The 114692-nt window shown below is 42.5% G+C and overlaps 4 protein-coding genes and 20 non-coding genes across 24 annotated transcripts; 6 read left to right on the forward strand and 18 right to left on the reverse strand.

Moving 5' to 3' along the window:
- The first annotated feature begins 20334 nt into the window (after positions 1–20334).
- Trnaq-uug lies at positions 20335–20406 on the forward strand. Its single transcript has one exon. It is a non-coding gene; the product is annotated as a tRNA-Gln (tRNA).
- Positions 20407–30182: 9776 nt separating this feature from the next.
- Trnay-gua lies at positions 30183–30275 on the forward strand. Its single transcript has 2 exons — positions 30183–30219; positions 30240–30275. It is a non-coding gene; the product is annotated as a tRNA-Tyr (tRNA).
- Positions 30276–30808: 533 nt separating this feature from the next.
- On the reverse strand, positions 30809–30880 carry Trnaq-cug. The gene has a single exon. It is a non-coding gene; the product is annotated as a tRNA-Gln (tRNA).
- Positions 30881–30962: 82 nt separating this feature from the next.
- On the reverse strand, positions 30963–31034 carry Trnaq-uug. The gene has a single exon. It is a non-coding gene; the product is annotated as a tRNA-Gln (tRNA).
- Positions 31035–31123: 89 nt separating this feature from the next.
- Trnaq-uug lies at positions 31124–31195 on the reverse strand. The gene has a single exon. It is a non-coding gene; the product is annotated as a tRNA-Gln (tRNA).
- A 988-nt stretch (positions 31196–32183) lies between these two features.
- Trnaq-cug lies at positions 32184–32255 on the reverse strand. Its single transcript has one exon. It is a non-coding gene; the product is annotated as a tRNA-Gln (tRNA).
- A 93-nt stretch (positions 32256–32348) lies between these two features.
- Positions 32349–32420, reverse strand: Trnaq-cug. Its single transcript has one exon. It is a non-coding gene; the product is annotated as a tRNA-Gln (tRNA).
- Positions 32421–32512: 92 nt separating this feature from the next.
- On the reverse strand, positions 32513–32584 carry Trnaq-uug. Its single transcript has one exon. It is a non-coding gene; the product is annotated as a tRNA-Gln (tRNA).
- A 93-nt stretch (positions 32585–32677) lies between these two features.
- On the reverse strand, positions 32678–32749 carry Trnaq-cug. The gene has a single exon. It is a non-coding gene; the product is annotated as a tRNA-Gln (tRNA).
- Positions 32750–32841: 92 nt separating this feature from the next.
- Trnaq-cug lies at positions 32842–32913 on the reverse strand. Its single transcript has one exon. It is a non-coding gene; the product is annotated as a tRNA-Gln (tRNA).
- Positions 32914–33006: 93 nt separating this feature from the next.
- Trnaq-cug lies at positions 33007–33078 on the reverse strand. The gene has a single exon. It is a non-coding gene; the product is annotated as a tRNA-Gln (tRNA).
- Positions 33079–33170: 92 nt separating this feature from the next.
- Positions 33171–33242, reverse strand: Trnaq-uug. Its single transcript has one exon. It is a non-coding gene; the product is annotated as a tRNA-Gln (tRNA).
- A 92-nt stretch (positions 33243–33334) lies between these two features.
- On the reverse strand, positions 33335–33406 carry Trnaq-cug. The gene has a single exon. It is a non-coding gene; the product is annotated as a tRNA-Gln (tRNA).
- Positions 33407–33498: 92 nt separating this feature from the next.
- Positions 33499–33570, reverse strand: Trnaq-uug. Its single transcript has one exon. It is a non-coding gene; the product is annotated as a tRNA-Gln (tRNA).
- Positions 33571–33662: 92 nt separating this feature from the next.
- On the reverse strand, positions 33663–33734 carry Trnaq-cug. Its single transcript has one exon. It is a non-coding gene; the product is annotated as a tRNA-Gln (tRNA).
- A 92-nt stretch (positions 33735–33826) lies between these two features.
- On the reverse strand, positions 33827–33898 carry Trnaq-uug. The gene has a single exon. It is a non-coding gene; the product is annotated as a tRNA-Gln (tRNA).
- Positions 33899–33990: 92 nt separating this feature from the next.
- Trnaq-cug lies at positions 33991–34062 on the reverse strand. The gene has a single exon. It is a non-coding gene; the product is annotated as a tRNA-Gln (tRNA).
- A 92-nt stretch (positions 34063–34154) lies between these two features.
- Trnaq-uug lies at positions 34155–34226 on the reverse strand. The gene has a single exon. It is a non-coding gene; the product is annotated as a tRNA-Gln (tRNA).
- A 92-nt stretch (positions 34227–34318) lies between these two features.
- Positions 34319–34390, reverse strand: Trnaq-cug. Its single transcript has one exon. It is a non-coding gene; the product is annotated as a tRNA-Gln (tRNA).
- A 92-nt stretch (positions 34391–34482) lies between these two features.
- On the reverse strand, positions 34483–34554 carry Trnaq-uug. The gene has a single exon. It is a non-coding gene; the product is annotated as a tRNA-Gln (tRNA).
- A 10657-nt stretch (positions 34555–45211) lies between these two features.
- On the forward strand, positions 45212–48195 carry LOC122397905. The gene is made up of 7 exons (XM_043397400.1): positions 45212–45262; positions 45324–45389; positions 45501–45542; positions 45618–45689; positions 45753–45868; positions 46635–46819; positions 48026–48195. The coding sequence occupies exons 1-7, from the start codon at positions 45212–45214 to the stop codon at positions 48193–48195; spliced, it is 702 nt and encodes a 233-aa protein (XP_043253335.1).
- A 2753-nt stretch (positions 48196–50948) lies between these two features.
- On the forward strand, positions 50949–68414 carry LOC122397659. The gene is made up of 4 exons (XM_043396956.1): positions 50949–51083; positions 53316–53681; positions 56672–56804; positions 66475–68414. The coding sequence occupies exons 2-4, from the start codon at positions 53468–53470 to the stop codon at positions 66644–66646; spliced, it is 519 nt and encodes a 172-aa protein (XP_043252891.1). The 5' UTR covers positions 50949–51083; positions 53316–53467; the 3' UTR covers positions 66647–68414.
- Positions 68415–71541: 3127 nt separating this feature from the next.
- Positions 71542–77385, forward strand: LOC122397856. The gene is made up of 3 exons (XM_043397306.1): positions 71542–71728; positions 73342–73543; positions 77244–77385. Exons 1-3 carry the CDS (start codon positions 71542–71544, stop codon positions 77383–77385), a joined length of 531 nt encoding a protein of 176 aa, XP_043253241.1.
- A 1041-nt stretch (positions 77386–78426) lies between these two features.
- On the forward strand, positions 78427–85401 carry LOC122397906. Its single transcript, XM_043397401.1, has 7 exons — positions 78427–78430; positions 78776–78944; positions 79024–79165; positions 79562–79827; positions 79899–80122; positions 81391–81536; positions 85333–85401. Exons 1-7 carry the CDS (start codon positions 78427–78429, stop codon positions 85399–85401), a joined length of 1020 nt encoding a protein of 339 aa, XP_043253336.1.
- The last annotated feature ends 29291 nt before the right edge of the window (positions 85402–114692 follow it).

Consider the following 114692-nt stretch of genomic DNA (forward strand, 5'->3'; position numbering starts at 1 on the left):
ACATTTCGAAGACTGGGCTTCGAAATAAAAATTTATTTATCGTTTATGTCAGGTGTATCGAGCTGAGAATAAATTCATTTCTGGAAGACTGAACCTTCTTGATGAAAAGCGATTTCTTTTTTATTCGATACGAGTGATGGAGATATAAATTAAAGACAAAAATATTAATTTGAATCAAATTTTGTATCTCATGGGTTAGGCATTTTGTATTTATCTGTTTCCCTTCGAAAAGAATGAGATTTAAATTAAGGACTAAAATATTGATTTGATAAAATTGGGTATCTCGCGTTCTAGGAGGAGCACGTGGCTTTTTCTCGGCAATATTTACGCCCAATGGCTGTAGCCGTTAAACAAGTTGGATTGTAAAACCGAGATAGGGTACTGCGGTCGAAACTCCGGTCGGTTCTTTCGACTCTCGCGTCGCGGGGATTGCATGCAGGCTGGCGCAAAAACTGGGGGGATCTCCTGCTCGCGATTAACCTATTAACCCGGTGCACGTTCTTACGCAATTCTTCGAACTTCGCTAGCTCGACGCTCCGGGGCGTAATAACGTCGTTTCCGGAGCGCCTTAATGGCGGGGCGTTAAAACAGGATGCGCCAAAGGTTCGCCAAAGAACTCCAATTCGACGCGCGACTACTGCACCGCGGACCACCTAAAAACAACGAACAAACTCGCGGATTTCTTTCGACCCAGTTCAATCCCGGGCTCGTCAACAACCGGGCCGCTTCCTGTTCTGGTCAACCACCCCATGTGTACACTCTCAGACCTAGGCAAAATTCGCTTAGAGAACGAATTTTTAAGAGGTTCAAACTACAGACTCATCTATTTTATAAATTATTTGTGTGGCCATAGTCCCCAAGTTATTTCATATTTCATAGAGCATCATTTCTCAATCTATACAAAATTGTAGAGAAGGGGTTTAATTTTTATTAACGAAAATTGTGAAATTCATTCTATAACAAATGGTAGTATTTTGTATATGTAGTGCAAATAATCTCTTCTAAGTAATCTGGTTTAGTGTCACTGTTCTGATTAATTCATTAAAGATAGAATACTATAAAATTTTCACAGAGAAATTGTTTCTGAAGCACAAATGATCCATCGTCGAGAGTAGCACAGTCGTTCGAGAGTTAATAAATCATGGACTCCTAGTGGCATAGATCGTCAAGTGTCTATTCACAGTACCTGGTGTTTGGTGAACTCAGAACGTTGGTGATCGGGGATTCGTGGCACACCGAGTGTGTGGAGGCAGCTTAGCCGGAGAACTCTACAGCTGGCCTGCCTCCGCGGAGTTTCGCGAAACTTTTTGCGTCGATCCCTCGTCTTTAAAGGTAGGACGTTGCCCCGGGTACGCGTCAAGGGGTTTGGTACCACTGGCATAGATGCACAAACGCGAGCCGCGCACGCATTCGTGCAACACACGCACACAGCGACGGGGATATGTGCGTGGCGTGCGCGAGTGCGTGCCGAGGAACGAGACGAGCATACTACATTACATGCAAATAAATATGCCATGGCGAGGGGACACGGGGTGGTACCCGAGATCCGACAGGGTGCAACAATAGGCCCTCACCAGTTGCCATGGTAACACCATCAATCCCTTAGCAACAGCTTGAGATCTTAAAGCGGAGGATCCGCTGCGACTCGCCGCGGATCATTTAATGACGACGACGCTCAACGAGGTCGACCGAGGTCACGAGGGCCACCGAACGTTTCGGGTTCCTTTCGACCCTGCGACCTCCAGAGACCATGATGAGGGCGGCTTTCGTGGCGTTTGGGGCTCGCTACGGGGGAGGGATAATTCCAACCAAAGAATAAAGTGAATTCTCATCGTTGGATCGACGGGGATAAAATTCGTAATTATTGGTAGAGAAAATATAAAGTTAAATAGTGAATAGTAGGAACCCTCGACTTTGTGACAAATGGAAAAGATAATATTAGGTAATTTTTACTTTTTAACTATACCTATTGAGTAAATAGAGAAGTTCAGCAACAAGTGGAACAATTGTTCTACCAAAAGGGTAGCAAATGCGAACTAACAAATGGGAAACAGAAATGTAAAATATAAAATGGCACTTCCTAGATGACCCAACGCTGTTATTAATCACGATGACGAAACTCTGTGCAACGTCCCCTTTTCACCAATTCCAAACGCCGCGGCGTATCAGACGTTAATTCTTCGCCCCGTCGAATCTGGGCGAGTTCTGGCCTCCCCCGTAAACCGAGGGGGCAGACTTTAATCACACCCCCGGCCGCGTTATCAAATTTCCATACTTCCTCCGGGCGGCGATTCGACCGTTTATTCTTTTTCCTCGTGTTATCGCGTCGAGACGTGACGAAATACATTTCCCGCTGCTTTCCAGCGCGGTCGGTACGTGACGGAGATAACGGTCCCGAAAAAAAAAGGAAGGAAAAACCGACCGGACCCGGGCCGATTAATCGCGATGCAATTACCGTCCGACGAGCTTATGGGGATCCCGCGATGCGAGAAAACCTCGCTCGAAGGCGATTTTAAAGACCTCCCGCGGGCCAACTTCGACCGCGTCCTTTCGCTCGTTTCCGCTCGCTTTATTTTCCTCGTTTCCCAGCGGCCTACGAAACAATAAAACCAAGTCGCTGTGCACAGAAACGAAAACGAACGGGACGCCGAGCGTGACGGCCATTCACCCTTTTTAATCATCCACTCCACGAATTCCCAAATATTACCAATCTGTTCTTGGTCGAACTAAATTATTTTATACAGGTTCACTTATCAAATGACTTTTATACGTTTGGTGGAACTGTGTTTCTTATGCAAACTGCACAATATTTGGAGAGTAAAAATAAAATAATTCCCTTTGTTATAGAATAATTTTTAAAACATCTTCTTGTACAATACACTTTAGTAATTTCTTGGTCGACCTAAATTATTTTATACAGGTTCACTTATCAAATGACTTTTATACGTTTGGTGGAACAGTGTTTCTTATGCAAACTGCAAAATATTTGCAGAGTAAAAATAAAATAATTCACACTTTCTTATACAACACATACTTTAGTAATTTATTTATTGATCACAATTATCACGAGTTTGTAATAAATGTTTTCCAAATTGAGTCACCAGAGCCTAACATAGCAATCAACGTATGTAAATTACCACTCGTTTCGAACGCAGAAATTTTATTTTTCCGTTTTATGACGAGTCCTCGAAAAAACTCGAAAGTCACAACAATGGCGGGTCGTTCCTCGGTTCCTTTTCCTTCCTGTCGGCGTTCCTCCGAGGCGTGTACACGCATCCTCCAGACGTTGATTCACTCGTCGGCGTAATTACGCGTTTATCGCGCGAAATTTCAGACAGCTTCCGTCCCGCGGATTCCGCGCGCGGAAGGTGCCCGTCGCCGACAGTCGACCGCCGGATGCGCTTCTTTATCAGATCCGTAGCTCTCCTTTTCGGAGCGAGCGCCACGGAACTCTTGGTTAATTAACCGTAGACGCGAAAGGAAGACCGGAACAGGGTTCGCGAACCTGTCCGTCAAAGTATGAGCCTTTTTCCTGTTTCCTTTCCCCTTTTCCGCGTTGATTGATACAAATTTTTCGTGCGAAATAAAAATTGCACACGCGTCGGGCAGTGTAATTAACTTCGAATCAAAAGACGTTTCTAGTCCGTGCAATTAAAAACTGCAGCGATGCATCCACAAAATTATTTAAAAATTTGAATTGCCAAAGTGTATGTTCCGAAAGGTGTTCCGTAATTTTGACAAAGTGTCTTGCGAATGGAATCTAGACTTTCTCCAATAAATAATTCAACGTCCACGCTCGAGGATCGGGACTCCTGGCCAGCGTTCCGTTTCATTGTGTACTTTGTAAATCGCCCAGACTATTCAAGTCGGGAACCGATCTGTAACTAAACGCCGCCTCTAGAATAGCTCAATTTACCATTCGCTTATTGGGGCATCTCCGTGTCAGGGCTCAGTGTTCGATCGCCGTGACGCACAGATAGCGACCTGTAACCAGAAACCTGTAGCCTCTTAGTCAATGGGTCGATACTCCGAATGCACCCGCGCGACGCCGATAGTCCCGAATTCAATTCGGCTAATACCGTCTTACGGGTCGCGCGATGCCGTCTACGAGTCGATCGACTCAGAAATTTCACTCAGAAATGGCTTCAAACTCATCCGTAAACTATCGTATACATCAATTCTTAAAAAGTTAATTTATGAATTCACAGTTACTCCCACTCGTATTCGTACACTGTAATATGGCGATTCGCTGTAAATTGAAAAAAGCTTGTTGTTGAAATTGGTATGAGTGCATTGTTTCATACATTGAGATATTTAAGCGTTTAAATTAAAAAGAAAATTTGTCCTCGTGAAATATTGGTCCTCGTCTGATCACCGAAGTGCAGCTGCATTATTGGGCGCAGTCAAGTCCCAGTATTTTGGGATGGGTGACCGCTTGGGAGGAAAAAACATATTATTAGGTATTATTTGTATACTGTTTATTATATCATTTATACCTCTCTATGGGGTTCCTAATTTGGTATTACTTGCTCCATTAATATTAAAAATAAAGCTACTTCGTACATAGAAGTAACAATGAAGTGCAATTTAACAGCATCTGGTAAAAATAAATAAAAATTCGTAAGAAACACTCAAGCTCTCACCAATAGAGTTTTCCCCAAACTCTGGGTCCCAGGTACCAACATATCGATAACCAAACAGTAACTCAAGTTGCTTTTTACATCGTCGCTGTGATCGGGACCACCGGAAAGGGATTTGCAGGTGCATTGTCTCGATGCATAGCTGCATTCGCTTATCGCGACCGATACACGCTCTCTACGGGGTCGAAATCGCGAGCACGCGCGAGTATCGTAAGCCGTCATCCACCCGGAGAGGAGAGTCCCTCCCATAGAAACTTTTGTGACGGCGACGCCGGTTCCGTCACTTTGTTAACCAGACGCGTCCCGTATCCGCGGCGATTTCCATACCGATCCCAGGTCATTGTCTCCCAGCGCCCGGCGTGTCGGCGTTTCGCGAACGTGGAAATTGGCAGAACGGTTCCGCGGCCCCGTTCGTATCGGGCATTGATTAATGGCGCGCCTGTTGCAGCCCCGGTTACAATGCAATTTGCTTTGCGCCGGGACGCGGCCGGTTATCCCGCGCGATCCTGCAACTGTGTGTTTGCATTTTAGGGAGAGAAGGATCCCTGGATCGCGGCTGGGAGGAACACAACCGAGGAGACGAGAGTGCCCGGGGGGGAGGGGGAGGGAGCGGTGGTCTGCCCGGTATTTACAGCGAAGTGACAAAGCCGTGACAAGAGTGACACGGTGGCATGGAACAGACGACAACTAATTAATCATCCTGCGGAACTGGACATAGCGCCGGGGTCCAACCAGGAGCCGGTACAATGAATGCACTGGCATGCACCTCGGCGTCCTTTCGATTCGGACATGTGTCCAGCGACGCGTTTGCACGCGCGCGCGTACTGGCCCCAATTGTCCGCGTCCATCATCCCTCTCCCTCTTCCCCTTAAAGGGGTTGCGTCGCCTTAACCCTCGTGTCAATAACCCGCCACCCTTCCCAGGTCTCGTTAAAAAATCTTCGATGCTCCTCCTGCGATGCAGACTCTATTCTGGGAATTAATTTTTATTCTTGATTGCACGATGAATCAATGTAACGAAAATTTATGTACGTAATGTGTATATCAACGTTAACACATCGACTGACCAGTTTTCTCTGTCTGAGGATATAGAATAGAAATATTCAATAGGTCAATGGAGTACTTGTTATTTTGTATTCCTAATAGCAATGATATTATTAACACGTTCACTGTCAGATAAAAACCGTATAATATTCTGTACAAGTAAAATTTTCATTTTACACCATTGTAACCTATATAACCTAAAATTTGTTTCGCTACTTATTTCCGTAACCTTGTTAAAATTCACAAACTCTATTGAAATTTATTTCCCTCGACGTCTTAACATGAGAATTAATTTTTCTAGTATTATAATGTTAAATCCTGTCACCCATATATGGGTGACGTGGCAGTCAAAGTGTTAAGCTTCATTTACTGTAAGCGTTTTAAAAACACATTGTAGGAATGAAACCTTAATCTACTCCTAACAATATCAATACCAATCCTCAGAAGTCACCATTCATATTTCAGACATTTTTACTTTTCCCATTACATCCAGAAGAATCCAGTGATCTAGCCCTAATCTACCCCTAACAGTATACCAATCCACAGAGGTCCCCATTCATATTTCAGACATTTTTACTTTTCCCATTACATCCAGAAGAATCCAGTGATCGACCCCTAACCTACTCCATTAATTTTTCACTCTATCACCGCGTTGGGACCAAACCAGCTATACGTCTCATAGATGGGTAAAACTTAATTCGATCGACCAGTCAGATATTCCATAATTAAAATTCTCATTCCCATTTAGCGGGTAATAGACGAGCAACGTTTAGAATTTGTATACGGATAAGAATTTCTGCTCCGGTATGCACCAGCACGGACCTCGTGTCCTTTCAGCTCGGACATGCGTCCGGAGTACGCATATGCAGAGCGGCCACAATTGAGCGCGTCGATCTTCCGTTCCGTTCCCGTCCCTCCAGCTTCGTCTTTCGATCGACTGACAGGTCTGTCTTTGTTTATCGGACACCCTCGAGCACCGATCCTCGCCATTGGATTTGCCTATCGGCACTGTTGCAGCTCGCGCCCACACCCCCGCAATGGTTCCGATTGTGAGTCGCCGTCACGCTTACTGTCGCTGCGCGGTTCCATCCGGTACCCTGGCGTCGATTGTTTCGATAGAAGCCCGCTCTGGACGCGGCATTAATTACAACGGGTAAGTGGTGGACATTAGTGGACAGGAATGTAATGGATGTACTCTCGCCGTCTCTGCGACGACGCGATTTGTTCGACCCGGTAATGGCTTTTTCCCTATTCGACATTCTAGCATCTCAAAAGGTATTTCGTCATTTTATTCGCGACACGAAAATAGTTAAAAATACTTTAACTCTTTGCACACCTATGTCGAGTTGCATCCTGGAAATTGTTTCAAGAGATATACACTTGAAAATTATAATATACAACGATATTTGATTGGATTTGTTTCCTTAAGTTGCCCTATTTCTTAGTTGACGAGCTGCTGGTAACAAAATTGAAATATAATTCACAGTGCAAAGGGTTTGTCATCTACCAGAAATATTCGAGAATCCTATCCTCTGGTTTTTCCAATTAAAAAATAACCATTTCGAACTAGCCCAGCAAGATCGTTGTAAAATTTAAAAGTTTGCATTCCCAAGGGATTCGCGCGGATCCCCAGCGAATAAACGAGAACCATTCCAGGTTTATATTCTTTTTATTAAAGTCCAAGTCGTTTCCAACGAGCGCGTCCTGTGTACGTTCGCCTGAAAGATTGATACTTGAATCAATGGACGACAATTTGCTCGCAGCCCGCCAGCAGCAACAAGCAAAAACAACCGTGGAAAAGGGAAATCGCACCGGGCGTAAAGACCTGCCAATTTCAAAGGAGAATCCAATTTCTCCCGCACGGTGAGCTTCGACGATCGAGCTCAGTTTTCGAGACTGTCTGGGCGAGGAACGAGAGACGCCTGGAGCCCTGGCCTGGCTCGAATAAATATCGTAGCAGCTCCGGGAATCAGATCAACTCGAAACGAGAGGAATCCACGTGTCTTCGGCAATTTCGTTAAACTATTGAAGTCAAGTGCACCCGGGAGTGCAAACCCTCCTAGGAACGTTCCTGCGAAAACGTTCTACGTCTCTTCCATTCTTCTCGTAGTCGGTACGCACACCTACTCCTCGAAACGAGTACCAAAGAAGCGTTCGCGTCATTCTCGTCCTGGCGGCGATCGACGAGTATTTTTTTATTTTTTTTTTCGTCATTTTCCCGGACCATTAGCAACGTAGGAAGACATCGGCTTCCACTCGGCGATTACCGGGCGAACGTAAATTTGCATAACACACGAGTCGCGCTCGTACCGGCATTTACATTTTATTTGAATCGCGGTAATCGATCGGATCGGTCCCCGTCGAAATGAAATGAACGCGAGGGGGGAGGTCTCCGAACCAGCCAGCCGACAACATAGACCGCGTCTAGAGGGTCTGTACGGTTTAAATAAAAATAAAGTACCGCTGGATGCGGCCGGATGGACGCATTAGCGATTGGGAAAAGGCTACGAGTTAGTTTTAACGAGCTCGGTACGAAACTTCTCTATTACCGTGCCGCGCTTCCACTTTCCTCTCTCCGTTCCCGAGTTGACTTTCCAGTCGGTACCGGGATCAATTAGATCTCGCGCGATTACGTTTGTTACCGTGGAACCTGTTCGTTCTGAACCAAATCTGAATCCCGTCGCTTCCGAATCGCGAGTTACTTCTTTATTCGCCAGCGTCGTTAATTTCGCGATATGAATTATCGTTCGAAAGCGTTGATAGACAGCGTAATCGGAGAAACAGGAATTAATGTGAATTAAATATCTCGCGGCGGATAAATCACGAATTTAATAGTAATACAGCGGAGGGATATTACGGTGTAAATTATGGCGCGCATTAATCGAACGTACCACGCGACAATTACGAGTGGAGGTGATGCGCGTTAGTACTGTGAGGCGAGATAAATCAGACGACAATATTACCGAGTCATGCGAGTATAAGCACGCGTAAAACGCGATATAAATACGAATCCAATTTCAATTAATAACACGGTTATGTTGTACGTGGATCCTTGCGATGGCCGTCGAAGATTTTGGCACGGGTTCTCGGGCGATTCCGGGGACGGTGACCGACCGCGTGGACCGTGTATTTTCTGGATAATAATTTCGTCGGGAGTTCTCCCTCTTCTATTACCAACCACAAATTACCGCGCGCGCAACGGCGGTAGTTTTGATATACGATCCATACTCCTCCGCGATCAAGCGCGATTTATACGGTGCAACAATAACGTTTACCCTCGGTACCGGTCCCCTGTGTATTTCACCGCGGACAGTTTTACCACGGCGAAACGCAACCAGTGCGAGAATCCATAACCGGGCGCAGTTTTATACACTTTATCTGCATTAGCAGTCGCCGCGAGTTCCCGTATTTATTACGTAATACAACTTTTTATTTTGTTTCTCGATGTTCTTTACGATCGCGTTTCCCCTTCGAGGGTTCTTTTGATCATAAAAAAAGAAAAGAGGGAGTCACGTTCGTATTCTTGACGATGCAAAAATAGAAACGGTGCTCGTGCATCCTGCAGACTGCAGTCTCGGGTTTCAGGGTGCAGCCTCACGAGTATCGCACGCAGGCGCTCGTAATTCCAATACATTTCGATAATAATCGTAATTGAAGCATTTAATGCCCGGTGGCGTCGATATTCCAATAATTCACCAGGTTCCTGTCACGGTGGCCGATGGTGTGAGGCGCAAGGGGTCCCCCGGTTCGATTCTCGTGGGATCTGGTCCTTCTCGGTTCCACGGCAATGCATCACTCTGTCCGCAGCCCCGTAACTCACCGGTACGCTCGCACACGCGCGGACAGCCTGGCACACGGACGATGGACCAAGGGATCATACGCGAGCGCAAAACACACATAAGGGTGGACACGCATGGTCAATAAATGCACGCACACCGGGAACGGGGGCAGGAATAGGTGTGCACGCCACACACGCGACATAGCGATGGAAAGACGGGGTCGAACAGATATATGGCCCGAAGTGAACGACGTATCTAATCTAACCCTTCTGGACAAGATACTCCGTGATGGTCGAGGGGGTTTGGCCAGCCATGCGTTAACCATAGCCCCCGGGCCGGCCAAGTGTAATCTAAAATTACAAGAATCCGCTGCTAGAGACCCCGGGTAACCGGGACCATTTGTCAACTCGGCCGACAATTCCTATCGACAGTTTCCGAGTCGTGGACACCTTTCGTGGGGATGGACCACGGACGTGGTATACCAGCAGACCTTACATCCAATGTATTCTTTCCGTCCATTAACATTTTCGAGTCACTCGGAAAGCTGTATGGTCCACAATTGGACATCAATCGATTAATGTTGCATGTGTTGTTTGCATTTTGAGACATTAAAATCCTTCCATTCGTTCAGGAGTTATAACTTTTTAAACAGACGCCTGAAATTTCAGGGGAATCATTCATGTCTCTGGTCAGACATTGTATTCTCGGTAAAGAATTTTTTTCCTTGAAAATGCATAGGATTTCAGGGGTATGTGTAATGACCAAAAGTTATTATAATTGACCCCCGTAGCTGAAAATAATTTTTCCAGAACGATTTGAAATTTTTCAATTTCGCCGAAAAATTTAGGCACCTACTGATTTTTTTTCTCGAAACTGCGTAGGATTTCGTGGGTATGTGTAATGACCAAAAATGATTGTAATTGACCCCCGTAGCTGAAAATAATTTTCCCAAAACGATTTGAAATTTTTTAATTTCGCCGAATTTCAGGGGAACAATCATTCATGATCAGACGTTGTATCTTCGGTAAGGAATTTTTTCCTCGAAACTGCTTAGGAATTCGGGGGTATGTCTATTGACCAAAAATGATTGTGATCGACCCCTGCAACTAAAAATATTTTTTCCGGAACGATTTGAAATTTCTTTTTTCGTCGAGAATTTCCTTCACGTACCCCCTGTCTAGACTCACTTCGGAGTGAAAGACCCCCAAGAGCGTGCTTGGAATCTATAGAGAGCATACTTTGAACCAAGATGTCGCACATGAACACCCTTCCTCGACGATCCCCGTATCGTAGAGATACCGAACGCAGATAGAGCCCGATTGTTCTCCGAAGTTAGAGGCTAACTATTCTTCACGGCTATTTATCAAGCGTCGCGAACTTGACGCAACGTAAAAAGCGCGACGTCGAAGCCTCGCGAACGCCCGTGACTCAGCCTTCCCGGGTGCCGGTTACAAAGTTACTTATAACCCGCTCGCGCCCGACGCCCCGTCCCCAAAAGATATTCATCTCCATCAAGACAAAGCTAATAACTCGAGCGCGGTTCACCGAGCGGAAAGAAGCGGAGCCCCCGGGTCCTTTCGACTCTGCCCTTTGAACTTCCGTCTCTGTCCGTTTTTCGCGACACCGTAGGAGCGTGGACCATTAAGGCAGACACAATCGCGCGGCGGGTGGTCAAGTCGGCGAGAAGCGCGAGACAAGGGATATACGGCCCGTGAGCGTGTAAAGGGGGTTCCCCGACCCCGCTCGCGGTCTCTCGCCTCCATTATCGGGCCCGTACCACCGACCGACAAAAGTGAAAATGATAACCGGAGTAATGATTCGGGATGGGCGTGACCGGTCAGATGCCATCGGCAGATTGTGCCCGCATAGCGGCATCTGCCAGAGCAGTTTTGTCACGGCAACGACGTTGATTTCGCGCGGATAAAATTACGGGAAGCGCGTGAAACCGGCACGCGGAGCTTCCGTTGCACTAGGAAATTACCAAAACCACCCCTCTTTCACCGCTCTCCTGCCTCTGGCCCACTTTGACCCCCGTGAAGCCGTGAGAGAGACTTCATAACGGTTTCCTAATCTTTTTTCGGAAGATGCAAACCTGGATGGGAAGTATGGTTGGTTCGAAAGGGTATGTGATGATTTTTATTAATAGAATTAATGAAATGGGAACTTCGTAGAGGGTTGTCTCAATCCCTAAATATCTAATTTTGCATATTAACTGCATTCTGTAGTTTTTTGAGAATTAAAATTCCCCATAAATATATAAACATTCGCAGTCGAGTGATGATGAATATATTGAAGAATTTAGATGAGATTTTCTTCTGAAAAAAGAACTAGAATATTATAGTATTCGAAATATGCTTTGTTTTCTCTGATATTGCTTGCAATTAGTTGACCATTGCTTGGGATATGGGGACGTTCGATGGTAAGGCGAAGAATCTGCATCACGAGCGAATTGATGTAAATGCGCCAGTTGACGCGAATGCGCCAGAATGTGAATAAAGTCGGCTGGAAGCGTTTAGATATAAATTGATTTGACCAGTCAAACGTTCTGGAATCTCGTGTGCTTTGAAACTGTCGTTCTTGAAATTAGGCCAAACAGTGCAAACAAAATCCCCCGGTAATTTTAGATAAAACTAGGTTCAAAGAAAATTCTGACACTTTAGAATCTCGAAAGTAGGCTCCACTATTTATCCCAATTCAGCTGTTACACTATTCTGTGCACTCGATCGTACTAATTCGTGCGAACATGTATGGTATATCAATGTAAGCTATACGAAGTCGATGTCTTGCGTCATAAAATCAACTAGAAACGATTACGTGTTCGTTTTCTATTAGAATTAACGACAAAATAACTGTGTCAACAAATTGTCAGCACATGAAAAATTGTCTAGTCTAAGAGTTAAAGTCTTTTCAGTACATATTGACAAATATAATTCCCAAGCCCAACGACGGATTTAAATACCACTCTGTTACCTTATTTTTCTTTCGAATGCTCCTTGAATAAATAAATATTGCGACAACAGACGCCAAAGGGAAGAGACGAAAGGGACTGCTTCCGGCGTCTTCCTCGCCCCACGTTGCTTTTCCGCGCCGTTAAGCCGCCTGTTAATTCCCGTTAATGCTTCCCGTTAATTACGTATGCATCTCGATGCACGGCAGAGATGCCAGACGGATGCCCCGGGTACACCGGGGACACCTCATTCCACTTTCTCACACTATGCCAGATCACGCGTACGTGAGCTCGTAGAATTTCGGAGAGTCGACAAAGGCAAACTCACACATGCCCTCCTTTTCGATTCTCCGAAGCTGCCCGTAGTAATTTCGGACCGTCTCGTGAGTGTCGAGAGAGGAAGGCTCACAGTTGCCTTCTCGATTGCGTAGGCATTTTTACTTTCTGACCTATATACGCTCACATATGCAAAGTACCCTAATGATAGAAAAATGTCCTCACTCCTGATACCTCTGACAATGAATAACGATTACAACGGGCTAATGCCAGCCTCCCCCAGCCACTGCTGGTCTTTACAGACCGCTGCTGACCACTCCTGATACTTCTGACAACGTATAACTATTACCAGTTGCTACTGCCAACCTCCCCCAGCCATTGCTGGCTTCTACTGACCTCTGCTGACCACCGCTTATATTTTTGACAACGTATAACGATTACTACTAACTGCTGCCAGCCTCTACTGGTCTCTGCTGGTCTCTGCTGGCTTTTGCTGACCACTGCTGACTACCCCTGATGCTTCTGACAACGTATAACGATAACTACGTGTTACTGCTCACCCCTGCTGGCCTCTGCATCCCTCTGCATCCCTCTGCTGGCCTCTGCTGACCACTGCTGACCACTGCTGGCCACCCCTCGTGTTTTTATATGATGTATATGCATTAAAGCCTTGTATAATGTAAATCTATGGTAATAAATGATATAATTTCAAAGAATTCTATGTGTTCTCATCATTTTTTACCTTTCTTCTCCTCTCCAAATCATTACCTTAGTTATAAGACTCCCTGAAACTCCTTGGTTTCCCTGAACCCACTAGCAAGTCCTGAAACTCAGAACTTTGCTAAAAATTCAGGGTTTCCAAGAATTTTTGGCGTTTCCAAGAAATTCCAGGACTTCCCAGTTGTTTCAGGACTTTCCAGCTGTTTCAGGGCTTTCCAACTGTTTCAGGGCTTTCCAACTGTTTCATGACTTCCGAGCTGTTTCAGGGCTTTCCAACTGTTTCATGACTTCCGAGCTGTTTCAGGGCTTTCGAGCTGTTTCAGGACTTTCCAGCTGTTTCAGGGCTTCCCAGCTGTTTCAGGACTTTCCAGTTGTTTCAGGACTTTGTTTGAATTGGGAAATCGGCGAAATTTTCGAGCAAAAATTTTTTGACGAAAAAAATGAATTTTCGATTTTGCCAACAGGTACGAGAGCTGACGGTTACGGATTTCTAGGAAATGACGAGGAGATCAGGAGGACATGATATGGGAAGAGGTGGCACGTATCTTAAAACTAAGGGAATGATTTGGAGAGGAAAAGAAAGGTAAAAATGATGAGAACACAAAAAATTCTTTTAAAGTATATCATTTATTGCTATAGATTTACATTATACAAAGCTTTAATACATGTATATCATGTAAGAAGTTGTCAGCAACGGTCAGCAGTGGTCAGCAGTGGTCAGCCGTGGTCAGCCGTGGTCAGCAGAGGCCAGCGGAGGCCAGCAGAGGCAAGCAGTAGCAAGTGGTAATCGTTATACGTTGGCAGAATCATCAGGGGTGGTCAGCAGTGGTCAGCAGAGGCCAGCAGAGGTAAGCAGAGACGAGCAGAGACCAGCAGGGGCAAGCAGTAGCAAGTGATAATCGTCATACGTTGTCAGAATCATCAGGGATGGTCAGCAGTGGTCAGCAGAGGCTAGCAGAGGCCAGCAGAGGCAAGCAGAGACTAGCAGAGACCAGCTGGGCCAAGCTGTAGCAAGTAGTAATCATAATACGTTGTCAAAAGTATCAGGAGTGGTCAGTAACAGTCAACAGAGGCAAGTGGAGGCCTCAAAAGACAAGCAGAGACTAATGGAGGCATGTAAATCCACGCACCCGTTCGGTTATTCAGGCGGCAGGGAAGGTGAACCCTTACGAGGCGCGTCCCCCGATGGCGGATAGTGACATCCCCACCGGGAGGGGCCTGAAAAGATACGACGCGGGCGGGGGACTCTGTGATGGCTCACTAGAGTTCACGGTCCTTCGTCAAGCGCGTAAGTATGGTCACCGTGGGGTTTTAGCCGGTAAGAGTCCGGCACTACCCGCGGGCCCTCCCCTCGGGCGGGCTCGCGGGTGTCCATGAGGATTTCCCCACGTAAAAAAAAAAAAAAAAAATAAAAATATAGGGCAGTCGAGATTCCAAATCGTATGCCGTTGACGAGAGGTTGGATTTCAGTTGGTCAAGAAAGCGAGATGGCAAATGTGAGCCTTCCTCTCGCGACTACCACGAGACGTTCCGAAATTACTTTGGACGAAAAAGAGAACATGTGTCAGTGTGCCTTTGTCGACTCTCCGAAACTCCACGAGCTCACGTACGCGTGATTTGGCATAGTGTGAGAAAGTGGAACGAGGTGTCCCCGGTGCACCCGAGGCAGTCTGGCATCTCTGATGCACGGACGGGGAACGGAGCCGAAATGGTGACGAGCGCATTATGATGCACCCTAGGCGCTGGCACGTGACTGGTCCGCGCGCGAACCGGGCCCGGATTTTAGAACGCGCGGGAAACAGGGGACCAAGGAGGGGGCGACTTCCTCGAGGACGACAACCCGGCATGTCGGTAACGAATTAACGCTGGAAAATAAAGGAGCGTGCAGGTCACGCCTGGTGGCAAAATGGCCCGTGACTAACGCACCTCCTATTCTACTGTCACTCGATTCGAAGGACCGACAACGACACGCTACGAAATCGCGCCGGGGCATATTGTTCGATCGTTTCACGAATTACGCGTCGTCGATATTATTAATGGCAGGATGTTAGACAATTTATTACCGCGCCGGTAACGTCGCGTTATTTTCCTATCATTCTACGACCTGGGGGATTCGATTTGTTACCTGCTGTACAGCTCCGGGTCGTAAGCACGCTCTTAAGTTATGCTTCATTATTTAATAAACGATTTATCAATTGTTCTTCGGGGAGATATTACGCGAGATATAACAACGCTATATAATCGAGTGTATTCTCGATCCACTTCAGAAAAATAAGAATATAATAATGTCTCCTCGACCGCTGAGTTCTCGCGGTGGTAAGTGATTTGCAAATTCAGAAACCCGACGGGGGAAAAGATTGCACGATCGTTTTCGCGAATTACGCGTCGTCGATGTTATTAATAGCAGGATGTTAGACAATTTGTAGCGGAGCCCGTGCAGTGGGAAATTGAAACGCGGTCGATTCTCGCCGCTCCCCCTGAGGGCGATTCCATTCAAACGGGCGCGGGGAGGTCGCGTTTATAAATAATCGGCGGTTTTAATGGGGCATCACGTAAGCAAAATAGAATATTTTTCCAGCGTTACGGCGGTTAATCGCGCGGTGCCCGTCGGAATTATTCTTCCGTCGCGGTTCCCGCGCGCTCCCATCGATTTATCTGACCCGCGCGCTGCACTCCGCGCGGAGAATTATGTATTCATGGATATTTTAATGAACTATCACCGCAATGGTCGTCCTCGGCGTTCCGTTATCGCCCCGAGCTGCGCCGCTTCGATTTAGACGACCGATGATGGATTAAACGGAAACCCAAAATGTCGTTCACAGGGGGAGAACATTTCGAACCGTATTTTTCTCTCCTAACAACAAATATCTTTTGAAATCTCGTCTACGATACTACATCCCACGACCATCGACCCAGAACCATCCGCAAAAATTCAGTTTTAATGGGAGAATTTCTATTATCAAAGAAGATAAGTACAGATGTCGATAGAAACTGGAAGCTCGATGGAAACATGACCGAGAGAGCACATTTATCTCGGTTGTAGTAATTACTTTTGTGTCCTGAATTAATTTCTGGAATACAGTATCCCAGACGCGATACACTGTGAGCACGCGAAGTATACAGAGGATCGTAATTACACCTGTTCTTATCATTGATTCATTGAAAGCGCGAATTAATTCCCTGTGATCCCGGTATCGATTTAACGTAATCTTCCGGCATTAGCCGTCAGGCATTAGGAAATAAGCAAAACACGATAATCGACCGAGCGTGCACATATACGCGATCCCGGGCAACCCAAGATTGGCAGTATACACACAGGTCGCTAATGCACGCCACGTTGGGCTGAAATTACCCAGGTAGAAATGATCGATCCAATTAAGCACACGATGTAACGGAAATGTATAATTGTATCTAGAGACGATTAAAGACAGTCGTGCGTATAATTGGTAACGTATACGATCGTACCCTTGCCTCGCTTAATACCCGTGCAATGATAAAATCTTTAATAAAGTGCCAGTTACTCGGCAATGAATCTTCGCGTAAGTGGCGTCCAATTTAAGAACGCAATAACTTCCAGTAAAATATCGTCGATAAATTTGTATCTGCTTGTTCTTAACGAAATTTTCGTCGGAGTTTAACGGCGGAAAACGCGGAATCGTAAAAGCTACGATTTAATATATTGTTAAACGTCAGCCGCTTAAGACGTTCCGCTCGCTCGCGATAGAATCGCGGGACAACCGCGATGTCTCTATCGGTTAGAACGGGCCCGGGCAAAAGCGGAGTACGGGTTTTGAATCTTAATTCGGTAAATCATGCGGTCTCTGCGGTATCCACTTCCCTCCATGAATTTTAGATACGCGAGGCGATCTTGGAACCTGCGCTCGGAGGACTTGTGTTTAGACCTCTCCTAGATCCATAACGATGAGTTTAGTTGCATTCGTTGTTGAATCCTCTTGCCTCGAAATATGAATGATTACTTATACTCGTTTTCGTTTTAAACATCCTTATTATGAATTTAGTTGCATATATTAGGATAGTCTATCATTTGTTCTTGATTCCTCTTGCCTTCAAATGATTACTTATAGTCGTTTTAAACATCTTTATTATGAAAATAGTACTGTCAATTGATTTTATAAAATAAGTATTGTCTTGTCCTGTCGAGGAGCTGACAATTTAAGTCTTGTCGATCATCACTCAGTGCTCAGCTATATTTCCACTCGCTACTATAGTTGCAAAAACATTCCAATGCTCCATTCGAAAGTACCAACCCCCCCCAAAGCCGTTTCGTCGTCGATGGCCACAAAGGCCGGCCTGGGAGGCGTTTCGTCGAACAATGGGCCCCGGAGTACCTTTTCAAAAATCCGTTTAATTGCGCGGGAGGCCAAGGTCCGCGTGAAAAAGACGCCCAGAGACCAGGGATGGCGGTGCTCAAAGGCGCGGGAGGGGCGCGCGGCGTCGCCTATCGTCGAAATGTTCAAAATAATCGAACGAAGGAAAGCGGCGTCGCGAGCAGAGGCAGGGCAAACCGTAAAGTGAATCTCATTAGCGGTGCCTTGATGCACAGGACGTCTGCGCGAGGGTCGGAGGTTGGATGGAGTCGTTTGCTTTGATGTCGAACGAGCTGCTGCCCTCGAGGGCCGCAGCACGCGGCATTATTGTTATCGCGAGACGAGGCTGTTTCTAATTATCGGAAAGGAACCGGAAGTCACAGCCTGCGAGACCCCCGCTGCGGGAGGGGAGGAACCGTTCCGTTCGGAGGAGGGAGGAAGGGCTTTCTGGTCGAACCGCGACGAAAGACAAAGCTGGGGGGGAGTTCGACGGCCCACCTGTTCTTTCGGTTCCCTTTGACGAATGGCGCACGCGGATGGCCACGTATACGCTTCCATTAATCATATTGACAGTGCAGGATGGTCGGTGTCAAGTGTGTTACGTGTACTCGGAGCCTTCGTGGTTTTGTTTGGCTTTCATTAATGATCGATTCGCGCTACGCGGAGGAAATGAATTTGCTTCGGGTACGATTAATTCCTGACTGGAGGGGGTGGAAATACATTTTGATTCTACGTAGCTGCTTTCGTACATCTTGCGAGAAATTTGGAGCTGGAGATATTTATTTAGTCGTTACGTAAGGTGAGGGTGAACATCACTTCCACTTGAAATGAATGTACCTAAGAGTCTCGCGTTTATAAGATCAGTTTAAGAAAGTAATTCTTGATGTTGTTTAAAAATTCCGGTAATTTTTTTAAGCAGGATCCACCCCTGATTGGGCGGAAATATATTTTGTTTCTACATAGCTGCTTTCGTGCATCTTGCGAGAAATTTGGAACTTGAGATGTTTATTTAGTCGTTACGTAAGGTGAGGGTGAAAATCACTTCCACTTGAAATGAATGTACCTAAGAGTATCGCGTTTATAAGATCAGTTTAAGAAAGTAATTCTTGATGTTGTTTAAATATTCCGGTAATTTTTTTAAGCAGGATCCACCCCTGATTGGGGGCAACGGTTGTTAAGCGGCGCGAGGGAAATAAATTCGCGAAGGCCCGCCACGAGCACATGTCACACTGATTGCACATCCGCTTCCGCCGCCGTTAGGCACCGGCGAAGACTACGCGGCCATTATAAAACCGGCCCCACGAAAAGAAACGTAATATTTATTGCTGGCTTCCGTTCAATTAGGGGTTGACACGCCGGCGCGGCGAAGGGGGACGTTGGTTCCAACAGCCACCGGTACCCTTTCCGACCCCCCCTGAACCACGGTTTCTCTCTTGCTTGTCGATGCTTTCGAAATCTATGTTCGCTTTCACCCCCCACCGGGTGGGGTGGTCTGAATTTATATATTGTTCGCCCTCTTCCGATTCGGGACGACACTCGCGAAATGGCTCAAGAGGCTTTCTTCCCTTTCGCTCTGTCGACCCGAACCGGGGGAGGCAGAGGGGTTCGAGTGTCGAGAATGTGGGAAGGGGTTTGTAAATTACCATTATGGTCCCTCCTTCTTCCTTTTCGCTTCCTTTTTTTTCCCGGGGACGAAAGAGACGGCTGCGTTCGCGGCTTACGCTCGGATTTGATATCCGATTGAAACGGGCTGAAATGGCTGTCTGTCGATTGAATTTAACAATCGCTGTAAACAGATTGGCTGGCGTATTAATATCTTATCCTGTGAAACCGGCTGTTTATTCGTATTGCCAGGGAAATTAATTATTTTTGTATTGTTTGCGATCAATGAACGAATGGAATATGTAATTCGAACCATGTAGTTTCGATGCAAATATAATTATATTTTTATTGGTCGACTTCGATTTACAATTTATGAAGTATTTAGGCCTTTTTCAAAATATGCAAAATGCAGGTGATATATTATACTTGTTATAAATTAAACATTATTGAACTGTTCGAGAGCAGCTTGTGAATAAATCAACAAAATGGTAGCAATTAACATCTCCATGATAACGCAGCAGAATCGTTACAATTTTGGGTTTACTCTCATTATTGATCAGGTACCAACAAGGCAAGTTTATTAATTACTACGTAATTCGTTCGTAATAAATCATTCAGAATATGTTTATACGTCAACAAGTATAGAAGTGTTTTCTTACTTATTGTCCAATTCCAATTCAATTTAAAAACATAAATTAATTTTAAAGCTCGAAGAAAGGTAGAAATGAATTAAATTTAGAAAATGTATCCAACAACTCCAGCATAAAATTTACAAACAATCAAACGAACAATAATTAAAAAACTGTGAAAGTAATATACTCAATTTAAAGTCACGTTTATGTAGTAAACGGCTGATCAGACCTTTCAAATTTATTATACAGTGTATTATAAATTAAAATACAATAACACCTACCCATAAATAACAATATAACATCGATATTGATCCGCTTATATCGATCGACCAAAAATGAAACTTAATGAGGCGTAGTCTAACACAAAGGTCCCATGGTGTAATGGTTAGCACTCTGGACTTTGAATCCAGCGATCCGAGTTCAAATCTCGGTGGGACCTTATATTTTTTTTTCCAAATTCTCAGATACAAATCATCCATCGACCATAAACAATCGTGACAAAAGTTTATAACATTTTTTAAAATTGAAATTCTTGAATAAAAACCATTAACAATCGTCGAAAAGGAATTTTGCGACGCAGCATCGACTTCGAACTCGTACAGTACGTAATACGTGACACATATCCAATCGATCTCAACGTTGTAGTGCACTTTCGTTGCTCTATTTTCAACGAAAGCCAACTTCTGAGTAATTAACGTGACTACGAAATCTTCTTATCTGTTACCACTTAATCAGTAATTATGTAACTCGCGGATCTACGAGCGAGGCTAATCGCGATATTTTATTCATCATTCCGTAATAAAATTTTTACAGTTTTTTTTTCAGTGCTATTAAAACCAAAATACGTCATATATCTTTCAAATTTAATAATCATTTGGTAATATAATATCGAATTCAGAGATTCGTATAGCGATTCGTGACGCGAATCGTCCGATCGCAATATTGTAATGCGTTCCCGTTGCACGTTTACTTTTTAATGAAATACGATTCGTCGAGAAACGTAACGCGCCTTGTCAGCGATCGACGTCGACGCGAAATCTTCGTGTCCGTCGAGGTCCGTTTAATCGGTAATTATATAACGCGCGTATCCATCGCGTCCGCTGCTAATCGCGATAATTCATTTATTATACATGCAATTCGATAATCCACGGAGAGGCGTACGCTGTTATATCGTTGTCTTCCGTGAAACGTGCGTACGGGTCGTCGAGAGGCTTTGCTCGACGCCGGGCTTATCTCGAATCTGTGCATCGCGGCTACCTGTCGTGCGGATCAAAAATGCATCCGGGGCGCCAATTACCGGCAAAATTAAGGGTTACCCCCTTTTAGACGATGTTGAAACAGTGTAAGTAATGCAGTCCCGATGACAGATTGCGTCGACGTACAACGTGCCATTAAGGATTGATTAAAATTGTACAAATTATAGACGCGAGGATCTTTCATAATTCAATTCTTTCCCCCTCCACGCCGCGATCGTTGCTTTTATCGTTTACGTACTTTACGTAATAAGAAAACATATGGATAAATTATTAGGTACGAAGTTTGCCACAACGAAATCGATAACGCTCGCCGTCGTTGTAACGAGCCATTTATCGTCTCCTGTGTAGATCTAAAAAATGGAAATTTTGCAGCACGAAGATATACTATCGACGAACGGAAACACTGCATACTATTTTATATTTTAAGATTCATTGTTTTGTTTTCAATAATAGTATGATTGTCATTGATAATGTATGGAATGAAAATTAGTATTTAAATTTCTATGTGCAAGTTCGTAAACCTTGAACCCCCTAAGAACCACTGATCACTGTTGATTTTGAAACATCCTGCGTTTCTTTATAGACATCCATCACTTTCTTAAAGACATCAGATTCCTGTGAGGATCCCAAACTTTTGGCATGCAGTGTATATCGCATCCTCGTTCATATATCATCCGCAATCATAAAAACTTACAGAAATTACCCGTTCGTGTGACAAACATCCTCAATCCCGAGTCTGACGTGCCCGAGCGTCATCGATCATAATCGCAAAACGCCGACGCGAATAGTAAAATTACGCAAATTGCACGCTCGCTGTTCCCGTTGCTTCTTCGCACACGCGAGCACATTATTATCGAGCGTTTCCCGGTATCAGCGTTAATCACGCGCCGTCCATCCAATATTTCCACGCTGGCCAGGAATTTCGAAAGGCCAAGTGTTTCCCCAAATTACGATATTACAGCTGTTATATTTTCTATCAGCTCGAATACTCGGATCCAACGATTTAATTTACGTAAAAAATAGATCCAAAATTGTAAAATAACAGAAGTTTTCTGCTCCTAAAACGTTCTTGAAAAAGATTTATCCCGCGCGGGAATAACGCCGGCGAAATCGTTGTTTCGGCGTGCATTTTGGGATTTCTAATTGCTCTGTTGGTCGATGGACGTCTCGATTCGACGTCTGTCGGTCGTGAAATATTCGCTCGAGTTTATCGTAATCTCTGCGCGGGCAAATGGCCGCGGTTTTTATCCGCGCGGCGTTTCGCATCGCGCGTAAAGAGCGGCTTTATGATTCCGTCGAGACAGCGTATTGTCAGGTGGGCGGGCTCTCCTGTCCGTCCGCATTCTCTCCGCAGGTGTCCGTTTGTACAGGTTGTTTCCAAATGGACAGACTTTTTCCCCCGGCGGGCTTTAAAGCTACTTTTTCGCGTGAAAGCTATCACGGAACCCGCGCGAGTGCTTTTTCGAACGTAGCCGGAAACGTTGGAACGAACGGTCACACACGATCCTGAAAATTTCAACCGCTAATGGCCCCGTTATTTTTATACCCAGGCCATCTGGTTTTAACGCATTGGCTGTCGTTCGTTTACCCTATTTTAATTTCGACCTCCAAGGAAAAACGTTGAAACGAATTTATAAAATTGTATTTAAAATATTAAATTAAAAAATTTCAAATCATTCTGAAAAAATTATTTCTGTTTGGGAGGCCAATTACAATCATTTTTGGTGAATAGACATACTCCCGAAAATCTACGCATTTTCGAGAAAAAAATTCATTCTTGAAAATATAATGTCTGTTATCCTGAAAACTGAAAAGTTTCAAATCATTCTGGAAAAATTATTTCCGGTTGCGGGAGGCAATTACAATCATTTTTGGTGAATAGACCTACCCCTGAAATCCTACCCACTTTCTAGAAAAAAATTCAGTATAGGGGGAACTTCAAACGTTAATAACTTTTTAACGAAGTCTCCATCAACAAATTGGTATTCTTCATTTTCGTCTTATTTTGGCCTCTAGAATCTCCTATTTAAATTTTTCCCAAAGGTGGCCGAACACCCTGTATATTATATAATATAACAAAATTATATAGAACAAAAAAAAGATATGTTTATTGGGACATTTACTATTTATTTCGTAAGGAAGTGTGTGTTGTGTTGGTCGAAGAAAAACCTCCGGAGAATTATGAGAATTTAAGTAACCTGGATTTCCCATATTTTATAACATTTTTCCTGCACGAAAAGAGTCTGATCCTCCGGTTAAATAAATAAATCGATACACGAATAACTAGGCAGACGATAAAAATTGTTGTTTTATCGTGCAAGTTAGTAGCAGGCGGCATTAAAATGTTTCTGCATGGGACGGCCTTCTTAATAGGGGAATATAGTGGAAAGTGGAACAGGGAAGCGTGCGCGATCCGCCATTTCTAGGATAAATATCCGTAAGAAACGAAGGGAGTTTGTTTTTAAACGCAAACACAATGTGCTTCCGCGTGCATCAGCGGCTCGCGATTTTTCTCTCTGCTTCCTTCCTTTTCTGAAAAAAACGGAGGTGAACTTTAATGGGGCTCGTTTATGCCGCATCACGCGTTGTTTATTACAGCCGCGCACCCGTCCATCGATAAACATTTTTACGCGCCGCTCGAATTAACGCGGAAAGGCGCGCCCTCGATGCGTGCAACGTCGATAAATAATTTTTGCGAATCGATAATCGTCTGCCATTTTTGTATTATTCGAGAGAAATCGTACGGATTCGTTTCAGAGTCGTCGTATCGTAATCGTGGTTTCAGATCCACAGGTGTCGATATCGTCAAGCGTTTCGAAGATATCGAAACGCGAATAATCGGTTATGATAATCGCCGTTGCAATCGGGAACAAATGGGGCGGGTAAGCGATCCCACCGTTCGTTAATCCCGATGGGACGGTCGGTTCCGTGAACCAGATTCCTGGGAACGATCGTGGAACGACGGGGCCCCAGACTACGACCGGGGACATTTTACCCGCGATCGTTACCGGAAGTTCATCAAGATGTGACAACGCTACCGTGAAACTCTCGCGCGGTCGTAAAATACTTTCTCAATTTAAATTCGAGCGAGACGATCCCTTGGAAGTTTCCGGTTAACGAGCGGAACCCCGTAACTCGGCCGGACGATAAAATACCTCCGCGTAATGACGGAACGTGTAATCGAGAGTCACACGAGCCATAGTCCCTGACACTTCCGCGGCGACGTTCCAGACGGTATCAAGAACTCGAAACACCTACGACTATTCTATCCTCGCCTGGAGGATTCGCCATTTTATACTTTTTAACTGCTCGCCTCTAGACGATTGAAATCGATCGGAGCGAGAAAAGTGCTCGTTCGATTTATCTTCAAAGTTTAATTTCACGTTTTAACTAGTTTGCATATGATCGCCAAAGTATTTCTTTTTTATTTATTTTGTATCTTGTACTTTGTTGAATTTGTATATAATATACACTTGGAAGATTACTTTTCTTTCCTGCCAATGTCCATCGTTTCTCAACGTCCAAGAGAATAATTCGGTATATTATATTCGAAATGCAGAGATATTCAACCGGAAATCGAGGGTGGCCAAAGAGGAGGAACGCGACTCGATCTCCACGAAGCTTCTCATTTTCGACGTTCCGACGATTTTAGGGAGAAACCTCATCTTCGCCGTGCGACTGTTACGCGAGGAAACGGGAGGATTCGATCGCCCGATAAAACCGTAGCAGTGTATCGAGAGCTGGCGGGGCTATAACTGTAAACGCCGCGAGTGCATCGGGTAGTAAAACGCCGGTGCGCGTCGAATAAAAGTAACATGACAGTGAATTAAGGAGGATTTACGCGCGACATCGGATTTATCGCGCGGCGTGCAGTCGCGTTAACCGATCGACAATGTCGGTCGCCTGTCGGGTGTACGCGTCTTCGCGCGCTTTAAAGGACTCCGGGACATCAACCACGGGTCGGATCAAACTCAATTATGCTCCAGTCAACGATAGAGCTCGATTCGTAGCGAAACGTGACTCTCAATTCCGCATATTCGACAGCTTTGCTCCGAATGGAAAATTTTCAAATTGGTATCTCTTACAGGCCTCCATTCTCATCACAAACTCTTCGATCGTTCTAGAGCTCGTTGAAAAAATTATTATAGTACAGTCATAGGAGCTATAATGTTTGACGTGTTGGTTGGTGAAACAATTGACAAGATCACAATTGTGTATTCACAACACTTTATGTACAAAGACGTGTTAAAGCGAACAAAGTCTGTCAGATCAAAACCGTGTAATATTCTACAAAAGTAAAATTTTGATTCTAGATCATTGTGAACTACGCAGCCTAAAATTTGTTTCAGTACTTATTTTTGTAACCTTGTTAAAATTCACAAATTCTATCCAAATTTATTTTCCTCGATTCTTGAGAATTCATTTTTCTAGTATCATAGTGGCAAATCCTGTCAAAGTGTTAACTGTCGACACAAGACTGTACAGAGAAATCGACAACGTGCACAGTACTTTTATAAAGTCTAGATAACATCAATACAATGTCTATTGTATGATAAGAAATACCACGATTAGCCCCAATGCTCGCATTTTCATATTCCAACAAGACGAAACCAAAGAAAAAAGTTCTAAAAATTCGAGAATGGAGCGAAAGGGTGAAGAGAGGGCGTAGTGGGGGGTGTCCTCGATTAGCGCGCGAGTGGCCAGACGATTCTGGCTCCGACTATAGTTCCGAAACTCTCGGCGTGGCCGTAAAGCGGTCGACCGAGCCGTGGGCCGTCTTATCCGCGAGATAGCAAGGCGTTTCCATGGAACTTGGAACGGGCCAAGACGGGGGACACAGGGACATTAAGCCGTGGCTCGATTGGATAACAAACATTTTATCGCGTTTAATTTTGAGAGCGGTGCTCGCCCGCGCGGCATTAAACTTTAACAGCTTCTTCGGCAATAAATAATATTATGCACGCGAGCACGCCCCTCCACTCTCCTGGCGGGAGTGTGCCGCGGGGACAATTAAATAAAATGCGATACCGTTCGAGTTATGACTGGGAATCTTTATGGTTTACGGCCGCGGCGTATTCCTTAAATCGGAGCATAAAGTAACTTCGCCCCCGTTTATACTCAGACGCTCTTTCGTTTAGCGTTGCGTTCACCGACCGGGGGTGGAGAACTCTCTGATTTCCACGTTCTGTGGAATTTGTACGCGATAATTGAATCGACGAATCTGTCTTTTTTAATGATAATCAAGCGTAAAGAATAATTTCCTTTCCCATTTATGGATTTAGAAAAGTCTGTTTATTATCTATTTGTTGAATATTACTAAATAAATATGATAGAGTTTCGACCTAAGTGTGTATGTAATTAATGTAGTTTTACAAAACGAAAATGCTGTTCATCACGGTTTTCTGCTAACTGAGCTTGAGATTTGAAAAAAAAACAAGACGCTTAGGGGGTGCAATAAACGAATGTCCTTCTCAGGTAATATGGACCTTTGCAAGAGAGGGGGCTGCACCAATGGATACAAATTTTCATTAAAAATACATGCATGCAATGCTTATTCTCAACACAATTAACCCCTTGACGTACGATTTAATGTAATTTTTCCAACATATAAAAAGAAAAAGAATAGATTTCTTTTACGAATACCTCGTGAAAATGTGTTGATTTTAATTTATAAGACTTGATGACGAGTGAGTAGCCTCATAATTGTGAAACATGACATCAAGAACTAGTAACGTGTCAGACCTAACTCAGACCTAACCCAGACGTAATTGTATGGCAAGGGGTTAATATTCAACGTTTTGTCCATTTTGTTTAGAGACCTCCTCTAGTGTAAATTTTGTATAGATTACGGAGACGTCGAAAATCAAAAGAGAAGCTCGATCGCCTAGGAGGATTTATGTCGCCGGGATCTCCCGAGTAGGCGATAAAACTGATGCCAAGCAAATACAGCCGGATATCGCTTCGTCGCTGGAAACTTTGCATATTTTTAATAGGCCCGGAGCTTCTTGGGCCAATTTCCCGTTTCGCCGTAAAGCCCCCCGAATGCTCCAAGATTTATGGCCGTCGCGTCAATTATAATCCGTTTCATTCGCGCTCGCGCGCCACTCGAGGCGCAACCCTTCGCGATTTCGTGACACACCCTCGAACTTACATCGTAAAAAAAACGAATATTAGACACCAAACCCCCTCCGGGTCCTTTCCCGTAGGGCGAGACGTTTAAATAAGACGCGAAATTTTTCTTTTATACGCCCAAAGTACGCGACGCGTAAAACAGCCCGGCGAAAAGGTGTCCGTAAAACGTACAGGAAACGGCCCCTCTCCCCTATCGAATGATTACCGTGAACGGACGTACAATGTCGCTATTTAACTGCCCCTTAAAAATTGTTTGTCTACGAGACGGTTTAACAACATCGCCTTATACGATCTCTCGTTCCGTTACCCTCTTTTTAGATCGGCCATTTTGCTCGAGCGTTAATGTATGCGCGGAAACGACGGAACGCTTGCCGGAAACGTTTCTAAAACTCCTAATAAACCGAACGGGGAATGTATTTTTTAAGTTGAAAACGAGTCTGGAGCCTCGCGAGAGCGGATCTATAAACGTCTCGACGTCTTTTTATAGACTCTCTTCGCTAAGAAGCATCTTTGATTTAAGAAATGGTTAATTTGGAATTGGATATAATTGGAGAAAATTGGAATTTTTGCCATCGTCAAAAGACTCTGCTATTTTATTTTTCGAGGACAGTGTAGGATTTAACAATGAGAATTGTAAACGAATTTGGAACACACCAGGCACACAATTAATATCATCCCTGTTATCTCGATGTCCCTGGTAATCCATTCCTTCTCGAACAAAACACTTTCAATCCTTTTTCACATAAATCAACATTCAACAAATCTCCTACAATAGTGTTTGGAGAGTTCTTGAACGAATTCAGAAATTGTGGACAGAAACGTTCGTTTGACGCATGAAATGGAGATTCGTGCTGCGTCAGTCGTACCTATTACCTAAATATCCGAATACGTACTTCCGAGGTCGACCTGGATTATTCTGTAGCGATCCCCGTGGCCCAGATTCCTGGAAAAACGAGCGTACCAAGAGCGACGAGGAGGGAGCTCGCTTCCCGCGATTCTCCGGCGTCTGACCATGACCCGAAAAGCACTACTTGTTCCCGTTTTTACGAAGCTTGCAGGGCAACGCGGAGGCAAGTAGGTCACGCAAATGGAATTACAAAGGAACTCGAAATTTTTAGAAAAAGGGGCCCCAGAAAAAGATTGCACTATATTCAGACTTCGTTTGTACCCCAAAGTTGGAATTCTATCCTCGATATTGCACTCACTCGAAAGCATTTTTAACAACTGTTATAACAATTACGAGCACAGTCGATAAAGAATTCAGGATGCAAGTCACGCAAATGGAATTACTAAGGAACTCGAAAAGAGAAAGGGAACCCAGGTGAAGATTGTACCATATTCAGACTTCGTTTGTACCCCAAAGATAGAATTCTATCCTCGATATTGCACTCACTAGAACACATTTAAAACAAATATTATAACAAATACGAGGTGATAAAGAATTCAGAAGGCAAGTCACGTAAATGGAATTACGAAGGAACTCGAAATTTTTAGAAAAAGGGGGCACAGAAGAAGATTGTACCATATTCAGACTTCGTTTGTACCCCAAAGTTAGACTTCTATCCTCGATATTGCATTCACTCGAACACATTTTTAACAAATATTATAACAAATACGAGTCGATAAAGAATTCAGGAGGCGAGTGATGCAAATGGAATTACGAAGGAATTATATACACCCCAAAGTTAGAATTCTATCCTCGATATTGCACATACTCGAATGCATTTTTAACAACTGTTATAACAAATACGAGCCCAGTAAATAAAGAATTCAGTCGTAAAGTCCTGATCAAGAACCGTCCAAATATTTTACCAGGTTCCCTGCACGTCGCATTAAAAACGTCCAATTATTCACGCGCGAGAAACTCGACTCCCTCGTCGTTCCTAATTGAAAGTCCCGGGGCTAAGGACAATTCCGGGTTTATCTGGAGAAAAAAAGTGCCTGCGTACAACAATTTCCTTTACACCGTGAAAACTGTCGTGGGATCCGCAAATACAGGGCCGCGGATCCCTCATTAAACATTCGTCTCTCGTTAAACCAGAGTGCGATCTAGCTCCTTAATTCGGCGATGAGGAGTAATTAAGCGACGTGGCGCGTAGCTACAGGACGGCGAGGGTGAGGTGGGAGGAGAAAGAGGAGACACAGAGCCGCGGAGGCACTTTGTTTCGCAGTAAACCGGGTTTAATGACTTCATGTAAAAATACCCCATCGACTTTACGATATAGCTTCTCCATTTCCTACCCTCCCTCCCCCCTCCTACCACCCTTTTATGCAGTCTACCGTTTCGCGAGGATCCTTTGCTTCCTAGGGGTTTTCGGCTACGACCATAATTTTATAGTTTTATGTAAACTGTATCGGGCCATGAAACACGGGCAGCTACGATGCCTTGATGGTGATTGGCGTGCACGGCGAGATAGAGAAGATTCCAACGGGTATAAAATTTTCACGATGCTCCAGTCTCGGTCGGCTTTGACACGCAATTCTTTTTCGCCCGTCGCCTCGAGACGTCGTAAATAAGTGATAACTGTATCGCGCGCCACGGCGAAACGTAAGATTAAACGGATCCCACGAGGTGGCGACGTCGCGACGCTGGGCGTCGGATTCGATAGGTTTTCGAGGCTCCGAACGCCGTGCTAGGGAATTTTATTTTGTGACGAGTGAAAAGAAAATTATTGATGTCGAAAGAAATTATTACAATTTTCTAATATTTTGATTGTTATTTACTTTGTATAAGTTGTGTGCATCGTTTATTAAACGAATGTTAATGTATAAAATATATGGTACAAGGTCGTTCTATATATACGGTCTGTAAGAATCGACTTTCAATCCTTCGATAGCTCAGTTGGTAGAGCGGTGGACTGTAGTTGGAAGGTTATGTACGGAAATCCATAGGTCGCTGGTTCGAATCCGGCTCGAAGGAATCTTTTTTAAATTTTTCGATCCGATGGTTTTATTTAAACGATCGAGCGCGGAGATTGTTCGTTTCTATTTTGTTAATCGTTTTTTATCATTTTTTGAATTTTGAATTTAATATATAACATAATTACGTATAATAATAATTTTATTTCAACCTTTATTGAGAAGCAATTGATACTTTTGTTTTATTAATAAATTATTTATTGATTGAAGCATAAAAATAGAGATGTAAACTAATTTTAATTATCGATCGATGTATATTAAGTACTACGCGAAGATGCAAACAGGCGTAAATAATTACTGAGAAAATAGCTACACTATTTCTGGTTGAATTATATTCAATCATATATATTTTTAGTAAACTCAAACTATAAAAACACTATACAGAATTTTAAACGAAATTTAAAGTATAACTTCACCATTTATGGTACTATCCACGTATATTTTATATAAAAAAAATATAGATATTGTCCGAGGAAGGATCAATATGTTTTATCAAGTTGAAATAAAGGGAAAAAAAGAAATTTAGAAAAAGGAAGGTCCCACCGAGATTTGAACTCGGATCGCTGGATTCAGAGTCCAGAGTGCTAACCATTACACCATGGGACCTCTTGAAAGGGGTAGTTTTTTTTACCCTTGTCGTACGGCTGCGGCATCTAAGGGATCCATAATGAGACAATAAAAAAAAATTAGGTTCCACCGAGATTTGAACTCGGATCGCTGGATTCAAAGTCCAGAGTGCTAACCATTACACCATGGAACCCTCTTGTTGTGTCGCTCACTTATACACAGTCTTGTTTTAAGAACGCTGACTGGACTTAATAATATTTACGAGATGTAAAAAACGAAAAAAGGTTCCACCGAGATTTGAACTCGGATCGCTGGATTCAAAGTCCAGAGTGCTGACCATTACACCATGGAACCTCACGTTCGATCGATTATTAAAACGATCTCTAATTATTGAAAAATATTGTTAACTAACCAAATATATTTTTAATAAAAATTTAAATTTGAGAATAATGATTTAAAGCACAGTGCATTGCCTCGTGCATGCTAGAAATCTGTGACTTAGTAATTTTTAGTAATTGACGTAATTGTGAAGTTTTAAATGCAAGTATAATCGGCTGCATAAATGTTACAAAGGGCAACATAGATCACGCTGATGGTTATCTTTATTCATATGTTTAGATAAGTCTATCGACACGTTCGATTACAACAATTTTCAACGTATTACGACAAGTTCGAGGTATTTGTTTATTGTTTATAATTCTTAAAATATAAAAAAGACATTGGCCCCACCGAGATTCGAACTCGGGTCGCTGGATTTAGAGTCCAGAGTGCTAACCATTACACCATGGAGCCATTTTGTATAAACATTTATCTAGATTTTCCGTAAACCCCGTGAAGATATTGAATATTTATAATATTTGCACTCTTGCAGAAAATGATTCCATCGAGATTTGGTCTTGGATCGCTAGAGTTAGGGGCGAGAGTATTGATCATTTCGCTGTGGAAGCTGTTGTTTGTGCAATACTCTGCTTTCTAAACTGAGATTTAAACATTTGTTAATGTTTAAAACACAGCGTTGTCGATGTAAACTATAATTGTCAGATATGACATGCCATAATACTTTCCAACGCGTCGTTTTAAAACTATTGTACTTGAACAGAGTAACTGTTTAAACGAAACGATAGTTTTATGAATATTAATGTTTATTATTATGTATGAAATAAAATATTTACGAATTCGAAATTTATATAATGGAAGCAGCACAGTTATAGAATAAACGTGGAATAAAATTATTATGGATTGAAAGAACAAGTCATGTTTTGTAATGAAAAGAGAACTAATACGAAATTCTATATTGATTACAGTGATTTTCACTCTTGAAGTTTGGGAAGTAAAAAAATATAGGTTCCACCGAGACTTGAACTCGGATCGCTGGATTCAGAGTCCAGAGTGCTGACCATTACACCATGGAACCTGTTGTTTGAAGGTCCTTTTGTCGATGTATATTATTTTTGAACATTCCTTAAAGTTTATAATAAACTTCATGGAAGAAAAAGTACAAAAATGAAGGTTCCACCGAGACTTGAACTCGGATCGCTGGATTCAGAGTCCAGAGTGCTGACCATTACACCATGGAACCTCTTATTTTAACAATTTATTGCAAATTTATTTAATTTTCAATCGTTTCGTAAAGTTAGTAACAAATTTCGTCGAGAAAATGTGTAAAAATGAAGGTTCCACCGAGATTTGAACTCGGATCGCTGGATTCAAAGTCCAGAGTGCTGACCATTACACCATGGAACCTCTTATTTTAACTATTTATTGCAAATCTACTTAATGTTTAAACATTTCATAAAGTTTGTAGCAAAATACTTTGATGAAAAAGTGTAAAAATGTAGGTTCCACCGAGACTTGAACTCGGATCGCTGGATTCAGAGTCCAGAGTGCTGACCATTACACCATGGAATCACTTGTTGCAACATTCTATTGCAAATTTACTTAATTTTCAATCGTTTCGCAAAATTAATAACAAATTACGACGAGAAAATGTGTAAAAATGAAGGTTCCACCGAGACTTGAACTCGGATCGCTGGATTCAGAGTCCAGAGTGCTGACCATTACACCATGGAACCTCTTATTTTAACTATTTATTGCAAATGTGCATAATGTTTAAAAATTTTATAAAGTTTGTAGCAAAATATTACGACGAAAACGTGTAAAAATGTAGGTTCCACCGAGACTTGAACTCGGATCGCTGGATTCAGAGTCCAGAGTGCTGACCATTACACCATGGATCCACTTATTGCAACATTCTATTGCAAATTTACTTAATTTTCAATCGTTTTGCAAAATTCATAACAAATTACGACGATAAAAGGTATAAAAATGAAGGTTCCACCGAGATTTGAACTCGGATCGCTGGATTCAAAGTCCAGAGTGCTGACCATTACACCATGGAACCTGTTATTGTAACATTCTATTCCAAATATATTTAATTTTTAAACATTTCGTGAAGTGTATAACAATTTTCGATGATAAAAAGTGTAAAAATGTAGGTTCCACCGAGACTTGAACTCGGATCGCTGGATTCAGAGTCCAGAGTGCTGACCATTACACCATGGAACCACTTGTTGTAACATTCTACTGCAAATTTATTTAATTTTTAATCGTTTCGTAAAGTTAGTAACAAATTTCGTCGAGAAAATGTGTAAAAATGAAGGTTCCACCGAGATTTGAACTCGGATCGCTGGATTCAAAGTCCAGAGTGCTGACCATTACACCATGGAACCTGTTATTGTAACATTCTATTCCAAATATATTTAATTTTTAAACATTTCGTGAAGTGTATAACAATTTTCGATGATAAAAAGTGTAAAAATGTAGGTTCCACCGAGACTTGAACTCGGATCGCTGGATTCAGAGTCCAGAGTGCTGACCATTACATCATGGAACCACTTGTTGTAACATTCTATTGCAAATTTACTTAATTTTCAATCGTTTTCCAAAATTCATAACAAATTACGACGATGAAAGGTATAAAAATGAAGGTTCCACCGAGATTTGAACTCGGATCGCTGGATTCAAAGTCCAGAGTGCTGACCATTACACCATGGATCCACTTATTGCAACATTCTATTGCAAATATATTTAATTTTTAAACATTTCGTGAAGTGTATAACAATTTTCGATGATAAAAAGTGTAAAAATGTAGGTTCCACCGAGACTTGAACTCGGATCGCTGGATTCAGAGTCCAGAGTGCTGACCATTACACCATGGAACCACTTGTTGCAATATTCTATTGCAAATTTATTTAATTTTCAACCGTTTCGTAAAGTTACTAACAAATTTCATCGAGAAAATAAGTAAAAATGAAGGTTCCACCGAGATTTGAACTCGGATCGCTGGATTCAAAGTCCAGAGTGCTGACCATTACACCATGGAACCTGTTATTGTAACATTCTATTCCAAATATATTTAATTTTTAAACATTTCGTGAAGTGTATAACAATTTTCGATGATAAAAAGTGTAAAAATGTAGGTTCCACCGAGACTTGAACTCGGATCGCTGGATTCAGAGTCCAGAGTGCTGACCATTACACCATGGAACCACTTGTTGTAACATTCTATTGCAAATTTACTTAATTTTCAATCGTTTTCCAAAATTCATAACAAATTACGACGATGAAAGGTATAAAAATGAAGGTTCCACCGAGATTTGAACTCGGATCGCTGGATTCAAAGTCCAGTGTGCTGACCATTACACCATGGAACCTCTTATTGCAACAATTCATTGCAAATATACTTAATTTTTAAACAGTAAATAATTTTATAATAAATTGCATTCTAAATCTAAAAAATGTAGCTTCCATCGAGTCTCGAACTCGGATCGTTAGCTTCGAAGTCCAGAATGCTGACTGTTAAGCTATTAATTCTCTTATTGAAGTCACCTACGATCATTAATTATGACTGCCGTCTCGTTAATTGATACGATTATCAATTTCGCGCATACAGTTCATACAACGCGACTACTACGATCAGAGCAAAGGTCAAAGGTATCATCGAGATTCAATTATCAACTGTTTCAGATTTCAGCATTCTCATCTCATGTTCTCCATCCTCCAATACCTTGACTGTTCAACTCACAACCAATTGATCCTAACTCTCGACCATATTATCCACCCCCTGGCCACTCCAAACCCAAGTGGTCAAGACTCAAATTACCAGCCCTCTACACCACTCATCATCGAGAAAAGGTATATTCAATTATAAGAACGTTTCTTTCCTCTCCATTTCCCTTCATCCAGACCATACGGTCCACTTTCCCCGGATAATCCAAAAATTCGACTCCCTAATCGTCCCCCTACGTCCACGTACATTCTAGGAAATTGCTACCAGAATCTCGAATACGTCTCCGACCATTGGACTCCGGGCACCGGCCCGGAAACCACTCAAATTAATTTCAAGTCAAAGCATATTCTTCGATTTGACGTGTTCCTGGCTTGACGTCCAATCAGACCGCCCCAACGCGATCCGTGCGCGCGTTTGACCCTCGGACCAGGAACCACCGACACCCTCGATTCCATTTCTCTGTTATACTTTCGCGCACAATGGCCCTCCTTACGGTTGGCTGATCCTTGACTGACAGGATCCCCGCGCGTACTTGCGCGCCTAGCTCGACCAGCGTGCGCCGTTACGCTCGGTAGGTGCGGCTACGTCAGCCAGGATGACAGCCGACAGAGCAAGTGTTATTGTTGAATCGGATTTCAGCCCAGGGATGATTCAGTTCCCTCGCGTTTCGTTCGGACTTTAATTAATTTGCCAATCGCTGGCCGCGTTTAGGCGCGGCTGTTTGCTCGGGGACCCGTCTTCTGGGGTGTTGCTTCGCGCCTAAGCGTTCGAATTGATTTCTCCAATCATTCCCGCGCGAATTCGTGACATTGAAAAACACGGAGTCAGACCAGGGGAAGGTCCTTACCCCTTAACGCTCAAATTTCTCGGGTTAACCAAGAAAGATCAATTTTCTTTATCGAATTTGTGTCTAAGCTATATGGAAATGCGGCTTTTGTTGTATTTAACGTATGGTTTGAAGGAAAACAAATATTGTCATCCCTTGAAACGTTGGATTAAACAAATATCGTTCTTCAAAGCAGTCAGATTCGGGCATGATCGTTAAGGGGTTAAATTCATATCGTCCTTACAGAACGAATTAACTCTTTGCCCTATAATTACGAGTCTGAGTCACAAGTTCTCTATACCGAGTCTCATACGTTAAAATCATCACAAATCTGTTCTCTTCTGTGGCCATTCTCTTACAAACTTTAAACAAAATTAAACAGCTTACATTTGAAAAATTATATGGAATTAAATGGTAAGTCAAAGGGTTTAAGAACGCGAATAACTGCACAAAGCGTGCATCGTGCGATAAAAACCAAACGTAAACGGTGTTTTTCCTCTGCTTTTTGTCCCCGTTCCCGGGCAATAAATTTGCATCATCGCCGCGGCACGCGTGCACGTAATTTTATTTGCGCTGTTGCGTAAAGTTGTAAATTCTGTTTGCTCGGGCGTCGCTCGCAGATATTTATCGTTTCCTCGTTCCGAGACCGATTATACCTTTACGGTTCTCCAACGACGGATCCTTTTTATCTCCGGATTCGATTGGACCCGGGGATCCGCGTCTCGAGAACGAAGCCTGCCCCCTGTTTCCCTCGGAACCTCGCTTTATCGTCCCCCCCCTCTCTCACTCGTGTGTACACTTATTTCATGCTCGGTGGAACATCGAGACTTGGAAGGAAACCAGCTTTCTTATTCGATAAGAGGCAAAGAAAGTCTTCCGAAATCCCCATGGGCGAGACGGGTCCCCGCGGAATATAATTTAGATCAGGAATTACGGGAACACGCAATTCGGGGAAAGTATATTTAGTATTTTAGTCGCTTTGAATTCGAGCACGTCGATACCGTTACGATTTTTTATTTATATTCTCAGGGTGCAACGAAGAAAGTAAAAATAAGATCTCTCTGCTACCCTGTAAATAAATATGTGCAGAAAGGGGTACCACGATTTATCGAGCATTTCCAGAGAGATCTGCGTGGAATTTTCGAATTATTACAGTTTCCAGGTAACGAGCAGCAAATATTAGCCTCTTTTCTCTTTTCCCCGGGTCTCCTTTGCCGCGGGAATGTAAAATATTCCCTGTGTCGTCGACGGTGGGCCGCACCACGCGTCGCCGCGGCCCCGAAGTACAATACAGGAAGTGCTCCGGTACCGTGGCGCATCCCCGGGCTTACAAAAGGCGCGTGCAACCGGTGCAGTTGCTCGAGAGATGCCCCACCGGCGCGTTTCTCCCGCTAATGAATTCCTCTTTATGCCGGCGAGTAATTGGTACCTCGCATTATTCTCAATCAGCGAGACTGTCCCCGTCCCGCTCGCGAGGACCTGGGGAGGGGGAGAATCGCGGGAATCAACGTTGGCCTGTGGGAGAGAAACGGGAGACGAAGGATCCGCGGGAAACAAAGGCGACGAGGAACAGGGACACCGGGCAAAACGGGGGAGGCCCCGAAGACCGCGGGAAAACGCGCGAGGGAGAAAATACGGGATGACGAGCGAAGGAAAAGTATTGGGTCGACGCGTTGCCCGCGGTTTTTCTTCTTTCTGAACGCCAGTCGCGACTTTCCATTGTAGCGGGTGATTCCGGGAAACTAAGACAACCCGCCATTGTCCTCCGCGACGATACTTCGAACCAAAGGGTTGGATCTTTCCCTTCACCGATCACAGATTGTCTACTCGTCGCGAACTCAAACGTCAAAAAATTGCAGGCTTTTGTATTCAATGTTGTAAACATTTTTGTTTGCGAAGAGATTTTCAGAGAATTGTTTTGAATTCATAATTTTGGAGTATATAAATTTATCGAAATTGTAAGATGATTTGTTTCCTTGGTGGATGATGATAATTAACAGTAGAACTACCAAAGCAGTCAAAATGGCCCATTCGTAATTTCCAATAAAACTTCTAAAAGTTCACAGTAATTTTCTACAAGAGAATGAATAAACACTTATTTTCATTGCATTATTATTTCTTTGGCACAAATAAATACTATAACTGTCGATAGTTCATTAAAAAAGAATTTTACCCAGCTGTTTATTTATTCCAAAAATTGAGCACTGAAAAATCGTGAATATAATAGTAGAGCATCCCCCAATATAATCGAGTTCTATTGCTGGCGCGATGGATTGATCGAACAACAATAAGGAATGGTACGAACTGGCCGGAAGTCGCGCGAAGGCAGGTTGGGGAGGAAAGGGGATGAAAATTGAAAGAGAACGCGGAAAAACCGCAACGAAAAGTGCATCGGGCGAGGAGGCTTTGCTGATTTACGAGGAGCAGTTGCTAGGAGGGCATTAATATTCGTGACGGAATATTAAACCGCGAGCGTCAATGGGCAGAGCTTCAAAGGGATTTTCCGGCCGCGCGGAGACGGGGCGGGACGAGAGAGATGGATCGACGTTCCCGCAAGATTATGAGATTCTCGTTAAGTGTCACGTGTAAAGAGTTCCTTCGTACGCGACCCCCGTCGACGGGGACGACGTCGTTTATAAAATACCAGCGCATAAAGAGACGCGAGGATTTATCGAATGGTACCGGGGTTTGTGGAAATTCGATTTAAAGTCGGCCAGCCTCTGTTCGCGCCGGGGAATATTTATACGATCTTTCGATTACTTTCCGTGCAGCGAAAAACTTTCTCTTCTAACTCATCTTTCAAAGTTCGTTGTGAACAAAATTATTTCGCATGGTCTTTTCTCTCTTGGGACTTATGAGAGTTTCCGGATACTTTGGTGAAATTAATACACTCATAATCCTATACTGTGCTTTGACAAGACCTGTTCTAGAATGTGACAGCATAATTTGGTCTCCTTGTTACAAAATATATATGGACAGTATTGGGAGAGTTCAATGCAAATTTCTTCTTGTTGCTAGGTATAGTGGGTGTCCCATGCCTCTTGAATTACATAATTATAATAGAAGAAAAATCACAGATATTATGTTTGTAAGTAACGTTGTACGTCGGTAAGACTTTAGATTGCAATTGAGTATTGCATCTTTTCTTTAAATGGAAATGCATATTTTTTATTGCACAGATACATTTCCCTGTTCATTATACGTAAAAGTACTCCTCAATTGACTACCCCATATCTCGTCGTCTAAAGCAGAGCCTGCTAGGAAGCCATACTGATGGGACCTACGTCCTCACATATAAAACAGTTCTATAAAAGTAAATATAATTCGTCGAATTAACGCTGATTCGACACCACTAACATGAAATGCATGAGGCCATCGTGGTCAACGAATGTCTACTCTTAACAAGACAAAAATAGAGGCTGTAACGTCGTTGGAAAGCAATCCCTGTCGCTCCTGTCGTTTACCTGATTAGATCACGAGGTCGAGGAGGAGAAAAAACTTTTCGCTAAATATCAATTTAACGCTGGATACCAATTCCAGCGCGAAACGTCAGGCGGCGGGGAGCAGCGCACCGGCATGAATCGAGTAAGGACATTAATGAGATAAGGGTGGAGGGTGGTTTCCGTAATACTGAGGAGCATTTTTATAACGAGGATCACCGCCGCGGAATCATCCCGCGGGAATAGACGGAGGACAGAGCCGGGTAGAGCCCGTGGAAGGAAGCACCGCGACTCGGCGTCTCCGTCGTCGTCCTGCGGCCGGGGGCGGAGACTTAATTATCTAATTAATTAACCTCAATCAGAACGATGAGTAATTTCTCGGTTCGCTGGCGCCTTTGCCGAGCGACCGAGACTTTCTTGTCGCGCCGACTGCGCGGCCCCGAATCACGGATGAGTTCACGGCAAATCGATTATGTTCCCGATGCTATTGCCCGCCTCTGTTTAGGCGTACGACGCTCCAGGATCGACGATCCTCCGGCGTTATCCTGTTTTCGCTGCCCGACCAATTTGCTCCTGCACGGGACCCGCCCACGCCCTTTATATTCGCCTGTCGCACCGATCGTGCGATAAACCGCTCGTGAAACGATCAGACGACGCGAGTTTGTTTTAACCGATCGGCTGGAAATTGCGTTCCGCAAAGGAGACGCGCTCAGAAATGCGGAGATTCCAAGGAGTTCTCCGAGCAAGGTGGAAATTAATCCCTCGTGCGCTGTTTCGAGCCTAGAGGCGATGTACTGTGCGCGGCTCGAAAGATGGCGAGTCGCGTCTTTTGAAGTCGAAGCTATAGCGGTTGTCAAAAATTGAATTGGTCGTCTGCAAAAAAATACTAGGCTACATACACTCTAAATCTAATAATTCAGAAGTTATTACGATTCAAAATATGAAGCATTGTAATTTATCCATGGAAGATGCAAGATAAATTAGATGCAGTTGCCTACTACAGTCATCTATTCTTTACAACAAAATACTAGGCTACATACAAATAAGCTACATGAAAGAGACGTTCAGAAGCCCATATAAGGATTAATTTTAGGAAAAGAAATGAAATGTATCGATATATGTTTGTACAAAAAATATGCAAAATAAAAAATATATTTTTAAGGACCTCCAGCGATAAAGCAAACTTCTATTTAGGTTTCACTCTTTCACCTATTTTAACATCCATAGTCTAGTTATTAAGCTTCAAAATATCATTGTAATTTATCCACGGGGGATCCAAGGTGAACAAAACACCTAAATCTACCCATATGCCTATTTACCTTCCTCCCGAATAACTCTATTAATTACCATCGACGATGCATGGCTCAACCGCGCGACAAACTAACCACCAATCAGCGCGAATCGGCGGTCGACACCGCTACCCCCGCATCACGAATCATTTATCCCTATCCGCCAACCCTCGCCCCTTCTAAATAATAATACCGCGCACCCCGACGGATCCGGGAGCTCTCGAATTCCGAGGCGACAAGGTCCTTCGTCGTAGCTCGAACCCACCCTCCGGGAGCCCGCTTTATCAGTGTAACTGACGTTTTTGACGCGTCAAGTGGAAGCTGCCCGTTCGATATCTGCTACTGTTTTACATAAACAACAACGGGGACGGTTTTGTATCGGCACGAGGGTCCCCGGAAATCGCGGAAGGGTGACACGGGCGGAGATTCCTCTAAGTGATCTCGAGTGTTTTCGCAGAGGAGCCGCCCCGGTGTTTGCGCGCGGAATTCATCCCCGCTGACGATCGTTCGCGACGCTTTTTAAGCTTGGTTTAACCCTGGCCCCGGGGCCCATTTCGTAGCAGGCCGCCGTATTTAGTTAGTCAACCCCCGAAACCCGTTAGGCGCGATGGGAAACTACAAGTGGCGTCCAAAACCACCCCTTACCGCCCTGTCGACGCACGAGTCACGCAACCGCGGCCTTTCATGTGCTAATTCCTGTTTATTTAATCGAATGCTGACGCCGATCGGCACCGCGAAAGGGCGAACGATCGCCGGGGGATTAATTTCTAATATGCTTTATCGTCGCACGAACTATTCGGCGCTCCATTTAGCCAATGGGGATGCCCCTGAGCACGGGGATTTTTTCCTAATTGTAAGATGGACAGTCAAGTTTATTTGTTTGGAGACCTTTAAATCAAAAGATCTCTTTGTAATTATATTCTTTATTTTTGGGAGTTGAATCTATACAATAAAGCAAGTAAAATTGCCTTCCATATTTTTGTTTTCGAAGCGATTTGTCATCTGTTAATCGAATAAAATTTCGATCGTTACAGTCTGTTATAAATGTTTTATGTGGCGTGTTTTTATGTTTATTTGATTCTTTGTATTTATACGAGTACCGTTGCAATCAATTGTGAAACGTTATTCATTACGACGTTGTTTAGACTGTTTCATGAAACCGTGATTGTTGCACGAAACGATTGTGTAATTCAATTATTCGTATTTTACGGTCGGAAGTTTTTAACAAAATCGTTGGACCGTAAACAACGGTCTCGCGTTTCGACTCGAAATTTTGTTCCCGGAATTTTTGAAGCGCGGCTTTTGTTACCCGCGTTGGATCGCTGACGCGTTTGTTTCGTAGAAATTTTGACCTTTTTTTTGGGAATTCAGCTGGGGGAAACATTTATAGAGGCGAAACTGCACATTGCTTTTCAAACATCTTTCTATCTTTAATTCAATTTTATTGTATCAAACAAAATTGCCCTTTTTAGAGAAAACAATATATTTCAATTTTGATACTGTTTTGTAGACAAGTGATTTTTGCGGAAGTTCAGAAAGATACAATGTCTAGACCCAACCCTAATTATAATTTTCGCCCCAGGTTACACGTAAGCAACGCTCAAGTAATATATACAAATAATAATGACGTTGAATCGTTAAAAGTTTAATTTACTTTAAGGATGCTCCGAACCTCTATGTAGCAGAAATTGCATTAAATGTAGGTTTCATTATTACAAAAGCACTCCTAATTCCGGGGTAAGTAAGGGTAGTTGTTCAATTATAATAATTAGATTTAACTGTTCCTGAGCACCAGAATTCAGTTTCGTTGATCCGCCTTTCATTTACCCTCTCAGAAATTTAATTACGTTCGCGCGAGAAAATTTATCGGAGTCCCATGTAAGTTTATTAATCCCACTGTAACAATACCCTTACAATTACTACTTGCAATTATCGAAGAAAACAGGAATTGTTTAATTTTTTATAAATTCACTTCGACATAATTTAAACAATTATACATATATTAACACGTTGAGAATTTGTGAATTTTAAGAAGGTTACAAGAATAAGTACCGAAACAAATTTTAGCTTACAATGGACTAAAATTGAAATTTTACTTTTGCAGAATATTATACCGTTTCGATCTGGCGGTGAACGCGTTAAAGGAAATAATTTTAATTTAACAATTCGAGCATATCCTCCCCGAGTATTTGACCCGGCCCAGGAGGGTGGAAAATCGAAAACAGATAACGACGAAACGATAGGAAACTATGCAATGGCGACAGAAACGGGAATTGATTCCACCGAAATCGTATATTCATAAATGTGTATCTTCAATTCCAGATCATATAATTTCGATTCTTCGTTCGCGCGATCGGAAATCGGAAATCGGGAATCGTAAATCAACTACACATGCTCGTTATTAAACACCGTATTTGAATAAGTTCTCGTTTCGTGACGCGCATTAACGCGGCCCGTATTTCGCGTGCTTCTTTTATCGAAAATCGCGCGTAACGCGGAAACCCGTGGCCGGCAAAGTGTTATTAACGCGCGATATATCGCGGCCGTTCTTCCGACGATAATTTCGACGCCGCGGTTTCAGATCGAACCTCGTAAAATTATAAAGCCCGGACCCCGCTAAAAGCGTGGACGCCGCGGGGCCAATTAGCATCTCCGTAAATCACCGGCGAATTACTTTACGAGCTGGACGCGATGAAATCGCTTTCCGGACGTCTCGTCTCTCGTCGGCTCGTTTAACGTAGGATAATAATGATTCACGATGCACGCGTCGTCCGGGATTCTTTCAAGATTTTTCATTTTTTCTTTTTTTTCCCCCCCCCCCCACTCGCCACCTATCGCGACCGCGTTATCGGCGACATTATCAGTTCATATTGCAAAGATCGATCGATGACGCACCGATTGCAAAATTAAGTCCACCGGGATCGCGTGCATTATTAACAATATTGTAGGATTTAATAAAGAGAATCGTAGTTGGGATGAATGTACAAACGCAACCCTTTTGCACGTAAATTAACATTCAAGAAAACTGTAGCATGGCACAAATATTCAATACAAATCTCCTACGATATGCACACGTTGTGTGAATCTTGCAATTTCAAGAAATTTCGAGCTTCGAGCACGCGTTTGAGGTGGAAAGTTTGAAAAGATCGTTACCCGTTGTACTTTATAAACCTAATTGAATCCGATTCTTGATACCGACCGCGAAAATTCTAAAAAAAAGGAAAGAAAAATGAAAGGTAGCGTGACTCACCGGTGGTTCACGCTATCGCATAATATGAAGCCATTATGAACAGGTGAGTCACGCCATGTTGGACGCGTTACTTCATAGTGTCAAATAAATTTCATAATCTAATCTTTCGTTTTTAAGCTGCAACGGATGTGCACTTACACCAATTAACGATATTAACATTTATTAAAGGTATATTCATAATTCTACCGTCAAGTTTAATCGCTGAAATAGCAAAATGTGCAGCAAAATGGGGAACGTAAATTTCAACGCAGACATCTCGATGTTGCACTCTCGTGAATGCCTCTGAATATTTACGAAATTAAATGAGAACTCTTTTTCTAAATTACTAACCTTCGATGCACGAACGTTCAAGAATGTCGAGAAGATTTCATCGAAGTTGATAGAATTATTTCAACGCCATTGCACAGAATGTCCGAGATCCGACGACCAGAAAACTCGATTCCTCGCCAGTCAATTATTCAATTCCGGCCGAATTCGCGATGTTGCGCCGTCGACCGACAGATTCTCGCCTCTCGTTTGCGTCCCGCGATTCCGTGCATTTTTTAACGTCGATGTTTTCCTTCTCCTGTCCCGTCTTCCCTCGTCCCAGCGAAGATTAATGAATCGCCTTCGCGAAAATGTTCTGGCAAAGGCGGAGTTACTTTTCCAGGCTGAAGAGGTCCTATCCGTTCTTGAAGCTCATTGACATCTACGATCGTCAGGTAAATTCGTAACGATTCCAATCTCCGAAAAGCATAAACCATAACCTCAGACTCGTCGATCTTCGTTTTACAGTCGTTTATACGAGCGTACATGTTGGACAATGTCTACAATTGCGTGCTGTTGTACATTCTTTTCTACGTGGCTCTGTGGTTCGCCACTATCGTGAGTATCCTCGATTTTCGATAAACGCGAGTTTCTCGAAGTTCGAGGTATTTGAGTACTTGATTATGTTAGTTACATGACACAGTTTCTTCCTCGAGCTTCGAACGAACAATAGGCATATTCCATACGAAATTGTATTCAAAATGATAGGGTCAGTTGTCCTAATATGGAATATGTTCCTCATTTGGAACAATGTAATATTAAAAAATCGTGATTTTGCAATTCACTTGTTGCAACTAGCGTGCATGTATCAGAATTCCAAAGCAACACATGTTCTTAGAAGAATATTGAAGAAAATATCTTTGATCTTTCCCTTAATATTACACATAATAAAGCAAGTGCACCAATTTTGTGTTAGCTCGATTATTTCTTTGAATACGAATATAAATATAGTATTCTATATTACGAGCACTATGAGCCCAATATGGAAAATGAGGACCCCATTAAACAAAGTAAACATTTCTCAAACCGTTATTATATTTCCAATTTGACAGTTCAAAAGAGTTTTTATAAAAGTTCTGCAAGCAAGTGAAACATGTATATAAAAATAAGTATTCCATGGGCAACTGACCCTACGATCTACGCAAAGGGGTTTAAGTTTAATCGATCGCGGATTGCAGATACTTAGAAAAATGGACAAGTCCAACGAACAGATGCTGAAGGTTGTGGAAGAGTACAGAACGGTCGGTTTGTCATAGCAATTTCTCGTTCGATCGGTTATGTACAGATTGGTGATTGTTGCAGAGAATCGAGGACGTCGCGGCGCTGAAGGACAAGAAGGAAGAGTACGAGGCGGTGGTGGTCAGAGTGGTCAGTGCCCAATTAAAATTCTATAATAACAAGAACATTCATATATCCAAGTTCAAAAACACATTCCTCGGGTTAATAGAATATATCGTAACAGTGAGGAAATTCTTGCAGAAGGAGGGTCAGAAGGTGACGTCCGAGCAGCTCGAGGACGAAGTAACTTGACATTCACCGACTAAAAAGTTACACTCCCCCGTACGATGTAAAAAAAGAGAAATTTGAATTGTTCAGATGCGGAGATTGAGCACGGAACTGATCGTCGCGGCGGATAAGCTGGAGGAGCTGGAGAGGATCGTGGAAAAAGTAACGAACGACTGTTCCTCGTCGACGGTCGCCGATTATTATTAAATCGTAGTTGATTTTCAGTACAAGTCGTCCGGCGGTTCGTTCGAGAGTCCCGCGGGCGACGTCGCTGACCGGAAACCCGAGCTCGCGACGGACGTCGAAGGAAGAACGGCCACGGTCGAGGATCTCAAGGTAGGGTTTCCATTAAACGGGACCGGAGACACAGCGGAGCTTTTCCCCCAGCGTGACGCGCTGTAATTGTCACGTGAATCGCTCGAGCGGTTTACCTCTTACTACTCCTGTAACAATTCGGACGGAGCGCCGCGGCCGCAAAACCGAGCAGACGCAAACAGGGGACAGATTGGCGGGGAATTCTATTAGAATCCGCGACTAGGAGACGCGACATGTAAAGTTACTTCGGCGTCTGTTAACGAAATTGAGCAAAACCATGGGACACGGGGTTAGTTAAGACGCATTCAATGGGAACGGGCTTGATTACTGCCAGATACACCGGCCAAGGAACAATATTATTAGCGGGATTAGCTGGTATTATTGTCAGGATTATCCGTCCTCTAATCGCGTAATGTTCGCGTCAATTTCCATCGAGAGATCTTGGTAATGTCTAATTGGGTATAATTGGGACAAGAGTCCATGTTGTTTGGAAATCTGGGGGGAGTTGATCTCTTTCGAAAGTAATACTATTGAGAAATTAGATGCCAAAGTTTCATGACGTTGTTGTGAAAAATAAGGATTTGGGAGATGAAAATGTCAAAACAGAGGCACCAAATAATTTGTACAGCTATAAACATAAACCAGTACTTCTATTCTATTTGTATACATTTGAAACTACCGAAACATTATACCTAACCGTTTTTTTTTTTAATAAGCCTTTACAAAAAGGCTAAATCTGACTGCCTGGCCCCCTTAACGAGGGTTTCCTAGATGCACATTTTATTATTATAGATTTTGGAACCGTCCTTCCCGCCGCCTCTACCTCCGCCCAGAAAATACGGAATCTTTGTCGCTCGACCTCCTGGGCAACGTCGTCCGTCTCCCGCGGTTGCAACAGCTGCAACTCCGTCACCAAAGCTCGGATTCAAGCAATAACGCGTCGGTGGAGGCTTCCTCGGAATCCATGATTCCTCGACGTGAGTACTTCTCAAGTTACAGGGCTCTTCGACCCTTTGCACTCCATGAATATTTTTCCATACACGTGATTAGCAACTTCGAGATAGCTTTTGAAATCTCAAAGAGCTCCCTTTTCATTCTATTCATTATCATTATTAGTTTAATGTATGTGTAATTGTGGGGAATTTTAATTCTCAAAAAACTACATACAGAATGCACTTATTATGCAAATTTACTCGAATTTGGAAAATCAATCAAAAAGCCTCAGAAAATTCAGAAAAATCTAAGTGTTTCAAAAAACTACAGAGTCCACTTAATATGCAAAAATATAAGAAATAAATAAGAGAAGAGTTAAGAATTATTATATTTAGGGGTTGAAACAACCCTTCACGAAGCTCCCATTTCACCAATCCTATTAATAAATGTATGAATTTACATAAAGATTTGCAGTCTTGTTCTAATAAATTAAATTTGATCCACGTTGAGTTTATCTAGAATGCAAAGGGTTGCAAAAATACCATAACAGGTGTTTCAACGACGTGAAATGAGAAATTGAGTGAAATTGAATACATATACCTATCGACAGTTCGTGGCCCATCACGGAATGAATAATCGCAGTACGCGAGTTGTCCTAATTATTTACGGCCATTTCACCGTCTATGTATTCCTAGTATTTATTTTGTTAGTAGTTACTTTCACCGGTTTGAGGTATCGCCGATTCGAACGTCGATCGGTAGAAAGTTTACACGATATTACACGCCAGAGTACGTATATTATTCGCGGGCAGACTATTTCCATCTGTTCGCGTCGAACAAGACAATCGGGAACACGTTTACACCAGTACACGTCGTGATTAATGCATTTCCTAATTCGCATCCACGTTAATTTTAACGCAGATCCTAGATCTATAATATATGGAGTCTCTTTACACCGAGTTATTAAATTCTAATTTATACTCTACCATGTTCCCTACATAACTTTCCTATTCAATCAATATTCTAAACGAAGTTCCCAAGTTTATGCATCTACTTAATCGGTGTTTCTCGATGGAGGAAAGTTTCGAACCCCTACGGTATATTAATTTATTATTTATTTAATATATTCAGGAACCGTCCAAGAATTTGTGCATCGGTTCTTTATTCAATTTTTAACTGTGTTATTAAAATCTTTATTCGTTGGAAAGATTTTGGAAGAAATTTAAATGCATTTCTGTTTTGTGATTTAAGGTGGGAACAGAGTTGTCTGCAGCGGCGGCGATTATCAGGACAAGAGAAGAAGACGCGGAAAATTTCCCAATGGCGCGATCACCAGGAAGCTGTTCAAGGAACCGCTGAGGAACGTCACGCCCTTTACCAAATCCCTGTTGAACCTGGCGACGATTTTCTCGAAGGAATGATTTTAAACAACAGACTTTTACACGTACAACTCCTAATAAATTCAATTTCAAAAGCAACAGCGAAGCACGTGTTATTCTTTTCTCTATTTAATTACCCTCGCACGCGAGTTGAGAAACAAGCAGCCAATTCTACAATGTTGCAGGTTTTTACTTAATAGAAATCTGGAACAATCTCCCGCACATTTTAAATGAATTTCCATCTGAAAGCGCAGCTGTTACGCTCGAATTTTAAGCATTTCAGGCGATTTGAAAAACTATTTCATTCGTTCGTCTTTAGAGAACGAATTTCAATCCAATGGAATTTTAATACAAAGGAGTCTCGTGATTTTAGAGCGAGCAAAAATTATAATTAGAGGAGCTCGGATCTCTTTTTCGAAGCCAAATGATATCCAATTGCCAGACGCAACTCCCGGAAGTCGATGTTACAATGCTCGTTACAAACGCGCCGATTAATTTGCAAGTACACGGACGAGCGAACAGAGTATAGAAACACGAAATGGGGCCATATGTCAGACGCGCTAATTAATGACATCGACATCGTCACGTGCATGCAAATGCACTTTCCCAGAGATCCCGAAGCGCTTCTCGTTATCGCGCCTTTTTCGCAATGTAACGATACGCGTAACGCTTGTTTACTATGCTCGACGCTGCTGATTAAAGCAGACGTCGCTCCTGTGAACCGAACGGCACAATGACGTTTATTGCGTTTCCGTACTCTCGATAGAAACAAACGTTTCCGTAGCACCATAGATACTAACAAATATTGGAACACTCAGAAATGTATTTTTAACGTTTATTAACCCTTTGACTACGGTCAATTTTAAAGTTGAATGCCCATAGGCGTAGACCAATTGACTGAGCGTCTATAGGTGCTTTTATCAGTCAAAGGGTTAAACTATTTCAATATAAATCCAAATCCTTTTCTGGAGTTTCTTTAGACACTAAAACTGATATTGGATCAATCTGTCATCTCGAGATTAATTATTAAATAATTATTTCATGTTACCTGTGTTTCACTTGGGTACATTCGTTCGTACGCGTTTAGCGGGCACAGAACTTGCCTTATGACGTCGAAGAGCTCTCCCACTCGCGGTGAAAATGTCACCCGGGACGGACGATAAACAGGGAAAACAAAAGTGGAGACGCAGGAAAGTGGTTTTGGTCGCGAACGGTGAAAAGACTTTCTCCGTCCGAAGCTCCGTAATCACCGTAATTGCTGGACGCGAATTTTCGCGGTTTACACGTCACAGGGTTCACCGACGTAATAAACGCAACGATATTGCAATATCGCGAAACGAGAAGCTAATTCTGCGTACCCGCTCGCAGAAGTGAGAGTCTCTCAAGGCGAGCGAGTAATTGCACCCGATTAACCGTACATAAAAGAATTTATTAACGTTAAGCGCGACGCAGGTCGGATCCAGCCGCGCTCGTGTCACTGTCCTTGAGGAAACTGGCCACCACGAAATTATTCTCGTTGTTCCACTCACGTACGCCACGCTAAATTGCGACTTTGCTCCGAAAACGAGGAAAATTTTTGAATTTATTTCGATGCTTCTGACGGCTGGGGAACTCTGACATTTTTTATTTTAAATATGCAGAGTAGTACAGGTGTCATCTTCGTACTGTTTTTGTCGTGAATATTATTTTATATTACTTTCAAACGATCTTGAAAATTTTCAGATTTGTTGCAACTGTTAACTTCAGTATGACGGAGGTAAGAAACTGCAAGGTTGCGCATAAAAACTGGAACGTGGCCTCGAGGAATTAAAAAAAAGTGTAAACGATCTTGCATAACTATTATAGGAGGATATTAATTCTGTTTATCTCGTCCAACCGAATACAAAAGTGAAACGTCGTGGAAGCTACGCTTTTTAATTCGTGTTCGAAGGTTGTATCAAAAAAAAAAATTAAGGGTACTTTTTATGAGCTCTTCCTGTCAGTGGGAATTATAAACCTCGTTCGATATTTAGATCATACATTTTTGAGGCTGATTTTACTGATCTAGATCGAAGTTTAACAAACTGCACTCCTTTGTGGTGCAGTTATTTATGTGTTTCAATTCGTTGAGCGATGGTTGAGTATTTGGATTATTTTATTTGTGTGTTTCAATTTCTTGAGGGATAGTTGAACAATTGAATGATATATTTTCATGATTATACCGATGTAGATCGAAGTTTAACGAACCGTGCGCATTCGTGGCTTAGTTATTTACGTGTCTCAATTTCTTAAGCGATAGATATTATTTGTTTGCAAGGATATACACGACGGTTGCACCAGTTCCCGGCGTATCTGCACGCTCGCTCGCAAGGCGCGGCACGAGATCGGTCCGATCGAATCGCGGCGAGTAGCGGGCGAGTGTCCAACTTTCACTGACAACTCGTTAGGCCCGCCGCCGTGGTTTCGAATCATTCACAGTCATTCCACGACGACGCCAGGCCGCGGCAGCGTCTGTGAATTCCTCCGTCGAGACGCTCACCACGCGAAACCGTCGAAATTCGCGTCACTCGTGCATCTCGAACACCTCCAGCTCGTTCGAACCGATCTACACCCATCCACGAGACACCTGGATTACTTCTGTGCCAGTGACAGTGGGATCCAAGCTTCCGAGATCTTCCAAAAGTGTCTATTATACACGAAAGTCTCGAGATTTCGAGAATCCTTCGAGAAATTAAAATTCGATCGATGCCCTCGCGCGATCCAGTTTTGGTTACCGTGTGACCTGGAGCGTCCCTTGAGATCCACGAGGACGACGTTCGAAGCGGTTCGAAGAAAGTGGAAGTGAACGGAGATCGAAAGTTTCGCTGCAACCGTCTTCGAGCAGGCGAAGAAGACGTACCAAACTCAGACACGGTTTTGTTCGTAGGGACTGGTCTTTTTGGTTCTCACGAGTAGGTATTGTCTCGGTACGCGTAACCTGCATTCGTGCATTCGGGAAAATTGGGTTAAGGCGGTGCACCGCGGGGCTGTTGCGTAACTAACGTATTCTCCTTGCGAACGTTTGCGCAACGGATCTCCGGGCGGAATCGCGGCGGAATGTAAATAGAAAAATTATTCGACGAACAGCGAATCGGTATTCGAGGCCTGGAATCGACGTCCGGTGATCTGAATCTTTTGGGACCACTGTGTCAAACGTTCTCGTGTAAATTAAACAGCCGTCCACTACCGTTAGATTGCCCCCTTTCTTATTGTGCTACGATTAGTGGGACACTCTGTATTCAATTAATAAATCTCGAGGCAGAATATTTGAGGATATCACACGATTATTATAGACAAAGATACTGAAATATAAAAATAAGTTTAAGATTCGTTTTTTGAGGGGTGCATTGTAGGAGGGAGGAATAAACAATTCTACACAAATTTTGAAAAAGGTACAAGCATATTTTATGAGTGATTTAGTGGTGAATATTGTAATTGGCAAGAAGATTTGAGTGTGATTAAATAACCTTATTTCCGATTTTTCTACTGAAACTCTTCTAATTTTCTGTCGTGTGATAAATCCAGTTTGAGAGAAATATTAGAAACAGAATGGAAAGTAGCGAGATTTGCAATTCATTTCCCTGTTGATAGCTTTTTAACCTTTCTCATTAAACCGGCCGAGGTATAATTATCCGAACAGATACTCGACGTTGAATGATCGTTTTGAATCTTTCTTAGTCATTATCCGGCATCAGTCATTATTTCGTTTTGACCTCCAAAGATTCTAAACATGTCGAAACTCGCGAATATAGTTTAGCTTCTGCTAAAATTACGATTCGAACAACAAATGGTAACTTAATTTTACGCGTGACGAATATAATCGTAGAAAAATATTGCCATTTCTCTATGACGGATATAGTGGTCAAACACAGCTGACTGATTAAATAATTAGTGTCGATCACGATATCGGGTCTCGAGTTCGAAAGAGAAGCTTCAGCTTGAACCGGGTCAAGGTAATTTGTCTTCGTAATTACTCTCTCTCTTTGTTAACCCACTGCTCTGGTTACATAAACTTGAATTGTATTCTATGATCCAAAATCATTAACTATATCCTAGATATTTATACGGTCACTACTACGTTTCCTCAACAAATATTAAAAAAATTTGTACGAAAGTTATTTATATTAATGGTTCGTAATTAATCGAGTCGAAATTTGCCGCGATCAGGAAAACTGTTCCGGGGAAATCTGAATAATAAATGTCGATGGCGAAGAGTAACGAAGTTAGAAAGAGGAACTCGAGATAAAATTGATATAGGATAATCTGGCTTCAAACTTCCCTCCATCGTTAAAAGCTATTTAATCGTTCGTAATTAACAAAGTTAAGATTTTATGCGATCTAGATAATTATTCGGCGTTGAACGACGGCTTAAACTGTTCTTCGAGAATAGTAACCGTAATATGGTCCTCTGAATAGGAAATTTCGATCGTCGTGTGTATCGAGCCTCCCGTTCAAAAGAGTTTCGAACAAAATTGGAAAAAAGGTATTCAAGCTTAAAATAAAATTACCCAATAAAAGTTACTTAATCAACGATCGATATCTACCTCGTTTTGGGAAATTATTCACCACTGAATGAATATTCAAGCTGCTCTCAAAAATATGCATTGCCCTCGAAATTCAATTCTTCGAGCAATAAATATCGATCAGTGTTCGAAATAAAATTGTGGTAGGACAATCTAAAAAATATTCCTCTACTATTTACGTCTACTTATTAATCTAAACACTTATTCTAAATCATTTTTTGAGACTCCCCTTGAACAATAAATACCTGCTTTTAAAAATATGCATGGTCCTCGAAATTCAATTCTTCGAGCAATAGATATCGATCAGAGCTGGAAATAAAATTGTGATGGGACAATCTAAAAAATATTCCTCTATTATTTGCGCCTACTTATTAATTTAGACACTTCGAACACGTCATTGCACGCGGTGTTGGAAGGAGGATCTCGCGATAAAATTGTAATACGATGATCCCAGCTTAAAAATTCCTCCGTTGGTCGAAAGCTGCTTAGCCGATGTTAATTAAATCGGCCCCGGGTTCGATAACGCGACGCCATCCGTCGCGTCTAATTTAAATCGAACCGCGACACGCCGTACAACCGTGACGCTGCAGTTCCGTTAATTGCACCTATTCACGCGTGTAGGTGCGGAGTCGCTCGCGGAGGATTAAAGTTCAAAAGCCAGACCCAGTCCCGGCGTCCCGATCCAGTCCCTGAATTGGCCAGGAGGCCGCCAGTGAATCGAGGATCGTCGATCGGTGCAGACGCGACGTTTTCACGCCGTACGTAACGCCGACATGGTCATGGACACGAGCACGGTGCGTCTGGTGATATTCCTAGGGATGTTTCTGGTGTTCGCCGGGGACTACAGTTACCTGGTAGCGACGATATTCGGCAAAACGTCCGAACGGAACGTCACGCAGACGGTCAAGGGCCCGGAGGGCCCGCCAAGGGACACTATGCGCGACAGGATACCGCTCACGTCCAAGAAGGACGACGAGAAAGAACTCGGTAAGGGAAATAAAATGGACGTAGAACACTCGCGACGAATCAATTGCAAACGTGGGGCGCGAGAAATGGGGGTGAAATCGAAATAAATCTCGAAGAAGGTTTTCTCTGTTGACTGAGTAGACATTTTTAGGTCTAAAGCTTGCAATGTGGAACTCGTTAGCCTAGAAGTGAACGATCCTTTTTGAATTTTAGTGATCTGAATTTTGGAGAAGCTGGTCTCTGTCGACTGAGTAGAAATTTTTAACGTGGAACTCTGTGTACAATGTATAAGTGAACCCTCTTGAATTAAATTCGAATATGAAACATTCTCCGCGTGGTGGTCAATCGAATTGTTTCAAAGAAGACCAGAGACAAAAACACTGAATATATAAATTGTTCCAATTACATCATACGTCAACGAGGTGACTAATAGTATTGCTATGCCGGAGACGTAGTTTATGGGTAAAAAAGCCTCGTAATGGGTGAAATGACCATGGACATTGTTTCTAGATCCTCGACAGCAGAGACAATCCGACGTGTTTCGCGTTATTTCGAGGCGAATCGCGAAAGAAAAGGTGGTTTCGCTGGTCGAACATATGCTCCGAGAATCTAGAACCGCATCGAGAGTAGCCGGACAGGTTTGCCAACATTCTGTGCAAACAGCCACGCTTGTTTTCATCCGGCCAATTAGTGCTGCGAGCAGTCGACCTCGGCTTCGACTGAACTTTTCCGAAGTCTCGTTTCCAGGCGCGCGTTCGATTAATATTCGAGTCCGTTCGATAAATAAGAAACCTCTATCTTGGATATTCGATCAGCTGTTAGGATCGTCGAAGCTCGTTTCTGCCAGCTTAGACCAGTAACAACTTTTTTATAGTCTTGTGAATCGCGATCGTTGTTCATAAATTTTATGCGGCTCGTAAACGCCATCAAGTTGCATATTTTTGTCACGAACATTGCGTAATCGCGTCGCGCGTTGCAATATCATTTGTCGCAACGGAAACACACGTGGCTGCTGAAAAATTCCACGGCACACCTGTCGAATTCGATTATGTTCTTTTATTCTGGACAACAGGAGATCGATCACTCTGTCTCGTAGCCTTTCAAAGTTTTTGGCGCCAAAAATATATTTTTAATAAACAAAGGTATCTAGAAATTGCGTTTCTGTTGTTTGTATTTCCCGTTGAACGAAGGTTGTTTGGTCGTGCAATGAGGTTGAATAAAATATGGGTCAAAAATGTCGGTCGTTCGAGGATCAATGCTCGTCCATGTTGATCGCGAGTCTGGAGACTCGTTTCGATGCGTTTGCCACTCCATCGGGACGAGTTTGGCCGCGTGTGGATCTTCGACCTCGGGAAACCAGTTCGCTGGTATAGAAAATGCATTTCGAAAGCCACGAACCAGCTTCGACGTTCACAAGCTGCTCTGCTCCGTTCGCGATTCGAGATTTTGCGCGTTCGTTCGGGCTGACCTCTTTGATCCATTCGCGTCTCACCAACCGACTTTTACCGCGATCAAACAAAGTACGACTCCACGAGCTAACCTTTTCACGATCATCATAACAATTTTTATCTTCAAAACAATACCAATCTCTGCTACGAAGTATTTTTTTAAAATTATTACAACTCTTCTCATCTGTTATATTGTCTGTTGCCTTGCTGTATACCTGAGAATTTGCTTATCAGAAATTGAGACAAGCTACAGTTCTTTTTTAAGCAAAAATATTAGAAATTTATGTACCTGTTTCGTGCATTATGCAATTTGTATATTGCACTCGCACAATCACTATTAATTTTAACTTTTCTGCCATCAATTAAAACAAACCGAACGTATCAACTTTCTCGTTAGAAAACCCCATTACGAAGTGTTTGAAACTGATTGTATCTGAAAATTTAACAAGCAAAATGTAGAAAGCAAGAGCACCCGAGACGCAAATAGAACACGAACGGAATGAAATGTGTTTATAAATCGCATTGTGTACCTGATATCCGTAATCAGAGCCATCGATATTACATAAAGAATGCAATTTCAATATGAACTTTCGCAGCGAAACAATGAGAAAAATTTTGTGTAATCGATTTATGAGAAAACAATGCACGAGTAATAAAAACAGTGCGTCAAAGCCGAGTACATTTTGCCAGAATAACGTATCGATCCCTCATACTTATTTGTAAACAATGAATGATTTTATTCGAAGGAAAAGCATCCAGTCATCAATTAAAATTCCTGTCTCTTTCATATTTTTACAACTTTTTAAATAAACCTTCGATCAAAATTATATTTACACCCATTATATAACATTGTTTTCTTATTCATGCCCAGTAAATATTAGCATGCAAGCATCCTGTAACCAAATTAAACCTGAAACGGAAACTCGAAGTCGCGAAAGTTGAATGAATCAAACTTTACAAAATTGAAACACGCACGTTAAATTAACTTGGAAAAAATTACGAACGTTTCCTGTTCCGCGCGTTAAAGACTAAATTGATTAATATTAAATTCTTAATAGACTCGACGCGCCATAGAGTTTCGCGTACAGGATGGCCGTGGCCGCGGAACAAAGCACGGCTCCTTAATTTCATCATCTGGTGGCGGGATCGCGAGGGAAAGGAATGCCAAAACGCCGGGTAGGAAACTGGAGAATTAAATGAAACAGCGGGCTCCGGGCTTGGGAAACGTTCCACGTGAATTTGCACGTGTAATTGAGTCTAATCGAAACAAAATTGTCCCTGTTACCGTGGCTACGTGTCGTCGAGCTTTTCTCTTTGATCGTGCAATTCAATTATCCTCCTACCGGAATAGAAATTAATTCGATGGCGAATTCGATCAGCCTGGAAATTCGTAGATCAGTTTCCATGGACCACTCGAGTTTAATTGGGGGGCCGATTGATTCGCTGACCTTGATTTTTCGACGAGAGATTCGGTATCTATTCGCGCTAAAATGCATATGTCACACAGTCGATCGAGATTACCATCACGACGTTAATCACTCATGTTTGTCGATCATTTTCCAGCGGCGTTGCGACGCGCCCGAATGATGGCGACCATCAAGACTGCTTGCTTGCCTAAACTGATTTGCGAACTGACCTCGTTCGTCCATCAAGACCAGCTGAGCGAGATGGAGCGATCGTTGCTGAACTTGATCAGGTAAAGAAATTAGAAATTATGAATTTGTGAGTTTACTAAATTCCAACGTGTACCTAGTGTCCACTCGAGAGTTATTTCGCAAGGGTTTACCTTGACATCGCCGACAATATTCTCATTGACACTGTTTCATTGACATAGACTTTCGCCGACATTATTTATTTATGGACGTGTCGAAATCGCCGACAAACGTGTACTTGACATTGTATTCATACATGCTGCCTCACAGACACCATGTATGACAAATTGTTATTATTCAAGGTGCACGTTAGCCTTGCCTTTATTGATTGAACTAAATAGCAGACATTCTTCCAATCGAGATGAAGATATTTTATATTTCATTAGTAGCTGATATAACAAAATTTGATATATTTTGAAAGAGAACAAGATTTTTTAATACCAAAAGTGTTATAAATTAAAACTTTTCTGAACCTTTCGCGGTTCGAGCTTGCGTCAAGCGTGTCTAATTGCTTCGCTCGCCTTACCGATGGTGGAAATCGAAAGTCGAAAGTGAAAGTGGACCGTAAAACGATCTTTAAAAACCGCTGTTTCGAGAACGATGCAAATTTCGTGTGTCGAGAAACAAATAACGTACGTAAAAAAGAAAGTTGCTATTAGAATTTCTCCGAGCGATACGTAACCGACCAGAATGAATTCATTTACTTCGTTCGAAATATTTTCGCGTTTACCGAATTCAATAATGTGCAACGCCGTTTCCAAGATTCCTCGAGCCTATAATTTCCTCTTTTCTGATTCTATTTTTCGAGACGATAAATATTCCACTTTATGCTGCGTGTAAAATCGTAACCAGAGAGAATTCCGACCCTAATCATCGCGATTCGGCCATTCGTTAGCGACCGAAAGACATTAGCGCTGCCGTGCTTCGCAACGGAGGTTTCGAAATTTATGTGAGACGTTCCGTAGACCGTTTCGCCTTCAGCCCGTACGAAAGAAACGAACGACAGACTATAACCGAAGGTACAGCAATTATGCCGTTAAACGTTTACGATGTATTCCGGCCGAATGATTGACGCGATCATTCGTAACTCACGATGATCCAGCGGTTTCGCGTTCTGGCGTTACTACTTTTACAGCGACTCGTACACACGGAACATCCACTTTCATCGTTCGTGCTTCGCCCCGCCACTTTCACTCTCGACTTTCGATTAGCAGTAACGCGAGCGCAACAATCGATTAGTCGACGCAAGCTCGACTCGCGGAAGGTCAATAAACATGTGGAAAAATGGACTGTGCTTCGAGTTACGAAGAATATTATTTAATATAAAATTGTAATATTATGCAATTTTTATTTGAACACTTTTTAAGTAAAGCTGAGGATATAGTAAGCTGAAGAGTAATGGAGTACAAAATTGGAAGTGTTTAGCAGTTCCTCTCATTACTGTGCTTTGATTTACGAAGAATATTATTTAATATAAAATTGTAACACGTAATTTTTATTTGAACACCCTTTAAGTAAATCTGAGGATATAGTAAGCTGAAGAGTAATGGAGTACAAAATTGGAAGTGTTTAATAAGTTCCACTTACTAAATTTGGCAGTTCCTCTCACTACTGTGCTTCGAATTACGAAGAACATTATTTAATATAAAATTGTAACATGTAATTTTTGTTTGAACACCCTTTAAGTAAATTTGAGGATATATTAAGCTGAAAAGTAGCGGAGTACAAAATGGAGAGTGTTTAATAGATTCCACTTACTAGATTTGGCAGTTCCCCAGACCTGTAGGCTGTTCTACGTTCGAGGACGAACTGAGAACGATTCACGAAAAGTTTCGTGCAAACGATCGTTACAGCCAATTAGGTGCGACGCTTTGGAAGAATACTATAGGTCATTTTGTCCTCGAGCCACCAATCGAGGGCCAAACATCCGCTCGCTGCCAATCTCTAGTTTACACCCCTCGATCAATACAGGGTAATTCTTAATTGCACGTCAACGCACAGAGGGGTGAATCTAGTACCCAAAATAAGAAAATATTACCTGAGTCAAATTGTTTCAAAATTCTTGAAGACCCCAATCGATTCAAAAATATTCTGATTCACGTTTAAACTTGAGATAATAATTTTATTTATGAATTTTGCAATGAATGTAAGAACGTTTACTTTTGGGTTTCTTCTGGATGGAGTCTACAATATTTACACAACTTTTCCAAGATAGTGGACACGGAGTGCAAATTAATAAGGCATTGGACGTTCGAACAGTTTCTGAAATCCGTTTTGCTCGATCATCGATCCACGCAGGGTTGAAGCGTGCTTCGCGTAGAATAACAGAAACGTCAGCACGATATCTCGCTAAACGGATGCAGATGCTGCGAATGTCGAGCCCGATATCGGGGTCGACAGCGCATCGTGGATCCGGACGTCATCGAAAATTGGACGGTGTGCATAAACGCCACGCGTTTCGCGATTTTCGCATTACTATGCCCAGGGGCGGGCAACTTTCTAGAAATGGACGGCCATGGATCGCTTCACCGATTGCTCGCCAGTTAATTTTCCCAAAATTATAACGAGCCATTCCGTTTGCATATAAATTAATTCTCAATATTATTAGCATCTATTATTGAGGACGGAACAACGCTCGATACTTTACAATATTTATACGTGCACAATACGTAATTATTATTGAACAGACACTGTTTTTATGAGCATGCCTTTGTTTGCAAATTGATGATATTGCCAATGGTTACGATTACGTATGGCCATGAGCTGTCTCTAGAGTTCATTTCTCTATCTACAACTTTCAAATTTTATTTGTTCAAACATTTCTACTCACTTACAACATCCTGACAGGGACGAACAAAATTCTTATCTGGACAGAAATTTTAGATAACGAGAGATAAGACACTTTTACAACATAGAAATCTAAGAAGAAATTTGATAACAGATTTGAAAGCACAAAAGTTGTAATACTAAAAGTATAGCATTACGCTCAATTTCTAAACAGAATACTCAACCGTAACCTCCAAGCCAGGAGTCTTCGAAAGACGAACGAAAGCTGTTACTTTATATTTTTATTTTTATTTTCTACGAGTTTTTCGAACGGCTCAATGCGCCCTGCGAGCAGTAATCTTGGTAATGTTGAAAACGCGCGAACAAATTGGACGCCACGGAGACCACGGGCGGGCGTATGTCGCAATTTTCGTTTACGATCGCGAAACGATGGCTGATTCACGCCGGGCCGCCATATTATTTGGATAATGCGCGGCGAGCTGGCCGCGCGACCATCGGGGGCCGTTTTGCTCCCCGATTAAAAGCAAAGTTATGTTAAACCGGCCAAATATTGACTCGGTCGATGCGGAGTGGCAAATCGAATCGGTTTGTTTGTGCTCCGCGAAACCTCGCCGCGATTTTCGACGCTGGACTTTCCGTTCGCTGATATCGCCGGACCCCCGGCTATCGATCGACGCTGTACGGGATTTTATGGACCGCGGATTTTGTCTCATAACGCAAACGTAGAAGCGTTTTCGAACATTTCGACCGGATTTCATTCGAAACAGAAGTTTGAAAAGCGCCTGGGTTAGGTCGGAATTGCAATTCGCAAGCGGCGAATTTAAACGCGAGTTTAACACTGAACCTACCACGATCGAATGACCGTTTTTAATATTTCTGTTGAAATTTCTAACGTACAATGTTATGTTAAATAGGAAATATACAGCAAGGGTGAAACAAGAGAATATTGAGAATATTAAAAATACTAAAAGTTTAGACGCGTTTAGTCCCGAAGCTACTAGGGTTTAGGCCATAATCGAGCCACTGTTAGGGGCGCCAAGGCCTCCCCTTTAAAATGGTTTTTCGTTTTTATCGATCCGACTTACCGTTTTGGAGATATCGTAATTTATGTAAAAGGGTATTTTTCTTAATTTGACTATCTCTGTCTCCGTCTGACGTGTCGCGCTGGACCTCTCTGTCTCGCACGTGACTCGTGACCGAGTGACCTAGTTTCGCCGTAGTATTTCCAAGAATTTACTACGCACTGTTTACTATCTACGCGCGCGCGAGTTCATTGATCTCAATGAAACGTAAACAAACGCTTCGAACCCTTATATCTCTGAAACTAGCCACCGCATCGACTTGAAACTAAAATCGCTATATCTCCGGAACTAATTGAGCTATCGACTCGTACAAACGCCCATTTTAAAGGGCATTTAATCCTCTATCTAACGATTATATCACCTACTATAATTTTTGCTATCTTCTATGTTTATTTTCACATTTACTTTGACGCTACATACCCAAAGTAGTTTCAACAATTCCTATTGATCATACGACTAGTATACGATAAAACTGGATCATAAATTGTTTATTTAATTGAAAATAGAACATCAGGAGTACCTCGTAAAAGAGACCAAGAAAGATTGGTCACTTGATCGATCACGGTAGGAAACTCTACTCAAGATTCCAGTATTTAGAAAGTAAAAATTGTTGCCTCTGTTCGCAACGAGGAAATATTCCGTGCAAGGGGAAACAAACCAATGCGATCGAGCGCTGTTTTACAAAATTCATGAACGATCGATTAAAGAGCGTAAATAGAAATCGAAAGAACGTCGATAAACGTGTCTTTAGAAAGCGTCGGGAGATGTAAGTGATTTCAAAATTCCTCGTTTACGCGTTTCTGCGATCGTGGTAGTGCAACGACGTTCCGATGAATCGGACTCGAGCAAACCTTCCCGCAGCCTCGATTTATTTGTCCAAAGCCGCTGCCGCTTCCGGCCATTAAGAAGTCGATGGCGCCTCGACGAGAGGTCGGAGTACAACGTGAAAGTTCGTCTGTTCTTATGTAAGCGACCACTCCGAAAACGGGACAACCTCGGTATGTTGTCCGTGCGAACGCGCACACCCGTAACAATCCGCCACTTTCCTTTTCACGGGTTATTCAATCTTCTTCCGACTTTCTACGACGCCCGGAGCCACGCGTGCCAGACTCCCTCTCGAATTCCCTGACAAACACGCCTCGAAACAATGCCTCCCGTCCCCCCGTTTCGTAATAAAAAAATGCTATAAAATACATCAGAAACCTTAAACTTCGGTCCTTTATGTTTCTCGACAGAGTCCAAGGGTTGGTACCTCGTCTTTCGAGTCTTTGATCTTCTCCCAATTTCTATAAATATAGTTGTTTGAGGAAATTTTATTATTAATTCATTGACAGATCGAGGTATTGAAATTTGAATTTATAAAAAATCTGATTGCAAAGAAATATCCCACGAAACGAAAGCTATTAGGTAACCTCGTGATCGCGTAAGTAAATATTACCAGCCACACTCTCCTTAAACCCGCGTGAGCTTTCTTTCTTTACACAATACGCGGCAAACGCGAGACTCTACTGTGAAATTGCGATTCGCTGATGCAAACTCCGAGGACGATTTTCCGCGTTCATTCCAGGCTCTTTGTCGCGTATGCAAATCCCCCGTGCCTTTCGAAATTGTAATTCCCCGCGACTTCATGCGTAATCTTTATTCAGATCAGGAGTTTACCGCGGCTGGAAACGAATATCACGTCGAGTTCGACGTCTTCGGATGTGACTTCGGAGTTTTAACTATACTGGGTGTTGCATAATTCGCCGTACCCATAGAAAGGGTTACATTGCCAAATCTCACACTTTCACTTTGATTCCTTCACCATATATATTTTTAAATAAATTATGCTATCACAATTGCGGTCTGATAGTATTTCACTTTGTCCACGTTTTGTATTTTTCAAGTAACATGGAATTTTTTAACCCCTTCATGTACAATTTAATTTTACATAATTATTCAAACGTAGACTATTTAATTTCGTTTAAATTTGGCCACGAAAAAGAATAAGAAAAGAGACTTGATGACGAGTGAACAGCCTCTTGTTTCGTGAATGTTATTTTATAGCAAAGGGTTGAAAGAGTCTATATTTTAATACATTAATTGAATAAAATATGCAAAGAGCAACATTTACGAAACTTTGGATTTAATATCGCAGCGATACATAAGAAAATATTTTTCAGCTCGTTACTATTGGCCCCGGTCTACCCAGCGTTTCGTAAATCGGAACAACGATTTCGCCCGACAAAGGTAGTCCACTCGTGCTCGCGCATTCTTCTCTTATTTCCTTTGCCCTCACCCGGCTCTTTCGAGATTTTCGAGCTTAATTATCGTTCTAAATTGCAGCCCCGTTTTCAACGATTAATTCGCAACCGCTGCTCGGCCGCGGCGGTTTTTCCCGTTCATCACGCGAAATTACACGCGCTTCCACTTTTCCCGTTCCGGTTGAAAAGGTGAATTTCGTACGAATCGCGCGAGCGCCGTTTAATTGACAGCAATTAAGCTTCGTATTCCCGGGCGGCCAGTGTGTTCCTTTTTCTTTCGTAATTAATTAATGGATAAATTCACCCGTTTGAAACATCGATGCACGCGGAGGAAAAAGGTTCTCGTACGCCGGGAAACAAAACGGTTTTTGCGATTCATTAACATATCGCGAAACAGACACCGATCTCGCGAGTTCGTCGATTAATTAACGGGGAGGCGGAACGACGCAACGACAACGGGACAGCGTAAACAAAACTTTGGCGCAGTTTACCTCGGGGCCTGGGTTGCGTTTTATTAAAATTAATTCGAGCACGTTCGTTACTGAAATTAGCGAATAATTCGAAATACGCGCTACTGACAAGTTATTATCGGTAATTTATTTATTTAGAGACGAGGCGGAACCCGTTAATGATCCGAAAAGAGTAAATGGAACTAACGATAATGATTCTGATGTCCCACATTGAAACGCAGAGGCGTGATACGAGAGCAAACGAAGTTATTTACAGAGGCGAAACAGGTAATCGAATTCAGCCAATCATTGTATCGAAGTGCAAATACAATTCCCCATTCATCGCCGGCGATGCATATTTTCCCATTTATTCGCTAACGAATTAAGTAATTGTTTGAACGATGGTATGAACAAAACGATGTATTAAAATATTAAACTTTCCAATCTCGTAAACAACGTTCGTCTACTTATGGGTTTCGAGTATTAGATCTCGGGCATATACAGTATCTGGGAACGCTATAATTATATTAGTATTAACGAGTTTTAATAAATACTTTGGTCTCTTCAAAATGCAATATATTCGTTGTTCGAATAAAAATGATTAAAGTGCAGGAATATGAGTTCCGAAAGAGTAAACAATTAAAAATACAATTTAATAAAATGGTGAATTACACATTTTTCCCGTTCTTGTTAAAATTCCTGCAAATAAAAACTAAATTGAAGTACGTATAGATAATTGAGTTGTTTACGAACCTGCGTTGGTTTGATTTTTATTTGTTACATTCGCGGGGGTCTTTTTGAAAATAATTTAATATCGTCGCGAATTAAACGATCGTATGAACAAAAAAAACCTGCTATTGGCCCGGAGTAACGACGAGGATGATAAAAAGAACGCGAAAGAAAGCGAGCAAGGAGCGACGATGTCGCGGTGAATCGTCCTGCGAGCGATCCTCTCCTCGCGGTTAATGTCCCGGAAGGATTCGAGCTTTATATTTACTTTTATGCGTGCGTAAACGCCGCTTCCAGCGACGAGCCCGATTTTTATTGGATCGCGGATCGCTTCGGGTTAAACCGATCAAGATGGAAAAGCTAAGAAGCCGTTTTGCGTTTATTCGCCGGCGCTCTCGGGAGGCCCGAGGCCCGTTTCGATCGTAAACGGCCCGAGACAGGGAGACTTTTTCCCTTTTTGCGGCTGCTAGACGTCTTCCTCGGGAACCATGCGTGACGAAACTGCTCCTTTGGCTACGGGGTATTGCTACCGTCGCGACGCCATCCCCTCCCTACCATCTTACCTTAACGAAAGGTCACGAGCAAAATGGAACATGTAAAAATATTCCACCAGTAATCCTTTTAGAATTTCCTTGCATCCTATTTAGTTTGACTTTGTGACTCCATTTTGGACAGAGTTGAGCTTGTATGATCTTATCCTTATTTCCTACCATTTTACGTGAACGAAAGATCCTCCACAGTGAGGAACAAAATGTAATCGTTTTATAATTTCGTTGCATCCTATTTATTTTGACTTTTTGACTCCATTTTGGACAGAGTTGAAGTTGTATGATCTCATCCTTATTTTCTACCATTTTACGTTAACAAAAGATTCTCCACAGTGAGGAACAAAATGGAACAAGTAAAAATATTGCACCAGTAATTGTTTAATAATTTCATTGCCTTCTATTTATTTTAATTTTGTGACTCCATTTTTAAAACAGAGTTGAAGTTGTATAATTTCATCCTTATTTCCTACCATCTTACGCTAACGAAAGATTCTCCACAGTGAGGAACAAAATGGAGAATCAGTAAAAATATTCCACCACTAATTGTTTAATAATTTCATTGCTTTCTATTTATTTTAATTTTGTGACTCCATTTTTAAAACAGAGTTGAAGTTGTATAATTTCATCCTTATTTCCTACCATCTTACGCTAACGAAAGATTCTCCACAGTGAGGAACAAAATGGAGAATCAGTAAAAATATTCCACCACTAATTGTTTAATAATTTCATTGCTTTCTATTTATTTTAATTTTGTGACTCCATTTTTAGAACAGAGTTGAAGTTGTATAATTTCATCCTTATTTCCTACCATCTTACGTTAACAAAAGGTCCTCCACAGTCACGAGGAAAATGGAGAACCAGTAAAAGAGTTTCCATAAAAAAGAAAAACACCAATAATCGTTTAATAGTTGCATCCTATTTATCGCGTTTCTGTGACTATTTTAAACAAAGTTGAAGAAGTCTTTTGATATCTCCTAAAGTATACAGTTTTCTATCATCTCATCCTCTCATTTTTTTTACACAAAATGGTCCAAAGAATTAATTTACCAAAACGAAAATTAGATGGTACCATTTCTAAGTAAAACACAGTTACACTTTGCAACTTATAGAAATGAGAAATTCGAGTGTACTGAAAGTTGGGAGTGGTCAGGAACAGTGAGACGTCAACACCGGAAGTAAGTTGCTATCGTCGATGTTTTTCCCAAGTTTCCCGGCAATCTCCACGATTCTGTATGTTCACGGTGGAACGGAGAAAGGTGTCCCGTGTAATTTTCAATCGGTTTCGTCGAGCATAACCGGATTCTACCGCGCGTGTTTACCAGCAGCCGTCGATATCGAAAGTAAAAGGCGACTCTCCTTGTGCCTGTTCTTATATGCCGCGCTTCTCAACCAGTTTATCATGGTCAAGCGTTGCGAAAGTGGAGTTCGTTTCGTGCGTGGCGCGCCATTGGCGTCGAGCGACCATTTTTTCGGCTGTTTCGTAACACCGTTCGCGATCTTTACGAAATCGCGTGGCTTTGATCAAAACCAGAAATCCCAACTCCATTAAAATACAACGTTCCATTATTATTCCGTTATATCATTCTACGTAATTCGATTAAATTCTTCCCCACGCAAATTAAAACAAATTCACATTTGATTCGATATCTATAAAATAAACGTACATCCCCTCGAATATAATTCCTCGATGGTACTTCGCGATGAAAACATGAAAATTAGAACGATGCAAATTTTCCGAATCGTCGAATTTAGTTGGAAAATACGTAACGTTTAATTCCGCTGACCGTTGTCGATTAAATTTATATTAAATCGTTCAATAAAATACCTTCGTGAGGATGGAAAAATAACCTACGGAAATTTTCTGAAAATTTTCCAGGGACACGAGTTTGAGCACAATGGCGGAAGTGCCCTCGAGGTACCACTTCGCGGCGCATATGGGTCAACTGATATCCGGCGTGGAAGGTCAGGGATGTCACAATTTCTACCCCACCTGCCCGCTGCCCGGCTCCAGCGTTCTTAGCATGATGAAGAAGATTCGACTGCGGTGAACCGACGAGATCCTCGACTGTCGACGACAGAAACCGAAGATTACAATGAAGCCTGTGATATCGTGGACGATTTCTCTGTCAACCCCCGACGTTCCACCAAGGACACGGTCCTCGACGATCCGCAAACCCCTCTTTACGCAAAGAGACTCACCGAGATTACAAAACGCAACGTTCATTTCCATTTTTCCCCAAAACTATCGTCGATATTATTTTATCAACCATCGCTACGCGCTAACAAGAGAGAAATATTCCTCCGAACTCTATTTATAAACGAGATTTAAAGTTCGAGAAATTTTCGTTAGATCAACGCTCGCTGAACAACGTAGGGGTTATTTTACGTTACGCTTAAGAGGATTAAATAGTATTTAACGCGTGCAAGAAGTACATGGAAGTTCGCTATTATTTATTGTTTCGAAACGGCGCGCTTCAATCGCGATCTAAAACACGATACTCGATGAAATTGTACATTATACCGTGCTTGCATTTTACGTCGTCTGAAATGCACGAATAAACGCGTTCGTATTGTTTGTAAAGCCCTGTCGTCGGAAGGAGGAGGCACCAACAAATTCGCTATTTCATTCGGTAAAATTTAATACCTCTCGTATTTCCAGTCGAAATACGGAGACTTCCGCGAAACGATATCGACGGTTTCATTTCCTGGCGGAAAATACATAAAGCGGACTTTATTTTCGCTGTCCCTTCGAACGGGGGCGGCTGTACATTTTCTCGTTTTCGCGATCCTTCTTCCACGGTCGCGTATTACGTAATAGCCCCGGCTACACCCCTATTAATTTCCCGCCAATTACGGGACATTTTCCGCGTTCTCGAGATTCCTCCCTAATAGCCGTCCCGCGGAAAGTTACCGTCGCTAGAACCGATCTCGACGAAGTAGCCTTTATTTACCATCGACGTACAATATTTAGCGAGCGTATAATGTTCACAAAGGCAGCCGGAGGAGACCCGAGGTAATGGCTCTTGCGCTCGAGTCCGCTTCTTCTAATTATTTCGCTCGGCCACGACCAAAAAGGGACCTTAATTTACGCGATGACGGTTTATTCTTCCCGTCATCGTTACCGTTTCGCGTTTAATACGAATCGCGGGATCGCGTTTTGATTAAATTTGATCGATTTAGATTGATCGTCAATCTTATCAGCGCCTCCTTTGATCGTAGAAACCAAAGCAGTTGTCAGGGGACCATATTTATGGAAAAGGTGTACTCTGTTCAGACGTTGCAAAAGTAGAAACCTAGATCTATTAATTTTAACTAGCTTTGTAAAAATGGCATTAAATTCATCGATTTAAACAGTCTTCATGAATATTCTTCAATATAACCAACGTTTTTTCTCTGCTTATATATATTTTTATATAAAACTAGCTTCTAAGATGTTGAGATATCTATCACGATGTTCAATTATGTACTTTTTTAAGTTGTTTCTGCTTCTGCTACCGTTTCTTCTTTTCTGATTATTGGGGAACCTTTTTACAACTGTTTTTGGTCCCTACAAGCAAACGAGATATTTTCAACGGAACTGCTTGGATTATTATGAAACCAATCTGCAGTACGCTCCTTTGCAATAGAATAGATCGAAGTGTGTTGAAAAATATTCTCTGTATCTATGGACACGAAGGGGTAAATTGCATTCGTTTAAGTTCGATGTCTACTTGATAAGTTATTTGCCCAATACTTTCTCTCAAATTAAAGAGAACTATTTTTATACTTTAAGCAACTGAATAAAATTTAATTACTCCAACAATCAATCTTATAAATGCCCCCTGTCTCTGTAACTCCATCCCTAATACACATGGTAAGTATTAATACGACAAATTCCAACTAATAAACAATTTAAAATTCCAGAAGAACAGTCCAAGGTTTCTCGTATCCAGTTATTCCTTCTGTATTTTTCACGAAAAAAAGAAGCTTCGCGCGAAAACAATCCGGTGAATTTACAGCGGCGTCGCGGGGGCTTCGAAAAGTTATTATAACAATCTCCGGCGCCTTTATCGGCTTAAGCGCCATGCCAAACACTCCCCGGTAACGATCGGGAACGAGATCGTGCCAAGCCAAAGAGACTCCTAACAGTTAGGATCCGCGATATCCTCGGCTAAAACGATCGCGCGGGATTCGTTTATCGGCGACATTCGCGCCACTGCCAAGAGATCCCCCGCTGTTTCGTTTCGAACGGCGTCGCGACGTTACCGCACGCTTCTGAATAATCCACGAGCCCCCCAAAAAACACGATCAGGCGATCGTCGTGCGTACCACGTTGCGGAAACTTTCGTGTTAGGAAAGACAATAGACTCGCAGGGGCTGGGAAATTTCGTTCCACTCGAACGACTTCGCAAATAGAACGAGACGTTACGCGGACTTGGAAATTTTTCTGTAACGCAAGAATTATTTAGAATTTCGTGAACGTATTGTGGGGCTATAATGGAACCCTAAACCTGGGGTCAAATTTTCTGTTGGATGTTAATTTGAAAAATAGTGAATTATGTGGAAATTGTACTGTCATCGAAGAACACAGAATAAAAAATTGAACCCTTTATGACTCAAATTATTTTTTGATTCTAAAACACAGTTACGTAATATTAATTAAATTAGATTAAATTGTAGAAAACGATCTAATAGAAGGATGATAGTGCACGAAAATTGAAGTCTCTATAACTCAAATTATTTTTGGATTCTGAAACACAGTTACGTAATATTAATCAAATTAGATTAAATTGTAGAAAACGATCTAATAGAAGGATGATAGTGCACGAAAATTGAAGTCTCTATAACTCAAATTATTTTTGGATTCTGAAACACAGTTACGTAATATTAATTAAATTAGATTAAATTGTAGAAAACGATGTAATAGAAGGATCGTAGTGAACATTGATCACGAGACATAATTTTCGATAGAAACGGGGTCGAAACATTTACATCGATGCAAATATCCGTAATTAAATTATGAGCTAATTCCGTAATTGCAGGCTGCGAGTGTTAAACGCTACTTAAAGAATTGGAGCGCGAGGATGAAAAGAAATGTATCCGATCGGTCGCGGGAGATCGGTTCGTAGGACGCGGGAGAGGTAAAAGTGCATCGACGACACCGATTCCGATCTACGTGACCTCGTTCACGTAGGAAAATCGCGTTCATTGAGCAACGATTCCAGCTGGATTCATGTAATCGGTCTCGTTCGCCGTGTCCCGTTGCCACGCAAGAAATCGATTATATTCTTACACAGTCGTCGCTGCGTGATCGCACTTAAGTGGCTGTTGGCACCATTTCCATGCATTACGAGAGATCACTTGTAATTCGTCACCGACAAAGCGATTCCCCGCGATCGGGGGACTAATTAGACGATCGAGTCTCGTGGCACCTGAGATTCTAGCGAATGCATTCTTGCACTCCCCGATAGCACAGTGGAGGCCAGCAAAAATTCTGAACCATGAAAATTAAGAGGCTCAACTTTTTATCTACACCCTTTGAATAATTTTTTTGTTCTCAAGGATGTAAAAGATTTAAAGTGAGCTTCTTAGATTTGAATCTCAGGAGTAAAAAGTAACATTAAAAACGACTATCTGAAGACTGAAAGAGGGTTCAGAATAATCCCCTGATTACTATACTTCTCATCACAAAATTAAATACTCCAAAAATTAACAATGTTTCCATCAAGTACTCTGATACTCACGACTGCCAAATGTAATAATTTCTCTGAAAAACGGGGCGTCCAAGGTCGCCTAATCTTCTCGACAGAGATTGGTAGGTCTCTTCTAGGTAAAAATTTCTCCACGAGCGTGCTTTGGTACGCAATGGCGGACCACAAGGCGTCGTAGGGAGCTCGAGGATCGCGACGACCTTGCGGAGGACGCGGCCAGGAAGAGGGCTCGAAGAACGTCACGCACGAGCCCCGTTGGCGCACTAAATGTCGCAATCCGGCGTTCGCCGTTCGTTTGAATGCGACGTTGGGAAGGGGGATCACTTTCTCTTGGACGGCGCGAACGACCACGGGCTACGGTCGCCATGGAGGAACACTCGTAAGCGAGTTTTTACCAAAGAAGCAACCAGTTCGCTGTCACGTTTCCGATTGTTCCTGGTCCACCGGCGAACGCGACGGAAAAACAGAACGTCGGCGCGGCAAAACGCGATCGCGGCTCGTTGACGATCGATGGACCACTCGCGAGCAACGATTTCGTGACGAGGATATCCGACCAGTGTCCGAAATTCATCAGTGGTTCGAGACAGGGGGCTTCGTCGTCGAGAGTAATTGTAATTCGTCGAAGAGTCCTTTGTGAATTTTTGTGAACGGTGCTGGGAACAAGAGTGTACCAAAATTTTAGTCGAGTAATCGATCGAAATTAATTTGGACGGTTCAGTAGATAAATTCTTGTTCATTGAAATTTTTTTAGATAAGAATTTTGATCGTTTCTGAGTTACAGGAATCGTAGACGTAATGATTTTTGGGGCTGTAATTGTAAAATGGGTTCTTGTACGATTTGTATAGTATGGCAGGTTCTATAGTAGTACCTCTGCAACTCGATACACAAACGTGACGAAGTATCGTACGATTAAGTATGCAGTAGTTGTGTCGCTCGTTTTCCCTACAGAAAGTAGGTCAGTTGTCTATGAAAAGAAACACTTTTGCCTTTGTGAATCTTTTAAATTGATCCCTGAACGAGATTCGAGAAAGTTTCATTCACGAATAGAACTAGAATCTAATTTTTTTACACCAACGTAAACGAATCTCTGGGCCAAAAGCTAGCTTACGAACGAATTAAAAATTTGCAGTTTCTATGCAAATTCAGGAATAAAAATGGTTACGTCCGTGGTTCCACCCAGAATCTGTCGATCAGTTTGACAATAGTGCAAAGATAGATATAACGCGACTGATTCCCCAGGTAGCATTCCACGATGCGATTGTCGAGAGCGTTTTTCTTCCTGGGATGTTGGTTCCTGGCTATAGCGGCTATAGCCGCGTCCCCGAGACCGGAAGAGCCCGCGTTCGAGCTTCCGGTACAACTGGTCGGCTTTCCAGTGATCATAGCCGCCGTGAGGATCACCAATTTCGTCAAGAAACTCGCGTACTCCCTAAATCCAGGTGAGATCCTCGAACCAATACTATATTAATTCATTACATTCGATTAAAAAGTAAATTTGTGAAACGTCTTCCCGAGTAGAGAAGAAACCCTGTCCAGTTTAGATTCCTGAATAATATCAAGTGCATCAAGTACACAGTATTCTTTTTCCTATTTTATTCGACTTGGAAATTATTCTGAGGCTGAGTTTCTTGGAGCAAGTTCAATGTTTCCTTTCGCTCAGATCCTTCAGGTTGCATCGAACGTGACGCTTCATCGATCGCTGAAACGTAAAGAATGTAAACTTCGCCGCGTAGGTAACCCGGCTTCCTCGTGGTTTCGCGCGTGAATCGAATCGGTGAACAGCGAAAGCGAAAGTGTTCCACTTGTTGCGACTTCTGTGTCGGAACCACGGAATCCCGTGTAATGCAGGTGTAATTTGCAGCTGTTTCCTGAATACGAATGGATTATTCGACGATCGAAACGCCCGGCAGAAATGGCACACGTGCGCGTTGTTAAACACAGGTTGATTCGAATACATAGAACCTTTATCTAACATTTGCCACTTCCGCTTCTACGATAATTATTTACAGCCACATGTATACGATTCTTACCATAAAAACAAAATTTAATGCGAAATACTTATTGCAAGGTGTTTGAAATTTTATTCGAGCAATGATTAATTGATATCACTCGGATAAAATTCTGTCTGGATCGTCAATTTTCGTTAAAATAAAGGTTGAAGACGTCGACGCCGTTTACCCTCGTTTAGCAGTTTCGAATGATCGAAACGGGGACTGTCGCTCGGATTGATGACGGAAACTGATTGAATCCCGCAAGCGTTTCTATTAAAACCTGCATAATGCATTAACGCGACCGATTCCTGTCATCCGATGACTCGATTGTGAGGTCAGTTAATAGACTGAACGTCGCGAAACATTTTTACGAATAATCGAGTGCCAATCTGGCAACGAATCAATTTATATACAGGGTGTTCGGCCATCCCTGGGAAAAATTTCAATGGGAGATTCTAGAAGCCAAAATAAGTCGAAAATCAAGAATATCAAATCATTTCAAATCATTCTGGAAAAATTATATTCGGTTGTGGGGGCCAATTACAATCATTTTTGGTGAATAGACATACCCCCGAAATCCTACACACTTTCGAGAAAAAAATTCCTTACCGAAAATACAATGTCTGACCATGAATGAAGATTCCCCTGAAATTCGGCAAAATTAAAAAATTTCAAATCGTTCTAAAAAAATTATTTTTAGCTAGAGGAGTCGAGTACAATCATTTTTTGTCAATAGACATACCCCCGAAATCCTACGTAGTTTCGAGAAAAAAATTCTTTACCGAAAAATAGCGAATAAATATTCGTAATTAAATTGCGTATCTATTGGTTGGAACTTTCGTTTCTTTCGATTGAAACAACTCGTTTCCTAATAGAGTGGAACAAAGCAATCGATCGGGATCGTTGACTATCCTGCACGCTAATTTGCCACGCGCTCGAATCGACGTTTACAGTTAGAAAGCACGTCGAGCACACTCGGCGGAGCAAACAACGCTCGAGAAACTAATTTCGACGGGGTCGTTTTGCAATTTGTCACCCATTCGTGTCCCCCCTGTTTCCAGCGACGTACGCCAGCCGCGCGAGACGAGACCTGCCTCTGGTGCACGACGAGGAAATCCTAGACGTCGGTCAGGTGGAGAAGAAATTGGTAACGGAGCTGGGCAATAACGTGTGCATCTACGAGAGAATATGCGCCAAGTATGCAACCCAGACGCTGCTGAATCGGAGCAGGGAACGCGACCTCGACTGGAACGTCGTTTTCAGGTACACCACTAACGACGCCCCCTCACTATCCAACCTACCAATGATTAATATCTAACGTCGTAAATTGCACAAAGCTAACAGCTTATTTCCTGCCCTTATCCATAGAACTCGCCATTAACTGCGATCACGTTGCCCCTGGAAATCTAGATTCACGTTCTCCTTGACTTGCGTAAATTGAAAGCTTAGAATCGAGAGAAAAATTACAAAACAAACGTCTATAGGAGCTTGAGCCTTTCTTATTGATAAAAAAGTCTGTTATTTGAATTTCAATCGTTCCAAACGATTTCTCTATTTCAATGATTCCTATTTATAACTTCTAGCCATGGGATAGCCAGTTCCCCAATACTTTGAACTCTTCTAGATTTACCACGAAAGACAAACACCTTGAATACATTAATAATTTTTTAAAATTTCGTGTCCACAGACTTGACTCTGAGAGATCTATAGTATAATTGGAAATACTTTTTCTCGATCACGCGGAAAGATCTCTACCGCCAGGCCAACGACTCGGCGTTTCTCGAAACTCCATTCCGTGTTTATGCGTCGACGACACAGTTTCTCCTTTACGTAACTCGCGAAGCGTCGCGGCGTCGGTGCTCGATCGCGTTTGCATCGATTCCCCCGCGATCCGAAACGTCATGCACCGGTCGTTACCAATACCAATCTCGTCCATTTGCATGGCAATTGTTCCACAAAGTGGTCCGGCGAACGGTCCGCACGCGAGGATCGTCGACGTTACGACGATCGAAATAACGGTGGCAGTCGTTCGGATCTCTGGCTAGAAAATTATCGAAACATTCTGGAATACGGATACTCGAATGTTATCCGCTGAACCACTCCACGGTCTCGAGACTCTTCGAAAGTCTTGTAAAATCTCGAGTGTCTTGCTATTACGTTGCAGTTAAGATCGACAAAATATTGGAGGATGCAATGGGTTGCAAAATCGGGCGTTTCTGTGTTTCCAAAGACTGGTTCGATGTTCAAGTAATATTCCGGAGCGATCCGACGTTTCCTCGAAATGAATTTTATCCATTCGCGAACGTGAAAACCGTGTGCAAAATTTACGCAGAGTGGAAAATTAATATTACTCGAAGCTTCACGGAATTTAAGGTAAAGTCACCATTACGAAGCTTCACACTTCTAATATAAAGTCACCATATTCTATAAAAAAGATGGAGACCTTTGCATACCTCTGACACGTATCTTCGTATACAATTTGGTAGTTGGTTAGCCCTGCTTTTCTAGTGAATAGAGTTGATAAAAGAAGAGTCACGCGCGAATTTGACGAGTTGCATTTCGCGACCCGAAAAGTGCATCGCGGGTGCAACGACTCGCGCAACGACGACCCTGAAGTTCACGGCCCAGGGCGTCCGCGGCTCGAAGACTGGTTTCCTACCTTCGTCTCGGTCGGTCGAGTTGCGAAACGCCGCCGATAGGAAGCTTAATAACGGGCCTCGTTAATGCATCGTGGAAAACTACTGGCCCATTTGCGCGGCCAGCCGTGAACCAATGAAACGTGTCCCCTGCCATTTATTTCACTCCTCCTTGCCCCTTTCTCTTCCGACGTTTCGATTCGCGCTGATTATATTAATCTCGCCGCGCGTCAAATGAATTTTTTCCCCTCGCCAAACTTTTCTCGCCGCTCTACTGCCTCGGGGACATGCATCCATTGAAACATACAATGAGAGATACGTTAGACGGAATCAGAGATCAGCTGAAGTTTCAGTTACTGTTTTTTTAATTCGAACTTCGTGATAAAGCTGTTTGTATTAAATAAGAATGATGATCAATTGTGTATCTCTCACTTTCGACATTTTTACTTCGATTGGTTTTGGAATATTTAAGTACATAGGCTGCACATCCTTATGCATATTTTTATTAATAGAATTAATGAAATGAGAGCTTTGTTGAGGACTGTCTCAACCCTTAAATATAATAATTCCTATAAATGCATAAAAATTCGCAGTCTAGTAATAATATGAAAAATTCGAGTGTATTTGCGAGTGTTTTATCTGGATGCCAAGCATCGTAAAGATCGAAGACGAAACGGGCGAAGAGCCTTGTTTCGTAGACGCAGGAACCGACAGTTATGTGTTAACACGAGTGGCAAAAGTAAATTGAGAAATTTTTTATACGCTTCGTATAAACCTGTCGTGATTATTACGCTGTAAATCGATGGCGAAACGAGTTTGGAGGCTGCAGGAAAGGTCGACAGGCCCCGGAGAGCCTTAAAAATTGAGTCAACTTCCTGGCTTGGCATCTGAACTTTTCCCGTATTTCATACAGTCTTCTTTTTCAAATTTTTAAATTCCGTTCAAGAGTCATCCACGACAATTTCCAGCAGACACTTTATAAAAATTGTTATTCCATCACAGTATGATTAGATCCTCGAAAGCCTTACGACGAAATACCATAAATATCAAAGTTCGACTCTCGAATATTTCATAATATTCGTAGATGGAACCTTTGGAATGGCCAAAAATCCAACTTTCTCCGGGCCTCCGCATAAATTCCGAGGATTCCCCGATAATTCGCGGAGAATGATCGAGCCGGTAAATCCTTAAAAGGAGCTGCGAGAGAAGGTGGTCCTCCTCCCTGGTTCTAATGGGTCGACAGCACTTTCTTCCGGCGAAGGACCTAATAGAAATCCGTGCTACCCGGGCTCGGTGTTGGCCTTCCACGGAGCCACCTTCTCCCAGCTTGCATTAAATTCAGTCGCGAGTAACGCCGGGAGCAGATAGCCTTTAATGGCGGCCCCGACGACCGTCCTAATGCATCCTGATAACTCTGTTCCAACGTTTCGCCCCACCCTGCCAGCTCCTTCGTTGCGCCTCTGCCGTTTTACGAGTGTCGCGGGCTATCTTAACCCCCCTAGATTCGAGGGGGCTTATCAGCGATTTCCTCGACGTCGGGGGATGGCCAGCGCGTGTCCTGGAGGACGAAACGCGATCGGTTCTGTTACCTGTCTAGACGCGGGGAGAACTCGTGGGAGGGTGAATCCGTGCACACGACGACGCCAGGAAACCGTTTCCAGTGGCTCTAACGGAGCATGGATGAGAAATCGCGCAAAGTCCTTCGCAGGAGTCAATTAAAGAATAGATAGGATGGCGTTGACAGTGGTGGATTTTATCTCTCGTGGTAAATTAGTAATTTATACCGGGGAGTTGGCAATCTCTTTCACGGAAGATCGAGCGTGTAAATTTTCTAGCGAATTTAATATCGACATCAATGTCCGTGGAGGGTGATTCTAATCTACGAATAATGGAATTGCACAGGTTTTCAAAATTTAAAACCTGTGTCTGTATCATTCTCTCCGCAGGGTGGTCCAAATGTTTCAGATCGTAATAAAAAATGGCTCGAAGAGTAAGTACTACTGTACCTATCTGTAGGACCTTAGATTTTTTCAAATTCGACAAGTGAATGTGCATGTAAATGTATTAATAACGGGGTTGTGACCTGAACCATTTGTATGGACCACCCTGAATAGCTAATAATATATTTTATTTTAAAATTGAGTAAATTTCTTTCAATAATTCCGTTTCTGACGCTACGAACGACGATACGTATTACGTTTGACGCCAAAGTAGTCGAAAGAAAAATAATTTTTCGTAGGTCGCGCGAGCCTTTTAACCCTTCTGAGCATTAGTTAGACTTTCGAGACATATCGTAAAGTTAACGTGGCCGATTGTTCGTTTTACAGCGAGTACAAATCATCGCCGAATCCGACGAAGGAGAATTATTTATTGAGCGTGTTCCTGGGCGACATTATAGGCAGCCCGAGACTCTGTCATCAGCTGGCGAAGAGAGGAAGAGGCTGCGTGGACGCGACGCTCGCGGATTAACTGTAAACCGCTATTTATGTTGTACAAAACCGTGGTCCCTGTACAGATTGTAAATATCCCGATGACGCGTTCCCTGTTCCTCCGCCTCGGTCGTTAATCGGCGGGGGACAAATAAAGCTGTCGCATCCGTGTTTTCTCGCCTCGTTTTAGCGTAACGAGGATCCCCCGTTCTAACAAAAACAGCTGTTACAATTAATTATTACGTTTAAGGCTGTTAGCGTTCCGCGTTACCTGAGCGTCGTTGCACCCGGGCGACGAGCGTCGTGCAATTATCGCTCGTCGCCATTAATTACACGAATTTAGAACAGTGGTATAGCCCGGTGCCACCGTTTAAATTATCTTTAGTGAACGTTTGCGTCTTTGTCGACGAAATGTTGGGGTAAACGGTGAAGTTAACGCGCGGCGGAGGAGGACGAGAAGATTGCAATATTAATCGAGGGAAAATAAATAATGTAATTTGGTTTAGTGAACATTTCGTCCTAATCTTTTGGTCCTCTTAATCAGTCAAGTTTAAACAGAAGTTTATTTTATGAGGGTCCAAAATTTTGAAGAAGAATGTGGTCAATGTTTCACAGATTCTGACTGAAAACTACGGTGGATCTTGAGAATTAAAAAATGTTACGTTTACAATATTTGTAGATTGTATCTGCGTTCTACGATCGTTATAAATATTACGTCAGAGTCGAATGAATGTAACTTGGAGTTTGTTAATCGTTCAATAAAGTTGTTTGACGAATAAATACTCGATGTGTTTTGTAACTCTCGCGAACGACTAGGCACGCATGTAGGTCCGCGAAGTGAGAGTAGCCCGCGATGACGTTTCTTCCTACCTACGCCTCTTCGACCGAGTTTGTACACGAAGAACAGTTCTGAAGAAAGTCCCAGTTGCCCGTGAAACTGTGACACGATCATCCGCGACTCGAGTTGCTCGTATGTCTCGATTAAACGCGCCAAGAAAACCTTCTGTTCCAAAAAGTTTCAATTTCTCTAGAAAGAAATTCTTCGAGAGTGCAAAAATTCAACTGGAGAAATATTTTCTAAATGGGTATTTTAAATCGTTGTAGCCATAAATTTAACCCATTGAGTACACGGTGTCTCATTTAGAGCACATTGGGAGAAATACTTGTTATTGGTATTCATTAAAATACGACGTTGATTAAAATAATATACAATTTGCTTGATCAACTTTGGAATAGACACAGAGTTTGGTTGATAAAACTAATTCTATTCGATTTTATAATTTATCACGATTGTTTCTTGATTCTGGAAAACAATAATCTGGTACTTAATGGGTTAAAACAAGCGGAGGATTCGAGAACAGCAATCAGTGAGAAGTGAGAAGTGAGAAGAGAGAAGATAGTAAAGGGAAGATTGACGTTCAATTTCGAAGAAACAGAGAGTCACGCGATGATATTCAAATTCATCCTTATTTGCTTCCTTCTTTGCTTTGACGTTCGCGCCGGGGATGGGTTTCAGATGCCTCCCCAAGAAATTGATGGCGCTCGTTACTGCGACTTCGATGGTCCTCGAAAGAACTACAACGCGTCCGATTTATTGCAGTGAGTAGAAAATCCTATTATTCTCGTCAGTGGGAGCCAACCGCCGGGATAATCCGCTTCGGCGAAAAACATCGCGTAGGTGTATCGACGTGTTAGTCGCCGATTTCGTCGATCGAGAAAGCAGCGCGGAGAACGCAAAAAGCCAGTGGAACGGGTCAACGGGCAGGCAGATCTCCTTCGCGGACGTTTTCGCCAACTTCTTCAACGAAGATCAGTCGCTGGTACGCCCAAATCCCACCCACTGCTTTCTTAACCTTTAAGTGAATTATTAAGCCCTCTGCAAGTTTGAACTAATAATTATATGAAAATTTATGTGATCCTCCACTAGTTCATTAATTTCTAAAGGCTTTAAAAATCAATATCAAGTAAAATAATTCACTCGAGATTGAGAATCCACTTAAGGGTTAAAAAATTTTTTTTAAAAATCCTCCCATAAAAATCTGACGTCCTTTAGAGAAAATATACTTCAGTATCGTTTCTTTCGTTCACAAAAATTCGAATGGAATCGAATGCAATTACAATAAGAGATAATCTTCGAAAGAAACACTTTGAAATGCAAAGGGGTAGATTAAATTGGGGCGAAATTCGCGGAGTTTGCGGAACTTTTCTACTCGTAGCTGCACCAGAGCGCATCCCTTCCGGCGGATACGACGTCCGGCTACTACCAATCGAATTATCCGGCGATATCAGGTGGAACGTTCGATTCTTCGCCGGGATTTCAGCTGAATCTATTCGATGCCCTTTCGTCGATATCCCGCCACGACGACTACAAGTGCGTGCCAAGGATACTCTGCGAAATGGCGAGTGGGAAACTTCCAGGAAGATCGTTGGCCAAACAAACGTCCAGTTTGTTCGAGTTTTTCGGAAAAAACGCTCTAACGGAGTACGTTCGACGAAATCATCGTTTCTATGGGAGGGACGAGGTATTGAGATTTGATTTCTTCGCGTTCTCAGGTGGCTGGCCACGGTGGACGTTGCTGGAGCCTCTCCGTTACTCAACTTTGGAAGAGCTATGATACTCGGGTATAGCAACAGAGGAAACTCTCTGGCTTGTTACAGAGCCTTTCCAAAGTGTCCGAGAGACTCCAACGAGCTCGTTCATTATCTCAATAATTACAACGGGGGATTCTTTCGACTTTTTAATAGGCTTCAATTTGGAAAACAACGACGGTTCAAAGGTATTTGTAGATAACAATTCCTAATTCTCAACTTCCAGAAGACAATTGGAAAATCTCGTTTAATTTTTTCTTTTCTTTCAGGCGATTATTCGAGAATTGGAACGGAGGGAAGAATAATTACTGGTGGCTCGGTACGAGCGGATCGTCCTAAAGAAGTTCGGAATAAAGTTCACTTCCCGAGTTACGAATTATTTAGAAGCGACAACGATATCGCTTTCCCGATTGAAAAAGTCCCGAATAACGATCCGGCGACCAACAGTATCGTGAACTTTGCACAAGAGTCGGAAACGAGTGTCTGGCAGGAGAACGATGCCTCGTTTTTCCCTCAGGTAATCGCCAAAAATAATAAAGTTATTCGTCTAATCGTGCATTCTCAAACTTTTATTTTTTTCAGGATGCGGATAACAAAAGGTTCTCTCGATTCCGATTTCCCTGAATATTCAAAACAGAAGATTAAAAATATGAGAATTCGAGGTCCTAGAGCGAGCATTTCATTTCAAATAAATACCCAAGCAACAAATCAAGAAGAAATTCTCTCTCTGAAGTGATTTGGTAGATTTTAAGGGCAATATAAAATGGAAAGAATCACGAGAATTTTGTACAAAATAAGCATCTATACTATTCGTGTAAGAGTTTGACTTACAATCTGAAACGTATTACTTTATCTTATAGAAATTTTTATATTGGAAATAAATTAATAAATCTACAGAGATGTCAAAGACCATGTACTGTATTTTTTTAAACATTATTAGGCTTGTGAAACTTTGAATAATAGCTAAAGGCTCGCGGGTATTTTGTTGACTACTGACACCCAAGTGACAGGTGAAAATATTACACTTACAAAAATTTTTCTATTACAGATAAATCAATGTATAATCTACAAAAATGTTAACAACCATATACTGTAATTTTTTAAATATTCCTAGGCTCGTTAAATCCCAAATAATAGCTAAAGTGGCGGGAGCTCGCGAGTATATATTTTTTGAATGGCGCCCAGCGTGACAGGTGCTTAAATTTCTAGCATTCGAGGCTACCTGAAACTACGCGGAGGTGTTTAAATATCGGCGACACGATTTCTAACGTCCACTTCCCACCGAGGCCACAAATTACCAGCGACGGCCAACCACGAATTTACAACGGATTACCAGGGTCCCCGAGTGTAGCTACGAAAATTCGTCCACGCCCACGGGACGCCATCGTTTGCTCCACCTGGCCGTCTCCCATCAGGGATTTTCTATCCACCTGTACGAGCCCGTGTTCATAAACAGGAAGTCCCGTAGTCGCCGCGGCGGACGCAATGTTACTGGCGCAGATGCCATTTGTGGAAACAGCATGGGGCGCCGTTCCAGCACCGACAACTTGTCCAATGAATCTGCCCTCGAGCATCAGCTTTATGTCTCTGTTACGCGCGCTGGTAAATTGTATCTTATCCCGGTTCGATTTCCTGCACGGATAGCGGCGCGAAATAATAACGACGCGGACGGGGGCGAGCGGGGTACACCCGTTCCTCCCGTTGATGGGATGTCCCTTTATGTCGTGCAATATGCACGCCAGCGAAGGATTATATCATCCTGTCGCATAATTTATACGTATAAACGGCGCTCGCGATCTTACGAGCAAACTCGCTGATCTCTTAAAAGTTAGTCCCGGTGTATTTATGCGCAACGGGTATACGATTGCTCTTGGCATATTTATAACGGTATGCTCGGAGATATATCCTCCGCAAAGTGGTCTGATATTGATATTTAGTCCAGTTACCTGGTAAATAGATCGTACGTGGAACGGATGTGGCGAACTAACGGATTTCAAATTGGAACACGCTTTGAAAAATATTTACAAAGTATTCGATATAGACACGATGTGACATCATCTATAAAAAGTAGCAATATCTTCCATTTTAATCATAATTTTTAAATCGTATTCATTTCTGTTGATTCCAAGATTCGCGAGAGGCCTATTAATTTTTTGCTTAGGTTCGAATTTAAAGTTTCGATGGGGTAAATATGAATATTGATTGAACGGTAGGAGCCGCAAGCTGCCATACGCGTCACCCCTCGGTCGTTCCGATAAATCCACATAACCGAGAAGTCACAATTCCGAACGTATCCCTTTATTGTACACTTTCGATATCGGGTGTCGTTCACCTGGAGCAATTTCACGAGAGAAGTGCTAATTTTCACGGGAGCTACGGGGAACAGGTAACAATCACCAATAACAGGTTGTACTTATCAACGTTTTTACGAACCGAAATATTAAATTATGTAACTAAGTGTAATGATACTGTTAGGAACCTGGCAAGGTTTACGATACGGTCTCTTGTGAATACCGCTATTTTTGAAGATAGCTAATTTCAATTCGCTTGTTAATAGTTACAGCTAAACGAGGAGTCAGGGCCCTAAAAAATTATTACAAAATTACAGCAATCAGGAACTCGTACCAGAGCCCTGCTCCGTCGTTCTCGATAGCGATTGACGTATCATAAACCTTCCAACTAGTCGCGCGGTCGATTAACGGCCTCGGTACCTGGGCACGGTCCCCGGTCGAGTACTGGGAAATATCCATTTCCGGGGGGGGTTCAGTTTGCACCCCGACTGGTAGGCGGCAACCTGGACTAGGCGGATTTCGAAAATCCAACCCCCAACCGGGGACGTCGGCCGATTGGTCAGTTTCGTTACGCCTCATCGGCAATTTTAGTATATAAGAATAGCATCGGAAGAGTTTTTTTTAGATTAGCAAGAAAATTATAGTTGGAAACGTCACTGTATCTCTTGTTGAAATTAATAAACACCAAATACGAACCATTAGTTTCCTACACTGAAGGTGGTCCTTCGAGTTTGTAGCTAGTCGGCACACCACGTGCAAACTTACAACCACGGATAGAACAGATACGTTACGGTCAACCCTTTGCCTCGCTAACCGATGGAGTAAACTACAGTTCGCGCTGTCGCATTATAAAGAAATGTCCTTCGTTATGTCGGTGACTTATTAAACGACAGTTATAAGACCTACAAATTACAGTTTCGATCTAATTGCTAATCATTATTCCCTAACTAGGTAGCGGGCCAATTACCGTACGCGTACACAAAAATTCAGTAAATTATGCGGGCGAAAAAACCTCGCTAACGGAAAAATCGGCCTGTTAACTCCCACGAGGCCCACGGAGCCGATTATGGGGCGTATGAAAATACAAATATTTTAACAACTGACAGGTTTCGGTCCTCCAAGTCGTAGCTATAACTCGACAAATGCATGGAAATCCTAATTGTAAACGAACGGTCTCGCGAATCCACTCCCTATCGTTGTTTATAAAGTTTCTGCTATTTAGTTGATCGTATCAATATACTTCGAACTTTAGATATCAGATAGTGTTTCGATTCCTTCGTATACCGGACTGTTAGTGCCAGATACACATCCAGTAACTTGCTTCTTATAAACGAGCAATAGCGACCAGAGCGAGGAACGAGAGGGCAAAAAAGAATTGTGTATCGACATGCACCAACAACTCTGCAATATACGATGCAACGCGGTATTGCAGCATGTGCTGCAATAAACTCTGAGACCGCAAGACATCCGAGGGATGCAACGGCTCGAAGATTGCAACGTTGCATCGATGCACACGATCGACATCTCGAGCGAAGCTAAATATCTAAACACTTGTAAATTCTTGGACCTCTGTACTTTCATACTCGAAATTAAGCTATTACATCGACATCGAGTATAAAACACTGATTATTTAAAAAACAGACTTTAAACCTTGTAACTTTTGTAATTGTAAATTTTACGTACCGTAATGCAGGCGAAAATGTGCATATTTGATGCACAATTTTTCTCCGATTTCTCCTGAGTGGAATGGAAATTTTATTGTTGGTCCAAGTAACGGTTGCATTAATGTGTCGCGTCCGAACTGTTCGTCAAACTTTTTTACGGTCGTCTACGTAAAATTTTCACAGGTGGAGAGGACTTTCTAGGCGTGGTTCCGAAGTGATTTATGGCTGTATCGCCTTTGCACCTCGCTGCGTTTACGAGAGTCACTATATTTCGTACACTCGCGAAACAACGGAATCGTAAAACGTAATATTTGCGAGTCAGGCCCCCGACAACGTATTTTTATATCTCCATTAGTCCTCACGATTCATACGGGGGAAGACATTCGGTAAATTTCGATAATAATTATGCCCACATTAACGTAGTATTAATTTTACAAACCTATTCAAATTTACTGCAATCGACATTAGAAATAATAAATATTAAATATTTTTATTATTTGCTCTCTAATTTGAGAAATAGTCAACGCGTTAAGGGGTTACAATCGTACCAAAATCCACGCTCGATACAATTTTCCATCCGTGCGGAATTCCATTCCCCCATGGGCTCTAAACGTCCGTGCCACGCGCACACCCGTACCCACAAACGACGAACGAAGGAAGAAAAAAAAAAACGGAGAAAATCAAGAGGAGGAAACGAGTAATTATTTTATCCTTTCTGGCGTGTAATTCGAGGCGTGCTCGCAGTCCGAGAGCTCGATGGCGCGGTTATCGAGGGTGGCGTAGACGCTGCAGTCGCGATCGTCGTTGCCTGGAGGGCCGTGTGCCTTGGACAAGGCCGAATGGGGTGCAACTGACAGCGAAAGACAATTAGCCTTCTGATACATCCCGATGTCGCCCGACGCCGGAGCCGATACACCGGGGAAACCCGCGGCGCCCAGATTCGATACACGCCTCCTGGAGCACCGCGCGACACCCCCCTGAATACTACGATTGTTCCTGGCAACCGACCGAGCCGCCCTTCGACTCCGCTCCCGTGTAATTGAACGTTGGTTTTTCGTATTGACGCTCGATACAGGACAATTTGCTCCGCGTCCTGGAAAACGTAGCGCTTTAATTCGCCCGGGGGACGATCAAAGACGCGTGGAAGATGCTCTCATTGTTGCTTCGTCCGCGTACTAATTGAACGTCACGCGTCGGGAATTGTACTTCCCCTTGAGAAGTTTCTCTTAACCACCCTCGTTCGCTCGAGGAGAATTTTTTTAATATAGAATTGATTTAATTTCTTGTGAAACTAGTCTTAAAATTTAGTGGATGCACCGTGTAGATTATTTTATGATTAAATAGAAAATATTCTCACTTTAGCTTCGAGGAAATAAATTTACCCTCTTGACAGTTCTATTTTGTGTAACCTTCCTCAATATAAAATTGATTTTTACGGTTCAGAAATTCTATGACAAGAGTATGTCGAAAGCTGAGAAGGAAGAAATTTATTTTCGTGATGGTTTACTTTAGCTTCAAGGAAATAAATATATTCTCTTGACAATGTTATTTTTTATGAACCTAGTGGACGTATCGACTACTTTACCTCATAATTAAATAAAAAGTCTTACCCTAGCTGACACGAGGGGTAGTTTCTATAGTTTTTCGTTGTGCACCAGTTCGAAGACACTTCCTATGAATTCAGAGTCACCGACGCGAGAGAATAGCAGAAAATGGAGCCAGGACGTTAATAGACCGGTGTATATAAACGTTCCGGAACGCCCTCGAAGCACGTTCGACTCGTTTCCCCTGTTCGGTGGCAACGGCGAGTCTTCCGTCGCGCGCAAAACAATCCGCGCCGGAGAGTGGCGTCCCGAGCGACTGAAATTGAAGCCGCAAATCAAGGATAAACGGGTAACAGGCTGAACGAGCGTCGATCCGATACCGCAAAAGGACCCGCGGACAAGTATGATTCCCCGTCGACGCCGGGGCGACCGTCGGCGTCTGGGACGACGTAATCTCACTCTATTAGGGGCGGTATTATTTTCCGTGGTAGACATCAAAGAGGATTTCCCGCGGGCTCATTGTATCGCGGCGATAATTCCTCGTTATTAGGAGCGCGCCGGGAGCGTTGGTCTCATGTCGGCTTACCACGCCCCAAGTGCCGAAACAAATCCTCCCGAATTGGGAGCCGATGCAAAGGAGCTATTCCGACAGCGAGACGCGGCTGACAATGGGAACACGGTCGAAAACGCCGAGGGTGACGCGCGATTGTCGCGGTTAATCCCCGTGAAAAATGCGACGCAGGTGAACCAGGTGAGGGCAGACTGAAAGGAAAATCGAATTTCCCGTCGGTCGGGGGATAATCGAACCGTTCACGATCGTGGCTACAGCGTCAAAATAATTAGACACTTTCTAAGGGGGAAGATCGACGCCCCAATTATATTTCGGTGGACGAGAGAATTCGATGAGAGCTTTCGAGCCGATTTGCGATATTAATCCCTTAACCCTTAAGGGGGTTTTCTACTGTAAAAATTCGATTTTTTGTTTTGCAGGATGTAGTTTTAAAAATATATGTGCAAAAGCATATCATCGAACTTCTAAAATTGATGTTATCGATAAGTTAAATCAGAGGCAAGTAGTCAACGTGGAACATTGTTTCATGATACACTTCCATGTGTGAGTCTCAAATTCATTTTCCTCGATAAGAAGAAACTACATCGAATTAAGTGGCGAGTGAGAATCCATAATTATGTATTAATAAAACGCGCGTAATAAGTGCGTAAAGGACTCCGAATAGTTCGAATTGCTCCCATAAAACCTACCCCTAGAGTTGTTGCAAGTTTCCCCGGGAATTTTCGATCGAAGAAAGAGTCGAAACGGCAGCACATCCAGGAGATTAAGAACGCAAGCGGAGAGGAATCGCGAGCTGCGCTATGACGCGGAACGGTAAAATTAGAAAGATTCCAGGTCCCGGAGTTAATCAAGGATCAATAACACGGGACACCGAGCCCGCTCGCCGGAATAAGACATAAATTCCCCGGCATTCCTACCCTCCGTTTAACCATAAAACACCGTCGACCTCCTATTTAGCTATATATTTTTCTCCACGAGCGGGCCACAATGGTCCAATATCGTTGGATCGTAATATACCGGGACTGTCCTTTCCTTCCCGATGGACTTTTCAATTTAGAGGCATCTTTGTCACGGGGAACCCGGGGACAGCAATTCGGCCGGACAAAGGAAGAGGACCGGCCGTAGATCTCGCTGAAAACTGACTCTCTATCGTTCCCTCGGCCGCTTGATCGACAGAATAATTCGACGAGAATGAAAATTCACGGCTCCGCGCCCTCCCAGACGCCCCCCTCCGTTCTTCACGATCGGGGGATCTTGGGGGATCCGTGACGGTCAAACCGGGCGCGGATAAGTGGATATCGCGAGGGAAGGAATATATCCCTTCAGGTTTCATTGTCGTGGCCGCCGAGATTTCCTCTCCCTTTTAAAATGTTGAATCGCCCCCGCGCCAGACACCGACCCCCTTTGTAGAGGAAGCGTCGAGCCGTGGACAAGCGGGCCCTGATCGATTGTCCTTTATTGGCCGGGAAATTTAAATATTTCTGCTGGTAAGCTCTCTTCCTTCGATCGTGTCTAAAATCGCTTGCAGGAGATTTATGGAAACTGGGGGCGTTGTTTTGCTTAACATGCATTAAATATACATTGGTCTTTGGACTTTGGACTTTGAACTTTTCTGATCTCAAATATTTGTGTTATCTTGTTCTACAATTAATATATTATCTGGGACGGTGACTCTTGAGAGCATTAAGCTGAACGTGTGTACACAGGTAAGCAAACAACAGAGCTGGCGGAGCAGGAAATAAGAGGTTTTTAATGCTAAGAATAATTCAGAGAATAAATGAGGGAACGAGGAAAAGGCAAAAGACATAAAAATATAGAAATAAAGAATATGATAAAAGGAAGATGCATTTAGAATTTGTGAAGACCGAACCTCTACCCAGTACCTAACTTTTAATAGACAATACAAGTAGAAATAATGAAGAATGGACAGACACATCAGCCTAGCTACGCTGAATCACACGTGTACTCATTTCAAAATCGATAGCCTCGACAACGAAACCTATGAAAAAATTTAATTCCACATTATCTACTGACCTCTAGATATAAAATTAGCTCTTTAACAATTACATAAATTCACACGCCTTACATACAAAAATATAGCTTCAAAGTATAACTGTTCCAGACCACAATACAATTACAATCTGTAAATCACCGTGAACCCAAAGTGGATCAAGCCAGCTTCTATCGCGTAAGAGAGATCGCGATTCTGCGTCACAGCGATACGACGATCTCCTCTATTCCCATACCCACCGAAACATCGAATTCGATCCTTCAATTTCTCAATTTCTATTCTAATCGAGTGATCCCCGTCCGAGGAAGAGGGGAACCGCCCCCGATTTCCTCATTAAAAACAGGAATCACCAATATTCCCTTCGTCGGATCCTCAAACAGCGATCCTCCCTTTAAAACATCGCGGGATCGGGCTGATCCGTCGGATAGGCTTTCAAATCGTTCATAAATAAAGCGACGAGCTGCGGGTTGCGTCTCGTGCAACGTCAGTCAGCCACGTTGATTGCAGCATTGTGGACACGTGTCGCGGATCAATCCACGGCCGCGTGTCAGTATTTTCGTATCATCGCCCAAGGGTGCCCCACCGACTTCCTCCTCGTCTCCTTTCAACCACCGCGCCCCATTCCTCCCTCTGGCAACCACTCTTTTGTGACTCGAGGCTGGGGAAAGCCAAAGGTCCCGCCATCTTACTTCTTCGCGATCTTTTCTCTTTTTTAACTAGACAACGCTCTAATGCGACGGGATTAGGCGACCAGTGGGAGGCTCAGGACTTTCCTCGAGATTGTCACGGATAAAGGACTCGAGCAAACAGGGGGAGGCGGAGGATGCCGATTATCGACGCTTCCTCACTCCAAGGAGGAGGGGGGCTCGTTTTTTAATTAAAGTATCAAGCTGCTGGCTTTCTGGTCTCCTGTCTCGGGTCAACAAAAATTCAGAATGAAAGACAGAGGTGAGCAGGATTCCTAAAATTACTTTTGGCGACGTCTACTGTACGCTACATTTGTCATTGCGAAGTCTCATGCATTTAGCCTTAAGATTCTACTTGCACCAAATGCTTACGTCAATTAATAAAATAATAAAACCTAACAGCTCAATTTTTCTTCTCAAATGATTATTATCTCAATTATCGACGCTCCATTACTCCAGGGGGCTCGTTTTTTAATTAAAGTATCAAGCTGCTGGCTTTCTGGTCTCAAAAATTCAGAATGGGTCAGGAGGAAGGTTGAAAGAATCAAAGACAGAGGTGGTCCTAATTCCTGATTTCTTAAATTGCTTTCGGTGACTCTCACCAAGTGCTCACCACGTTAATTAATAAAATAATAAAGCTCCATACTTCAAATTCTCTCCTAAGCTTCTCTTTTCAAGTGACTATCCTCTCAATAAAATAACCCAAGGAAAAATTCTCTGAGCCCAATATGCCGTCCAGACGAAATTCGTCCTTCCTGTCGCCCACGACGCGAGAGACCTCGATAACTGGATCCAAATTAAGACGAGCAAGGCCTCGAGCGTAACCGCATCGAACTCGAGACGACCGCAAGCAACTCCTTCGCCCGAGGAGAGGCGTTAAGCTAACTTCCAAGAATCGATGGCTACTCGGAAGCGTTCCGACGTGGACGTCTAGGAAGCCGATCGCGGAGTGAACGTAGGCTCGCGTGGGCCCCGGGTGTGTCCGCGTGCCCCGGGACGCCCCGGTAGATCAGAAACGTCCGTTCCGCATCGCCGAGGGCTAATTCGTTCGCGGGGACGAGCCGAGTACAGCTACGTTTCGTCCATTTTCTTGCGTCGCGATGCGATCGTTTCTTTACGTGCGGTTTACGGTACGAGTCGCTCGTTTCTGCTCGCCACCGCGTCGGAAAAACCTGATACCCGCCACTTACCGGGCGCGGAGGCAACGCGGAATACGGCTAGGAAGCGGCCGGTTTTGCTACGACGCGCGGAATCGTCGCCGGTTTTTTGGGGGAATTACGGCGATTATGTAAAGCGCGCCAGTTCGATGGTTTTGTCGTTCCTTCGCGGTTTGCTACTACGCGAGTCGGTTTCTTGCCGGCTACGATACCCGCGTTGCGATTAGGAGATCGGACCCGCAAAGAAATCGGTGCGTTCTTCGCGGCGTGTTTATTTAATTTAGCAGCATCGGGCGTTTCTGGCGTGAAAAACTGTCGTTCGGTTCTTTGGCTTGCTACGACTCGTTTCTGACTCGGTCCGTTCCGGAGCTTCTTGCGGAAAGATTATGATCAGCTAACAGGTTGAAAGAAATCAGATTTTTATGGGAAATTCCATTTGCACACCTTGTATCTTATACATATTGTCTCGTAGCATGAAAATACTAAAAAAAGTTCATATAAAGATACGTCCTACTCGACCTCGTTTTCGAGCTGTATATTGGTATAATTATTTCGAAAAATATTAATGAATGTTTATATGCTTATTTCACAGTGTTATTTGCAAATACTGGAAACTTTTGTAGCGGCTAGCCGTACAAAGTAAAAACGCATCGGGCATGCAAACGGCTAGCACGGTTTATGACATGGACGACAGCGAAGCTATCTTTGAGAAAGCCGTTTCTGGAATTAGAGTTTTTAGAAAGCATGTTCATTGTAAGAATTTGTCGACGGCCTCGATGGTAAATCGCTAGTGTCATAAACCCTGAGTTTCCCTAAAGGTCTTCGACGCAAGGTCTGGCGACCATCGGCTGGTCACGCTGCCGACCTAGGATCTTGGGAAATTCCGCTGCGTTGCCACTTTCGCCAGCAAGCGCAAACACCGTCAAATCGCACCCCCTGCTTCAAGGAAGCGTGCTGCAGGCACAAGAAGGGGGGCGGTACGATTTGACGGGGTTCGAACGCGGTAATTGGTCAACCCCACCTTTCAGGGGGTTGGCCGAAGAAAACGGACAGCTACATAAACGCTGTTAGAACGAAAAAAAGAGAGTTCTCCAGAAGACGCTGCCGAGAATAAATAAAAAAGCAAATAGAACTTGAACACTGTGATTATTTCAACGAACACGCCTTTATCCCTTCACTTTTTTTATTGTTGTCATGTCTAGAATCTAATCCTGTAGTAGGTCCCACATGTTACGAGACACCCTGCATTGTTAATTCTTTGCAATTTTATTTTATGATACGTTTTCATATAAGCAATATCATCATCGACATGTTTCTTAATAACTGAATGGAAGTGTGTTCGTTCTCAAAACAATTCGAAAAGTAAAAAGAAATATATCTTAACAAAATCGTCGTTTGTGGAACATTTGCACGAAAAATGTGCCTAGAAGATAAATATTTCTAAAGATCCTCCTTTCCGGAGTTGTAATTACAACGCTCTTCTCGTAGCAAGATTGCAATCCAATTCGCAGCAATCAACACGAAATTTTGACGTGAAATTCTACCGTCTCCTACGGCAGTTTAGTTTGGAGTAGTTTGCTTTACTCTCAGTTGTTTACGTTGCTTTCGGGTATAGAAGTCATCGCGCACATTCGATGTTTACCAAATTTGCATCACTTCGAGCCGCGCAACCATTGTAAATTTTACTATTGTAGCGTACTTCGCTAATGAACACACTGTCTGAAGGACAGCCAACGAGTATCTTTGTTTATCGATGCACAGAGTACACTCGTCTTTCGTAACAGCATTATGCAATTCGACGGAACAATATTTGATATTTTAATTAGCCGTGTTTGCACGCTCGGTTGTGCAGTCTTTGGAAAATTGACACATCGATAAAACGTGATTGCGTGTCTTGATGTTTTAACCGTGCAGCGGTGGATTTCGCTCGAAATTTTATTCGAACAGAAGGATATTTTTCAGGGGAGTGACAGAAACGTTTAACTTTCTCTTAACCGTTCGATTATTCGGTTAACCTGGACTAATAGCGGGTGTAAACCGAAAATTTCGATAATGCACCCGTCAGACGTCGAAACGAAAGTCATCCGAATGTGCATTTCGCATTACCGCCCTTCTGCAATTATTTTGAAGTCGTACTTCCTGTGGTTTTCTTCGTCGTCCGTGAGTTTCCACCCTTCGCGGACAGTTCGTCACGGAGAATTCAACGAAAAACGTGCAATTATCGACGTTTCCGCGACCCCCCCTCCGGCGCTCGACGACCGTTTCAACCGTTTCCCAGTATTTGTTGTACGTAACGCGTATGAATCATGGCTGCAAGGTATGCCGAAATGTGATTATACGGTGTCAGCGGCGTGTACGGGCGCAAGGAGTCCCGACACTTTGCACGACGGTGTATCATTAAGCCCACAATACGAACTGGCTTGGGGGTTGTTGTGGCTGCCCAATGGGGGTCGAAATTCAACTCCCATGCATCACAATAGAGAGACGCGTGCGACGCGGTACCTGCCTGTTTAAAAATGTGCTATAATTATACGCCTCTCGTTGTCAATGGCTCGACGAGAATCAGCTTCGTCGCGTCCCTCATTGCCCATTCGAATCGTACGGGCGCCACGCGAGCCACGATTACGCGCAATCTTGTTCAAACAATAGCAAACCGGATAACACCAACTTGCCCATTTATTCGTCAACTCTACTTTCATGACAAAATATTTTTTTTTTAATTTGTATTTTACGTCGACTTGGAGCTGGGTTCTCTTCTTTTGATGTGGTAGATGGTGGTTTCTTTTATCTTGTATTTTTGTCTTTGGACATTGTACCTTCTGCATTTATATACTAGATGGTTGGTCGTTATGATTTTGTTGTATAGATTACAGGTTGATGGTTCAGTTTTTCCCATTAAATACTCGTGTGTGAGTTTACAGTGTCCTGTTCGTAGTCATGATTATTCTATCTCTCCTTTTCACATTATTGGGGTGGGTAATGGTTGATAAAAATCTTGTGTTTTGTTTTTTTAGACGAGATTCATAATGCATTCCATTTTTGTTAGCAAAATATTTTAAAAATCGAATATAATTCGAGGAAAATTCTTCGACGACGTTGTTAGCCTTTTCTAGTTTTGGAGATTTAGACGATCGAATTTTGTTCGCTTTTGGCCTCGTACGAAGGCAGGTTTGCTCGACATTTTTCCCGTTTCATGTGCGTGGGAGCATAATTGCGGCGTTTGTACGGCGACACCTGGGCTCGAGGTGTGACGCGGCCAGTTACCGACTTTGCAAGCGCGAGAGTTCGAACGGGTGTTTCGCGAGTCAAACAAGGAGGTCCAGCCCTTTGAACCGTCTGTACGGTGCAGGTTGGCATTAGATACGAGGGTGTTTGTTGTTTCACTCGATAGTTTGTTGCACGGAAGCCTTACCTATTGTTACAAAATACGACACATCGGCCGGAAAAGGGCGACGATCTAAACCCAGGCGTGTCAAGCTCATTTTTTCCCTCGTGGGGGCAACTTGCACTTTGTTACTATGTCGCGGATCTATAATTATTCTACGACAGCCAACGATACGTTATAGTTTATCCTTCAGTCCACAAACGTTAGTCATTACGTCGTTATATCGGTGGCTACCGTTTTCATAGAAATGGGGTGCTTTTAACCAAAGAAAGATATACAAAAACTGTCACGGTAATCACTACTAAAACGGAACTGATTCTACGAGAAAATAGAAGTCGAAAATGTGGAATAAAATTGTTTATCCAGTGGTAGTTCTGTTTATTGATTCTAGATGCCAAAATCAAGAGTGTTGTCTCGAAGACGATTGCATTGTGAGATCAATGTAATAGTAGCTGATATCGTTAATGTCTCGTACGATCAAAAATTGCATTACGTAGCGGATAAGCACGATCGCCTGGGCGTCAAACATGGACAATTGTTAACGGTGGCTAATTAAGCGTCTCTATCGACGGATAATGCGTTACTGAATGAAAAGGAACGAAGAGGAGCGAAAAACTGTCACCGCGAGCTCAGCGAGCCGCGAAGGATAATCGGCTTATTTGCTCGAGCCGAATACGAGTCGAGCGTTTGTCATTCGCGCCACGTGCTATCGTGTGTCCTGGTTCTATTCGGTTTGCGCGATTATCTGCTATTTAACCGTCCGCCTGTAAACCTATGCCAATTTTAACACGTACCATTTCGGTCAGAATTAAAATTCAAGAGCTTTCCGGAAAAGAGACCTACAAAATGAAACAACTAAATAGCTACGTTTAGTTTGAATTGATAATTAAGCCCTCGAACAATTTCATTTAACTTATATATTTCAACAGTCGTATGCCAGAATACGAGTTTAATATTTGTCACATAAAGCTAGAGGAATGTACATATGTATTTTGTTTGCGTATGTTCTACACGCAACCATCGAACGAAACATTATTTACGTTGGAGCTTCACGCGTGTGTTCTGTTCTTCTTGGCGCAGTAACAAGCAATAAGTCGATGAAAATCGCGTATCAGATTGAAAACGAGGTCGAGCGTGCGAGGAGGAAACGATAAACATGCTGGGAGCCGGGGAAGAGTATCGATATTTTTGCGCTTCGTATTTTAATTGGACCGGTAGCAGTCGCCGATCTTGTTAACCGAGTAATTGCGACGAGCTGCCTCTTTTCTATCGATTTTCATATGGTGGCTTTTGAGGGAAACGCGTCAGCGAGTGAAAACTACCGAGTAAACGGGGAACACGGTAATAAGAAATCCGAAGGAACGTCTTCTTTAAAGCTTTTTTTACGATAAGTTACGAGTACACGTTCGCGCGGATATTCCAGCGAATATATGGATATTTTAATACCCCTCCTTCGTCTTAATGATCGCACTATCCAATCGAACCCTTAATAATTGCGCAAAGTGTAGAAATATTCCTGAATTTCTATTAACGTTCGCGGAGTTCCAACTGGACGCGAAGAAATATCGCACACCTGTTGAAGATGGAACCTCTTACATCGAAGGATAAGTTATTCGCTGAAAACCCCATAAGTTTCGCAACCGTATGGCCGTTGATCGATAAAAGACCATTGCCCTTTTCACTTCTGGAAAATTACCGAAGACAAATTCTTAGCGTACAACCGAGCGATCACTACCTTATCTAATCTAATCTGCATTGCCGCGGGTAATATCGACGTTTATTATTTGTCTAAAATGCACGGTATCTATCGCGATTGAAATTTTCACGTTTCAACGTATTGTACCATCGGTTCATTTCGCTCAAATCACTGGGAAATTAACAAAGTCGTACTTTCAAAATTAATTCAGACAAGTCATTCTTATACAGGGTGTTTGGCCACCGCTGGGAAAAATTTTAATGGGAGATTTTAGAGGTTAAAATAAAAGGAAAATGAAGAATATCAATTTCTCGATAGAAGCTTTGTCAAAAAGTTATTAAAAACTTTCAAATCATTCTGAAAAAATTATTTTTGGTTGCAGGGGTTAATTACAATTATTGTTGGTGAACAGGCATACCCCCGAAATCCTACGCAATTTCGAGAAAAAAATTCCTTACCGAAAATACAATGTCTGACCATGAATGATGATTCCCCTGAAAATTCGTCGAAATGGAAAACTTTCAAATCGTTCTAAAAAAATTATTTTTAGCTAGAGGAGTCGATTGCAATCATTTTTGGTCAATAGACATACCCCTGAAATCCTACCCATTTTCTAGAAAAAAATTCGAGATGGTGTGAAATTTTTCGACAAAATTAAAAAATTTCAAATCGTTCTGGAAAAATTATTTTCTGTTGCAGGGGTCAATTACAATCGTTTTTGGTGAATAGACATACTCCCGAATTCCTACCCATTTTCGAGAAAAAAATTCGAATAGGTGAAATTTTTAAACGAAATTAAAAAATTTGAAATCATACTAAAAAAATTATATTTAGTTACAGGGGTCAATTACAAGCATTTTTGGTAATTAGACATACCCTAAAAATCCTACCCATTTTCTAGAAAAAAATTCGAGAAGGTGTGAAATTTTTCGACAAAATTAAAAAATTTCAAATCGTTCTGGAAAAATTATTTTTAGCTAGAGGAGTTGATTGCAATCATTTTTGGTCAATAGACATACCCCTGAAATCCTACCCATTTTCTAGAAAAAAATTCGAGAAGGTGTGAAATTTTTCGACAAAATTTAAAAATTTCAAATCCTTCTGGAAAAATTATTTTCTGTTGCAGAGATCAATTAAAATCGTTTTTGGTGAATAGACATACCCTCGAAATCCTGCGCATTTTCGAGAAAAAAATTCGAGAAATCACCCATTAAAATTTTTCCCAGGAATGGTCGAACACCCTGTATACAATGCAATATTTCAATGTTTCACTGCCATTACAGCTGATCAAAACCCCAAAACGAAATGATAGCAAAACAAACATGTTCATAGTTGCATTTGCTCTGATTAAATTTGGTTTATATAAACTAGAAGATACATTTACATATTACAAATTTTTAAAGAACTTCTTCGAATGAGAAGGGTCAAGAAATTTTGTTTGAATTAGTTTTGACCATCTATGTATAATCTTGGTTACTTTTACTATAGATTCGGGCCTATCTTGCTAAAGTTGATTAAAATTGATTTGGTCCACGTCTGAGACCACTCATGTCCAGTTACTGTAGTTTCATTTATTTTTGGGAGCATTTCTCTGTACCGTAACGATAAAGGATGGAAGTATATCGAAAAATGATCTCAGCCCTTCGCGAAAGATGATTTCCCCGCTCAGAGGAGAATCCGTGAAGCGTCTATTGCACGCGAACGTCACGCATAATTGCTCCGGGCAACAGGACGAACGAGCCACCCCTCGCCCCCTCTCCTGCTCGCGCTTTTTACCACGGCAATTAATATCACTTCATATCCCCCGCCAAGTCGCGGCCATCGCGCATAAATTCGACGCTCGAATAATTTCGTACATAATTCAACCCTTTCCGTCGTAACTCATCGGGTCGAGACGAGTCGTTTTACGGTGACTCGCAGCTATGCTAACGACAACCACCGATGCAAATTCGGGGCGTGAAACTTTCGAGAGAGAAACGAAGATCGAGATCTGAAATTGTATTGTTCGAGAATCAACTCTCACGTTTATGTCACAGCCACTTCTGTCCTTTTAAAATCACTAGCTAACCTTCAGCAGCCAGTCTATTTCTATTCAACCCCTTAGTTTTAATATTTATCTCGATAACGAGCAAATAAATTAATTTTCAAATAAAACAAGAGTATTTTATTTCACCTATCCCTTAGTGACACATATTGCATAAAAACAAAATGCCTCATCGTGATAGAACAAAATTAAAGATAAGATTCTCGAAAGTTTTAAGTCTAAATTTCCTCGTCGACGGATTTATCTTTCGTCCGTAGGAATTTACAACCGCTCGATCTTCGTCGTGTACTCGTACGCGAGATAAACGACGCGCGATCTGAATCACGTCTCCGCTCTATTTCTACAAAGATTTCGAACTTCTGCGCCCACCTGGGATACGAGCCGCGTTTTATCGATAACTCTAAGCAGAACGAACAAAAGGGGGCAATATTTTCCACGGAGTTTCCACGGGCATTTGTCCCGAATCCGGCCGCGGCGACATTGGCGCAGCTGTTAAACCTCTTCCAAATCCCCAGCGATTTTTCCATCGTCCGGGAGAACTCTTGGCAACGTCCTTGGCCGACGATGAGCAAACACGGAGCACTGTGCACTGGGTTATTCATGCTCCTCCGTCTTTACAGCTGTGCCAATGTTCCCTGGGTAGACCGTGAAGAGTTATATCCGCGGCGTTATGCAACGATTATTGCGCGGCGCGATTATTGCATCTTCGTTTCGTTCCTTTTCGATCGAACGAGGACGCGCCAAACGCGTCGAGCCTGGATTCCGCGTGATTTCGATGAGAAATTGTTAATATTTGCCCCAAACTCATCCATGTCTCGTATTCCGCCAATTTTTCTTCTTGGATGATTTGTTCTATTTAATTTATTTCTCTCTCTGGTTGATGTCGTTTCTCACCGCGCTAAAATTGTTTTGATTTCCCGAGAAACTGGATGTATTTCGAGCTGGAAAACCCGGAACGCGCAGTCACCGCGAGTTTTATGATACGAGAGCGCGAGCAATAATACGTCAAGTGTCATCAGTATAACGAAAGTAATGAAGTTGTTCTTGCGTGTGGCGACGTTGGGTGTAGGAATCTCTGTTTGTACAAGTGTGCTATTGAAATGCATTTCTTTGCTCGCGAGGCAGCGCGTATGACGTAAGTAATTCCCGTGGAAAGAAATTCTATCTCGCGAGGAAATAAATTTTTCAATGGGTTCTTCGAGAATCATACTCAAGTTTGTACAAACGTTCATTAAATCTGCCTGAAAATGTAGCTATAACTGGTTCAAATTTTGACATAGACTTTCTGAAAATTGAATAAGCATTTAAACAGAATGGGAGGCTAAGAGGGTTTATCTTCCCTTGAAAGTAAAAAACTAGCAAGAACCAATTACGATTAAATTCTCAGTTAAGGTTTTAAGCTTCGTAGAAACCGGGGAAGCCTTGTCAATAACATTCTACAGATAAACCGAGTTATTATAACTGAGTAAGCGGTTGATATCTCATGTACAACTTGACTGGCTACTTTATACGCCTCTTCAGAGTGTTGCATGAATCATTCTTTGCCCTGATAAACGCAATACGCGCAGAAACTTCTCATTACGGTTTACAAAACGTAAAACTAAACGCACGAAGCTTTCAACTATTTCCCCTTTCCACAGTTTTAATCGTACGCCCACGCTCTCATTCGCTGATAAATGTATCTTTTGTTATTCTCAGCCACTCACCTAACAAATCGTGTAGGTATGAAAACCTCGCCAAATGGTTTGTGGTATATTTCAGAAGCGATTTGTCAGGAAATTTAATACCTTTATACTTGAAACATTATTAAATATCTCTAAGTAATGAAATTTAACACGATGACTCGCCCCAGTACGTTTCGACAAAGGAATCTACTTCTAAAGGATCAAACTTCTGTTGCAACAGGTTCGAACAACTCTGAAATCTGCCAATTTTTAATCGATATTCAAACCTTTTCTCATTGATAAAGGTGTTTGGAGACGTGTTTGTCGATCGTGAATATTTTTGGTCGCGACTCGAAGTTTTATCGAGCAGTCGATGGGTCGATCGACGGGTTGGAGTCGGTTGGGAGCTTCTGGTTCGGCAGGAGTGGCTGAACGAACGATTCGAGGGCACGGGCACACACAGGTGTAACTCGGTTACACACCGGTGACACGCGCTAGCACGATCGCTCGCCCGCGCGCGTTAACAGAGACGTACGAGCCGTTTACTCGCGTGTCCCTGTGTGCGCCGTACGCTCGGTATCGCGCTAGACTGCCTGTCGCCGTGGCTTTATCGCCTTTTTCTCTGTCCCCTGCTACCTCGCGACGATAGTCGCGGCAGCCGGCCGGCCGATAATGTGATTCATTCCTCGCGGCGTGCGGTAAATCAGCCGCAGCCGAGACAGGTCGCGACGTCACGACCCGCGAAAAAGTTCGGCTAACCGACGGGAACGACACCGAACTCCTGAATTTTTTAACGCCAGACCTTTCGATAGGCCTCTCTCCGCCGAAATGACACACGAGAACACCAGCAGCGACAAACTTTTTTACTGAAAGTGCTCTCGAAAAACTTCGAACAAATATACGGAACATGGGAGACACATTTTTTTAAATTAAATTTCAAATGGATACTTTATACAATTTTTTATATTTTCAATATCTTCTATATGATCATATTCACCATTGGACTTTGTTTTAAGAGAATATGGGAGACACCTCATTTTATAAAATTAAATTTCAGATAGATACTTGATACAATTTTTTATATTTTCAATATCTCCTATATCATCATATTCACCATTGGATTTTGTTTTAAGAGAATATGGGAGACACCTCATTTTATAAAATTAAATTTCAGATAGATACTTGATACAATTTTTTATATTTTCAATATCTCCTATATCATCATATTCACCATTGGATTTTGTTTTAAGAGAATATGGGAGACACCTCATTTTATAAAATTAAATTTCAGATAGATACTTGATACAATTTTTTATATTTTCAATATCTCCTATATCATCATATTCACCATTGGATTTTGTTTTAAGAGAATATGGGAGACACCTCATTTTATAAAATTAAATTTCAGGTAGATACTTGATACACTTTTTTATATTTTCAATATCTCCTACATCATCAGATTCACCACCATTGTTTGATTTTGTTTTAAGAAAATATTAGAACCGAGTGATGGCGTTACTGTAAAATTTAATTAATAGAATAAAGTGTATAATTTTTGTACCCTGAGGCTAATATACAGGGGTTGGTTACGACAACGAGTCCGTAATTTCTCTGTTACGGATCGAGTAACGCTGCAATCGGTTTCCGAAACCGAGCAGGTGGTGGATCGAGAAAGTTTGGGAACTATTGAAACGGACAGTAATTACGAACCACTGGAACGTACCTCGAGAGTGCATAACCTAGAAAGGTTTCCCTCTTTCGCCACACTCCCGGGATATACCGCTTTGACACACAATAAACTTCAAGACTCTGACTCAGACCCACGATATCACGCTAACTGGGTCAGCTATGCGTCGAAACGGATTTTTGACTCGGTGGTTTGTGGTATGGAGATTCGTGCACTCAAAGATTTAGAGCAAATGCGTAACATACTCTAGAATACAAACTATTACAATAATCTTCAAAGATATTTATCCATGTAACATTTATAGCAGTCGATCGCTAAATCAGACTACTATTTAAACGCTCGGAAGATCGAATTTTTAAACCACCGCGATCGCAATAAACCCGCGTGAGTCAGCCAATGCTTTCAGACGGATTTCCGCGGAAAATCCTCCACCGAAGAGCAAAATTTGACATTATCAACGCTGCAACGGCGCTTCAATATTGTTTGCGATGTCGAAGATACGCACGTGTACGTGTTTGAGAAACGACGTGACTCATAACGCGGCCTTATCGCGTCCACGGAAGCCATTTGCGCATTCCTTCGATTTTTAATAAACGTACGAACTGGCTATCCCGTTTCGGTTCTCCCGTTCCACGGAAAGTTTCGTGGTTTCCGAACACCGACGATGACGGATTTCCACCGCGAGAATATTCCCGCGCAATTAAACTTTTCCACGTGGCACAAAGACCGAGATCAAAGGTCGCCCAAAGGTGACTTTATCGGTGCACGTTACTCACTATATTTTAATGTTACGGCACGTACAGCCACCTTGAATCATTGCTCGAGCCTCGCCGACGCGACCGACTTCTCTGCTTCACGAACGACGACGCAAAACGCTTCCACCTGACGTCCGCGGGAAACACGTAACCACGCGAGTGTACTATAAACAGTTTATGCCAGGGATTTCCGAGCTGTGCTCCACTAACCAGCCTAGAGTTAAATAGATTATTCTTCCTTCCACTTTTAACGCAGGCAAACCGTTTTTCTTTATTCGTTGACAAGTTCTATTTATATAATTTTTAGGGGTGGGATTCTCGATCTCCAAACCTTGAATTTTCTGTGAGGTTGATAGGTATAAAATTTTTGTATGATTTCATATGCCTACTAGGGGATCAGTATATTTTATTTAATTTTTTTTCCTGAAGATAGCTTTAATTTTCCTTTATAAAACATGACCAACCCTCGACAGCGACGGAAAATGCAAATCAAGTACGCGATTCTTTTTCTCGTTTCGCCGTTTCGCTAGAGGCAAAAATACATACGTCGAGGTATATTAAAAAGCGCTCGTACGTATGCAGGATTGTTTTTATTTGGAAACTCTCGAGAGGCGCGCGTGGCCCCGCGATATTCGTTATACGTTATTAAACGTCAAGTTGCATTAAACGAACTGCGTTTAACGATATTCTGCTTTGCCACGAAAACAATGGTACTGCGAGTCGTGTATCTTTGTTCTATTAATATTCGACGGGCAATACAATCGCAAAAAATGAGACCCGATCCACGGTTCGTTTGACACACGCGCTCGACTGTTTCACGCCCCCGGAACGTCGCTCACACATTTCGCAGCCATTCCCGGAGTCGATTCGAACCCCCGATCGCTATTCACGGCCACTTGGCGCATTCCCTCTGACAAAGACAAAAAAAAAAAAAAAGAGAAAGAAAAATACACGCGCGGAACACGCATCGACGAACAAAAAGCGAATCTCCCACGCGAGCCAACGAGCCACGAGTTCTCGCAACCAAGGAACAATTAACGCAAACCGAGCCCCATTCTTAAATTCCGAACCGTCGAACCGAGACCGAGACTCATTTTCCACCTGGTCAGTTTCACCGTTTTCACTAAACTTCATCGTATACGTTTTTAACGCGATATTTTTACAATTAACACGAGTATTCTCGTTTCACGACAAGTGTAGACTCTGATAACGGTATTATTTACGACAGTGGTGCATTTTTACATTTATTTTATGTATTGTAATATGTATTTATTAGTGTTTTTCTGACAGTTGAATAGATCATAGTAGCTAATTTAAAAGTTTATTTTTGGTCGTTCATGTGTTAACATCGATTCTTGCACAAAATTCGTGCATCATAACACAGAAATGGTATATTGATTTTTAATAAAATCGTCGACTAAAAGCACTCACGTTTGTAAATACCAACTGACACTAGTTCATTATTTTATATATAAAAAATACGATGTACGTCGACGTTTCGATGACATTCCTCGCGTCGATTAAATTTAGGTATCGATTAGGACCAACATAATTTTATTTATTCTACGTGAAGTAACATGAATTTCGATAATAAAAACTTTCTAATGGATTACGATATATACATCATGATGGAGCGTAGAGAGAAAGAACAGAGTCTTTAATAAGGAGAATATGGAGAGTCTGTCTGACCCAATATGTCCAGCAATTCCTGCCAGAGCTAATCTTCCCTGCTCCCTACTATACGTTTATAATACTCTTGTAGAAATATTAACCCTTAAGTGGACTATTGGGATCCTCCACAAATTTAAACTAATATTATATAATATATATCAATCTAATTGTTTGAAAATTTGTATAATCCTCCCTTATTTCACTATTTTTTAAATGCTTCAAAGGAAAGTTGACTTCCATTTACCAATTTCGTAAGAATAATTAAGATTGAGAGTTCACTCAAGGGTTAAAAAGAAACCTGATGTTCGACAACAACAGGAGCAGATAGATTTTCCAGAGAAAGCAGGACCTCGTACAGGACCTTTCAAAACCTCCGGAATATTTCTCGTAATTGTTCTCGTCCTTGGAGTCTCCCACGCGAGTCAACAATTAACTCGAGGGGCCCGTGCTTAAATTCCAGAGTCGTCGAACCGAGGCCGTGGCTCATTTTCCAGCTGGACGGCGCGATTCGCGGGTTGAATTTCGCCTTTCCCCGCTTAATATCCGCGGCCGGGTTCGTTCGCGGACAATGCCGGTGCGTGCGTTCATAATTCACGGGCCAGAGGGTCGCCGATAAAGGGCCAACCGAGCCCGCTAACGCTCGACACGCGCCCCCAATTTCGCGCACGCCCGCTCATTGTTTCTTCCGCGGAGCGAAAGAAACCGCGAACAACCGTGCCCCGTTTCATTTCGCGGGCGGATTTCCGCGCGCTGGAAAGCGTCGCGACGCGTGCGCTCGATGGGGGACTCTCGATTTAATTTCTGTCGCCCGATGGATCCTCCACCGACACGGATTACGCGTTATTGCGCGCTCTATTTACACCGGCCATTATATCACGGGAGTTTTAAATGCACCGCGCCTCGGGGTCACGTATTAATAACCGCGAGGATTATTGCCAACGATCGCGCTTCGATGATTCTCGGCGCGAGTCGCCAGGGGGCCGGACCTTCACTTTTCTCGCAAGTGCTCCATTCACGACTCTCATAAATACTTTTCTGGACTACTGAACGTCTTAGCGTTCGATGAGTCTATTAGTAAGTTAGCTCAATCCCTGAGAACGTATTGTAACTTACTGTTTGGACTGCGTGATACAAGGGTTGATTTATAACCAAGAGAAGGGCTTTCCAATATGTGTTTGACTATTTAATTTTGTTTGAATTTGTTCGTACAAGGTATAGCCATGGAAAAGAATAGATGATGATAGTAAAAATGTGATGATGAATGAGTAGCCTCATGTATGCGACACTTGACTTGTCACAGACTTGGCAAGAAATTAACGAAATTGATTTCCAAATAAAGTAAACTTATCGTACTTCAAACCTACTAGATCAGACCTTATACAGAAGCTGTTATAACCTTCCAACGTTAAAAAATTCCAAAAGAGATACAATATCTTCACAAAGACCCTATTCCTCCTCGTTCTACATGCCCTCTGTATTGCAAAAACAATTTTCAACGTCTCTATCGCCTTGCTAGCTGCAACTTTGTCGTTGCACTTCCATCCCAGCGATTCTCGCGAAACGTAAACGGACGCATCTGTCGAAAACACGTTCGACTCCCCCAGAAACGATCCCCGTTTTTGCACCGCGCGAAACTAAACCTGTCAGTTCGATGATCGGGTTCCTCGAGAATCGCCGTCTCCTGGCGGATTCGGGCGAGGGGGTGGCAGACGTAAAAACCAGGAGGCAAACAGCGAGGAACGGTGAGGGGGGTGGACGAGGGACGATCGCGCCGGGATCAAACTGGTCCGCGAATGTATGCAAATAGAAATGTAATCTGGTGTCAGCGGCGCGACCAATAATGTCAATCAAACGCACTGGTGGCCGAAAGCCAACAATGGGGAATTGGCGAGCGAGTATATGGCCCAGAGCGAATATGCAGTATGTAAATGTTGTCATATCAATGGGGATCTGCATATGGATGCACGGCCAGATATACCATGGATGGCGCGGTGACACGCGCACTTTGGCGACATGTGCACTTGGTTTAACCCGCCGCGACGGATCCTTCCTCGTTTCTGCCCGTCCACCTCCACCCATCCGTGCCCAACACCTTTCCCGCCCACTTTCATAGTTCGCGCTAAACGACATTTGCTGGTCGCGCACGGACCCGTTGCGTCCAATCTCGCCAATATATTTCGCTCTCCAAAAGCATTTATTTCCGCGATACGTTCACTATCGACATTTTCAGGAGAATTTAGGATATTCTGCGATTCTCTTCTGCAGCTACATATGAACTTTTACAAATTAATTTACACAAAAAAAACGATGTGGTTTGTACTAGGTTGAAGAAACTTTTCTTTAGGTTTGGATTTAGATCGTCTATTTGTTCGATCAGTTGTGAAATATAATTACTCTTCATCAATTGATGTTTTTTGCAGCGAAGAAGCCCCTCAGAATGTGACAGTCCAGAACCTTTATTACTGGTATCTGGAGTTAATTAAAGTCACTGAGAAATCATCATCGGGGCTGTAAATATAACTGAACTACCACGTGATTTCCGGGTGAATACTCGAAATAGAAAGTTCGCTAAAACCGATGGAGGAATTTTTATTTCCGTAAATAAAAGAATTAAAAATATTTCTTCAACTAGACAAACGCACAGTTTTTCTACCTTTGATTGAAAAGTCTTCCTATTCGCTATCAACCTCATGACGTACGATTTAGTTGGAAATAATTTTTCAAATGTATTTTAATTTAATTTAACAAATACTCGTAACGAAGAGTCTACAAGGAGTCGATTTCGTAATTGCAATGGGTTAATAATTTTTGGAGGCGCGAACGATGCAAATGGGGCTCCGGTTATTTGGATGGAATTGGCTGTTTCGGGGTAGATAACCGTGGAGACAATTCGTTCTTATTAACGCGCGGTGATATAGGTATCCTCGCAGACGGTTTGCCAGCATCTAATCTACGAGCCTAGCACGCGACAGCGTCTTACGGCCACCACGAGACTCGCAGAGGGCGTCGTGTCGGACAGGCATCGGGGGTTGATTGGTTTGCGGTCGCATCCCTTAGTAATGAGGTCCGCAGATGGCACGTCTCAGGAAACCCATTAGGCCGATTCTAAACACCGGAACCACTCCGCGCTGATCGATACAGATTAACCGGAGCTTGGAGCCTCTGGAGATGCTCGAAGATTATCGAAACAAATTGTCGACGGCCATCGATCTTCGTGATCGAATGACAGCGCGACCCCGCGATACGGGTCGATCGCGATCCACGAGAAACAATTTTTAGACGAGCTTATCGTTCGACCAGTTTTAGTCTTCGCGAGAAATTGTTTGATTGAATTTCTACGTATCAAATGTTTGTTTACTGGAGAATATTTCCTTTTATGGTTCGAGGTTTGATTTTTGCGACGAGGAATAGATAGACGGTTCATATCTTATCCTCGATATTTTTATCCAGATAAGAATGTTGATCTTTGCGCGTACGTATGTTTGGTTTGTCAGAGTTAATCACCCTGCCTGTGGGTAAACATTTGTAATTAAATTTTTCGATCGATGAATGTCGAGGCTGACTTAAACTGGCAAGAATGTATTTTTTTAAATCTGACTTTAAATCTGTTATGGTTGTACGCTTTATTTCAGAAGGTACGTAGATTCCTACAGATTCAGCTTGAATCTCCTGTCCCCATTTGTCACGAATGCTGTTTAGAGTATCACATTTTCTACGTTTACGTTGCGCCTAGAGCTAGTTGAGCTGTGTTGAGTCGCAGATAACAATAAATTACTATCAAGAGGAATTTTTTACTGACAGCTGCTAATATTACGAAGTGACTCACTTTAAAAGCAGTTTGTCTTCGCTCCTTGAGATTTTCAGATAACGAGAGCAATGTACGTAACGCAAACGTGTCATTCTACTTATCATAAAACTTTGCCACGTGAATGTGAATCACTCGGAACCATATATCACCGAACGTTACACAAATCTCTGCAATACCTATTGATCTCGCATTCCTGTTACTGTGTTTCCTAATCTGCATGCGCTTTCGATTCGAATTACCATACATTCTACTGTAAGGTCAAAATGTTTTCACGTTTTCTACGGAATTTGGTTCAAATGTTTTATTCAATATTAACCCGAACGAAACATTTTCGATTCTTTGTGTTTTCTTTTGAAAAATTAAAAACCCCGCTCGAATTGTGTAAAAAATATTCGTTATTTGATCAACGTTCAGAATTTTAATAAAATCTGTTCGCGAGGCAAGTTACGATTACTAAATTTAATATAATTAAATATATACTTACTGAAATCGTTTTCGATCGTACGGTAAACGCGCGACGAGCTGTAAATGAGTGAAAGATCGTCGACGGATAGGAAAGAGACAATCGAACTACGCTCGAAGAATCACCCGAACGTCCATTATACTTTCGGTGTGTTCACATTTATTCAATAATAAAAAAAATCAAGTACAATTATGGTACGGCGACACATAATGACACCGCCGCAATCAACGTTGCATAACGTTACGATATATCGATAACTATATAAAAGTGAAAAAATCTGTACAATGAAAGACATGCGGGTAGCGAAGAGATGCTCCCGTCCCTTTGCGAACTCCCAATGGTCGACGCCACGCCTAGCGAAAGGCGTCGTTGCGCGAGAACCCGATGGAAAACAAAGATCGAGAGTTCAAGGGCAGAAAGGGTGGTAAAACGTAAGAGCCTAAGGGGGAGAAGTGAGCCAGAGAATTGGGGCCGCGACGTCTTCGAGGCGCCGCGTCGACCGACGGTCGGGGGCAGCGGACGCGAGAACAATTCGTAAAAGTAATCGACCATGGGGAGTGATAATAATTACAGAACGTTAAGATTACAGAATAATAATAATAATATTAATAATAATAATAATATTCAGATAATAATTCAATTATATAATAGATAATAGATAATAATAATAGATAATAATAATACACGTTCGCGTAGCACTTAAAATCATAATCAATAAAATTAATAACATAAAAAAATTGTCATAAACTAAAATCAAAAAAGTAATCAATAACGTATGATCTGTAGTGACTTAAATAACACAGCATCGTATGATCCGGCGCGTCGTGATTGCCCGTCGATCGTTGGATCCCGATCGTCGCCGATTTTCAATCCTCGACGAATCGAAATTACAGATAGATCCCAGACGATCGTCGGGCAAACACGCGGCCGTACGTTCGTTTAGAAGTAAAGAACCTCGACGGAAACGAATAAAGGAAGAGCGGAGAGGAATGGTGGGCGGAGAAGGCGCGCGAAAGGAGAGGAAACAGAGATTAATCGAACGAAGGGGACGCGAGACGCCACGGCGGTTCTTCGCGTTTCGGTATCCTTGTCGAAAGAACGGCGAAAACAGTGGAAGAACGTGGGCCATCGTGGTCGGGAAGGATCGAGACGAGAATTTCGAGGACGCAAGAATAGAAATAGAAACGAATAGAGAAAAAATATTGAACGGTCGAAGAAGGGAGAGAAACAAAAAATAAATTAAACGGGTACCGTTTCATTTCTCGCTTACATTGTGACCTAGGGGCGGGTAGAGGGGGGTGGGGGGAGGGTCCTGTTACATAATACGATATACGCTTGTAAATAACATATCACGTGACCGCCGTACATCTTCCGTCCTAATCACTCGCATCGGGACAGTCGTCAAGCGAAAAACGCAAAACTCTAAAAGGAAAGAGAGAAAGAAGTCTTATTACACACACGTACGGTACAGTAGAAAAATTGTTTAAGCACCTCAAGCGTTGTGCAACGGCTCGCATCGTTTCCCTCATCATTTATTTGGTCGCTTCTTTGGATTGGTCAGCTGGACGAAATTTCATTTCAAAATATATGTCTATATACTTGTATTTCTTTAACCGCGGTCGTCACGTCGAAATAAACGACGCCCCTAAGCGCCGCGCGATATAACGTATATATTTATCTCTGTTTGTTTCGTTCGCTGTTCGTTCCTTCCATTTTTTCCCATCGTCGTGTTCGTTTTCACATGTGTTTGTTTGTTTGTTTTTTTTTTTTTTTTTTTGCGTCGAACGCACGCTGTCTTTTTCTTTTCTCGATTACTCCCGGGCAGAAAAAAAGAAGGAAAAATGTTAAGTGTGAACAAGTTTTCATCTACGAGTCCAGACTCTATCACAAGGTGGCTGCGAGCTTTACAAACGGCTTGAGAGACGTCGCGTTATCCTTCTCCGTCCACTTTCTCGATATATAACTTTTTCTTTCTTTTTCTATTCTCCTTTCGTTTCGTTTCGCGAGATTTCCCCGAACGGTACACTTTTCTCTCTTCCGTCGCGCTGGGCTTTTCTCATCTTTTCTCTCGCACACACGCTCACGCACACGCTCGCCAGCTTTCTCCGATCCCTCTCTCTCTCTCGCAATTAATGATTACGAACAGATCGCGGCGGTCTATATGGTCCACGGGACATTTGGCTACAGGTAACGTATTTTTTTCTGGCTTTTTTTTTTTGTGTTTTCGTTTAATTACGCATTTTACGGGTTACGAACATCGTGTCTTACTTTATAGCGGAGCACATCAAACGGTTACACAGAGTCGAATATGTCGAATATTTCATAGACGGATGGCGGCCTCTCGGGCGTGACTCGTCGTTCCTCGACAACGAGCACCAAAAAGGGTGGACGCGAATAACCAGGACTGGGACCACTTTTTCGAATTTTCGCTATCTACTCGAATATAAAAAACTACGATGCGATATTATATTTTGCAAATCCTATCAAACTTCGTCAAACTCGATCAACTCAATAAAATAGTCTCAATAAATTTTTTTTAAAATGTGGAATAATTCGAACAGTCCCAGTCCTCCGTGTCTGGCGCGAAAAATAAAAACCGTTTGAAATCCAATTGACTCATCGATCTCGTTTTCATCTGTCTGGTTTATTTCGAACACAAGGTATACAATAAATAAAACAAAATAAATATTCAGCCGCTGTGGCTCGACGGACGAAACTCAGAGTCACTTCGAGAGATACCGGTTCGGAAGCGGAATCGAAATGGAACGTCGACGCAGCTCTCTATCCGGCGACGCGACACGCAAACGATCGTTTCGAGCTGCTCGAGAGCCACCCGTTCCGCTCGGAGAAACGAAATTCTCGTGTTTAATTATCGGTTGGCACCTGGAATGCACAGTGGCTGGAGCGACGGGTAAATCGCAGTTTCTTAAACGTTACGTTGAGACTTCACGATCAACGGTAATACACATTCGGAACAAAACGCGCAACGGTCGATCAGCTTTATTCGTTTCTCTGCTGTATACTTCTATTTTTTTCTTCTTACTTTTTTTTTCTCGTCTCTATGGCAAACTTAGACAGTCTGAGCAAATGAAAACACATCTCCCATTGTCTTTCTCTTCCGTTAGGTCTTACGCGATATTTATACGTCAATTATACTTCGATATTAACATTCATGTTGTGTCTCGTATATCTGTGTGTGTGTGTGTGTGTGTGTGTCTGCTTGTGTACGTGTACATATGTGTAGAATACGCGTGTACGTGTAATCAAGTTTCTTATACAAATTTTTCATTTTTTTTTTTCGTTTCGTTAAATACATTCAAATACATTTCATCTTCGTACCGTCTTTTTATTCGAAACCGAGGCTCGATCGTGACCGCGAACGAACGGAGAGACGGATCGTACAAAGATCACGAACACGAAGGAGGCAAAAATAGAAACTCGCTCTCGACGGGACGAGCCCCGGTTTAAATACTGTCGGCAAACATCAAGTTTATCGTCTACGGTGTGGTTACGTTAATTTAATTGCTGAGTGGGTAACAGAAGAAAGTGAAAACGTAAAATCAAGCCAAGCGTCGCCTCGCTCGAGATCGAAGATTCCCGCGACTTTCGACCTCGATCGACGTTCCAACAATTTCATATGCGATTCATCGGAACCGAAACTGCATCCACAGACGAGCAGAATTTCGGTCGCAACGTTTATTCGATACGAAAAGCTGCCGAATTATACGTCAATTTTAAACAATTTTTATCAGATAATTCAGCTTGCACTTTTCATCGAACGAATAAAAGTTGCGTGTCTTTAAGAGTTTCGAATGAAACTTTCATTCGTTCAACGCAAAATATATAATTTTGTCTGTAGTTTCTGTGTTAAAAATATTGTAAATCCACGTTAAAATTTCGCCCATCTCCGGGCACGATCCAAGGTAAGAAACGAGTAAATCTCATCAAAAGGACGAAGAAGAAAAAAAAACAATCGGTTGGTCCGATAAAGACTAGCTCGATTACCTCTGTGCAGCGCAACGGGGGTGGTTGCATCGAGGACCTCGCGAGCCGACAGATTACCACACGACGAGATACACGGTTAATAATAATGAATGATCGATAACGATAGGCTCGCGGGCCGGATTAATGGAGCGCGTAACGCGCACAGCGACAATCAATCTTCGTTGCCCTAAACCTGGCTTGCGATCGCGTAGCTTTATCCACATCGAACAGTGATTTCGCCCTCGTACTTTAACGTCTCATATTCTTCTTTAAAAGAAAAAAAATAATATTCGAGCGGTGACGATCGGGAACGATCGTCGATGGGATCTCTGTTTCTCGACCGAACGACGAGGAAGAACAGGGGGAGAAAATAGTCGAGAAAGCGAGAAAAGTGGAACGAAACGTACGAAAATGAGAAACAGAGATCATCGATCGACCCGCTCCTCGACACCTGCAGAGATCATTTGAAACTTTCGTTACAACGCGTGTGTAACGCACGATTACGAGCTAACATTTAAAACGAGAAAAAAATACCTTGACAAGGGGGGGGGAGAGGGGGATTCGAAACGAAACGAGACTAACAAAAAGAAAAGAAGAACCGAGAGATTCGGGACACCCGATCAGACGATCGGGTTTGCCTCCGCGCGGGTGGATCTTTCTCTTTCTTACTCTCGGAGGGAGAGGATAAGGGGGTATCGGGGATACATTACAATATTCAATACGATTATTCGTTACGATAATCAGATATTTCATTAATAATTACGAGATCACAGTGACGCTTTGACGTGCGGGGACCTCGGACGGGGGGCTGCTTTTCGTTCGTCATCGGTTTTGGGCAACGTTACGCCAGCTAGGCTCTTCCCTTTCCCTTCGATCGCTGGAGACGATTTCGGCTTCCTCTTTGGATTTCGTAACATCCGGATTTACTGACTCGTTACGATCAACCATCCGGTGAAAATGATTCCGATCTATTTGGAAAATTTTAGTTGGAACGATTTAACTTTGAATGCAATTCAGACTGTAATTTATTGATCGAAATTTTTTACTTGGAAACGTTTGAAATTTTGCCTCTTATAAATTATATATCTGAAAGAAGATCGATAAAAGAATGGCTGAAAGTATCACACAAGAATTTGCAATCGTTTTGTCTGAATGATTTGAAATTCTATCGTAAAGGGGAAGTACCAAAAGTCTGTAAAATTTCTTGAGCAAACGTATACAGTAATTTGTTGGTTTTCCCGTGTAATGCAATGGAAGGTTGACAGTAATTTCGTCCGGATCTTAGAATTTTGTTGTTCGCTTAACGGAATGGAAAACTCGCGATACAGTCTGCCCCCCGCGATCCACATAGTCACAGCTACAGCTTTTATGTCCCAGCCTCGGCTGTCGTTCTCCGATCTTCGTGAACCTCATCGATGAAGAGATCATCGTCTCTAATCGAGAAACACATCCTCCGCCATTACTAATTCGCGTTCTCCAGGCTTGCCCTTTCGAGATATACGACTACCACTATAATTTTATATCGCACACGGTACGCCTCGAAACAGCATTTCGATAATAATAATATATATATATATATATATTTCCAAATATACCATTTAAAATATATATATACGTGTTTTCCATTATACATATATATTTTTATCCATATAATACGTTCTTAAATATGGCTGACTACTAGGCTACGTAAAGAATGCTCCTACAGGGATTTTATCGTTTCTAAAGCGTGGTAAAAATTAAACCGAAAACGGAACGAACGGAGGCTACTAAAAAAAAAAAAAAAACCTCTAAATAGAAAAAAAGAAACACCAAAACAAACGTTGGACCGGGGGATTATGGTATTATCGCACGAGTCCACGAAGATGCGGCTATATACAATGCACGTCTCTTACGTGGTTCCCGCGTTATCTTAAATTCCGCGCAAGTGGCCCGCTTTTATCGCGCCACTTTGTAGGCGTCTACTACTTTCGTTCTAATTTACGTTTTAGTGATTTATCTGTTTTAGATCACTAAGGGACGAATGTACAGGGGATAAAATTTGTTTTGTGTCGGTGCTCTATTTTCTTGTTTCTTTAAATATATCTATCTATATATATTTTTATATATATATATATATATATATCTCTTTTTTCATTCGAAGTTGAAAAACAAGAAAATGAAAGAGATTATTAAGTAGCCGCGACGACGACCTCACAGGCCGTCCATTTTGGCGCTGGTTTCACTGCGCTGCAGGAAAACAGTAATTCATTCTTTTCGTTACTTCTTCATTTTTTTTGTTTGTTTCTTTTGTTTTTTTTTTTTCTTCTTTTATTACTATTCTCTTTCTCTTTCTACAAAGTCCACACTGTCGCGTGTTTTCTCTCCCTTTCCTTTGGTCGGAATGCTATTTAATAATATAACTTTTCGTGTACACGAGCCGCCCGTGGCCGGGCGGCAACGTCACGACGCCAATGGCAATTACTATCTTATTACATCACAATGGTACGACGATCCTGCTCGCTCTCCCGTTTACCCCCTCCTCGGGTAAATAGAGAGGAGAGAAGAAAATTCGATCGAAACTTAAAAGATTCTAAATGACGAAAGCCGGAGACAAGTTGCTGCTGAACCCCACTGTCTGACGAGGAGGCCAGACTCTCGAGGGAACCCAAAAACGCACAGCGGTAATAACCTTTGGAATATCTCGTTAGAATACGACTAAAAGTACGATCATAACCTCTGATTCGGTGTAAACTAAAACTTAGTAAAACGCGACTCGTACAAAATCAATGGAAACGCGACGAAAGAAAGAACGAACGATCCCTAAAGCGCTAAACTTATATGTTACCATCGTATCACAAAGCCGATCGGAAACGCAAATAAGAATGGCTCACCGCAGAACTTGTGCTCCCCAGAAATATGTCCTATTTCTGATCGACGAGAACTATCTCGTGAAATAATACGCTACGTTCTAGTTACTATATTACTACGTGAACATCGAGACTCTAGTAATTCTGTCCGTTGATCGTTTTAGATTCGCGAGACGATGAATATCGGTTCGTAAAAACTTTTCCCCCTTTTTTTTTTTGTTAGCTTATTCGGAATTGTCGGTCGACTATGGGTTGTGTTTTTATTGATCCTGGATAATCTACGGTCGGACGATCTATTCTGGTTCTACGGGACTTCGAGCCTCGGCGAAGAGGACGCTCGTAACGTCGACTTTCTATGAATGAAACGAGACGCGGGCCTACTCGATGAAAACGGCCCCGGAACGGGGACCACCGGGTTTTTGCTTAACACAGACACACCTTACGCGTTTAGTTTTAAGACGAATGGCAGTATTATGTCTCGCGAAAATTAGTCCCCCAGACGACAGACACATATCATCTACATACGCCGTTAACTATAAATAAATACTATTACTTCCTACACACTGAAATACTTTGACGGGTTACGTCACGAAAACCTTATCCGTTACTTAAGGTGGAAGAGACAAAAAGGCAAACAAACAAAAATAAAAAAGTAATAATGATAATAATCATAGCGATAATAATAAATGATCGATAATAATAATAATAATGATCGTAATAAACAAACAAACAAAAAAAAAAAAGGGTAATTAATAATTAAAAGAGAAGTCTTTACTCGGGTAGACAGAGACAGATAGAGAGACAAATAGAACGGTCCACGGGAATATACAT

This window comes from Colletes gigas, unplaced genomic scaffold (genome assembly GCF_013123115.1).
Source record: "Colletes gigas isolate AHSC1104 unplaced genomic scaffold, ASM1312311v1 Colletes_gigas_Sc00010, whole genome shotgun sequence".
NCBI classification, from domain to species: Eukaryota; Metazoa; Arthropoda; class Insecta; order Hymenoptera; family Colletidae; genus Colletes; species Colletes gigas.

Coding starts and splice junctions, on each gene's coding strand:
- LOC122397905 (XM_043397400.1), top strand. CDS start 45,212: ATGGACAAGTCCAACGAACAGATGCTGAAGGTTGTGGAAGAGTACAGA. Junction 45,263..45,323: donor TTGTGGAAGAGTACAGAACG/GTCGGTTTGTCA, acceptor TGATTGTTGCAG/AGAATCGAGGACGTCGCGGC. Junction 46,820..48,025: donor GGAATCCATGATTCCTCGAC/GTGAGTACTTCT, acceptor TTGTGATTTAAG/GTGGGAACAGAGTTGTCTGC.
- LOC122397659 (XM_043396956.1), top strand. CDS start 53,468: ATGGTCATGGACACGAGCACGGTGCGTCTGGTGATATTCCTAGGGATG. Junction 53,682..56,671: donor GGACGACGAGAAAGAACTCG/GTAAGGGAAATA, acceptor ATCATTTTCCAG/CGGCGTTGCGACGCGCCCGA. Junction 56,805..66,474: donor TCGTTGCTGAACTTGATCAG/GTAAAGAAATTA, acceptor AAAATTTTCCAG/GGACACGAGTTTGAGCACAA.
- LOC122397856 (XM_043397306.1), top strand. CDS start 71,542: ATGCGATTGTCGAGAGCGTTTTTCTTCCTGGGATGTTGGTTCCTGGCT. Junction 71,729..73,341: donor CGCGTACTCCCTAAATCCAG/GTGAGATCCTCG, acceptor CCCTGTTTCCAG/CGACGTACGCCAGCCGCGCG. Junction 73,544..77,243: donor GACTGGAACGTCGTTTTCAG/GTACACCACTAA, acceptor TTCGTTTTACAG/CGAGTACAAATCATCGCCGA.
- LOC122397906 (XM_043397401.1), top strand. Junction 79,166..79,561: donor TCAACGAAGATCAGTCGCTG/GTACGCCCAAAT, acceptor TTCTACTCGTAG/CTGCACCAGAGCGCATCCCT. Junction 80,123..81,390: donor AAAACAACGACGGTTCAAAG/GTATTTGTAGAT, acceptor GTTCATAAACAG/GAAGTCCCGTAGTCGCCGCG.